Below are 144179 nucleotides of genomic sequence, written 5' to 3'. Positions count from 1 at the left end.
CTATCACATAACACCTTTACACATAAAGTGTATATGAACCCTGCCCGTATTTCATTAAAGTGGAATCTTTTGCCAGATACTATATGTGTGTGCTGTGTCTTGATTCTCCAAGCTCATTCCTAACAATACTAGTAATCTGGTCTGGCTCATCAACTCTGGTGTGCCCATTGCACCCACAATAAAATTTGGCTCTCAAAAGGGACAAGACAGAAAATGCTCCCATCCAGGAAACTTTGATTCATGTCTCCCAGAATGAATAGATAAAGCGGCTGCTTACAAACAGCAAGTTAAGAAACTTTTTCTCACAATTAACCTTTTCCTACTAATGTTTTCTGAGTTTGGGTGAGTTGTATACTAAGTATCGTCAGGTATCCTGAATAAAAAGAGATTTGATGTGTGAGCAAATTATGCCATTCTCCAAGGATATCGATCTCTGTTGTTTGCTTTTGTGTTGTTTTTAATTGCACTGGCATGTTTTGGTTTGTGGTTTGTCTGTAGAGAAAGTAAAAGTATTACTGAAGGATTGCCACCCATGAAATTCTGCATTGGTTGTGAGAAAAAGTGTAAAAACTCCCCCTGTTGTCCCTCTATAAGCCAGATTGACTAAAATCCTTGACAGGAGGAGAAGAAGGAAGGAGAGGGTCAGACCTGTTGCTGTTTGCCTTGCTTTGATAAGAGTACTGCACAATTGGTTTCAGTAAAGCAATCCATGCTTATGTAAGCAATAAAGCAAGATGGGAAGAAACCTGCAGAAGGAAGAAGATGGGCACGAAAGTATAATTGTTGGAACTGCATATCAGATAGTTGAGAGAAGAGAAGGAAAGGGTGCAGTGGAGAAATGTGTAAAGTTGCTGAAAAGGGCAGGAATGCCTTTGAAAAGTGTTTAACATTATGTTAAATTGGAAAGGTTTATACAAAATAATGGATGGTTGAATAAACAGTTTGGAAGGTACAAACCAGAGTTGGTTGAAAGTTTCAAAGGATGTGAAGAGGGGTGTTTACTAGAGATGGGTGAACCCGAACAGTAAAGTTCAGCATCCATACCGGACACCTACTGTTTGGGCATGGACATCGATCACAGACTTCACCAGTAAGTCCGTATTACTGTTCGGGTTCGGTCCCCCCCGAACACTGTGTGTTTGTTGCGCTGTCATGTGCATGGCAGCACAGCAAACACTGCTTCTGATTGGCGGTAAAATCATTACCGACAGTCAGACAGCTGCAGTCCCCATGCTGTCAAAAAATCAGAGCTGTGAACGGAGGTAAAAAGTTTTTTCTGGTCGCTGGACTCAGCTGATGGGACTACTGCTCCCATCAGCAGATGCCTGCTGCCGGTAAAAACAGTCAGAGCAGGTGGTGGCTGATGGGAGTATTCATCAGCTGGCACTGTAAATAAATAATTTTAAAAAAGTTGGTTTCCCTGTATTTTTGATAACCAGCCAGGCAAAACTGACAGCTGGAGGCTGCATCCCTCAGCTGTCAGCGTTAGCAAGGTTGGTTATCAAGGATAGAGGGGTCGCCAAGCTGATTTTTTAAATTATTTAAATAAATAATAAAAAACGACTTAGGGTCCCCCCATTATTGACAAGCAGCCTTGCTAAAGTAGACAGCTAGGGACTGATATTTTCAGGCTGGTAAGGGGCAATGGATATTGGCCCCCCACCCTAAAATCAGAAACCCCGCAACCTCCTAGAAAAGGCGCATCTAATAGATGCACAAATTCTGGCGCTTTGCCTGACTCTTCCCACTTGCCCTGTAGTGTTGGCAAGTGCGGTTCATATTTGTGGGATTGATATCACCTTTGTAATGTCCGGTAACATCAAGCCCACTGCTATAAGATGCCTCTCCATTACTAATTCTATAGTTATATTGTAAATAAACACACACCCAGAATAAAGTTCTTTTATTGAAAGAATGACACAGACTCCTTTAATTATTCTAAATTAAACCAAACTCACATCAGCGCCCATTTCATTGACATCCTCGTCTCCTGTAATAAAACAGAAATAAAAAACAACCATATCCCTCATCTGTGCATCATAGTTCGATCCACTGGACATTTCTGATGACTATTTTGAAGTGGTGATGGTAGATGGGAAACCGGAAAAGACTGATTTGACTAAACCAATGACTTTGCACATCTAACTCCACAAGCTTCTAACCAGGTTTTCAGTCAGCCACATCTCTCCCAAAAACCTCATGCTTAAAAGCATTGTGTTACAAGATCCAGAACCAAGTTGTGTGGTAGAAGCCATGATTTATTTCCTTGACATACTGTAGATTCTACACTGTACAATAAAGAGGTACTGACAGAAGTACCAGACAATATGGGATAGGAGAAATGCAGATATTGGCATGCCCCCGCTAGTGTTGAACTGAAGGATTAAGTCAGTTTGCCATGCCTCAGTATCATCTCTCCCCAGTACAGGAGGATGCCATAAGAGTTCCATAATTCTCCTGCAGTTTTTAGCACATAATGGATGTAAGTTCTCCAAGGATAAACCTCAATTTTGTAAACCAAAATGTGTTTTTTTAACTTCATTGCCTGCATAGACTTACCAAGCACCTCACTACTGATTGCATTCAGGCCATACAATCCATTTCTGTCCCCATAGATGCCAATCAGCTCCATACCTTTTTGGGCCTAGTCTACTATTCTAGAAAATGGATACACAATGCTGCATCACATATGCAGCCTCTCTACGATTCAATTAGGTTACCCTTTCATTTGTCCAAAGTCGCTATTGATAGCCTTTATGCCCTTAAACATGCCATCATGTCTACACTAGCACGGGGTATCCCTAATTATGATATTCCTTTAAACCTTTATTGTGCCAATCTCCAAGGCTTTGCATGAGCAGTTTTGATTCAAACCAATGGTTCCCATCAATGCCTGCGATGAAGGAGTTAACTGCTCCTACCCCCCCAGAGCCTGTAAGCATATTGAAGAAAGCAGGATTTAGTGCTCCAATGTTGAATATCAATGCTTTTTAGTATGATTGTCATGGTTTGAACAGGGTTCTTGCCCTGCACTCACAGGGTTAAGTGTTCGTGGCCTCTTTCTGGATCTGGGAGGGGTATTTATACTCACTCTTTACCAGGGTTCTCTGTCAGCTATACTGTTGTTCTGGTGTGTCTGACCCCTGGTGTGCGTGTATGCTGCGTTGCTTGTTTGCTTGCCGTGTATGACCCGGCCTGTTCCCTCACTCTGTACTCCGTCTCTCGCTTTGGTACTACTGTCTTCTCCGGTTCTGACCTCCTGGCTTGGCTATCGTTACTCCGTTACAGTTTGTCCCTATTGTACCGTCTATTGCCCGTTCTGGTTTTCTGACCTATTGCTACGTCCTGACTATCCTTTCTGTCTAAACCCCGTGGTACTGTATTGCTATCTGGTGCTTTGACCCTGGCTTCGTCTGGTTTCTGTCTCTGTCTATGCCCCTTGGTAACATTGCCCCGTAGTTACCTTTCTAGGAGTTTCCCTGCAGCTCCTAGATCTGTGGAGCTTAGGCCACGCCCCCAGCAGTCATGTGCTTCAGGTCCTGATACTCTGAAGCACGCATCGTCACCTCTGCTGCCCTGCTCCACAGGTATCTGTGAGTACTGTCTTTGTACTCAGGACACCCGCACTGGCACAGTGAGCAAGTGCAGTGCGGTGTTCCTGACATTATAGCTGACCATTTCAGTTTTTTTTCCCCCTCTGGGGAAAAAAAAAAAAAAGTGTGTTATCCTCATGGATCCCATACAAGCTTTGGCTGATCAGGTCAAGCACCTGACCCAAATGTTCCACAAACTTAATGTGGAACAGCGCACGATGGCCCAGACCCAGCAACAGTTGGTGGATACGGTACAGGGGGCTGCCGCTACAGGGGATTCTTGTGCTGGGGATAGAGATGTGTCATTGGCATTCCCAGAATCTCCGGTCAAATTGCCAGACCTTTTCTCAGGGGATAAAAAGGAGTTCAGGTCGTTCAGAGAAGGATGCAAGCTTTTTTTTTTCTCTGAGGCCCCGCTCTTCCGGGGATGAGTTCCAGAGGGTGGGGGTCGTCATTTCCCTACTTCGGGGGGCTCCACAGGCATGGGCTTTCTCTCTCTCTTCCTCTGCTCCTGAACGCATGTCTGTGAATTTGTTCTTTGAGGCTCTGGGGCACATTTATGATGAGCCTGATAGAGTGCGTCTGGCAGAGGATATGGTGATGAATGTGACACAGGGAAGGAACTCTGCTGAATGGTTCTGCTCTGAGTTCAGATGCTGGGCAGCGGAGGTCTCCTGGGATGACGCTGCCCTCCGGGGTTTGTTCTGCAGAGGTCTGTCCGAACGTTTGAAAGATGCCCTAGCCCTTCATCCTCCACCGGATTCTTTGGAGGATGCTATGATCCAGGCTGTCCGCATGGACCGTAGGCTGCGGGCAAGAGGGGTCATGCTGCAGGAGACCCCTTTATTCTCCAATCTGAGAGACTCTGCATCTAGTCCTGAGCCCATGGAGGTTGGTGCCACATCATTGGAGGAAAAAGAGAGGCGACACCGAAGAAACAACAAATTGTGCTTTTACTGTGGATCCGCTGGACATTGGAGAAGGAACTGTCCTTCTTGCCCTTCTTCAGTGAAGCCGTCAGGAAAACGACTGAGTCTGGGTAACAATCGAGGAGGTTGCCCAGACTCCCAGGTACCCTTTTACTCGCTTACTAAAATTCTGCTTCCGGTGGAACTGGAACTTACAGGCGGTCCGGTTGGGACTACCGCCTTTGTTGACTGTGGTTCTTCTATTAATCTGATCGATGCCAAAGTTGTGACTTTTCATAAGATAGGGACAGTCAGGTTAAAAGATCCTGTTAAAATCGTGGCAATTGATTCTTCTCCTATCACACAGGAGGGAATTTGTTTCATGACTGATACCTTTTCTCTGAAAGTGGGTTCCACTCACGTGGAAAAATTAAGATGTTTTGTCATAAATAATCTGCCGGCTGGACTGATACTAGGTATGCCTTGGCTTCAACGTCACAATCCTACTATTGACTGGGTCACAGGGGAGATCATTCAGTGGGGTTGTATGGCTAACGGTCTATGTTGTAACTTGACAACTCTTGTCACCCCAGTAAAATCTGTGTCAGTGTCGTCTGTCGATCTGGAAGGTATTCCGGAGTGCCTGAAAGATTTTGAAGACGTATTTTCTGAAAGTGAGGCTGAGGCGCTACCACCACATAGACCCTTTGATTGTGCCATTAATCTAGTCCCTGGAGCCAAATTACCCAAGGCTCGCCTGTTCAATTTGTCCGGGCCCGAACGTCTAGTCATGAAGGAGTACATTACTGAGAGTCTCCGCAAAGGGCATATTAGGCCTTCTGTTTCACCTGTGGCAGCAGGCTTCTTTTTTGTTAAGAAAAAAGATGGTGGTTTGCGGCCGTGCCTCGACTTTCGGGAATTAAACAAAATTACTGTGAAAAATACATACCCTCTCCCCCTAATTCCTGATCTATGTAACCAACTCACCGGGGCCAAGTGGTTCTCTAAACTGGATTTACGTGGGGCATATAACCTTATGAGTCCGTGAAGGGGACGAATGGAAAACAGCATTCCTGACGACTGAAGGGCTGTTCGAAAACTTGGTTATGCCCTTTGGTCTCACCAATGCTCCTGCTGTTTTTCAGAATTTTATTAATGTAATTTTCTCTGATTTAATCGGTCGTTTTGTGGTTATCTATTTGGATGACATTCTGGTGTACTCGGTGGACAGTCAATCTCACTTGCACCATTTGCGGATGGTTCTCATGAGACTGAGGGAGAATCATTTGTATGCCAAGCTGGAAAAATGCTCATTTTTCATGCAAGAAGTATCCTTTCTGGGGTTGATTGTGTCAGGGGAGGGGTTCCGCATGGATCCTAAGAAAGTCCAGGCTGTTACGGAGTGGGTGCAACCTCATGACTTGAAAGGGTTGCAACGATTTTTGGGCTTTGCCAACTTTTATAGGAAATTTATTAAGGGCTTTTCGCAGGTGGTAAAGCCTCTAACGGACCTCACTCTCAAGGGAGCTGATGTAAAAAATTGGTCTGTAGCTGCAAAAAACTCTTTCATGACATTAAAAAAGTGCTTTTCTTCAGCCCCTGTATTGGTACAACCCGACCCGTCAAGACCTTTTGTCGTGGAGGTTGATGCCTCGGAAGTGGGGGTGGGGGCAGTTTTGTCTCAGGGCCCTCCTACCCTTACTAACTTGAGGCATTGCGCCTTCTTCTCTAAAAAATTTTCCTCTGCCGAGAGAAATTACGATGTCGGCAATAGAGAGTTGTTGGCGGTAAAGTTGGCTTTTGAAGAATGGAGGCATTTCCTGGAGGGGTCTGTTCATCCCATTACAGTCATCACTGATCACAAAAATTTGGCCTATATCGAGTCTGCCAAGAGATTGACCCCCAGACAGGCTCGGTGGGCGCTTTTTTTTTCTCGTTTTCAGTTTACCATCACATTCCGCCCGGGATCTAAAAACATCAAGGCTGATGCCTTATCCCGAAGCTTTGATTCGGTGTCCCCTCCAGAACCTCCCTCCTCCATTCTTCAGCCAGGAGTTGTGGTGGCCGAAATCTCATCTGAGTTACAGAGAGGGATTTTGGAGGCCCAGGCTCGGGCTCCTGGTGGTAAACCCCCGGGTAAATTGTTTGTACCGGAACGTTTCCGTCTCGGACTTATGCAGGAATTTCATGATTCTGTGTTGAGTGCTCATCCTGGGATTGCAGCTACCCGGGGGGCAATTGCAAGGGATTTCTGGTGGCCCTCTATGGTAACAGATATTAAAAAGTTTGTGACTGCATGTGGGGTGTGCGCTCGTTCTAAAAGTTCTCAGGTCCGGCCGGCCGGGGAATTGGTGCCTTTGCCAATTCCGGATAGACCATGGACACATTTGTCCATGGATTTTATCACAAATCTTCCTCCTTCCAGGGGCAACTCAGTGATATGGGTGGTGGTGGATAGGTTTTCAAAACAAGCTCACTTTGTACCTCTCCCCGCGTTACCATCTGCTGAAACCCTGGCCCGCTTATTTATGCAGCATATAATTAGGTTACATGGAGTGCCTATGAATGTGGTGTCAGACAGAGGGGTACAGTTTGTAGCCAAGTTCTGGAGGGCTTTTTGCAAAAAGCTGGGGATTTCGTTGTCCTTCTCCTCTGCCTACCACCCAGAGTCTAATGGACAGACGGAGCGCACGAACCAATCGTTGGAGCAGATTCTGAGATGCTTGGCCTCTTCCAAGCAGGAGGACTGGTGTGAGGTATTGCCCATGGCAGAGTTTGCATTCAACGGTCGTGTGAGTCAGTCTACTGGGAAGTCTCCTTTTCAGGTCAACTATGGCTTTAACCCACATTTTGGAGAGTTTTCCCGTATGGATTCAGGTTGTCCTTTTGCTGAGGATGTGACAAAACGTCTTAGAATTCTTTGGAGGGAGGTTCAGAGGAATATTTCCAAGGCCCAGGAAAACTATAAGCGGTTTGCTGACAGGAGGAGGGGGCCAGGTCCAGCATTTGCAGTAGGGGAGAAGGTGTGGCTATCCACCCGCAATATCAAGCTTAAGATACCTTCTATAAAGCTGGGCCCCAAGTTTATTGGCCCATACAAAGTTGTGGAGGTTGTTAACCCAGTAGCCTACCGACTGCAGCTGCCCACCTCCTTTAAAATTTCTAATGTCTTCCACAGGTCCCTGTTAAAGCCTGTGGGGACAGTGAGAGAGGATCCTTCATCAAATGCTCCACCAGTGCTGGTAGAGGGGCAGCTGGAGTATGAAGTAGGGCGCATTGTTGACTCCCGGTGGGTGCGCCGGAGACTCCAGTATCTGATACACTGGAAGGGGTACTCTCTGGAGGATCGGTCATGGGTTCCGGCCAGTTCGGTGCATGCCGATCGTCTGGTGCGGGCTTTCCACGCCAGATACCCAGACAAGCCTGGGGGTCCAGTGGCCCCCCATTAAGTGGGGGGTACTGTCATGGTTTGAACAGGGTTCTTGCCCTGCACTCACAGGGTTAAGTGTTCGTGGCCTCTTTCTGGATCTGGGAGGGGTATTTATACTCACTCTTTACCAGGGTTCTCTGTCAGCTATACTGTTGTTCTGGTGTGTCTGACCCCTGGTGTGCATGTATGCTGCGTTGCTTGTTTGCTTCCCGTGTATGACCCGGCCTGTTCCCTCACTCTGTACTCCGTCTCTCGCTTTGGTACTACTGTCTTCTCCGGTTCTTACCTCCTGGCTTGGCTATCGTTACTCCGTTACAGTTTGTCCCTATTGTACCGTCTATTGCCCGTTCTGGTTTTCTGACCTATTGCTACGTCCTGACTATCATTTCTGTCTAAACCCCGTGGTACTGTATTGCTATCTGGTGCTTTGACCCTGGCTTCGTCTGGTTTCTGTCTCTGTCTATGCCCCTTGGTAACATTGCCCCATAGTTACCTTTCTAGGAGTTTCCCTGCAGCTCCTAGATCTGTGGAGCTTAGGCCACACCCCCAGCAGTCATGTGCTTCAGGTCCTGATACTCAGAAGCACGCATCGTCACCTCTGCTGCCCTGCTCCACAGGTATCTGTGAGTACTGTCTTTGTACTCAGGACACCCGCACTGGCACAGTGAGCAAGTGCAGTGCGGTGTTCCTGACAATGATAATGAGATAAAGCCAAAGCAGAACTTCAAAGTTTGAGTAGGAGCCACGCCAGCATGGGGCAGGAAGGTGCCTGGGGGCTTCAATTAGAATATACCTGTCAGCTGGACACAGAAATACACATCCATTGTCTCTCCCAGCCGCTCTGGCTCCATCCTAGGATCATGGATTATGAGCGCACCTTTCGAGTTATAGACTCATAAAAATATCTGCGTGACCCTGAGGAAATTGCGCATCTGGCAGTGCGACTCCTGGGTCGGTGAGGGCTCTGGGACCTGAGATATAGAGATTGGCCCTACACAGCGACCCAATGGGGCCATGTTTGCTCTCCACAGGACAGGTAAAACAAACCACATTCACTGGTATCTCTCGTGTCCTGATCCGATCATCTTGGATGAAGTTACCCCCTTTCTTAGATATTGGGAATGAGTTCTGCAGAGAGCTAAAGGGTGGAGATTATTAGCCCACCCTCTGACACAGGGGGGAGGAACCCAGAATGCTTAAGAACTGGGGGCACAGGGCAGAGAGACACTCTCTCACAGAAGAACCAGACGATGATGATCTAAGAAGGAACTGGGGACAGATCTGCCAAGGTGGAGAAGCGGCCTGCGCTTTGGGGTCTGTCTGCAACTAAGATTCTTGTACTTGTGGACTGCAGAGCTCCCGACACCCACATGCAACCTACAATCTGGTAAATTGACCTCCAGCTTAATATCTCTAAGTCTTGTACCCTTATTGTTATACTTTACTCTGACTGCAAATCCACTGTAATTCCATTGTATAGCTTACTGTATATTTCTGTAATTAACTAGTGCGCCCTTAAGGCAATTAAACCATAAAATTAAACTTGGGCTGATGCTTTTACTCTGATTACAAATCTTAGAATACTCAGTGGGTAACAGGACATCCTCTTTGGCGGCCATTTGCTCTAGGTGCAGTTCCCTTACTGACCTGAGAGACAAAGATGGCACCAGAGAGCTGTGCCTGTGTAGTTACGTCACATTGGTGACGTGGGAGGGACGGGTCCTGTCCTTCACATTGGTGGCAGCGGTGGGATCAGAGTAATAGTGTGCGTGGGACCCCTACTTCCAGACACTAAGGACTACCAGCGGTAACTTTCAATGCTGGGGTCTTAAGGTCAGCCCAGCACTAGATGGTCAAAGAGTAAATATAATAAGTTGTGTGCGAGGTCAGGGTTGCAGCTGTGTCAGTAACCAGAGGTTTCCAAGATGGTGGAAGGCACCAGGAGTAAGGCAAAGGGGGAGGCCAATGCTATGGTCTATGAAGAGGTGGTGGAGGACAATACCAATGAAGGTGAGGGGGAGCTCAGCCAGGGCTCCCCGCAGTGGACTGTCCACCACCTGCCCGCCCCAGCCTGTCCAGATCGGAGGCCCTTTTCCAAGCGGCTATAGCACAGCTTGAGGCTGGTAATGACGCCGCCCATGACAGACTACTGGTGGCGGCAGAGAAAGCAGCGGAGCGGGAGCAAGCGGCGGCAGAACGTGAGCATGCCGAACGTGTTCTGCAGGCTGCAGAATGCCGTGAAGCTGCGGAGCACCGGCACCGACTGGAGATGGCTCAGCACGGGCTCCCGCTGGACCCTCCATGGGGACCAAGGCTTCCAAGGTCCGGGCGGAGGACTTTCCCCTGCTTGAAAAGGATGGAGACCTGGATTCCTTTCTGCTGGCCTTTGAGAGAACCTGCCTCCAACACCATCTGGCCCTGGATCAGTGGGCAAGGTACCTGACCCCCCGTTTGAGGGGTAAGTCCCTGGAAGTTTTGGGGGACTTACCTGCCAGGGAGGAGCAGGACTACAACAGCATCAAGTGGGTCCTGATCCAGCACTACAACCTCACCCCGGAGTCGTACCGCAGGAAGTTCCGGAGCCTGCAGCGGGGCTCAAAGGACACCTGGACCGACCACATGCGGGCACTGCTGAGAGCTGCGGAGCACTGGACCTCGGGTCTAGAGCTCACCACCCACCAGGAGGTCCAGGAACTGTTTGTCACGGAGCAGTTCTTGTGGAACTGCCCAGAGGACCTCCAGCAGTTGACTGGAAACCAAAGGGGGCTTCTGCTACAGCCGCCCTGGCAGATGAGTATGCCAACAACAGGGCGTCTGAGCCAAAGAAGCCTGCCAGCAGCACCTGAAGAGGGGGTAAGCCCAGTGCTGTCCCAGTCCCCCCAGGCCCCAGAGTGCAAAGGGTGTACCCCCCTGCTGCCCTCTCCAGGCCAGGAGCAGAACCCAGACGTTGTCATCATTGCAATCAGCCGGGACACTTTAAGGCTGCGTGTCCCCAGCGCCAGAAGGCCCCATCCCTGTCCCAGAAACCGTCTACTGTTTTGTGTGTGGGAGGGGATGGTGGGAGGTCCCTGGACAATTACCAACCCGTCACCATCAGCCGCTCAGCGGACATGGGACTGCGGGACACAGGCGCTGAATGAACCCTGGTACGTCCTGAGGTGGTGTCCCCTCAAGACTTGCCTGGGAAAACCCTTTCCGTCTCTGGAATTGGAGGCGTTGAACCGGCGCTGCCCATTGCCAAGGTGTTTTTGGACTGGGGCGCCTGGAGGGGAATGCGGGAGGTGGGAGTAACGCCAAATATTCCTGCCAATGTGTTGCTTGGGACCGATTTGGGTTGGCTAGTGTCTCTGTATGTGGCCACTGAACCCCCAAGTCCGGCTCCCCAAGAATATCATGACTCTACTGTGAATGCTAATGTTAATGTGCTGAATGTGCCTCCAACAGTGAAGGAGGGAGTGAAACCTGATGGTAAGCCATGCACTGACACAACACACAGGGCTCACAGTGAGGAAAGGTGATAAGACTGCAGGGGAGAGCTCAGAGGTGGAGGGAGGGGCTGCTATGGGCAGTGTAGGGCCCCTAAGTGAATCCAGCCTGCTGAGTCTAGGGCCTCTGCAGAAAGAGGAACAGGCCATGGGGGGAGGGGGCATCCCGGAAGAGGAGCCACCAGGTAAGACCCCAGGGGAGGAGTTCCCCACATCCGGGATGTCAGGAGGCCAGGAAAGTCTGCCTGACCCAGCGACTTGGTCAGGGGTCGAGGGGAAGCAGACGCTACCTGTGGTCTCAGCGGTCATGGCCGTTGTTACCAGGAGTAGGAGCGCCGGAGCCCAAGGAGCCTCGCGGAGGTCTGACGGTTTCCCCCTCTCCGACCAAGTGGCTGCCAAGTCAGACAGTGGCCAGGAGACCGATCCTGGGGAGCTGACAGATGATGTGGCAGTTTCATCTATTCTTGTCACATCGAGTCAGGGATTTTAGGCAGCATTGGAAGCTGACGCTACCATGAATGCTCTCAAGGAGCAGGCGGCACAGCCTCCCCTGGAGTCCGACCGCAAGCGAGTGGTCTGGGACCAGGGACGGCTGTACCGGGTAATGGTCCAGCAGGGTTCACCAGAGGCGTGGCCCAGGGACCGACAGTTAGTGGTACCCTATCCGCTCAGGGCGGAGCAGCATATGGGGCATATTATTATATGGAGCATCGTATGGGGGCATTATTAAACTTTGTGCAGCATTATATGGGGCGTATTTTGTATGGAGCATCTTATTGGGCCATCATGAACTGTATGGAGCATTATATAGGGCTCCAGATTCAATATGGATATTCAAAAATATTTAACCTACTGATGTCTCAATTTATTTTACTTTTATTGGTATCTATTTTTATTTTTTAAATTTACCAGTAGCTGCTGCATTTTCCACCCTAGACTTATACGCGAGTCAATAAGTTTTCCCAGGTTTTTGTGGCAAAATTAGGGGGGTCGGCTTATACACGGGTCGGCTTATACACGAGTATATACGGAAAGTGGAATGTTGAAACTGAAGATGCAGAAAGCAATGGCAGAGACAGGGAAGCCCTGGACAGAGTGCTTATCACTTGCCTTGTTTTTTGAAAGACACATCCAAAATGCAAAGACAGGACTCATACTCTTTAAGATACTCTTCAGGAGGACAGGGAATACAGGATTGCATTTTCCTCAGGGTCTTACTTTGAAGTATGATTATTTGTTCTATTATGTGCAAAATTTACACATTAAGCTAATCTCAGAACAAGCAGGTATTTTCTTCCATTCCAAACCGAAACAGTCTAGAAGGGACTCATAATCTATAGCCTGGAGATCTGATTATGGTAAAAAGACACGTCAGAAAATTCCTGGAGCCCAGATATGATGTTTCATACCAAGCCCTGCTGACCATGCCCACTTCTGTGAAGTTAGAAGGAAGAGCCAATTGGATTCACACCAGGAACTGTAAAAGACACAGCCCTCAAAAATGTGAGCACATATCCATTATGATAAAGGCGTATGGGTGAACCCCAGGCCAAATTGTATTGGAAATATTATAAATAATCAGACTTGTTGTGAAGAGGCATATCTTAATCTGACAAAGGGGGAGGAGTGTAGTAACCATTCTCCTTGAGCTGGATATGAGTTTAATTTTGTGTCTCAATTCTTTGATAATTCACAACAGTACCCTTTTCTGGTTGATGACAGTTGTAACCTGTTTAAAATAGTATACTGAAACCTTTTATGAGAATTTATGAGATGTACATTTTCAGAAGAGTAGTACTAGTAGAAACACGTGATTTCATATAAAGGATCACAACCTCACTTTACAAGTAGCTCTGGTAGATGCAGTTTTTGTCAAAGATAAGCTAGTGCCTTTGTTTTCATGTATAGGTCACCTTCCTCAACATCACTGGTACGATATTTTTATGAGATTTAGCCCTTCAGGAAATCAAATAGTCAATTACCTTTTCCAACCATTAGTAGGGATGTTTTGTATGTTTTATTCTTATGATAGTTCTAAATGTGTTTTTTTTTTAAGATAAAGGCTGCATTTTAGAGGAGACCGCTCCTGAGGGAAGAAAGAATATTGTGAGTTCAAAGAAGCCCAAAATTATCCGATGTGCAGAATCCGGTGGAGAGTCAGTCAATCAGGATGTATTAGCCCCTGAAGTACAAGAATATTTCTGGCCTTTTAGAATAAGAAAAGGAGGGAATTGTGGGAAATCAGGATCCATTTTGTCTTCCTCTAAATCTATCACGTAACACCTTTACACATAAAGCCCCACTACACATTCCAAGTGTCTGAGAAACTGAATCAAACCAGACACCTAGACAAATCGATCTCTAAATCACAGAAAAGAGTTGGTTGTTTTCTGACATAAAGCCCTTCCTGTTCAGGCGTGTATATAAACCTAATCCTCATTTAATCAAAGTTGAATCTCTTGCTGGACACTATATGTGTGTGCTGTCTCTTCATTCGCGTTCATCACACCACCTCTAATCTGGCCTTGCACATCAACTCTGGTGGGCCTGTTGTGCCCACAATAATAAGGACCTTGAAGGGCTCGCTATATGTAACACACGCAGACTCTGAGTGCATGGCCATTTTTTACCGATGCATTCTTGTTCTGTTGTTCACTACTTCTATAGCTTTCTGCTTTTTGCATTGAGCCAAGAGGAACCACCTCCCTAGCTTTGCCATACGTAAACTTGGCCATACAAACACTTTGCTAAATATGCATTTTATTATTGGCTGATTTAGTAAAACTCCGCATAATTTACTCAAACATATCTCGGTATTGCTGATAGCAATCTGTCAACAAGAGATTTTATTATCCTTTACTAATTTAAAGACATCAAGGGAATTGGGCAGCTGGAATTTAACAAGCATGAGAAGAAGGCAATTAGATTCATTTGTTTCTGTTGTATGTCATCCTGAAAAAAACACACGGACAAAGCTGGAACGCTTTAAAACATGACAAAAATACACCAAGGAACTGGAATACATGAAAGTCGATTTATTCCAAAAGTTTTTATTTGTTTATGTCATGCTATTTGCTATTTACAGATACGCAATGTCAATGTCATTCAAACATAACGCCTCATCGACATCATGAAGAGAATGTCCACGATTCAGTCTGAGATTTGTTATATGTTTCAATAAACACAAAGAATGTTTCTCCATCACAGTTTATTTAATGCTAAGTGAAACACTTTAAATATTATCAAGAATCTTATTTTTGTTTTTCCAGTCGCTCGAATGTAATATACAGAACATTTGCTGCAATGTAAATAAATGAAAGCATACAGGATTCCAATATGTGGTTCAATGAAGCTGAAGGGGCGAAATGCAGAACTTTTGCTACTGTTGGTGTGCGGAGGACTACTTAGAAGATCTCCTGAGAGGCTACACAGATAACATTTGAGCTGTTTGTTTAGAGCAAGGCCGAACTGAGGTCATTTCTCAAAACAACAAACTGTCTGATTCATTGACCCCAAAAGTTTGCAGTGAAGGAATTTCCTGCATCACTTGTGTTTGGTCTAACATTTCATAGACACTACCAAGGGAATACATGGACTCGTGCATTAGTTACTGCTTGTGTTTAAAGCCTTCAAGGCTTACATAGATGGGATGCCAATCCAATTACACCCATCCCCAATTCTTGGTTACATCACCACTGATATGCCACAATAAAATCAATAGTAGTAAGTCTGTTTTTTATTATATTTTGTTTATATAGCACCAATCAACTTTTATAGAGCTGTATGTACATGTCGTAGAATATTGGGAAAGCACAGAAGACAAAGTGGTACAGAAAAATGAAGCAGTGTCTAAGGCATGTTGAGTAGTAACTGTCAATCTGAGCTTACAATCTATAAGGAATAAAAATTCTTTATATCATCTGAAAAAAAATAATTTAACGTGTCTATTAGATGCCATGTTCACACATTTGGTCAGTATTTTACATCACTATTTCTAAGCCGAAACCAAGAGCGGAACAATCAGAGGAAAAGTATAATAGAAACACGTCGCCACTTCTGCATTTTTCTCCCGCTCCTTGTTTTGGCTTATAAAACTGATGTAAAATACTGACCAAATACTGAACGTGTAAACATGTCCTTATGACGTCTACATTAGTGAGAAAGGAAAGGTCCAGCAATAAAGTGCACATATAAAATAACTTCTTTATAAAGGGAGATCTTGCTACATTTCGAGTTAAAATTAATTACAGTTATAGATGGGGTTGGCGTGTAATAATGATAATAGGAAAATTAAGAAAATAACATCCACCCCTTGTAGATTGTGAGCCATCACAGGCAGGGTCCTCTCTCCCCATGTACCAGTCGTGACTTGTATTGTCTAAGATTATTGTACTTGTATTTATTATGTATACTCCTCCTCACATGTAAAGTGCCATGGCATAAATGGCGCTATAATAATAAATAATAATAATAATACTAATAATCTTGTGACATGTATGCAGTTCTTGAACAGCCATTGGATGGCACATACTACTGTGCAAGTTGAATGCACATTGAGTATTCAGAATCCCTGATGCTGGATCTAAATGAGCAATTTGAAACACTAAGATCCATTGACAACATGGAAAAAGTTTGCTACACACTGTACAGACACTTGAATGTTGGAGGAAATTTTAAAAGGTGGAGTCGAGGGAAGAGCAGGGCTGGGCTCGGACTGAAATTCAGCCCTAGCATTTGAAAACACACAGGCCCATGCTGTCCTCACTTTCTTTCACAGATAGGTACCTCTAATACAAATATTACCCTGCCTGGAGGAAATCAAAATTTACTACAAGACTTACATTTCCCATAATACTGCTATGTAAGGTTTATTACTATTATTATTGACATCATCATAATTATACTCTGGTAATAATAACAATAACTGTAATATTACTAGCATATGCAGTGGCTTGCAAAAGTTTTCAACCCACTTAGTTTTTTTTTGTATCTTGCGACCTCACAACCTGGAATTTCACTTGTTTGTTTTTTTTTAGTGTTTGTATCAGTTCATGTAAAGAGCATGCCTGTAACTGTGAAAATGTTTTTTTTCTTTTTATTGTGAAGCAAGCAACAAATAGGACAAAATAACTATAAGCTTTAGTGTGCATAACTATTCATCCCTAAAGTCAGTATTTTGTAGAGCCTCCTTTTGCGGCAATTACAGCTTCAAGTCACTTTGGATTAGTTTTTATGCGCTTTTCACATCTTGCCACTGCGATTCAGATGAGGATCACTAGATCTATAATAGAAAACAATATAATTCATACATGGGCATGAGGGAATGCAGTATGTATATATGTATGACTATATTGGTCCACCTGACCTAATAAGCACACTCTAAACTAGTATGTCCTAAAACACGTTTTTTCACCATTTTTCTGGCCACACGCCTATGGTCCTTATTTCCTCCTATACCTGTGATTATGTGATGGGTTCTAGCTACTAGGTTATCAGCATTTGTTACAGTCTCTATTTTGTAACTCTATTTGACCATGTTTTCATATGCTATTGTTCTATATACCTTATTTTGTTTTTTCTATTTTGTAATCTATGTGTGGTAACTGATGATGGTCTGATGTAAGACCGAAATGTTTTGTTAACTACGACTGTGGACAACATTAAACTATTGTTTCATCACTTAAGTTGAGTGCCAAGTTTCTTGATATATGCTAAAGGTATTGGAACCTACTCTGGCACCTCTAATAGCTGTGCACATGTTTATCTATTCAACTGTCCGTTCCTATACATTTTGCACGCTATATGGTCATGTTTCTCACCTCACTTACATTCTCGTATAATGCTGAAGAAACCTCTAGTATCCTAGCCCAGTCTCATCTGCGAATTCTTGAGAGTACCCCCTTGGGAGACCCGTGGCAGAGATCTAGAACATGAACTCCATCTCCATACTAATCTAGAATTGCACTGTGCAACACTGACAGAATACCTACAAGTCCAAAGGATTCCACGTGGCTTACGTGTTCCTCTCCGTCCTACTTTATTCTGTGAATCATAAATACGAACAAATACTTAACAAATGCACTTTTGATCTAATGCTTTTGACCGTAGAGCACCTACAAAAAGCTATTAATAATAGCTCTGAGCGTATCAAGACTATCGAAGCACAACTTGAGTCCACAGGCACGCCAGAAGAAATTGACACTCTTAAATCTCAAATTACATCTCATATTGAACAACCCCGAAGAGATACGGAGAATTGCAAGAAATTCACTCGAGACCAGGTCGATTACAAAATGGACCGTGTTTACAAGTGGCGGGAAAAACCTTCAACATGGCGAGCTACCTCAAGACCTACGTATCGTTCGTCCACCGAACTTTCAACATCTGGCTCAGAGCAGGAACGAGGTGGCCCTTCTTCCAATCCACCACCTTTTTTGGGCCAAAGAAGGAGGCTCCAAAGGTGAAGAGGACCAGACAGGGGCATAGATCCAAGGGGCAATCCAGTCCGCACTACCCGGTCACAGGTATGTGCCCGCTAGTAATAAATGCTTCATCACCAACATTGGGTATTGCAGAATACAATGTTTTGCAAAAAGGACTGTCTTTTTGCCCCTCCTATAAATATAAGACTTGATCTTGATATGGACCTTCAACGTTTTTTTTGTACCCTCAGATTGAAGGTACATTTCTCTAAACCAACTAACAACCCATCTGCCTGTTTAGAACCACCAACCAATGTTAATCCATTATCAGCCTCAAGTCTTGGTCTAAGATCTAAAAGCCTTTACAGACCACCACATGGTTCCCATGCTCTAGAAACTTTCATAGGCTTTATGCAAGATTCTTTCCAGAACCTCAGGTCTGATATGAATAAGGGTAAACATTTTTATCCCCCTAATCTTTCAGCAACAGACCATCAGGCATCGAAATCCCTGCAAGATGATGATAAACTTATCATCAAACCAGCAGATAAAGGGGGAGCAATAGTGGTAATGGATTGCTCTTATTATATCTCTGAATCGCGCAGACAACTTGATGACAACACCATTTACTGTAAGCTACAACATGCATAACCCCACCAATAGAGTTGAGCGATACGGGTCGAAAAAATTCAAAAGTCGCCGACTTTCGCCAAAGTAGGGTTTCATGAAACGAAACCCGACCTTAGAGTGAAGTCGGCCATGAGGTCTGCGACTTTAGCGCCAAAGTCGAGTTTCAAAAGATGCTTTAACGCCCTTTTTCAGCCAATCAGGAAGAATGGACACTGTGGGCAACGTGATGACATAGGCAGTGGTCACCACCATGTTTGAGAAGGGCATGCAAGTGATTGACTTGCTTTGTGTGGCGTCACAGGGGGTATAAAAGGGCGTGCACGCCGACCGCCATCTTACTTATGCTGATCTCAGAATAGGGAGAGCTGCTGCTGCTGCTGATTCTGTAGGGAGAGCGTTAGGCAGGGAAGAAGATACCAAAAACTACTTCTGCTGCTAGCAATTTTGCCTGTAAAACACACCAGTTACTGTGCAGTGCAAGGGGAGGCTATATTTTGGTGGATCAGCTCTGTTGGTTATTAGGCTGCCTTTTAAGGCTCCCTGATAGCTGCATTGTTGTTTTCACACTGCTGAGCAAACTGCTTTTTTCAAAGCAATCCCAATTTTATTGTTTTGTCCTGGTGAGTTACTGAGCGTTCATTTTTTCACACACCGTACAGCGGTGTACGCTCCTCACACAGTACCGAGTACCGGCTGTTATCACGGCCAAATTGAAGCTATCTTTGTGTGACTCTGTAAGAAAAAGCCGAGGAGATTCCAATTCTATATACACCTTGTAGTTTGTCATACACTAGGCAATTTCTGCCTGTGACATTGCGGTGCAATCTCAACTGCGCTTGATACTAGTTCAGCAGCCAAACTGAAGCTATCTGTGTGTGACTCTGTAAGAAAAAGCCGAGGAGTTTGTCCATTCTTACAGACTTACACCTTACAGTTTTGTCCGTCTTTCAAACAGTTTCGCATATCTGCTGTTTGATTACATTCAAAACTAGACAGAGACAGCGTGTGTCAGTCCGTATACAAAAACACGGAGCCTGACAATTTTATATACACACACCGTACGGTGGTGTACGTGTATTCTCACACAGTACCGTGTACCGGCTGGTATCATGGCCAAATTGAAGCTGTTTGTGACTCTGTAAGAAAAAGCCGAGGAGTTTGTCCGTTCTTACAGACCTACGCTCTAGGGAGATTTCAATTCTGCCCAATTCTATATACACCTTGTAGTTTGTCATACACCAGCCTGTTACACTGCTGTGTAATCTGTCCTGGGCCAGAGACTATAGTTCAGCATCTTCCAATCTACAGTGAGCTTCAAATTCTCACCAATACTATATACAGCATGTGCATTCTCATACACCAGCCAATTTCTGCCTGTCACATTGCGGTGTAATCTCTACTGGGCCTGAGACAATAGTTCAGCGTCCTCCAATCTACAGTGAGCTTCAAATTCTCACCAATACTATATACAGCATGTGCATTCTCATACACCAGCCAATTTCTGCCTGTCACATTGCGGTGTAATCTCTACTGGGCCTGAGACAATAGTTCAGCGTCCTCCAATCTACAGTGAGATTCAAATTATCACCAATAATATAAACAGCTTCTGCCTTCTCATACACCAGCCAATTTCTGCCTGTCACATTACGGTGTAATCTCTACTGGGCCAGACACAATAGTTTAGCATCCTCCAATCTACAGTGAGCTTCAAATTCTCACCAATACTATATACAGCTCAGCTTCTGCCTGTAACAACCCTGCTGGCGTCACTGCATGGCCTCCCATCCCCCGCACACCAACTTACTTTCTGCTTCATGCCATGCTGGGAAATCTGTCTGTTGCCAGTCCTGTGCTCCATGCTTCTGCTCTCCATGTTTCCTGACTGTGTGTATAGGGGGGCGGCGCCTGAACTCTCTGGTTCTTATGCAGTCAGGGTGCACCTGTGTAATATGTCCCTTACCAATCACCTAGAGGCCTTGACTATTTAGTTTCACCACACCCACTGACCTTTGCCTGTGCAATGTCTAAACTCAGTTAGCTCCTTGCTGCTGAGCTAGCCAGGCCCTGTCCTATTTCTTGCCTTCTCTGAAGGCTCTTACTGCGTATTCCTGTGTCTTGGTACCTTGCCTAGCATTTCTCTGTCCGCCTGCCAGGAGGCATAATATCCTGGCCCTTGAGTCTTGTTCCCAGTGCCTTGTCTGTTCTCTGTCCGCCTGCCAGGAGGCAGAATATCCTGGTCCTTGTGTCTTTGTCCCTGTGCCTCTGTCTGAACTCAGTCTTACCTCTGTCTGTAAGTCTCCTTGTTTGTGGTTCCTTCTCTGCCGTGTCTTTCCTTGTGTCCTCCCTGTCTGTGCATCTGCACCCTTGCAGCTCTATCTGTGCATCTGCACCCTAGCCGCTCTGCCTGCACAGCTCCCTAGCCGCTCTGCCTGCACGGCTCCCTAGCTGCTCTGCCTGCACGGCTCCCTAGCTGCTCTGCCTGCATGGCTCCCTAGCCGCTCTGCCTGCACGGCTCCCTAGCCGCTCTGCCTGCTCCACACTCCAGCCTATATCCGTACCTGCACCTCCTGTGTGAACAGGTCCAAATCCTGTTCCAACATACACCACTCCTTCCTGCCTACACCTGCTGTGTGAACAGGTCCTTACCTGTCCCTTCTCATACCATGCCCACCTGTCCTGTGTCTCCAAGCCGTGCCCGCCTGTCCTGTGTCTCCAAGCCGTGCCCGCTTGTCCTGTGTCTCCAAGCCGTGCCCACCTGTCCTGTGTCTCCAAGCCGTGCCCGCCTGTCCTGTGTCTCCAAGCCATGCCCGCCTGTCCTGTGTCTCCAAGCCATGCCCGCCTGTCCTGTGTCTCCAAGCCGTGCCCGCCTGTCCTGTGTCTCCAAGCCGTGCCCGCCTGTCCTGTGTCTCCAAGCCGTGCCCGCCTGCCAGTGTATCAAGCCGTGCCTGCTTGCCCTGTTTCTCAGTCTGCTTGTCACTCACACCTGTTCAGATGTCCTGTTCCCGAGTGGGATCAGCAGCCACAGCCAGACACCACCCTGGAGTGGCAGCCGGCAGCTACCTGCCGCACAAGCCTGACCTCACCATCAGAGGCTCCAGCGAAGACCGAGGTAGCTGCCGTAGTCACGCCCCTTCCAGGGTAGCCTGGTTTGTGGCACAGTGGGGCCACAACCCCCCGGCTCACGCCATTCAGTCAAGGCGTGAGTGTGACACTGCCTTCTCATACACCAGCCAATTTCTGCCTGTCACATTGCGGTGTAATCTGTCCTGGGCGAGAGACAATAGTTCAGCGTCCTCCAATCTACAGTGAGCTTCAAATTCTCACCCATACTATATACAGCTTATGCCTTCTCATACATCAGCCAATTTCTGCCTGTCACATTGCGGTGTAATCTCTACTGGGCCTGAGACAATAGTTCAGCGTCCTCCAATCTACAGTGAGCTTCAAATTCTCACCAATACTATATGCAGCTTCTGCCTTCTCATACACCAGCCAATTTCTGCCTGTCACATTGCGGTGTAATCTCTACTGAGCCTGAGACAATAGTTCAGCGTCCTCCAATCTACAGTGAGCTTCAAATTCTCACCAATACTATATACAGCTTCTGCCTTCTCATACACCAGACAATTTCTGCCTGTCACATTGCGGTGTAATCTCTACTGGGCCTGAGACAATAGTTCAGCGTCCTCCAATCTACAGTGAGCTTCAAATTCTCACCAATACTCTATACAGCATGTGCCTTCTCATACACCAGCCAATTTCTGCCTGTCCCATTGCGGTGTAATCTCTACTGGGCCTGAGACAATAGTTCAGCGTCCACCAATCTACAGTGAGCTTCAAATTCTCACCAATACTATATACAGCTTCTTTCTTCTCATACACCAGCTAATTTCTGACTGTCACATTGCAGTGTAATCTCTACTGGGCCTGAGACAATAGTTCAGCGTCCACCAATCTACAGTGAGCTTCAAATTCTCACCAATACTATATACAGCTTCTGCCTTCTCATACACCAGCTAATTTCTGACTGTCACATTGCAGTGTAATCTCTACTGGGCCTGAGACAATAGTTCAGCGTCCTCCAATTTACAGTGAGCTTCAAATTCTCACCAATACTATATACACCCTCTACCTTGTTTTACAGTACCATATAGCTGTTGTAATTTTGGGTACCTTTTTCAAAAAAATGAAGAAGTATGGTGGAAGAGGCTGTGGAAGTTGGCGGGGGTTGCCAACTGGTTCTGATGGTGGTGGTGCTTCTGCGGGTAGTGGCAAAAGCACAATAGCACCTAAGGTGGTGAGCCTGCGTCATTGTCTGGCTCCACAAGGCCTCATAGGCTCCCTTTTCTGGGAGTAGGTAAACCGCTTTTAAAGCCGGAGCTTCAGGAACAAGTTTTGTCTTACATTGCTGACACAGCATCCAGCTCTATCACCTCCTCTTCTGAACTTTCAAAAAATAAAAGCACTGCACCGTCAGTGGAGGCTCCAGGTCAGGAACAACACCTTTCCTTGTGTCCTTCACCCCTATCAAAAGTGAAGGATGCAGCAGGCCACACTACAGATTACTCCATGGAGCTCTTTTCTCATACCATGCCTGGGTTATCAAGTCAAATCGTGAATTCCCCAGTCCAAGATGAATCTCACATGGAGTGCACTGATGCACAGCCACTGCTAGATTTTACTGCTGCTACATTCACTCAGAGCACTACATTGTCCGCGTAGTGTACTGAGCCAGATTCTGACCCTGATGAAACTCAGGTGCCCCTTCCCGCATACTATACCACCATACACGGTGACACAGAGGAAGGTGCACATGACATTGAAGAGGAGGTGATGGATGACCCAGTTGTTGACCCAGATTGGCATCCATTGGGGATAGAGGGTGCCGCTGGCAATAGCTCAGAAGACAATCTCAAATATAATTTTTGAAAGGATCTAAAGTAATCTCATATATGTATATCCCCTAAAATGATACTTTATTAGTTAAAAAACACACATGTGGTAAACACACCAAAGAAAACACAGAGAGATAAACACAGAACTGCCACAGCGATACTCATCTGTGTTTACCGCCACCAATCAATATGGTGGCAGTTCTGTGTTTATCTCTATTTTTTGTTCTTAATGGGATGTTAATGTATTTAACAATGGGATACCATTGATATCTAATCTTTTGCCATACTGGTTAAACCGCCAGTGTATTGATATATATTTTTCTCTATATTAAGAGATCTTTTGTATGTGAGATCGTGGCAACATTGAATCTATTTAAAGTGTCCGGTTTTGACTCCCATTATCTTGTGCATGATGTCTCACTGTTGATAGCTTATGTGGGGCACTGTTATGCAAATCAGTATCCAATATACCACCTGATGCCATGTGTGTTCTATTTTTAACCTCTTTCTTTGGGACACAGGGCCCTCTTTAGAGCAGATTGGTCTCTGTCTAGAAATAGGGGTCCCCTTTATTATCGGGTAGAGGGGACTAGTGGCTGTAGGGTATATCAGGGCCCCTAGGGATAGTCATCGTTGAGCGGGGGCGCCACAACGTTCCCCCCTAGGGTGCCAACCTCCGCGGACAGGCAGACTCAAGCTCAGGATTACATCAGGGATTCCTAGGTGTCACCTTAGTGTGGTCTCTGTTTGAACACTTTTTCTTTAATTTTTTGTCACTGTTTTTCTTTGGTGTGTTTACCACATGTGTGGTTTTTAACTAATAAAGTATCATTTTAGGGGATATACATATATGAGATTACAATAGCTCAGAAGAGGAGGAGGAGCATGCGCAGCAGGCATCGACATCGCAAAAGCTGTTATCTGGCAGGCCCGGAGCAGTCCAAAAACGGGTTACAAAAAACAAAAGAGTTGCAGGACAGCTTGGCCAGACGGTCAAAATAGCACAGCGTGCAAGGCCTCAAAATGTCTTCCATAGTAGGAAGAGTGCAGTGAGGCACTTTTTTGAACAAAATCCTAATGATCACGCAAAAGTTATCTGTAAGAAGTGCGCAAAGACCTTTAGCCGAGGGAAAAATCTGAGAAATTTGAATACCAGTTGCATGCGTAGACATTTAACCACCATGCACTTGCAAGCGTGGTGGACTACCAAACCTCACGTACCACATGTGCAACTGATCCCAAAGAAGGTAGTCAGCAACGCTACATTGTTTCCCCCACTGTAAGCCCACCGGTTAGCACACCACCGGCAGCAAATGTTGAGGTGTCGTCGCAAGGCCAAAGCAGTCAGGGAATCACAATGTTATTGCTATGAAAGACTGAATCTAGGCCATCAGAAAGAACACCAACTCCATCACCATCATCAACCCTCTCTCTGTCCACCATGTCCACCACTAGTTCCACCATATGCAGCTCTCAAGTCCAGCTCACCCTACCAGAGACTGTGAGTAGGACAAGAAAGTACTCATCCTCCCATCCGCGTACACTGGGTTTGAACGCCCACATTGCAAAACTATTCTCATTAGAAATGATGCCTTCCGGTTGGTTGAAAGAGCAGCTTTCCGCGAACTCATGGCCTACGCAGTGCCACGCTATGACCTACCCAGTCGCCACTTCTTTTCTCGCAAAGCCATCCCAGCCCTCCACCTTCATGTGGAAGACCGCATTGTCCATGCACTCAAGCAATCAATGAGTGGAAAGGTGCACCTCACAACTGATGCATGGTCCAGTAGGCATGGCCAGGGCCGTTACGTGTCCATCACTGTGCACTGGATTAATGTGGTGGATGCAGGGTCCACAGGGGACAGTGGTGGTGGGACAGTGCTGCCTAGCCCACGGTATAGGAAACAGTTGGCTGTAGGCGTTCGACCCTCCTCCTCCTCCTCCTCCTCCAGAAGCGAAAGCTTGTCCACAGAGCGCAGTTGCACGAGCACTCCATCCGCAGCTGCCAGTGTTGCACACGAGGTGTCCCACTATCGATCAGCTACTGGAAAGTGTCAGCAAGCTGTGTTGAAGATGATGTGTTTGGGCGACAGACACACCGCGGAGGTACTGGCCGACTACTTTCGGCGACAAACTGAGTCATGGCTGGGCAGTCTTCATCTTGAGGCAGGCAAGGTAGTTAGTGATAATGGCCGGAATTTTGTGGCAGCCATAGCCCTTTCAAAACTCAGACACATACCTTGCCTGGCTTACACCTTGAACCTGGTGGTGCAGTGCTTCCTCAATAATTATCTGGAGTTAACAGGCCTGCTCAATAAGGTGTGAATAATGTGCTCGCACATCCGCCGGTCGCCGGTACACTCCAGTCGTATGCAGAAGCTGCAGCGAATGCTCCACCTTCCCAAGCACCACCTTATTATCGACGTTGCAACAAGGTGGAACTCCACCCTGCACATGGTTGAGCGGCTGTGCGAACAGAGGTAGGCCGTAATGCATTTGTGGGAGGATACACGGGCAGGCACTTTGAGGGCAGACATGGAGTTGTCTGATGTGCAGTGGTCGAAGTTGAAAGACCTCTGTAAAGTCCTTCAGTGTTTTGAGGAATGCACATGGCTGGTAAGCGCAGACGACGCCATCATAAGCATGAGCATCCCACTTATGCGTCTGCTCATGTAAACTTTGACGAACATTAATGAGCAGGTGTCTGCAGCCGAGGATGATGAGGACGAGGAGGTGGGAAGCATTGATGACAGTCAGCCATTCTTTGCTCCGGGACCTGTCCTGGACGAGGTGGAGGAAGAAGAGGAAGAGGAGGAGGAGGAGGATGATGGGGATGATTATTTAGGGGAGGAGGATGCTTCTCGGGGGGCTAGAGAAAATGTTGGCGTGGCAAGGTCTGGTACTGGGTTTGTGCGTGACTGGAGGGATGTGGATTTGCCAGAAAGTGCTCCTCCACCCAGCAGTTGCAGTGCATCATTGACACCGGGAACATTGGCCCACATGTCAGATTATGCCTTGCAGATTCTAAAAAGGGACCCCCGCATTGTCAAAATGATGAACGATGATGACTACTGGTTGGCCAGCATCCTGGATCCACGCTATAAAGGCAAATTCCAAAACATAATGCCACAGGAGAACCTTGACCTAATATTGGCTAACAAACAAGCAACTCTGGTAAACCGGTTGGTTGAGGCATTCCCAGCACACAGCAGCGGTGAGGGTTCTCACATGAGCTGTAGGGGCCGGGGGCAACTTGGAAGAGGTGTTCGTGGTGCACACATCAGAAGTGGCATTGGAGACAGGGGTTTCATGACCATGTTGTGGACTGATTTTTCAAGTCCCGCTCACACGACTGGTAATACTGCATCGATTAAAAGTGACAGGAGACAGCACTTGTCAACTATGGTTACAAACTACTTCTCACCACATATCGATGTTCTCCCTCACAGGTCATTCCCATTTGACTATTGGGCCACTAAACTGGACACCTGGCCTGAATTGGCACAAAATGCCTTACAGGAGCTCGCTTGCCCTGCTGCAAGTGTGCTATCCGAAAGAGTCTTCAGTGCTGCTGGATCAATCCTGACAGAAAAAAGGACCCGTCTGTCGACCCAAAATGTGGATGATCTAACCTTCATTAAAATGAACCATGCATGGGTTTCCAAGGATTTTGTCCCACCTTCCCCTGATGACACATAGGTTGCCAGAAAAATGTCTTGCTTTGGTCTTCCGCTTCCTCAGAATTTCGCCTTTACCAGCAGCTGAATGTCCATGGCTGGGGTCACCACCTAGTGCACGCAACCGTGCGAGTGCCGTTGCCCTGGACAGGTGGGTGGGCCGACTCTTGGGCGCGGGCACTGGCACAGGGTCCCTCATAGTGCAATCAAGTGTCTCTGACGGTGGGGGTGCACACCCGCCGTCAGATACACCGATGTACTATGAGGGGCCCAGTGCCAGTACCAACACCCACGAGTGTGCCCCCCTTGCTTGGGCAGGGCCCCAGCATTTGCAATGTTTACCTCTCCCTGCTCCTCCGCTGTGTAGTCTGGGCTGTCAAATCCTTCACTGGGACTGGCACTACAAATTTGGTGAACTGATAGAAGATGATGGTTAAGACGTAGCTATGCCCTGTACCGCTGGCCGGGCTCTAGCTTCAGATGATCAATGACTTCCATTTCTTATGGACGTCGACTCACAATGAGATGCAGTGGTGGTTTATCATCAGCTTTCACAGTTTTCCTACTCACAGACGTGTGACATTCCGGCGCACATTTTTAAATGTGCCCTCTCATGCCAATCCAATAGAATTGCCTACGGCCTATGGCTTCTGTCTTTTGCACTCCAAAGTTACGTGACAGATCATGATAGGCAGTGAGCACCATGTTTATATCTCTCCCTGTGATCAAAATTTGATGGAGATGAGTAACAGTGATGGGATCAACGGTACTGTGATACAACAACACTTTCTTCACAAAGAAATGTTTTCGCTGTCTCCACACACTAATTAATTGAGGGTCAGCATCGCCTCTGAGAATTGTGACGGAAGTTTTCCCGTGATTAGTAATTCCTAGATTTCTGCAATCACTAGACTTTATGTCAGTAATTGTATGCATCTCATTTCCTATTGCGGAGAGTCTGGACTGTCTTACTGAGACAGAAATATATATGAAGATTTAAAAATACCACCAAAAGTGTATACTGGTGTACGCTTCAAATACATTTCCTTTTTTCTACTTTTTAGATTGTTGTCTACTCCATACAGAGAACACGGAGATTTTAAATGTTTAACCTATGCTCTATACACCTGCTATCCAGTGATAATGTACCCTTTCTCAACTTTGCAACTGGTCAAATCCATACTGGGCCTGAGACCGTCTGAGTCTGCCTCCTGATATATAGACATAGGTTTTTAATGTGTAGACTATGCTAAACATACCTGTTATCCAGTGATACGGTACCCTTTCTCACCTTTGTCCAATCACCTCTAATCCATACTGGGCCTGAGAATGGCTGTCGAGCTGTTAAGCAAGCTACAGCACCTGTGAATTGGACACTTAATTTTTTCATTTTTTAAGGAATGCTGATTAGTCCTAATTCCGGAATTGCGGTTGACCTGCACTTACTGGGAAATCATCGTTTGCGGGGAAGAATTGGAATCCCAGATCCCCATCACTAACGGTGTTCAGCGGGTTATCTGCACATGTAAGTGACAAAAGCTGGTCCTTTCAGTGTAGCGCACATGCAGCCCCGGACATGTAAGGGCATGACAGACCTGTTATTGCTCGATCTCGCGTGCCAGAGCCTCGCGTATCCCTCTAGTAAGCCTGACGCGTGCCGCGGGGGTATGCCGTAGTCTCGTTCATTAACGGAATAAAGCGGACAAATCGCTAGCACAGCTAAAAACCGACATACCACACCACACACAGAATAGACAAAGCTTTCAATGTGTGCATCTTTTCTTTAGGTGGCATGGTTGCTGTGGTTTCCCAGGTGGAGTCCAATTAAGCCGCAGGCTCCACTCCTGGTGGTGCCCTTTTGGACATTCCTTTAAGGTTCAGCTTTGCAACCATAATGCCCCCAGAAAACAAACACTTTGCCTTCATGGACGCTGTTTGGAGGTTCATGGGAATAACGCCGCCCGATCGGCAGTTGGCATAATTTATTGGTGTGAAGTCCGACGGTATATGATCGTGTTCGATTTCAGATTTTTTTTTTTTGTTTGTATTTTACAATTTTTATTCCAGCCTTTCTTGACTTCATAAGGTCATGACAAGCCTATATCTGTGTCTCCTCCACCACCTCCTTTTACTCCTTCACCTCTTTTCTAAATGTAGTTTCCCTTTTCCATATGTTTTTCTCTTCTGAGCATTTTGTCAGCTTTGGGACACCTTTTAAGGTGTTTTGTAATTGTTTTCTATGTGTTTGTATGTGTTTGTGTTTGCCTGCCATTGTTTTAAATGGGGTTCGACGGTGTTCGTCGAACGTTCGACGAACATTCGACGAACTTGCCTCCTGTGCGATGAACCAAAGCACTAGCAGGGTGGCTCAACACTACTCTTGATATATAGACGTACATTTTTAATGTTTAAACTATGCTATATATACCTGGTATTTGGTGATACTGTATCCTTTCTGCCAGGAAGTCCTCCTCCAACCACCACTCTAAGTGTATCATTGACACCTGGAACATTGTCCCACATGTGTGATTATTTCTTGCGGATCTTATTGTTATATTGTGTTGTGATCCATCCTGAGTGTGTGAGAGTCTATGGGTTACTCCTGCAATTTAGATGTACATTTAAGAATTACCCCAACACTGTATACAACTCTACGCTTGTGATACATTTACCCATTTACTGCTTGTTATATTCTGGTCTAATCCAAACTGACCAAGTGAGAGTTATTTTCTGACTGTGCAAATAAATACTGAGATTGACAACAATGACACCTACACTGTGAACAGCTGTACTCTTCAGATCCATTACCGTTTTACGGCTTTTTAGATTGTGTTGTAATGCAATACTGAGCCTGAGTGCGTCTGTGTGTGCCTCCTGAAATATCTACGGAGATTTAGAATGTTTAAACTATACTATATATACCTGCTATCTGATGATACTGTACACTTTGTCTACTTTTTATATTCTTGCCTGTTCCATACTGAGCCTGTGAGCATCTCTGTGTGACTGATGGAATATATAGGGAGATTTACAATTATCCTTTGACTGAATAGAGCCATACGCTTCTGATACAGTACCATATATCTGATGTTATGTTGGGTCTATTTTCTGCAAAATTTTGAAGTTTGGTAGAAGAGGCCGCAGACGTGGGCGTGGGGGGGCCAGCTGGTGCTGATGGTGGTGGTGCATCTGCTGGTAGTGGCAAAAGCACAGTAGCAGCTAAGGCAGGAGGTGTTGAGTCTGCGTCATGGTCTGGCTCCGGAATGCCTGGAAGGCTACGTTTTTTGGGAGTAGGTTAACCGCTTTTAAAGCCGGAGCATGAGGAACTGGTTTTGGCTTACGCTGCCAAAACAGACTCCAGCAAATATGCCCTCCTCTTCTGAAGTTTCAAAAAATGCAAGCACTGAGTCGTCAAGTGCTGGCTCCTGGTCAGGAAGAACCCCTTTCCTTGTGCTCTTCACCCCCACCAAAAGTGAATAATGCAGCAGGCCACACTTCACATTAGTCCATGTAGCTCTTTCTATCATACCATGCCTGGGTTATCAAGTAAAATCATGAATTCCCCAGTCCAAGATGAATCAGACATGGAGTGTGGGTGGCCAGCCAGGGCAGTGGGGTTAATCGGTACCGGGCCGGTGTCTCACAGGGATGTGTCACGGTGTTGTTGACCCGTTCTGTGGCCCAGGGCGCCCATGCAAAGGGGTGAATTATGTTTATAGGTGAATGATATGTGACACCACCTGTGGTTTCTGATTAGATTGACCAGCGCTGCAGTGTTGCTTCTCTGGGGCAGATGTTGTGGTGCAGCTAAGATGTAGAAGCTCTGCACAGGTAGAGCCTTAGTTGCAGGGCAGATAAAAGAGATGGCAGATGGTGTGCAGTGCAGGATGTAGCAGAGCCATGCGCCAGGCGCAGGAGAAAGAGGACAGACACAGGCGTGCAGTTCCTTTACCTGTACTTGGTAAGTGCCATCCAGGACCCAGAGTACAGATGGAGAAGGAGTTGGTCAGCCTGGAAGCCAATTTGGAATTCTCTCTCTGCAGATAGGTAGTGTGGCCTCCATTCTAGCGCTTATCTGAGGTACTCGCAGTGCTGAGTTCAATGAAGTTCCCCCTGTTGACTCTCTTTTGGAACTTTCTCGTATGGCAGTCAGCCGTAGCCTTTTCCTTCTGGCTCCCACACGTCGCTGCTGGGTCATCCGAGCCTTAGTTGGGTACAGAGCATTTACAGCTGCTTCTGCCTCCGGTTTCTGCTGCAGGAACGTCAGTGTCCCTACAAACTCGGAGACCGGAATCCGGACCATGCGCTCCAGCTAGGAGTGAGCCTTAACTCTGCTCATCCTCCAGCTCCCCTTCTCACGTCCACACACTTCCCCTTCCCTTCACAGACTGCCCTAACTTACCTCCTCCCGACCACAGAGAGCAGCTCCTCAGCAGTCAGGTACAGAGGTCTCCCTGCCGGCCTGGAGTGGGAAATGTGTTGTGTGTTGGTTTAACTGCTAGAGAGATCCTTCGTTGCTCCCAAGCATGACATCACACTCCCTAGGAGGAAGGTAATGCCACTGTGGTGACAGTACTCTTGGGGGCGCCGCAAGTGCACTGATGCCCAGCCACTGCTAGATGATTCTGCTGGTACATTGACTCAGACCACTACATGCCCCTCACACTCTACACAGCCAGAATCTGACCCTGAGGAAACTAAGGTTCCCCTTCCCGCATACTATACCACCTTACACGGTGACAAAGATAAAGGTGCAGATGAAAGTGCAGGTTCCTTGAGCAGGTGGGGGAGCATACTCTTGGGTGATGGCACTGGCACAGGGCCCCTCATAGGACGCAAAAGTGTCTCTGATGGTGGGAGGGGGAGGGGGAGGGCCCACCCACCGTCAGACACACCGCCACACACCGCTGTACTATGAAGGGCCCTGTGCCAGTGCCGTCGCCAATGAGTGGGCCCCCCTTGCTTGCTCAGGATCACAGCACTTGCAAAGTTGAAATACTTACCTCTCCCTGCTCCACTGCCATGACGTCTTCCGCGTTTCCTGACAATGATATTCTTATCAGAGAGCACAATGACATCACGTCTGTACGCCCTCTGCCTAAACAGCCAAGTGCAGTGAGATGGAAGATGGGGACGACGAGAAGTCCAGACTAGTACAGGGATTCCCTAGCGAGGAGACTTATTTAATTGTTTTCAATGTTGGGACAGCAATTTTTTGGGAGCACTATACTCTGGAGAATGATATATGGGGCACACCATACACTGGAGCATTCCAAAGGAGGACATCAGACACTGGAGCAGCATTTACAGGGCCCATTATACACTAGAGTATTAGAAATGGGGCCCATTATAAATGGAGCATTATTTGGGCCCATAAGACAGTGGAGCTTCATCCATGGGGACCAACATATACTGTAGCATTATGTGGAGCTCATCATATACTGTTTTAAACATTAAATCCAACAATGTAGACCAGCTCACTCCTGTGAACCACCTGGAACCTCAGCTGACCTGGTTAACTCCGTTGTGCCCGGATCTGGATTGCATTTTAATGGATTTATGAATAAAAAGAAAAAAAATTTTAACAGCATCCTGGATTGCTCACGTTATTGCTGGACTTTGCTTTGTCGTTGTTCACTGTTTTAAACATTATATGGGACCAATGATGCTGTATGGAGAAATATATGGACCTCATTACTCTGTATAGCGCGCTATGCGGTGGCCATAATACTGTATGGAGTAATATACTGTCCGTTTTTGGAGCTATTGGAGAATTTAAAATGGATATCAGTCATGAGATGTAAAAAGTGAAGTATTTTTCATTGTACTATAGCACTATTTCTCTGCCGTATCGGAGCATCATGAGTTGTGGTATGTGTTAAAGGGGCGCTCTTTGGCCCAGGGCACATGAAAACCTGGAGACAGCCCTACCCCCCCACAACTTTAGCCAAATAACCCCCAGTTTTCAGTGCGTAACTATTATTATGAAGTAAATTAAGGTTGACAAGCTTCAGTAATAAAAATTGATGTTTTTGCCATTCAAATGGGCACTGTAGGTGTGTTTAATGTCCTCCTCTCCCTGCCGACTTTGCTTCCCCATTGACTTGCATTGGGTTTCGTGTTTCAGTCGGCCTTCGAGTTTTCACAATAATCGGCCGATTTCGTTCGACCCGACTTTTGAGAAAGTCGGGTTTCATGAAACCTGACTTGACCCGAAAAAAAGGCAAAGTCGCTCATCTCTACCCACCAACAATGTCAGAGCAATCATTGCTGATACCTTGAGTAAACATAAGGGTAAGGGTACTCTAGATCAAAAGACCTGTGATTTTCTTACTAAACACAATCCAATAACTCCAGTTTTTTATACCCTGCCCAAGATCAATAAAAATCTACAACATCCACCAGCGAGGCATATAGTGACCTCAACAGAGTCAAATTCAGAGAGAGAGGCTATCCCCAGTCCATCCTCAATAAATCTAAATCATCAGGCTCCACTTCCGCTCACAAAAAAACAGACAGAATCACGTTTGTGCATACTTATCATCCATCTGCCTATATACTCCATAAAACCATCCATAAACATTGGCCCCTCCTCCACTCGGCACATCCTGATAACCCCGAATTTACTTGACCCTTCTTACCATGCTTCAGGCGGGCTTCCAACCTCAGAGATACTCTAGTCAAGGCAGACATTGGACCAGATAGATCCATTAAAAAATGTTTTTTTTACAATGCCCAAAAGTTGGTACATTCCCATGCCTGAATTGCACAAACTGCAGTTATGTACAGAAGGGAGAATACATTTACCATTCTTATACAGGCAAAACATTCAAAATTCAGGGTTTTCTTCACCTGTGACACCTCCTTTGCCATATATGTAATTAAATTTCCCTGTGGACTACTGTATTTGGGGGAAACGACACAATCAGTAAAGGATCGTATTTCCAAACATACGGTAAAAGTACAATTCGTTGCAAAAACATGCTGCTCCCCATTGCCCAAAACTTCATCACTTCAGGACACAGAATAGCCCAAATTAAATTCCAGGTTTTGGAACAAGTACCACAACCTAGGCGAGAAGGGGACCATATAAAACAGCTAAAACGACAGGAGGCTTTCTGGATACACACGCTGGACAACCTAGCCCCTAAAGGGCTTAATAGGGATTATGACCTTCTATCATTAATATAGTACCACCATGACAAATATCATTTATTTTTTGGTTTTGTGTTTCACCTTTGGTTTGTCTTGGTACATATGGCTGTATAAGGCTACTTTCACACTTGCTTTTTTTTGCAGCGCGTTTTCCCGCAAAAAAACACATTAAAAAAACGCATACAAACGCATACAAATGCTGAGTTTTTTTCAAGCATTTTTATGAGCATGCATGAAAAAAACGCAGCGTTTTTATGCGTTTGTATGCATTTTTAGTGCGTTTTTACCGCGTTTGCGTTTTATTCCAACATTAGGTGGCCCCTTACACTAACCCAAACCATGACTTTACTAACCCTAACCCTAACCCTGACCCTAACCCTAACCCTTAACCAAACCATACCCTAACCCTAACCCTGATCCTAACCCTAACCCTAACCCTGACCCTAACCATACTAACCCTAACCCTAACCCTTAACCAAACCCTAGCTAACCCTAACCCAAACCCCTAAATTCCATTGTCTAACTAATGGTTAAAAAAAAAAACGTATGTGCAAAAAAAGCATACATAAGCATGCCAATGCGCACATATGCGCACCCATAGACTTATATGGGTGTCTTGCTGTAAAAAAACGCATTGCGCGAGCATGCGTTTTTTTGAGGCAAGTCGGACGCCCAAAAAATGCAACAGGATGCATTTTGTGCGCCCGAGCGCATACCGCAAAAAAACGCATGCACGGAAAAACGCATACAAACGCATGTGTATGCGCACATAAGCGCATCCCATGCAAAATATAGGGGAAAAAAACGCATGCGTTTTTTAGTGCTAAAATCCAGCGCAAAAAACGCAAGTGTGAAACCAACCTAACAACGAAAATAAGTTTATAAAAATAGGGCTAATTTTTGTATCATTACGGTCATATTATAATATAGTGTTCTTATCTCAAGACAGTTCCAATTGTAACATGTCTTTTTCTCTTGTTTCTCCATAGATCCGCCTCTATTAGAAATCAATCATCTCCACACTCTGGATTGCACCCTCTCTCACTATTCATATTAGCAATTGTCCCTTAGAAACCGCTATCCTCTTTCTGCCTCCACTTCCTGTCTTTGGAACGCAGTGGAACGCAAAATACATGGGGTGGAATGCATTATCCACTCCTGGAACGCATATCCATTACTATACGGTGATGTCACGTCCGGCCTTACCACTCTAGGACACTGATTGGCTATACTGGCCACCGGAGCCCGCCCCTTCCCCTATTTCAGTTCACAGGCTTAGCAGAGGTTCACAGAGGACCAGCGGTGGACACCGCGTCCAGCACACGCCACTGAGGCACGGCGCACTTAACCCGTTATGCACAGGTCAGTCACCTATTTGATCCACTCCCTCTGCATTAGCATGCTGGTTTGCTAACAGCGCTCTGCCCTTTCTGTGATCACCCTGCATCATATCCTATTTATGCCCTGCTGCTTTCCTATGGCATGATTTATAATTATAAACGTTTGCTTCCAGGTTTAACAATATCTGCCTTACCCTATGATGCAGAGTAAATTAGTATGTTGTGCCACACATTTAATAACATAATGCGTTCCCTCATGCCCATATATGAATTATATTGTTTTCTATTATAGATCTAGTGATCCTCGTCTTCACGCGTCTCTGCTCCCTATCTAACTTCACAACCTTCCCTCTCCCTCTATCTGACCACCATCTACTCACTTTCTCATCCCTGTCCTCATCACCTGTCACCCATGTCCAGCAACACGCGCACCCCCGCAGAAACCTTGCACATCTAGACACTCACACACTCTCTGACTCTATCCTACCACTGTGCTCCATATCTTCACTCCACGACGCAGACACTGCCACTAGTTTCTACAATGCCACTCTTGCATCAGTTATCGACTTCGTCACCCCTGTCATGCATAACAGAGTGCGACGAATCAATAGACAACCCTGGCACAATAACACCACTAAAAAGCTTCGGCAAGCATCTAGAACTGCTGAATGGCGCTGGAAGAAAACGCATTCATAAGACGACTTCACAGTACTCAAACAAGCAACACTTGCATTCAAATCAGCTCTCACCTCTGCTAAACAGGCCTACTTTACATCCCTTGTATTTTCCTTATCCAACAACCCTAACAGTTATTCAATACTTTTAACTCCCTCCTCTGCCCACTACTGCCCCCTCCAACTTCCCTAATCTCTGCTGAGGACTTCGACACGCACTTCATAAACAAGATAGACCAAACACGGCAAGTCTTTATTATTCAACCACCACAACCCCTTTGTATACCAGACCAATGCCCAAACCCCATAACCTCCTTATCCAACATCACTGAATGGGAGCTTGCTCATCTTCTCTCCAAATCACACCTCACCACTTGTGCACTCGACCCCATCCCATCCCACCTCCTCCCCAACCTCGCCACCACTCTTATCCCATCTCTAACCCACCTCTTCAACCTATTACTAAATTCCGGTACCTTCTCTTCTGCTTTCAAACATGCTACAATCACGCCTAGCCTCAAAAAGCCAACCCTCGACCCAACCATTATGTCCAGCTATCGCCCAATATCGCTGCTCCCATTCGCTTCCAAACTCCTGGAGCAGCAAGTCCACGCTGAACTTTCCTCCCGTCTCTCATCTAACTTGCTCTTTGACAATCTACAATCTGGTTTCCGCCCCCATCACTCCACTGAGACTGCCCTGACCAAAATTACTAACAACCTACTTACAGCCAAAGCGAACGGACAATACTCTATACTCCTCCTTCTAGACCTGTCCTCTGCCTTTGACACAGTTGACCACTACCTCCTACTTCAGATCCTCTCTTCCTTTGGCATCAAAGACCTCACCCTATCCTGGATCTCCTCATACCTCTCCAACCACTTCCACACTACCTCCTCATCCCACCCCCTCTCTGTTGGAGTCCCCCAATGCTCTGTTCTAGGACCCCTACTCTTCTCAATCTATACACTTGGCCTGTGGCAACTCATAAAGTCCCACAGATTCCAGTACCACCTTTATGCCGATGATACTCAGATCTACCTCTCTGGCCCAGATGTCATCTCTCTGCTCTCCAAAATCCCGAGGTGTCTATCAGCCATATCCTCCTTCTCCTCTTCCCACTTCCTCAAACTGAATGTGGACAAATCTGAATTGATCACCTTTCCACCATCTCACAGATCTTACTTACCTGACCTATCTATAACAATTGACGACATCACGCTTTCCCCGGTCCGATGCCTCGGAGTAACCCTAGACTCTGTCCTGTCCTTCAAACTGCACATCCAAGCTCTCTCCTCCTCCTGCCACCTCCAGCTCAAAAATATTTCCAGAATCTGTCCCTTCCTCAACCCTCACTCTACTAAAAAATGCTTGTGCATGCCCTCATCATCTCCTGTCTCGTCTACTGCAACATCCTTTTCTGTGGCCTTCCTGCTAACACCCTTGCACCTCTCCAGTCTATCCTTAACTCTGCTGCCTGACTAATTCATCTCTCTTCTCGCTACTCCTCTGCTTCTCCCCTCTGCAAATCTCTTCACTGGCTCCCACTCCCTCAGCATATCCAATTCAAACCACTAATACTGACCTACAAGGCCATCTATAACCTGTCTTCTCCATATATCTCTGAACTGATCTCCCGATATCTTCCCTCACGTAATCTCCGATCCCCCCCAAGACCTCCTTCTCTCCTCCACACTTATTCGCTCCTCACCAAACCGCCTCCAAGACTTCTCCCGAATAGCACCCATCCTCTGGAATTCTATGCCCCAACACGTCCAGCTATCAACTCGGATCCTTCAGACGGAACCTGAAAACCCATCTCTTCAGGAAAGCCTACAGCCTGCAATGATCCCCACTGCCTCCTCACCACTACTGGAGCTACCGCCTCACCATCACTGGAGCTGCTGCAACCCCCCAACCTACTGTGTCCTTCCCCACCATCCTGTGGAATGTAAGCCCGCAAGGGCAGGGTCCTCTCTCCCCTCTATATCAGTCTGTGATTGTTAGTTTGTTTACTGTAAGTGATGTCTGTAATTTGTATGTAACCCCTTCTCATGTACAGCACCATGGAATCAATGGCGCTATATAAACAATAATAATAATAATAATAATAATAATAATAATAATAATATATTGCTCCACCTGACCTAATAAGCATACTCTACACTGGTATGTCCTATAACTTACGCTTTTTCACTATTTTTCTGGCCATACGCCTATGGTCCTTTTTTCCTCCTATACCTGTGATTATGTGACTGGTTCTAGCTACTAGGTTATCAGCATTTGCTACAGTCTCTTTTTTGTAACTCTATTTGACCATGTTTTCATATACTATTGTTGAATATATCTTACTTTGTTTTTTTGTTTTTTCTATTTTGTAATCTATTTGTAGTAACTGATGAAGGTCTGATGTAAGAAACCGAAACCTTTTGTTTACTACGGCTGTGGACAACATTAAACTATCATTTGATCACTTAAGTTGAGTGCCGAGTTTCTTGATATATAGTTTACATTTGCAGGTGTACCAAGATTTTGATATATTTAGAAGACTAAGGGCCCCGTCACACATAGCAACTCACCAGTGATCCCGACAACAATGTGAACTTGTCAGGATCGCTGGTGTGTCGCTACATGATCGCTGGTGAGTTGATAAACAGGCAGCTTCACCAGCGATCAGGACAGCGACACGCGGGTAACAAGTGACGCACGTCGCTTAGTTAACCACTGTGTACCTTAGTTACCAGCGCGCTGGTGCAGGAAGCTGGTAACCAAGGTACACATCAGGTTTCTAAGCGTCGCACGGCACTTAGAAACCTGATGTGTACCTTGGTTACCAGCTCCCTGCACCAGCGCGCTGGTAACTAAGGTACACATCGGGTTTCTAAGGGCCGCGCGGCGCTTAGAAACCCAATGTTTACCTTGGTTACCAGCTCGCTGATCGCTGGTCTCTCGCCTGCCACACGCAGAAATGCGTGCTGGCCAGCGGGAGACCAGCGATCAAAAAAAATGTCCTGTCCATTCCAGGACGATCAGCGATAACTGGCAGGGGGGCCGGTCACTGATAAGTGTCACACACAGCGATCTCGCTGGTGAGATCGCTGTTGTGTCACAAAACTTGTGACTCAGCAGCGATCTCGCTAGCGAGATCGCTGTGTGTGACGGGGACTTAAGGGTCCCGTTACATTTAGCGATGCACCAGCGATCCCGACAACGATACGACCTGGTCAGGATCGCTGGTGCATTGCTAAATGGTCACTAGTGAGCTGCCAGGCAGATGTCACCAGCGATGCAGCAGCGATACAGCGATCTGTCGGTGGTCGCTCTTACCTGTCACACCGCAGCGATGATGACGAATTCCGCCTGCGTCCATGTGTCGCTAGTCGGCACCAGCAGGATGCCAACAAGGAAAAAATGACCCAGGACATTCGAGCGAGATCAGCGATATTCAGCGAGGGGGCCGGTCGCAGGTACATGTCACACAAAGCGAGATCGCTAGCGATATCGCTGATGCGTCACAAAATCGGTGACGCTTTAGTGAGATCGCTAGCGATCTCGCTAAAGCGACACCGATTTTGTGACGCAACAGCGTGTAAAAGGCCCTTTAGTGATCTAGATAAGAATAGCTATATCTATAACATTGAAGACAAGGATGAACACAAAATTTAGAATTCTGCTTGTTTGGCTCATCACAGATTATCTTTAAATATTGTAAGACTTTGCCTAGAAAATGTACAGAAATTTTAAAATTCCTTCTAAAAAAGGACATTTCAGCTAATTAATTGATAACTGAATGTCTCCCTGAAGTTACATATATTACATTTTGAAATTATTTTCAGCCGCTTTAAAGTATTAAAGGGAATCTGTCACCTACTTTTGGCGGGGTATTTAAATGACGTCTGTCCGGTCCGATGGACGGTGTTTCGGATCTTTGCCGCCTCCCCATTCTTGGCCGCCATCCGCAGATTTTTTATGAATAGGAGTAGGTGTCCACCATCTTTAGCGTGTGCACTAAGCATTCATGTGCAGTATGCCCCAGAAGTATTTTGCTGTGTTCCAGTGCCTAGTTAACCGGCGCATGCGCAGTAAGGCTTTTCGGCTTTGCCCGCAGTTGGGCAAAGCAGACTGCGGGTGCGCGAGACAAGAAAACTTAGCGCACGTGCGAAAGTTGGCGGACACCTAATCCTATTCATGAAAAAACTGCAGACGGCGGCCAAGGATGGGGAGGCAGCAAAGATCCGAAACACCGCCCATCGGACCGGACAGACCTCATTTAAATAGCCCGACAAAACATGGTAACAGATTCCCTTTAAGGTCTCGGAACACAAAGTGTATACTAACACCATAAACCTTCCTTACACAAGCTAGTAGGTGTTGTATTGATGCTACGGAGTACTTTGACATATGGGTTGGGTTGTCAACCATATGGAAAATCCTTCTTGGAGGTTGCTGCACCTGACTCACACTACTTGGCACTGCAGGTCAACAAGTCCATCTCTGCTGTTCATGATGACAGCTGCCCACTATCTATCTCAGTATCCGCAAGAGCAGAAGCTTTGCTACATGACACTTTGCAGCATCATAAGGTGTAAATCATGGGAAGCAATTATATGCAACTCTCGGAGTCATGGTAGCAGCTAGCCATTGCATCAGGGCAGCCAGTAATTCATCTCCACCTAAGGACATAGGTAAAGACATCTCTCCAGTCCACTGATGAATTGCTATTGGGCCATTTTTACACGTTCAGTATTTGGCCAGTATTTTACATCAGTACTTGTAAGTAGAGATGAGCGACTTTGCCTTTTTTCGGGTCGAGTCGGGTTTCTCCAAAGTCGGGTCGAACGAAATCGGCCGATTATCGTGAAAAGTCGAAGGCTGACTGAAAAACGAAACCCAATGCAAGTCAATGGGAAACCAAGGTCGGCAGGAAGTGGAGGACAGGAAACCCACCCACAGTGCCCATTTTAATGCCAAAAACATCAATTCTTATTACTTAAGCTTGTCAACCTTAATTTACTTTATAATAATAGTTAGGCATTGAAAACTGGCGGTTATTTGGCTAAAGTTGTGGGGGGGTAGGGCTGGCTCCTGATTTTCGTGGGCCCAGGGCCAAAGAGTGTCAAAGGGCTCCTTTAACACATGCCGAAATTCATGATCCTCTGATACGGCAGAGAAATAGTGGTATAGTACAATGAAAAATACTTCACTTCTTACATCTCATGACTGATATCCATTTTAAATTCTCCAATAGATCCAAAAACCGACAGTATATTAATACATACAGTATTATGGCCACCGCATAGTGCGCTATACAGAGTAATGAGGCCCATATATTTCTCCATACAGAATCATTGGTCCCATATAATGTTTGAAACAGTATATGATGAGCTCCACATAATGCTACAGTATATGTTGGTCCCCATGGATGAAGCTCCACTGTGTTATGGGCCCAAATAATGCTCCATATATAATGGGCCCCATTTCTAATGCTCTAGTGCATAATGGGCCCTGTAAATGCTGCTCCAGTGTCTGATGCCCACCTTTGGAATGTTCCAGTGTATGGTGGGCCTCATATATCATTCTCCAGAGTACAGTGCTCCCCAAAAATAGCTGTCCCAACATTGAAAACAATTAAATAAGTCTCCTCGCTAGGGAATCCCTGAACTAGTCTGGACTCCTTGTCATCCCCATCTTCCATCTCCCTGCACTTGGACTGTTTAGGCACAGGGCGTACAGACGTTATGTCATCACGCTCTCTGACCAGAATGTCACTGTCAGGAAACGCGGAAGATGTCACGGCGGTGGAACAGGGAGAGGTAAGTATTTCAACTTTGCAAGTGCTGTGATCCTGAGCAAGCAGGGGGGGCCCACTCGTTGGCGACGTCACTGGCAAAGGGCCCGTCATAGTACGCCGGTGTGTCTGACGGCGGGTGTGCACCCCCACCATCAGAAACACTTGATTCTACTATGAGGGACCTTGTGCCAGAGCCGTTGCCAAAGAGTGTGCCCACCCACCTGTCCAGGGCAACGGCACTCACACGGGTGCGTGCGCCAGGTGGTTACCCCGGCCCTGTGGGGGGAGGCAGCCCAGTTAGGGAGGTGGAAAAATTGGCATATGTTGATGTTGGACATTCAGCAGCTGCAAATGGAGTAATTGGAGAAGTCCGCGGAAGAGGAGGACAAAAGCAAGCCATTTTTCTAGCAACCTACGTGTCAGCAGGGGAGGGTGGGACAAAATCCTTTGAAACCCATGCATGGTTCATTTTAATGAAGGTTAGATCATCAACATTTTGGGTCGACAGACGGGTCCTTTTTTCTGTCAGGATTGATCCAGCATCACTGAAGACTCGTGCAGATAACACACTAGCAGCAGGGCAAGAGAGCTCCTGTAAGGCATATTGTGCCAATTCAGGCCAGGTGTCAAGTTTACTGGCCCAATAGTCAAAGGGGAATATCCGGGGAGGGAGAACATCGATATGGGAGGAGAAGTAGTTTGTTACCATAGTTGACAACTGCTGTCTCCTGTCACTTTCAATCGATGCAGTATTACCAGTCGTGTGAGCGGTACTTGAAAAATCAGTCCACAACATGGTCATGAAACCCCTGTGTCCAACGCCACTTCGGCTGTGTGCACCACGAACAACTCTTCCATGTTGCCCCCTACGGTTCGTTGGAAAAACATCACCGCCGCTGTGTGCTGGGAAAGCCTCAAACAAATGGTTTACCAGAGTTGCTTGTTTGTTAGCCATTATTAGCTCTAGGTTTTCCTGTGGCATGATGTTTTGGAATTTGCCTTTATAGCGTGGATCCAGGATGCTGGCCAACCAGTAGTCATCAATGCGGGGGTCCCTTTTTAGGTTCTGCAAGGCATAATCAGTAGTGTTGAGCATTCCGATACCGCAAGTATCGGGTATCGGCCGATATTAGCTGTATCGGAATTCCGATACTTAGTTCCGATACTTTTTTCATATCGAATACCGGAATCGGAAGTTCCCATAATGCTAGGAGCCCGCTCGATTTGATTCAGCCAATGGGGATCTTCAGAAGTGTGGGCATATCCTGTTAGGCATGTAGGCATGTTAACTACTGGCATGGCTGTGATTGGCTGCTGAAATGATGTCATGATGCACTATAAAAAGCGCTGCAGCCGCCATTTCTGGTCACTCTGCTGTGAATTCAGTTAGGGACAGGCTGCTGTTGAAGACTGTGAGGGACAGTTAGAAATAGCGATTCCACAAAACATATAGTGCTTAACCCAGGCTACATAAACCACCACTGTAGCTTGCTTTTCCCTAGCAGCGCTGTTTTCACAGCTGTCTGCAAGGGCTGTGTGAGTGCAGACCCACGCTGTGTAGTGTGTCCTGCAGGCACGTCTGCTTGTAGGCCGGCCAGCGTGTGTCTCTGCCTCGTACACATTTTTCTTTTATTGCTGCTTTTTTTTTCTCCTGTATAGTGTGCTTCCATACGTATCCATATACGTTGGTTGCAAACACTAAAGGAGTGGACAGCGGAGCCTTTCAGCAGCCTTTCAGTGCTATAGCCCATTTCTCTGCACTGTTTTTGGCTGTCTGATAGGTCTCTCTGTGTGTGAGTGCAGCTCACGTTGCAGTGTGTTCTACAGCCACCGCTAGCTGTAGTCCGCTCAGCGTGCATCACTGCCTCATACATAGTCCTTTTTTTGCAGCTAATTTAGCCAGATTTTTGCTCCTATATTAGTGTGCTTCCAACCGCATCCATTGTCATTGGTTGGTTGCAAACACTATATAGGATTAGATAGAGGAGCCTTTTTGCTGGCTTGTGCCCTTCAGGGCCAGCCAGGCTAGTATCACCCTATTTTTTGGAGCCTCATCAATTGCATTGTAGGTTAGCTTCCTGCATTGTAATCGCTCCAAAAAGTTTGTGATACTATAGCTTTCAAACTTTGGTCACATCCTTTCCTTTCCCCCCACCCAAAAAAAAGGAAATAAAGTTCACCAAACACTCCACTTTACAGTTGTCTAGGCCACATTAGATCATATTAAAGTGTAGTACACACACTCTTAGCCAAATTAGTGTTTCTTATACTGGTTAGCAGGTGTTCAGGAATAAGAACACTAAGCCACCCCTTTTTTACTTTTCTGCCTATCTTTATCAGTCTACCATGATGAAGAAGGCAGGGAGTAAGGCACGTGGTCGTGGCCGTGGAGTTTCAGCAGGGAGAGGACGGGGGGATTCAGCAGGGAGAGGACGTGGGGATTCGGTGTCTGCTGCGGCCACCAGTGACCCGGCATCCCCCACTTTTACCAGGCAACAGTCCTTCATGCGCAGCTTTGTAGGACCTCGCCGTACCCCACTGCTGCGTGACGAACAAATTAAAGCCATTGTCGGATGGATGGCAGCTAACGCATCCACTTCAATGACTTCCGCATCCTCCCAAGGCCAGAGCACTGAAGAGCAACCATCTGTCACTTCACCACCTGCCAAATTGCCCAGGCAGTCTGAGAGCCCTGGACAGGAGCCATCTCAATCTTTACTTCTGTTCTCAGAATCTGTTGGCTTGGAAAGAGGTGGCCAGCCAAGCAGCATTCTAGAGCGTGAAGAAGAGGGAGTATGCAGTGATGCGCAACTGCTTTGTCCCTCTGAATCTGAAGAGGCGGGTGGGCCAGTGCCTATGGTCAGCACACCTCAGTATGCATCAGATGATGATGAGACTCAGTTGCCAATTTCTGGTGCGTACGGTGCTGGCGAGACAACCCAGGACCAGCCAGTGCTTGAAGAGGGGAGTGGAGATGATGAGGTGCTTGACCCATCATGGCGTCAGTCACAGGAAGGTGGTGGGAGCAGCTCTGAGGAAGAGATTCCCCGAACGGCCAAAAGAGGAGGGAGAGGGCGGGGGCAGACTTGGTTGCCTGTAGCCTCCACTTTGGCACCCGTGAGGAGCAATCCTCTTCCAAAACACAAAACGGGCGCTCCCAGGACTTGCAGTGCGTGGTCTTTTTTTGACACAGTTGCAGATGACATTTGCTTTGTCAAATGCAAGCTGTGTCATCAGAAAGTGAAACGAGGGAAAAATGTGACCAACCTCAATACCACAAATATGTGGAAACATGTGCGTACCAAGCACGAGGTGGAGTTACACAGACACACTGAAGATGTATAAACAATGTATAGTCACTGCACACGCTGATTGTACTTAATGTGAAGTAAATTTATTGCTTGACAGTGAGGAAGCGACATCAAACGACGTTTCGGCCACATCGGCCTTTATCACAAAGTCGCTGTAATAAAATACATACATAAAAATATCAAAAAATTGTAAACTTTATACAAAATATATACACATAGTATCCAGAGAGCATGGAATATAAGCACTAGAATTATTTAGAAAGATGTGGAGACATCAAACACGTGAAACTGAGAGATAACGCGGTAGATAAGAAACATGAAGGAGCGTGGTCATACCCTTTTCAATTGAATGTAGGGTCTGTTTTCACCAAATCGATAGTGTCACTGCTAGGCATAAATGAGTTGATAGCATATTCTGTAAGTAGGGATAGATGAACATATCGTTAGGGTGACATAAAGAAAAAAAAATAAAAAATAAAAAATAAAGAGTAAAAAATCAAGTACTGAACTGGGTGTCTGGAGGACAGATGGATAAAACAGATTAACCGGCATAAGTGGCGTAGCTAGTTGTATACAAAAAAGACAGTGAGGGACTGTAAAAATATGCCCAGGTATCTAGCTGTCCAGACAAAAGCTTTATTCTATTTAGGGAAAACAAAGAAATATACCAAAGTTGCCGCTAAATCCTGTTCCTTGAAGAGGTGGTGGACTGGTAAATATGCCACTGCTAAACAAAGAAAAAGGGGGTACATTAGAGATGTGGCAGGATTGGTGGTCCTGGATTGGGACCATACAAAAGTTGGTGATGCAGCGGTGGTCCTGGGTAGGGACCATGGTAAGGTTGGTGGTACAGCAGTGGTCCCAATGGGACAGTACTTACTATTATTGGTGGCTCAGTGGAGTGTGAAGTCTGCACAATGGTGCCAGAGCAGTGAGTGAGCGCTGGATCACAGGCTGTGCTTTTTATCCTGTCTGGTCCGGTCATGTGACCGGAAGTGACATCAGACGCCGGGGCGTGTGCATTGGAGCACGGCCGTAGTGTCTCACAGTGATCCCCACCAAAAAGATGGCGCTGGCTGTTCACACATGCGCAGTAGAGCGCAATCAAAGAAAACCTAATGAGGCCATGCAGAGACTGCTGTAGCTCTGAGTGGGACACACGCATCAGGGGGGAGGTGCAGTGTGCTATATATAAAGAGACTGGGCAATTAACATATGGAAACAAATATAAACGAACAGTATTATTGCAAATCATACATGTAAATATACAGCATTTGAATTGCGTAGGAGTCCAAACTTAAACAAACATTAAAAATAAAAGAAATGAAAAGAGTGATGTCAGACCTAGGGGAGAGAATGGAGAAGGTTATGAACTCAAATCAAATGAATTATGAAGATTAGAAAAAAGAAAAATAAAGAAGGAAAAATAATAAAGGGAAAAATAAAGATATAAAATGAGAATAGTAGAAAAAAAAAAAATAAATAAAAAAAAAAATAAAAATAAAAAAAAAAAGTAAAAAATAAAAAATACAAAGTAAAAAATAAAAAATAAAAAGTAAAAAATAAAAAATAAAAAATAAAGAGAAAAAGGAACAAGGGGGGAAAAAAAAGAAAAAAAGAAAAAAAGAAAAAAAGGAAAAAAAAGGGGGGGAAAAAAAAGCCTGCAAGGAACAAAATATAAGGGGAAAAAATTTTTTTTTGAAAAGTAAATAAAAAGACCAAATTTGTAAAGAAAAGGTGAAAATAAATTGTACGGCAAAATGCCTTCAAACAGAGGAAGGGAAAAAAAAAGGGGGGAGGGGGGGTTGTGGAAAACTTTTTTGCAAACTTGAAAAAGAAAAAGAAAAAACAAACAAAAACAAAAAAGAAAAAAGAAAAAACAAAAAACAAAAACAAAAAACGAAAACACATTATGTTTCATTATCTTACCGCTTGGGTTAGATGTAAAAAGGGGAGACTCAAGAAGGCAACCAATCAATGGGTCTAGGGAAAGAGGAAGAGAAAAAAAGGAATTTTTATAAAAATTATTAGATTAGCCAATCGATTTCTCGATTGAGACCCCTCGGATGTAAGGTGTCTAGTGTGTAGACCCAGAATGTCTCCCGTTGCTTTAAAAGGCGAACATGGTTCCCACCTCTTTTGGGTCTAGGGACTTTTTCAATAATTTGGAACCGTAGTTGTGATACGTTGTGTCGGGCTTCCTTGAAATGGGCAGGAAGTGGGAGCCATGTTTTCCCGCATCTAATCGTAGACTTGTGACTGGATATTCTGTCCCTGATTGCCTGGGTGGTTTCACCCACGTACAATAAACCACATGGACATTTGATGATGTAAACGACGAAGTTAGTTTCACAAGTGAAGTAATCCCTAATTGGATAGGATTTGCCAGAATGTGGGTGGACTATCTCACTGCCTTTGATGATATTGGAACAGCTCATGCAGTTTAGGCAAGGGAATGTACCAGTTCTCTTTTGTCCTGTTAGAGTATGTGTATTGATGTGACTGGAGGTACCCAGGTCAGCCCGGACAAGCTTGTCCTTAAGATTTTGAGGTCTCCTCAGGCACATCAATGGTGGGGATTTAAAGAGGTTAATCCTAGGATAGGATCTGGTCAATAGAGGCCAATGTTTGTGGATGAGATTATGTATTCTTTGCATGGACGGGTGGTGACCATGGATGAATGGGAGTCTGGGTGGTTTGATTGTTGTGGTTCTGGTGGTGTCGGGGTCAATCCGTGCTTTAGTCATCTCAGAAGCCAGAAGTGTAGATGGATAATGCCTAGATTCAAATCTATCAGACATTTCTTGTAATCTGAGGTCTCTAGTCGAAGGATCTGATACAATCCTGGTAATCCTTTTAAACTGTGATCGTGGGAGACTATTACGGGTGGACCTTGGATGACAACTGTCATACAGAAGGAGATTATTGCAATCAGTGGGTTTAGTGTAAAGATCGGATGACAGTGTTCCTTGTGCATCTTTTTTGACCCTAGTATCCAAAAAACTGATTGATTCCAGGTTGTGGGACATTGTAAATTTCAGCTCATGCCTGGCATTGTTGATGGTATCATAGAATTTAGAAAGGCTAGTTGAGTCCCCACCCCATATGCAAAAAATATCATCAATGTAGCGAAGCCACACTGTGGCAAATTCCTGGAAAAGTGGATTGGCGTAAATGTAGTCTCGTTCAAACTTATCCATGTAAAGATTTGCGTACGCGGGGGCTACATTAGAGCCCATCGCGGTGCCGCATGTCTGGATGAAAAAATCATCCTGGAATCGGGAGAAGTTTTCCCGTAAGACTATATTTAGAAGGTCCAAACACAAAGCCTGTGTGTCCGGTGCAGTATTAGCTTCCATGAGAGTTAGTCTGACTGCCTCTATACCTTTATCATGTGTTATTGATGTGTATAGACTGTTGACATCAAAGGTGCAGAGAATGCTGCGTTCCTTCTCACTGGCACCGCAAACTCGAACCCTCTGGCCGAGTGCTAACCATCTGTATTACCTAGTATCAGTTTTCTTTGGTTATTAGCACCGACCCAGTATCCATGACGTCTGAAACATTTATGTACGACGATGCACTAGGATCAACAATTTTATCTAAAATCAGATCTGGCTCAGATTTTCTTCACGTTCCCAGTAGGGACATCAAGACGAGAGACTGGGAGAAAGAAAAGAAAAGACTCATAGCTTATGATCTACACTGCGCCACGTTGGGCGAATACCATCGACAAGGGAAGATACCCCGCGGGCTTCGTAGCCACTTGAGACCTACTCTTTTCTCTGACAACGCTAAGTACTGTGCCACTTTTCAGAGAATTCTGAATAAATGCTCATTCGATATAATTCTATTAACAATCGAATACCTTCAAGAAGCCATAACTGATACCGAAGCAAAAATCTCTACTATAGAGACCCAATTAACTTCAACTTTGAGTAATACTGAGTTTAGTACTCTCAAAAATAAAGTTGATACTGTTTTATTAACACATCGAAAAACTCTAGAAGAACGGAAGAGGTCTAAATTTCAACGTGACACAGAAGACTACCTGAATAACAGAGTGTACAGATGGGAAGATCCAGCACCAAGACACTACCGTTCCAGACCCCGCCGCCACCAAGGGGGATACACAGCCTCCGGGGGATCCTCTCCAGTTGGCGGTTCTTCACCAGGATCCGGGAGCGACACTGGCAGCACCTCTCTTTCCAGAGTTCCTTTTTTAGGTCAAAAAGCACGCCAACAAGGCGGTCGAGGAGGAGGGGAACAAAATCGCCAGATGACTCTTCGGTCGCAACAGGTAGGAGTCCAAACTTAATTGTAAATATCTCTGATTACTCCCTTTCTCCTTTAGAATTTAAAGTGCTAAACCTAGGACTCTCATTCTGTCCAACACCAAGATGGGATGCTTTCCAATTAGAGAAAGACCTACAACAATTTTACCGCAACATTAGATTAAAGGTACATTTTGACGATTCTTCAACAAGGGTTGCCAACAGCATAGCTCCAGATTCCAATCGGGTCATTAGCCCCTCGATTACAATTGACACCTTAGGACTACACAACCCAAGTAGCTTTATGCCTCCCAAAACAAATCATGCAGTTGAGACTTTTATAGACCTTCTTGAAAGGGATATTAAACAGACCATCCATGACCAACGATTGGGCCTACTTCCCGTCCGCCATAATTTATCACCTGTTGAAAAACAAGCTATCTCATCCTTGAGGGACAATCCAAACATCATTATAAAACCGGCAGACAAAGGAGGAGCAATCGTTGTCATGAACAAGAATCAATACGTGACCGAAATTCAGAGACAACTTTAGCCTTTTTAAATTCTATGATACCATCAACAATGCCAGGCATGAGCTGAAATTTACAATGTCCCACAACCTGGAATCAATCAGTTTTTTGGATACTAGGGTCAAAAAAGATGCACAAGGAACACTGTCATCCGATCTTTACACTAAACCCACCGATTGCAATAATCTCCTTCTGTATGACAGTTGTCATCCAAGGTCCACCCGTAATAGTCTCCCACGATCACAGTTTAAAAGGATTACCAGGATTGTATCAGATCCTTCGACTAGAGACCTCAGATTACAAGAAATGTCTGATAGATTTGAATCTAGGCATTATCCATCTACACTTCTGGCTTCTGAGATGACTAAAGCACGGATTGACCCCGACACCACCAGAACCACAACAATCAAACCACCCAGACTCCCATTCGTCCATGGTCACCACCCGTCCATGCAAAGAATACATAATCTCATCCACAAACATTGGCCTCTATTGACCAGATCCTATCCTAGGATTAACCTCTTTAAATCCCCACCATTGATGTGCCTGAGGAGACCTCAAAATCTTAAGGACAAGCTTGTCCGGGCTGACCTGGGTACCTCCAGTCACATCAATACACATACTCTAACAGGACAAAAGAGAACTGGTACATTCCCTTGCCTAAACTGCATGAGCTGTTCCAATACCATCAAAGGCAGTGAGATAGTCCACCCACATTCTGGCAAATCCTATCCAATTAGGGATTACTTCACTTGTGAAACTAACTTCGTCGTTTACATCATCAAATGTCCATGTGGTTTATTGTACGTGGGTGAAACCACCCAGGCAATCAGGGACAGAATATCCAGTCACAAGTCTACGATTAGATGCGGGAAAACATGGCTCCCACTTCCTGCCCATTTCAAGGAAGCCCGACACAACGTATCACAACTACGGTTCCAAATTATTGAAAAAGTCCCTAGACCCAAAAGAGGTGGGAACCATGTTCGCCTTTTAAAGCAACGGGAGACATTCGGGATCTACACACTAGACACCTTACATCCGAGGGGTCTCAATCGAGAAATCGATTGGCTAATCTAATAATTTTTAAAAAAATTCCTTTTTTTCTCTTCCTCTTTCCCTAGACCAATTGATTGGTTGCCTTCTTGAGTCTCCCCTTTTTACATCTAACCCAAGCGGTAAGATAATGAAACATAATGTGTTTTCGTTTTTTGTTTTTGTTTTTTGTTTTTTCTTTTTGTTTTTTCTTTTTTGTTTTTGTTTGTTTTTTCTTTTTCTTTTTCAAGTTTGCAAAAAAGTTTTCCACAACCCCCCCTCCCCCCTTTTTTTTCCCTTCCTCTGTTTGAAGGCATTTTGCCGTACAATTTATTTTCACCTTTTCTTTACAAATTTGGTCTTTTTATTTACTTTTCAAAAAAAATTTTTTTCCCCTTATATTTTGTTCCTTGCAGGCTTTTTCCCCCCCCCTTTTTTTTCCTTTTTTTCTTCTTTTCTTTTTTTCTTTTTTTCTTTTTTTTCCCCCCTTGTTCCTTTTTCTCTTTATTTTTTATTTTTTATTTTTTACTTTTTATTTTTTATTTTTTACTTTTTATTTTTTATTTTTTACTTTGTATTTTTTATCTTTTACTTTTTATTTTTTATTTTTTGTTTATTTTTATTTTTTATTTTCTACTATTCTCATTTTATATCTTTATTTTTCCCTTTATTATTTTTCCTTCTTTATTTTTCCTTTTTTCTAATCTTCATAATTCATTTGATTTGAGTTCATAACCTTCTCCATTCTCTCCCCTAGGTCTGACATCACTCTTTTCATTTCTTTTATTTTTAATGTTTGTTTAAGTTTGGACTCCTACGCAATTCAAATGCTGTATATTTACATGTATGATTTGCAATAATACTGTTCGTTTATATTTGTTTCCATATGTTAATTGCCCAGTCTCTTTATATATAGCACACTGCACCTCCCCCCTGATGCGTGTGTCCCACTCAGAGCTACAGCAGTCTCTGCATGGCCTCATTAGGTTTTCTTTGATTGCGCTCTACTGCGCATGTGTGAACAGCCAGCGCCATCTTTTTGGTGGGGATCACTGTGAGACACTACGGCCGTGCTCCAATGCACACGCCCCGGCGTCTGATGTCACTTCCGGTCACATGACCGGACCAGACAGGATAAAAAGCACAGCCTGTGATCCAGCGCTCACTCACTGCTCTGGCACCATTGTGCAGACTTCACACTCCACTGAGCCACCAATAATAGTAAGTACTGTCCCATTGGGACCACTGCTGTACCACCAACCTTACCATGGTCCCTACCCAGGACCACCGCTGCATCACCAACTTTTGTATGGTCCCAATCCAGGACCACCAATCCTGCCACATCTCTAATGTACCCCCTTTTTCTTTGTTTAGCAGTGGCATATTTACCAGTCCACCACCTCTTCAAGGAACAGGATTTAGCGGCAACTTTGGTATATTTCTTTGTTTTCCCTAAATAGAATACAGCTTTTGTCTGGACAGCTAGATACCTGGGCATATTTTTACAGTCCCTCACTGTCTTTTTTGTATACAACTAGCTACGCCACTTATGTCGGTTAATCTGTTTTATCCATCTGTCCTCCAGACACCCAGTTCAGTACTTGATTTTTTTACTCTTTATTTTTTATTTTTTATTTTTTTATTTTTTTATTTTTTTTCTTTGTCACCCTAACGATATGTTCATCTATCCCTACTTACAGAATATGCTATCAACTCATTTATGCCTAGCAGTGACACTATCGATTTGGTGAAAACAGACCCTACATTCAATTGAAAAGGGTATGACCACGCTCCTTCATGTTTCTTATCTACCGCGTTATCTCTCAGTTTCACGTGTTTGATGTCTCCACATCTTTCTAAATAATTCTAGTGCTTATATTCCATGCTCTCTGGATACTATGTGTATATATTTTGTATAAAGTTTACAATTTTTTGATATTTTTATGTATGTATTTTATTACAGCGACTTTGTGATAAAGGCCGATGTGGCCGAAACGTCGTTTGATGTCGCTTCCTCACTGTCAAGCAATAAATTTACTTCACATTAAGTACAATCAGCGTGTGCAGTGACTATACATTGTTTATGCGATTCTGGGACTATCCGTTCCTTCTCACTGGCACCACGAACTCGAAGCCTCTGGCCGAGTGCTAACCATCTGTATTACACTGAAGATGTAGGCCAACCTTCAGCAGCACCTACCACCTCTTCAGCTCGTGTTGGGGCCTCTTCCTCCAGCTCACACACAGCTGGTTCGGCTTCCTCACTGGAACGCCATGGAAGAACCACTGCCACTGTTGTCCAGAGACCCAGTGAAATTCCACCCACTGAACCACGTTCGCAGTCATCATCACACTCCCAGGCCACTCACCAGCAATCGGTAGCACAGGCATGGGAGAAAAAGCGGCCATACTCGGCAAACCATCCCTGAGCACTGGCTCTGAATGCCGGCATTGCCAAACTACTGGCCCTTGAGATGCTGTCATTCAGGCTGGTGGAGACTGACACCTTCCGGAACTTTGTCATTGGCAGTTCCACAATACAATGTGCCCAGCCGCTTTTATTTCAGCAGGCAAGCTGTCCCTGCCCTGCAAAAGCATGTGGAGGGAAAAATTAAAAATGCGCTACTAAATGCCCTCAGTAGCAAGGTCCACCTGACCACCGATGCGTGGACCAGTAGCCATGGACAGGGACGATACCTTTCCCTCACTGCCCATTGGGTCAATGTTGTGGAGCCGGGTACAGATCTGGAGAGTGGCTCTGTACGTATTCTGCCAACTCCAAGGATTGCAGGAATGCAGTCTGTACATATTGAGTCCTCCTCCTACTCTAGTTCCTCGGAATCAGCACTGCGTGAGCCTGTTAGGCCAGATATGAGCACAGGTGTGGCCAAACGTCAACAGGCCGTCCTTAAATTAATTTCTTTGGGGAATCGGAGCCACACAGCACAGGAGCTCTGGAATGCCATCAAGCAGGAGAGCGATGTGTGGTTTGTGCCAGCGAATCTCCAGCCAGGTTTGGTAGTGAGTGACAATGGCCGAAATCTAGTGCAGCTCTGGGCCTAGGCAACCTCACTCACATACCATGTCTGGCACACGTGCTCAATTTGGTCGTGCAGAGCTTTCTGAGGGACTATCCGGATCTTGATGCACTGCTGCACAAGGTTCGCCTAGAGTGTGCTCACTTGCGGCGTTCCAGCATGGCAAGATCGCGCATTGCATCTCTGCAACGCCTGCCAGAACATCGCATCATATGTGACCTCCCCACCAGGTGGAATTCAACGTTACATATGTTGGAGCGGTTGTGTGAGCAGCAGGCAGCAGTAATGGAGTACCAGCTGCATCAGGCGCAAACAAGCCGCACTGTGCGCCGGACACACTTCACCACCACTGAGTGGGCCACTATGAGGGACATCTGCCAAGTTTTGCGTGCCTTCGATGACTCCACGCGGATGGCCAGTGCAGATGATGCACTAATCAGCATGACTGTCCCCCTCATCTGTCTGCTTCAAAAAACCTTACAAGCACTAAGTGAGGAGGTTTTTGAAGAGGTCGAGGATGAGCAGTCAGAAATGCCATCTGCTTCTGGCAAGTCTGCGCAACGTGCTTCCACACAAAGGCCCAGGCAGGGGACACTTAGTGAGGAGGATGACGAGGAGTCAATGGAGGAGGAGGAACACATCTCTCCAGAGGAGGGAGGTACACAAGGCTCTAGTAGTCAGTGTGTACAGCGAGGGTGGGGTGATGCTGAGCAGGCAGAGATGCTGCCTCAAGCTGGGGACAGCGTTTCCGGTCCAGTTGGCAGTCTGCAGCACATGGTTGATTTCATGCTGCAGTGCTTGTTAAATGACCGCCGCATCGCCAACATTCTCCACACGGCTGATTATTGGGTGTACACCCTCCTAGATCCTCGCTACCGGGACAACTTACAAAGCCTCATACCACAGTTGAACCGGGAGCGAAAAATGCGGGAGTACCAAGAAACACTTGTGCAGGCCATCATGTTCTCCATTCCCCCCACAAGTGTTGCTGGTAGTGCTTTTCAAAGCAGCCATGTGGGTAGAGGCAGTGGAGGAAGCTCTGCACAAAGAGGTAGCAGAGGCAGTGCCGCAGGACAAGGCAAGGCCAGTATGGCCCAAATGTGGAAAAGTTTTGTGGGACCGCCACAAACGGCTACACCATCACAGACAGCTCCAGTCAGCAGGAGGCAACGTTTCCGTCAGATGGTGACAGACTACTTGTCGTGCCCTGTTAGTGTTCTCCCAGACGGCTCTTCCCCGTTCAAGTATTGGGTCTCTAAGCTGGATACATGGCCAGAGCTTAGCCAGTATGCATTGGAGGTGCTGGCTTGCCCTGCTGCCAGTGTATTATCGGAACGTGTCTTTAGTGCTGCAGGTGGTGTGGTAACAGACCGTCGCACGCGACTATCCGCCGATAATGTTGACCGGCTTACTTTTGTGAAAATGAACAAGGCCTTGATCTCACCTGAATTTGCCAGTCCTCTTCCAGAATAAATAATTGGCTGGCAACAGGATCCAGGTCTCCTGTTGTGTTCATGTTTCTATGACCTGAACTTTATTTCCTGGGCTACAGCAACGCCCATTGTTGCTCAGAAGTGCTGTCCGCACAGACAAAACACTCGCTCATGTGTAAGTGGGGTTCGGTAACGTCAGCTGATCCCCTGCTGTGTGTACGGCAAACTCTCCTGCTGCCTACAACTTCTGACTACCTCTGATTTAATATGTTCTCTGATTTGCCCTCTGTCTCCACTCTGTTTTGAGTATTTCCTCCGGCCTACAACACCGCCTGTTTCTGCTCTCAAGTGCCATCTGCACAATCCACACTTGTTCCTGTGGTACCTGGGTCCTGTAACATCTGCTCATCTCCAGAGTTGAGCATGGCAATGTCTCCTGCTTTGTCTACATTCCCACTACTTGTAGTGGAAATGTGGACAGAGCAGGAGACATTGCCTGACTCACCTCTAGGGAGAAGCTGCTGTTACAGAACCCCAGTAACACAGGAACAAGTGTGGGTTGTGCAGACGGCATTTCAGAGCAGCAACTGGCGTGGTTGGAAGCCAGAGGAAATACTCAAAACAGAGTAAAGACAGAGGCCTAATTGGAGTACGTTGACAGTTAGTAGTAGTCTAGAAACAATCGCAAACTGCCACCAAGTAGGCCTCGGCCTACTACCTGATTTTTCCCTGGGCTCCGACACCGCCAGTTGGTGCTCAGAAGTGCTGTCCGCACAGACAAAACACTCGCTCATGTGTAAGTGGGGTTCGGTAACATCAGCTGATCCCCTGCTGTGTGTATGGCAAAGTGTCCTGCTCCCTCCACAGTCAAACAACCTCAGATTTACACCTGGCTCCAAGTAGGCCTCGGCCTACTACCTCATTTTCCCTGGGATCCGACAACGCCAGTTGGTGCTCGGAAGTGCTGTCCACACAGAAAAACACACTTGTTCATGTGAAAGTGGGGTTCGGTAACGTCAGCTGATCCCCTGCTGTGTGGAGGGCAAACTGCTGCTGCCTCCAAATTTTAGCTACTTCAGATTTAAACATTCTCTGATTTGGCCTCTGTCTCCACTCTGTCTCTAGTATTTCCCCTGACCTCCAACACCGCCAGTTCCTGCTCACAGTTGCCGTCCACGCATTCCACACGTGTTCCTGTGTTACTGGGGTTCTGTTACGTCAGCAGATCCCCCAATGTGTGTCCGCCACTGTCTCCTGCGCTGTCCACCTTCCCACTGCAAGCGGTGGGAATGTGGACAGAGCAGGAGACAGTGGCAGACAAACATCAGGGGATCTGCTGACATTACAGAACACCAGTAACACAGGAACACGTGTGGATTGGGCAGACGGCTACTGTACGCATAAACTGGCGGTGTTGGTAGTCACGTGAAATCCTGGAAATAGAGTGGAGACAGATGCCTAATTGGAGCATGTTGACAGTCTGTTGTAGCCTACGAACAATCTAAAACTGCCACCAAGTAGGCCTCGGCCTGCACCCTGGTTCTCCCTGGGCTCCAACAACGCTAGTTGGTGCTCGGAAGTGCTGTCCACACAGAAAAACACACTCGTTCATGTGAAAGTGGGGGTCGGTAACGTCGGCTGATCCCCTGCTGTGTGGAGGGCAAAGTGTCCTGCTCCCTCCAAAGTCAAAATACCTCAGCTTTACACCTGGCTCCTAGTAGGCCTCGGCCTGCACCATGATTGTCCCTGGGTTCCAACAATGCTAGTTGGTGCTCGGAAGTGCTGTCCACACAGAAAAACACACTCGTTCATGTGAAAGTGGGGGTCGGTAACGTCGGCTGATCCCCTGCTGTGTGGAGGGCAAAGTGCCCTGCTCCCTCCAAAGTCAAAATACCTCAGCTTTACACCTGGCTCCTAATAGGCCTCGGCCTGCACCATGATTGTCCCTGGGCTCCAACAACGCCAGTTGGTGCTCGGAAGTGCTGTCCACACAGAAAAACACACTCGTTCATGTGAAAGTGGGGTTCGGTAACGTCAGCTGATCCCCCTGCTGTGTGGAGGGCAAACTGCTGCTGCCTCCAAATTGTAACTACTTCAGATTTAAACATTCTCTGATTTGGCCTCTGTCTCCACTCTGTCTCTAGTATTTCCCCTGACCTCCAACACCGCCAGTTCCTGCTCACAGTTGCCGTCCATGCATTCCACACGTGTTCCTGTGTTACTGGGGTTCTGTAACGTCAGCAGATCCCCCAATATGTGTCCGCCACTGTCTCCTGCGCTGTCCACCTTCCCACTGTAAGCGGTGGGAATGTGGACAGAGCAGGAGACAGTGGCAGACACACATCAGGGGATCTGCTGACATTACAGAATCCCAGTAACACAGCAACACGTGTGGATTGGGCAGACGGCTGCTGTACGCATAAACTGGTGGTGTTGGTGGTCACGTGAAATCCTAAAAACAGAGTGGAGACAGATGCCTAATTGGAGCACGTTGACAGTCTGTTGTAGCCTACAAACAATCTAAAACTACCACCAAGTAGGCCTCGGCCTACAACATGATTGTCCCTGGGCTCCAACAACGCCAGTTGGTGCTCGGCAGTGTCTTTGGCACGGGGACTCCCTGTTGCCCAGCCTGGTTCCAGCACGCCTGCTGTTTCCGGGTAGTGTCAAGGTCACTATGCCACCAATCCGTTGTCCTGTCATCTTGCGGCTGGGTTAGCCGACTCTACGGTGCCTGCAGTTTAGGTGACTCCTATGTGGGCTGCGGGAACTGGCACTGAAGGCTGGATCCGTAGTGCCAATGGGACATGGACCCCCTGTAGGACTGTGGGTTTCGGTAACTGCGGCCAGCTTGCGGCCTGGCTACTTTGCTTTCAATGGGTACCTTCTGCTACCCACCCGGGTTCCAGCACTGTCTGCTGGTTCTCGCCAGAGCCTTTGGCCTAGGTGCCTCCATCTCGGTATCCGAGGTCCAGCACCGTCAGCTGGTCCTTGGTAGTGCTTTCTAGCACAGGTACCTCCTGCCTAGTAACCGTGATCCAGCACCGTCAGCTGTTCCTCGGTAGTGCCATTGGCTCTTGTAGCTTTTGCTACCCATCTGGGTTCCAGCACCGTCACCTGGTTCTCGGCAGTGTCTTTGGCACGGGGACTCCCTGTTGCCCAGCCTGGTTCCAGCACGCCTGCTGTTTCAGGGTAGTGTCAAGGTCACTATGCCACCAGTCCGTTGTCCTGTCGTCTTGCGGCCGGGTTAGCCGACTCTACGGTGCCTGCAGTTTAGGTGACTCCTATGTGGGCTGCGGGAACTGGCACTGAAGGCTGGATCCGTAGTGCCAATGGGACATGGACCACCTGTAGGACTGTGGGTTTCGGTAACTGCGGCCGGCTTGCGGCCTGGCTACTTTGCTTTCAATGGGTACCTTCTGCTACCCACCCGGGTTCCAGCACTGTCTGCTGGTTCTCGCCAGAGCCTTTGGCCTAGGTGCCTCCATCTCGGTATCCGAAGTCCAGCACCATCAGCTGGTCCTTGGTAGTGCTTTTTAGCACAGGTACCTTCTGCTTAGTAACCGTGGTCCAGCACCGTCAGTTGGTCCTCGGTAGTGCCATTGGCTCTTGTTCCTTCTGCTACCCATCCGGGTGCCAGCACTGTCTGCTGGTTCTCGCCACAGCCTTTGGCCTAGGTGCCTCCATCTCGGTATCCGAGGTCCAGCACCGTCAGCTGGTCCTTGGTAGTGCTTTTTAGCACAGGTACCTTCTGCTTAGTAACCGTGGTCCAGCACCGTCAGTTGGTCCTCGGTAGTGCCATTGGCTCTTGTTCCTTCTGCTACCCATCCGGGTGCCAGCACTGTCTGCTGGTTCTCGCCAGTTTCTCAGCCTTCTTGTACCTTCTGCTACATTTCCAAGATCAAGCTTTTTGAAATTGTCTTTGGTAATCCTTATTGATCTCCATGACGATGACCCTGATGATGACGACCCTGAAGACCACACCAAAGAAGACCAGAAATATGACCCTAAATAATAAGACCAAGAGGACAAAGAACATGAAGACAACCACCAAGATACAGAACAAAAGACAGAAGAACAAGAAGCAGAAGAAGCAAAAGCAGAAGAACAGAAAGCAGAAGAACATTAAGCATAAGACAAAAAATCAGCATAGAAGAAATCAAAATTATAAGCAGAAGAAGACTAAGCAGTAAATGGGGGTGAGTCCGTTCCTCCTCGTGGTGCCCCTGGAAAATGCTTGCTGATGCAGGCCAAACTGAACGCGGACAAATCCTGTTGTAAATCTTTTGTGACAGGCAGAACGTAAGGTGTAATCTTATAACTTTTATAGATAAGTACTACAGGAATGCCTGTCACCATAAGAAAATGAAGAAAAAGAAGAATAGGAAGAAGATGAAGAAATAGCATATGAAAATTAATAATAGCTGAATAAGAAGAATATGAAGAATGGAAAAAAAAAATTAATGTGAAGAAGAAGAAGAAGATGAATAAGGTGAAGAAAAAGTTGATGAAAAAATGCTACTGCTGCGGATCATGAAGGAGAAAGTGTGGGAGATGTGCAAAAGAAGGTGAAGAGCATGGAAGTTGCGAAACATACATATCTGACTAAATATAAAAAAGTTAATATAGTCAATATCTTTTTAACTCCGAACGTCTTGAAAAAAAAAATTGGAATTAATGCTATGCCATGTGATTTGAATAAACCACTATGCTTTTAATGTCTCCTCCACCTCCCACAATAAATTCTACATGATTCTTATTTGTTTTCAATTATGTAGAATTAGCCAACAAGGAAATAAAGGCCTTTTTTTAATTCCGATACCGGAAGTCCCATTCACTTGAATGGGACTTCCGGTATCGGAATCGGCGATACCCGATATTTTTTTCGTATCGGGCGATACCGTCCGATACGATATTTTTGGGTATCGAACGGTATCGCTCAACACTAATAATCAGACATGTAGGCCAATGTTCCAGGTGTCAATAAGGCACTGCGATTGCTGGGTGGAGGAGCACTTTCTGGCAAATCCACATCCCTCCAGTCACGCACAAACCCTGTACCTGACCTTGCCATGCCAACATTTTTTCTTGCCCCCTGAGAAGCATCTTCCTCCCCAAAATAATCATCCCCATCATCCTCCTCCTCCTCCTCCTCCTCCTCCTCCTCCTCCTCCTCTTCTTCCTCCACCTCATCCACGAGACTTCCCTGACCAGACAATGACTGACTGTCATCAAGGCTTCCCTCCTCCTCTTCCTCCTCGGCTGCAGACGCCTGCTCCTTAATGTGCATCAAAGTTTGCATGAGCAGACGCATAAGTGGGATGCTCATGCTTATGTTGGTGTCATCTGTGCTTACCAGCCATGTGCATTCCTCAAAACACTGAAGGACTTTACAGAGGTCTTTCAGCTTCGACCACTGCACACCAGACAATTCCATGTCTGCCTGCAAACTGCCTGCCCGTGTATCCTCCCACAAATGAATTACAGCCTGCCTCTGTTCGCACAGCCTCTGAACCATGTGCAGGGTGGAGTTCCACCTTGTTGCAATGTCAATAATTAGGTGGTGCTTGTGAAGGTTGAGCAATTGCTGCAGCTTCTGCATACGACTGGAGTGTATGGACGACCGGCGGATGTGTGAGCACAGTCTTCGCACCTTATGGAGCAGGGGTGCTAACTCCGGATAATTAATGAGGATGCACTGCACCACCAGGTTCAAGGTGTGAGCCAGGCAAGGTATGTGTCTGAGTTTTGAAAGGGCTATGGCTGCCACAAAATTCCGGCCATTATCACTAACTACCTTGCCTGCCTCAAGATGTAGACTGCCCAGCCATGACTCAGTTTGTTGCTGCAAGTAGTCGACCAGTACCTCCGCGGTGTGTCTGTTGTCGCCCAAACACATCATCTTCAACACAGCCTGCTGACGCTTACCACTAACTGTTCGATAGTGGGACACCTCGTGTGCAACACTGGCAGCTGCGGATGGAGTGCTCGTGTGACTGCGCTCTGTGGACAAGCTTTCACTTCTGGAGGAGGAGGAGGGTCGAACACCTACAGCCAACTGCTTCCTATACCGTGGGCTAGGCAGCACTGTCCCACTGCCGCTGTCCCCTGTGGACACTGCATCCACCACATTAACCCAGTGCACAATGATGGACACGTAACGGCCCTGGCCATGCCTCCTGGACCATGTATCTGTTGTGAAGTGCATCTTTCCACTCACTGATTGCTTGAGTGCATGGACAATGCTGTCTTTCACATGCATGTGGAGGGCTGGGATGGCTTTTCACGAAAAGAAGTGCCGACTGGGTAGGTCATAGCGTGGTACTGCGTAGGCCATGAGCTCGCGGAAAGCTTTGCTTTCCACCAACCGGCAGGGCATCATCGCTAACGAGATTAGTTTGGCAGTGTGGGCGTTCAAAGCCAGTGTACGCGGATGTGAGGATGAGTACTTTCTTGCCCTACTCAGAGTTTCTGATAGGGTGAGCTGGACTTGAGAGCTTCATATGGTGGAACTAGCCGTGGACATGGTGGACTGAGAGAGGGTTGGTGATGGTGTTGGTGTTGGTGGTGTTGCTGATGGCCTAGATTCAGTCTTTCATAGCAATAACATTGTGATTCCATGACTGCTTTGCCCTTGCAATGACACCTCGACATTTGCTGCTGGTGGTTTGCTAACCGGTGGGCTTACAGTGGTGGAAGTGATGTAGCGTTGCTGACTACCTTCATTCGGAGCAGGTGCACATGTGGTACATGAGGTTTGGTAGTCCGTCCACGCTTGCAAGTGCATGGTGTTTAAATGTCTAAGCATGCAACTGGTATTCAAATTTCTCAGATTTTTCCCTCGGCTAAAGGTCTTTGTGCACTTCTTACAGATAACTTTTACCTGATCATTAGGATTTTGTTCAAAAAAGTGCCGCACTGCAATCTTCCTACTATGGAAGACATTTTGAGACCTTGCACGCTGTGCTAATTTGACCGTCTGGCCAAGCTGTCCTGCAACCCTTTTGGTTTTTGCAACACGTTTTTGGACTGCTACAGTCCTGCCAGATAACAGCTGTTGCAATGTCGTTGCCTTCTGAGCTATTGGCAGCGGCATGCTCTTCTCCCAATGGATGCCAATCTGGGTCAACAACTGGGTCATCCATTACCTCCTCTTCAATTTCATGTGCACTTTCCTCTGTGTCACCGTGTAAGGTGGTATAGTATGCGGGAAGGGGCACCTGAGTTTCATCAGGGTCTGATTCTGCCTCAGTACACTGCGAGGACAATGTAGTGCTCTGAGTGAATGTACCAGCAGAGAAATCTAGCAGTGGCTGTGCATCAGGGCACTCTATGTCAGATTCATCTTGGACTGGGGAATTCACGATTTGACTTGCTAACCCAGGCATGGTATGTGAAAAGAGCTCCATGGAGCAATCGGTAGTGTGGCCTGCCACATCCTTCAGTTTTGGTAGGGGTGAAGGACACAAGGAAGGACCAGGAGCCTCCAATGACGACTCGGTGCTTTTATTTTTTGAAACTTCAGAAGAGGAGGCGAGAGAGCTGGAGGCTGTGTCAGCATTGTAAGCCAAAACTTGTTCCTGAAGCTCCGGCTTTAAAAGTGGTTTACCTACTCCCAGAAAAGAGAGCCTTTGAGGCCTTGTGGAGCCAGACGATGATGCAGGCTCAACACCTCCTGCCTTAGGTGCTATTGTGCTTTTGCCACTACCAACATATGCAACACCACCACCACCATCGGGACCAGCTGGCAACCCCCGCCCACTTCCATGGAGTCTTCCACCATACTTGCTCATTTTTGTGAAAATGTACCCAAAATACCACCAGCTATATGGTACAGTAAAAGAAGGTAGAAGGTGTATCTACTATTGGTGAGAATTTGAATCTCACTACAGATTTGAGGACGCAGAACTATTGTCTCTGGCCCAGTAGAGATTACACCTCAATGTAACAGGCTGAAATTGGATGGTGTATGACAAGGTGTAGGGTGTCTATAGGATTGGTGAGAATTTGAATCTCACTATAGATTTGAGGACGCTGAACTATTGTCTCAGGCCCAGTAGAGATTACACCTCAATGTAACAGGCTAAAATTGGATGTTGAATGACAAGGTGGAGGGTGTCTATAGGATTGGTGAGAATTTGAATCTCACTATAGATTTGAGGACACAGAACTATTGTCTCTGGCCCAGTAGAGATTACACCTCAATGTAACAGGCTGAAATTGGATGGTGAATGACAAGGTGGAGGGTGTCTATAGGATTGGTGAGATTTTGAATCTCACTATAGATTTGAGGACACATAACTATTGTCTCTGGCCCAGTAGAGATTACACCTCAATGTAACAGGCTGAAATTGGATGGTGAAAGACAAGGTGGAGGGTGTCTATAGGATTGGTGAGAAGTTGGATTTGAGGATGCTGACAATGATGCTCTCAGTCCAAGTATGGACGCAGGCAGCCTAATAAGCAGGACTGCTGCACAGTGCGCACACAAAAGGGTGGAAAAATGAACGCTTGGTAACTGTGCAGAAAACAGGAAGAAAAGTATTTTTGCTTTTAAAAAAGCAGCTTGCACAGCAGTGTGCAAACAGCAATGCAGCTATCAGGGAGCCTTGTAAGGCAGCCTAATAACCAATAGAGCTGATGCACAAAAATAGAACCTCCCCTGTCACTGCACACAAAGTGTTGTGTTGTAAGTGGAAATTGCTAACAGCAGAAGCAGTTTTTTTGGTTCTTCTTCCCTGCCTAACGCTCTCCCTACAGAATCAGCAGCAGCAGCTCTCCCTATGCGAAGATCGGCATAAGTAAGATGGCGGTCGGCGTTCACGCCCTTTTATAGCTCCTGTGACGCCACACAAAGCCAGCCAATCACTTGCATGCCCTTCTCAAAGATGGCGGTGACCGATGCCTATGTCATCGCGTTGCCCACAGTGTGCGTCCTCCATCATTGGCTGAAAAAGGGCGCTGGAAGCATCTTTTGAAACGCGACTTTGGCGCTCTGGTCGCCGACCTCGTGGCCGACCTCACGCTATGGTCGAGTTTCGTTTCATGAAACCCGACTTCAGCGAAAGTCAGCGACTTTTGAATATGACCCACCCGTTTCGCTCAACTCTACTTGTAAGCCAAAATCAGGAATGAAACAAGCAGAGGAGAAGTATAACAAAAACACCTTCAGCACTTCTATATTTTTCACCCACTTCTGGTTTTGGCTTGCAAATCCTGATGTAAAATACTGACCAAATACTGAAGGTGTGAACATGGCCTTATACTACGAAATTGACATCTCTAATGGAATCTTCAAGCGACTTCTGGCAAGTAAGCAGACCTCTAGGACTCCCAAGCACGTACTTACTTCTCAACTAATCTTAAAGAAAGGTTTCAGAAGTTTTTTTTTTTTTTTTGAAGGGAGCATGAAAGAAATGTGGAAACTTGAAAAAGACGGGAGTGGATGAGAAATATTATTATTATTATTATTTATTATTATAGCGCCATTTATTCCATGGCGCTTTACATGTGAGGAGGGGTATACATAATACAAACAAGTACAGTAATCTTAAACAATTCAAGTCACGACTGATACAGGATGGGAGAGGACCCTGCCCGCGAGGGCTCACAATCTACAACGGGATGGGTAAGGATACAGTATGCGAGGGTAGAGCTGGTGGTGCAGCAGTTTGGTGGATCGGTGGTTACTGCAAGTTGTAGGCTTGTCGGAAGAGGTAGGTCTTCAAGTTCATTTTTGAAGGTTTCCATGATAAATATGCACAAAATAGAAGTAAATTGTATTTCTACCTGCCTTTGTATTCAGAATAACATTATTTTCTGCTATGTCATGACACCTAGCATTGTCTTTGGGCAAACAACATATTGTGACATAAGGTTTAACCCATTAGAAGAAAATATGAAGAACAGGTGTTTCCGCAAGTATCTTGGTCTAGAAGTAAGGAGCCTTGTTTTCCTTAATTCATGTTACAATCTTCCCTTTACCAACTGTAAATTAAGGTGGAAATATTCCCAATGTGCTATTATTTGAGTGAGCTATATTTTATAGATGTCAAAAACGAATATATCAGCTCTTAAATCAAGCTGAATATATCATCAAGGGAGAATCATAAATATATTGATTTGTCAAGATTCCTAAAAACAATTGGGAATAATAAAAATGTGCTCACTTAACCCTACTAAAATATAACATAAAAGTAAAAATGTACAATCACATAAGCCATGGCGCATGGTATGTGCAAAATAAATGTCACTTGCACAAAGCGTTTTTGATAAATGATCTTTTTGTTACGTTTTGTTTGGCTACAGAAAAGACAGGAGTCGAAATAGCACCTAAAGGAGGAAATATATCTTTTTCTGCTTTTTAAAGCCAAAAACATAAATGTTTTATGTTGAAATTCTTATATACTTAACCACACAAAATGTTTCCAGTGGTGAAAGTGAAGTCATGTGCTCACTGGCTCCTTTGGTCTGAGAACATTTTTTGACAGAAGACCCTTAAAATATAAGCTGTTAATGTTTGTAACATCCATAGTGTATGTAGATGTGCAATGGGTTCCATATTATGTGAGTTTTTAAGAATAGAAACAGAATACTCATAGCCAATCAAGAAGATTTAACTGCTTCATGACTGGTCAATTTTCAATTTTTGACCTTTTGTTCTTTTCCTCCCCTTCTTCCCAAAGACATGACTTTATTTTTTTCCATCAACATAATTGTATCAAAGTCTTTCTTTTTAAGGGAGGAGATATAGGTTTAAAAGAAATTATTTTACCATTAAATGGACTGAAAAATGGGAAAAGTAATCAAAGTGGGTTGAAATGAGGAAAATACAGTATATCACAACTCTTCCATTGTTGTGTTTTTGTGAATGGTTTTAGGTGATGCCAAATTTGTATAGTTTTTTTAGATTTTAGTAATTAAAACAAAATTAAAAATGTAAAAAATTTGACTTGTATAATCATTTTTGGAATTTCAGAAGTTTTTGCCTTTCCGTTGATAGAGCAATGTTTGTTTAGGCTTGTTTTTTGTGAGGCACGCTGATATTTTTATTGATAACATTTTGGGTACATATGATGTTAGCTCTTTATTGGATTTCTTAGGGTTACCACAGTCACTTATGTTTTTTTTGTCAATTTTCACAGTCAATTATTTTTTCAGCATTTAACGTGCGATTTAAATATTTTTTTTTTATTTTGATAGATCAGGTTTTTACATACACAATGACAGTTAATTATTTCTTTTTGTTTACCTAAGATAAGAAGGTGGCTTAAACTTTGTTTTTATTTTAAAAAAATTGAAACCTTTTTTTCATTTTCAATTGATTTAATTTTTAATTAATTTAGGGGATTTGAACCTGCGATCATTTGGTCGATTATATTATAAACTACAATACCAAACTATTGCAATATATAGTTAAACTATGGTTCACCTATGAAGCTCAGCCACAGGTTTGGCTTCATAAGAAGACCAATATCGTATTCGACAAGCCTTCAGCAGGACCCCAGTTGTAAGCCATCAGCACCCCTTGATCTCATTGCTCGGGGAGTGTTTTTGCTGGATGCCAGTTTAGGGTGCTTTCACATTGTGTTCTTTGGCCCCTACTGGAGGTGAACACACAGATGTAATAGACTGCGTCTGAGTGTCTGCTTCCTGTAGGCGTACACTCACAAAAAAAGTGCACAGCAGAGCACACATTCACTCTGCCATCATCATTGCAGTCTATTAGTGCCATCTGCGTATGCATCCGGACCCCATTTTGAGGGGGATTCTGGACATATGCCCTGAGAGGGACACATAACCCAATGTGAAAGCACCCTAATATGTGCTCGGGCAATGCAGATGTTTAAAGCTTGTCAGTGTCAGTTATTTAGAGTTGCATTTAAATAGTTAAACAGCATTAGATCTGTCTGTCAGTCAGTGCCGGGGGCGTGGTTACAGCCGCTGCTTACTATGCACTGAGCGGTGAAACCACACCCTTATAACTGAAAGCGTGAGCCTACCAGGAGGAATAAAGATAATATACCCCCGGCAGCGGGGCTCTCGGTACAGGTGCCGGGCAGTTTCAGCATACTATTAACCTGCAGAATAATCCTATATCTTCAGGTGAATTGCATTTTTTTTACATGACAGGTTCCCTTTAAGTGTATTTTCTAGTATTTCTTTACTTTTTTAAATGAAAAACCTAGTTATGACTCTCTCCAATATTTTAGTGGTATATTATTTGTGGATATACAGCATTAGCAAGGACAACCTGTAAAGATGGTTCCCCAGATGGTGCGCCACTGTATAAATGTCATGGCATGGCCCCTTTTCAAGCACTCCTCGCTCGTGATGTTAACGGCTTGTGAATACATTGAAGTTTTGGTGCGGTTTTGCCATGCAGATTTGTTAGCAAAACCTGAAGCAATCCTGATGACAGCAAAGTGAATGAGAAAATTGAAGTGTCATGCACACGTTGTGTAGTTTTGATTTGCAGATTTGGTGCAGAAAATAATCTGCTGTATGTCGATTCACTGTGCGTTTTTCACCATTAACTTCACTCAAATCAGTCAAAAAACGCAGGCAAAAACACATCACAAATGCGTGTTTTTCCTGCTAAGAGATGCAGAATTGGTGCCGAAATGTCTGCATCCGTTTACTCAATGTGTGCACATGGCCTTAGGGTTACCCCATCTGTATGTATTTTTCTTTTATGCATTAGGCTCCAGGTATTGTACTGTTTTGATTCAATGTTAATATTATTATTATCATTATTATTCAATGTATGGTATATTTTTGGCAGAGCCCCCGGCTTTGGGATATAATGCTTGGATAAAAGATCTATAGGCTATTTCTAATTTTCTTTTGCTTATGCTTTATTCCACAGAAATAAACACTTATAGTCTTGACACTGGTGCAAGGTTTTGGGGCCAGTCTCGTATAATTTGTAGTTTTGCAGTTCCTCAGAGAGGCCGATTAATCAGCAATTTCCAAACCGCTTTGTGCTATTTCAAAAGCTGGTATGTGCAGGAGTTGAAAGCCAGGATTACATTTCCAGTTTTATCTGACAGCTAAATGATGTTAGTGTGAAATAAATAACACTTCACACTTTATTTTATTATCTTTATTGCACTGAATAGACAGCTATGTGAATGTGTGGCTGTGAGCAGGACTCCCACACATCAATGATTCTTCTTTTCCTTCTTTAAACGATTGAAAAGTGTCATTTATGGAAGTGGAAGAAAATACATTTTTTTGGAAAGCAAATAACAGACCTCAGTGGCCGCTTATTGGATTATCTGCAGCATGTGCCATGAAGAAAAGTATATTACCAGGATAGGTATATAAGTTTAAAGGTACGTCTGCCATTGAACACAATATCAAAGTGTATATTGTATACACATCCTGAGCAACATCCTCTATTAAATCTAATAATAATAATAATTTTAGATAGAAAGTGCTAACATATTCCATAACAACGTACAACTCAGATGGATCATGTAAAAACCATGTCAGATGTTACAGAGTAATGGCATATTAGTGGGATATAGTCTGATTTATCATGAGAGGAATGATTTATAAGCCTTATTCCCCTGATGACGCCAGTATGGTGAAACATGTTGGGAAGGCTAAATTATTGCTAAATTTTAGTGTTAGCATTAATCGACAGCATGCCTATCTAGCTATCCATTCTTTATAGTGTAGGACTGCTGCCACACTGTATGGTTACAGGAATACTAATGCTACTTTATAGGGATTCAATTGAAAGAAATGTATATTAGGCTCTATTCACACATCCTGGTGTTTCTGGTACTGGAAAAACTGGTGAGATCCGTGTCCATGTGCCACCCGTGTGTATGTATGTGACATCTGTGTGATATCCGTGTGTTGTCCGTATCCATGTGTGCTGGCAGTGTGACACATATGGAGTGAAATACAGCATAGAAATTAAAGTGTTATGTATTAAAGATAATGATACCATATTTTTCGGTCTACAAGACGCACCAGACTATAAGACGCACCCAGGTTTTAGAGGTGGAAAATAGGGAAAAATATATTTGTAGCAAAAAATGTGGCAAAATATTTAATGACATAAATAGCATATGTGGTGTTATTATAAATAATAGTATGTTATTATGCTGGAAGCTACGGGTAGAAGAAGGTGCTGCGGGACCAGTGTGGTGTCTGTAAAGTACTATATGAAGACACAGGAGGGTGAGTATAAGAATGGGGGCACAGGGCTTATATTTAACCCCTCTCTGCCATTGGACGTACTATCCATGTGACCTGGGACTTAATTCCCATGGACGGAATAGTACGTCATATGTGATCAGCCACACATGCGGCACTAAGTGCCAGGAGTGGTCATGGAACGCTCCCGGCACTTTAACCCCCAAACACACTGTGATAAAACATGATCAAAGTGTTCCGATGCCAGCAGCAGGAGAAGCATTGGCAGGCAGGGGGCTCCCTGCGTGCTTCCCTCAGAAGAACGCGCTGTGATCGAGTTGTTCTGAGTGTCTCCATGGAGACCCCCAGCTCCAAGATGGCCACGGGGTCCTTCCGGGTCCTGCAGTGAGGTGGCTTGTCAGTGCTTGCTGAGAACAGGCACCGGCAAGCCTCCTTCACTGCCTGTCAGATCGCTGATCTGACACAGTGCAGTGCAAGGTGTCAGATCAGTGATCTGACTTTAGAGAGTAATGTCCCATACTGGGACAATGTAAAAAGGTTAAAAAAAATAATCTACCATATATACTCGCGTATAAGCCAAGATTTTCAGCCCATTTTTGGGGCTGAAAGTGCCCCTCTCGGCTTATACGTGAGTCATATACGCCAGGGGGTCAGCGGGGAGGGGGAGCAGAGGTCTCAGATCAAACCACCCCCTGGTGCGTCTCTGCAGCCCCCTGCTTCTCCTACACCTTCCTTCAGCGGTCACATGGTACCGCTCATTAAAGTCATGAATATGCGCATATTCATGATTTTAATGAGCGGTACCACATGACCGCTGAAGGAAGGAATAGCTGCCGGAGACCGTAGGAGAAGCCGGGCTGCATAGACCGTGCCAGGAGGGGGTAAGTATATGCGATTTTTTTTCACCTGTCCCCGGTCCATCGCTGCACGCCGCTCTGTCCTCCACGTCCTCTGTCAGTGATGTTCAGGCAGCAGAGGGTGCGATGACATGATTAGTGTGCACCGTGCCCTCTGCTGCATGAACGTCACTGACAGAGGACCCGGAAGATGGAGCGGCAGCGGTGTAACGGGGACATGTGAGTATCTGAGGTGCCGGGCCCTGAGCCAGCATTGACACTGGCACCTGTCCCCCATAGCGCACCAGTGTCCCCGCCTGCTCAGCACACCGGCACCTGGCCCCCAGCGACGAGAGGTGAGAATGTCATTTAATTTTATTTGCAGCAGCAGCTTCAGCATATGGGCCATATTCTATGGAGTATCTTATGGGGCATAATCTATGGAGCATCTTTTGGACATTTTATGGGGGAATAACCTATGGAGAATTTTATGGGGGCATAATCTATGGAGCATTTTATGGGGCAGCATATGAGGGCATAATCTATGGAGCATCTTATGGGGGCATAATCTATGGAGTATCTTATGGGGGCATAATCTATGGAGTATCTTATGGGGGCATAATCTATGGAGTATCTTATGGGGCATAATCTATGGAGCATCTTATGGGGGCATAATCTTTGGACATTTTATGGGGGAATAACCTATGGAACATTTTATGGGGGCATAATCTATGGAGCATTTTATGGGGCAGCATATGAGGGCATAATCTATGGAGCATCTTATGGGGGCATAATCTATGGAGTATCTTATGGGGCATAATCTATGGAGCATCTTATGGGGGCATAATCTATGGAGTATCTTATGGGGGCATAATCTATGGAGCATCTTATGGGGGCATAATCTATGGAGTATCTTATGGGGCATAATTTATGGAGCATCTTATGGGGGCATAATCTTTGGACATTTTATGGGGGAATAACCTATGGAGAATTTTATGGGGGCATAATCTATGGAGCATTTTATGGGGCAGCATATGAGGGCATAATCTATGGAGCATCTTATGGGGGCATAATCTATGGAGTATCTTATGGGGCATAATCTATGGAGCATCTTATGGGGGCATAATCTATGGAGCATCTTATGGGGGCATAATCTATGGAGTATCTTGGGGCATAATCTATGGAGCATCTTATGGGGGCATAATCTTTGGACATTTTATGGGGGAATAACCTATGGAACATTTTATGGGGGCATAATCTATGGAGCATTTTATGGGGCAGCATATGAGGGCATAATCTATGGAGCATCTTATGGGGGCATAATCTATGGAGCAATTTATGGGGGCTTAATCTATGGAGGATTTTATGGGGCAGCAAATGGGGGCATAATCTATGTAGCATCTTATGAGGGCATAATCTATGGAGCATTTTATGAGGGCATAATCTATGGAGCATCTTATGGGGGCATAACCTATGCAGCATCTTATGGGGGCATAATCTATGGAGCATTTTATGGGGCAGCATATGGGGGCATAATCTATGGAGCATCTTATGAGGGCATAATCTATGGAGCATCTTATGGGGGCATAATCTATGGAGCATTTTATGGGGCATAATCTATGGAGCATTTTATGGGGACATAATCTATGGAGCATTTTATGGGGCATTTTATGGGGCATAATCTATGGAGCATATTATGGGGCAGCAAATGGGGACATAATCTATGTAGCATTTTATGAAGGCATAATCTATGGAGCATCTTATGAGGACATAATCTATGGAGCATTTTATGGGGGCATAATCTAGGGAGCATCTTATGGGGGCATAATCTATGGAGCATCTTATGGGGGCATAATCTATGGAGCATTTTATGGGGCAGCATATGGGGGCACCTGGCCCCCAGTGACGAGAGATGAGAATGTCATTTTATTTTATTTGCAGCAGCAGCTTCAGCATATGGGGCATATTCTATGGAGTATCTTATGGGGCATAATCTATGGAGCATCTTATGGACATTTTATGGGGGAATAACCTATGGAGCATTTTATAGGGGCATAATCTATGGAGCATTTTATGAGGCAGCATATGAGGGCATAATCTATGGAGCATCTTATGGGGGCATAATCTATGGAGCATTTTATGGGGCATAATCTATGGAGCATTTTATGGGGGCATAATCTATGGAGCATTTTATGGGGGCATAATCTATGGAGCATTTTATGGGGGCATAATCTATGGAGCATATTATGGGGCAGCAAATGGAGACATAATCTATGGAGCATTTTATGAAGGTATAATCTATGGAGCATCTTATGAGGACATAATTTATGGAACATCTTATGGGGGCATAATCTATGGAGCATTTTATGAGGGCATAATCTATGGAGCATCTTATGGGGGCATAATCTATGCAGCATCCTATGGGGGCATAATCTATGGAGCATTTTATGGGGAAGCATATGGGGGCATAATCTATGGAGCATCTTATGAGGGCATAATCTATGGAGCATCTTATGGGGGCATAATCTATGGAGCATTTTATGGGGCATTATCTATGGAGCATTTTATGGGGACATAAGCTATGGAGCATTTTATGGGGCATTTTATGGGGGCATAATCTATGGAGCATATTATGGGGCAGCAAATGGGGGCATAATCTATGGAGCATTTTATGAAGGCATAATCTATGGAGCATCTTATGAGGACATAATCTATGGAACATCTTATGGGGGCATAATCTATGGAGCATCTTATGGGGGCATAATCTATGGAGCATTTTATGGGGGCATAATCTATGAATCATCTTATGGGGCATAACCTAGGGAGCATCTTATGGGGGGCATGGTCTATGGAGCATTTTATGGGGCTATAACCTTTATGGAGTAGCATATTATTATATGGAGCATCTTATGGGGCCATTGTTTACCTTTGTTCAGCATTATATGGGGTGTATTTTGTATGGAGCATCTTATGGGGCCATCATGAACTGTATGGAGCATTATATGGGGCTCCTGATTCAATATGGATATTCAAAAAGATTTAACCTACTGATGTTTCAATTAAATTTACTTTTATTGGTATCTATTTTTATTTTTGAAATTTACCAGAAGCTGCTGCATTTTCCACCCTAGGCTTATACATGAGTCAATAAGTTTTCCCAGTTTTTTGTGGCAAAATATGGGGGGTCGGCTTATACTCGGGTCGGCAGATACACGAGTATGTATGGTATGTAAAAAATATTTTCCCTAATAAATACATTTCTTTATGTAAATAAATAAAAAAGAAAAGTACACATATTTACTATCGCTGCGTCCGTAATGACCCGGCCTATAAAACTATCCCACTAGTTAACCCCTTTAGTGAACCCCATAAAAAATAAGGCAAAAAAATGCTTTATCATCATACCACCAAACAAAAAGTGGAATAACACGCGATCAAAAAGACGATATAAATAAACATGATACCGCTGCAAACGTCATCTTGTCCCGCAAATAAATGAGCCGCCATATAGAGTCATCAGCAAAAAAATAGAAAAGTTATAGTTCTCAGATTTAAGTGATGCAAAAATAATTATTTTTTATATAACATAGTTTTTATTGTATAAAAGCACCAAAACATAAAAAAGTGATATAAATGTGGATGTGTAATCATACTGACCCAAAGAATAAAACTGCTTTACCAATTTTACCATACGTGGAATGGTATAAACGCCCCCCCAAAGAAATTTATCAATTGCTGTTTTTTGTTCATTCTGCCTCCCAAAAATCGGAATAAAAAGCGATCAAAAATTGTCATGTGCCTGAAAATTGTACCAATAAAAATGACAAATCGTCCCGCAAAAACAAGACCTCACATGACTCTGTGGAACAAAATATGGAAAAATTATAGCTCTCAAAATGCGGTGATGCAAAAACAATTTTTTGCAATTAAAAGCGTCTTTTAGCATGTGACAGCTGCCAAACATAAAAACCCGCTATAAAAACCCACTATAAATAGTAAATCAAACCCTCCTTTATCACTCCTCCTAGGTAGGAAAAAATAATAAGATAAAAAATATATATTTATTTCCATTTTCCCATTAGGGTTAGGGATAGGGTTAGGGCTAAAGTTAGGGTTGGGGCTAAAGTTAGGGTTAGGATTGGGGACTAAAGTTAGGGTTAGAGTTGAGGCTAAAAATAGGGTTAGGTTTGGGGCTAAAGTTAGGGTTAGGGTTGGGGCTAAAGTTAGGGTTAGGGTTTGGATTAGGGTTGGATTAGGGATAGGGCTGAGATTAGGGTTGTGTTAGGGTTAGGTTTGGGGTTAGCGTTATGGCTAGGGCTCGGATTAGGGCTAAAGATGTGTTGGGGTTAGGGTTGGAGGTACAATTGAGGGTTTCCACTGTTTAGGCACATCAGGGGCTCTCCAAATGTGACATGGCGTCCGATCTCAATTCCAGCCAATTCTGCGTTGAAAACATCAAGTGGTGCTAGTTCACTTCCAAGCTCTGCTGTGCGCCCAAACAGTGATTTACCCCCACATATAGGGTATCGGCGTACTCAGGACAAATTGGACAAAAACTTTTGGGGTCCAATATCTCCTTTTACCCTTGTGAAAATAAAATACTGGGGGTAAAAAGAACATTTTTGTATAAAAAATATGATTTTTTATTTTTACGGCTGTACTTTATAAACTTCTGTGAAGCACTTGGGGGTTCAAAGTGCTCACCATGCATCTAGATAAGTTCCTTAGGGGGTCTAGTTTCCAAAATGGTGTCACTTGTGGGGGGTTTCCACTGTTTAGGCACATCAGGGGCTCTCCAAACGCGACTTGGCATCCAATCTCAATTTCAGCCAATTTTGTATTGGAAAGTCAAACGGTGCTCCTTCCCTTCTGAGCTCTGTCATGTGCCCAAACAGAGGTTTACCTGCATATATGGGGTATCAGCGTACTCAGGACAAATTGTACAACAACTTTTGGGGTCCAATTTTTTCTGTTACCCGTGGTAAAATAAAGCAAAAAATTGGATCTGAAGTAAATTTTTTGTGAAAAAGTTAAATGTTCATTTTTTTTAAACATTCCAAAAATTCCTGTGAAGCACCTGAAGGGTTAATAAACTTCTTGAATGTGATTTTGAGGGGTGCAGTTTTCAGAATGGTGTCACTTTTGGGTATTTTCTATCATATAGACCCCTCAAAGTGACTTCAAATGTGATGTGGTCCCTAAAAAAATGGTGTTGTAAAAATGAGAAATCGCTGGTCATCTTTTAACCCTTATAACTTCTTAAGAAAAAAAATTGTGGTTCCAAAATTGTGCTGATGTAAAGTAGACATGTGGGAAATGTTAATTATTAAGTATTTTGTGTGACATATCTTTGTGATTTAAGGGCATGAAAATTCAAAGTTGAAAAATTGAGACATTTTCTAAATTTTCACCAAATTTCTGTTTTTTTTCACAAGCAAATGCAATTCATATCAAAGAAATTTGACCACTATCATGAAGTACAATATCTCATGAGAAAACAACCGGGATCCATTGAAGCGTTCCAGAGTTATTATCTCATAAAAGGACAGTGGTCAGAATTGTAAAATTTGGCCTGGTAATTAGCATGCAAACCACCCTTGGGGGTAAATGGGTTAATAATTATGGTAATCCTAAATGACCTAAAACGGGAAAGGTTTATTCTGATTTCATGTCAGATATTGAGAAAAACATGCATATGTATCTTTTTATAAAGTGTATGTACACTTCTGGTTTCAACTATATATATTGATTCTGGTAAAAAAAAAACTATAAATTTAAAAAATATGATTTTTTTTATTGGACTGAGCAAAAGGATTTGCAGGACCCTGATCCAGTGGCCATATTTGTCATCCTTAGTCACCATACCAGAGCTTTGCAACTTTTCTATTACCCACTGGCATTTCTGGTGCCTCTTTTGATTAGTAGGTCCTGCAATATTATTACATTGCAGCTACCAATTAAAAGTGGTGCCAGCGATGCCGGCAAGTAGTAGAAGGTAGCTGCTGGACTACTGTTCTGCAAATCCTTTTGATTAACTCTTAGGCTATGTGCCCACGTTGCGTGTTAAAACGCACACTGAAAACCGGACTCCTTCCCAGAAATCGCGCGTTTTTTTCCCGCGCGATTTCACCGTGATTTTACCGCGATTCTGTTTGCGATTTTGCCGCGATTTTCTCCCTCACCCATGACAGCACCACGGAGAGAGGGGATCCGCCCTTCAGGGACAGGAACCTACAGATAAAAAGGGCGGTACCTCTCCTCCGCCTTCAGTTGGGTTCCTGTCCCTGACGGAGGGACCCACAGGACGGTACCTTTCGTGTGTCCAGGATCCGGGGCCGGCCTGACCGGTGGTGGCAGCGGGAAGGCCCCTGCCTCGGGAAGGTGCGGTGCCCGAAGCCGCCACTGCTGGGGCCCATGCGGGCTGCCGGGTGAGCGGGCGGGAGTGACGCCGGAGCCGCCGCTCCGGAGAGGAAGTCGGGGCTCGTGGGGACCCGGTAAACATGCGGGCGGCGCCGGGTTACAGAGGTGTACCAAGATGGCGGCCGCCCCGGAAGTAGAAGCCGGCTTCCGGGTCCCTAGAACCGGCGCATGCGCAGGAGCGCTCTCCCGGGGACCGCGGTGCAGGATGGGAGCGGTGACGCCAGCCGGGAAATTTTAAAATGGTGGCTGCACAAGCGCTCCAGGCTGGAGGCGATCCTGAAGGGGATAGTGACCAGCAACAGGAGCAGCAAGCCAGGCAGCAGCTTTAGCAGCAGCAGCACCACCACCACAATCATCGTCAAAAGAACGCAGTACAGATGGTCGTTCCAGTAGTCACTCCACGCAGCATAGCACGTCAGCTGCAAGGAGCAAATCGCCACCAGGAGTGCAGCCTATTCAGGACCTGACTCCATCTCCCGAATCGATACCTGCAGCCGCATACCTTTGGGTGAGTGATCTTCGTGAATGTTCACCATTGTATTAAAAGTTCCATTTCCCTTACTAGGGAAAGAAGGGGAAAAGAAAAGGGGTGCCCCACTTGTGCTAGTCCCCTACCTATTTCTTGAGAGAGTGGTTCTACACCTCAGAGCCAGCTGCCACCTTCACCATCTCACTCTGCTGCGGACACCAGGCAGCCAGAGTTCAACACCAGTTTCAGCAGTGGCTTCAAGCCAGCTGGTAACTCCACCAGGTTTCTGCAGTGGCTTCACAAGACGCTATCACCAACACCTGCCTAGACCATGTGACCCCATGGGAAAAGGGAATGGTCAAATGATCAGGGGCCAAAAACTGCTATAACCCCAGTGACCACCGGGGGCAAAAGCCAAAGCAAAGAAAACATCGAGTGCGAAAAAAAAAAAAAAAAAACGGAACCATGTACAAAAGAAATCCTCTGTTAGGAAACTCCGGATTTGGCCTCTGACCTAAAAGCTGCGATTAAATTGGAGGTCAGAGTGCCCTTATATCCCTTAAGCATAGGGACAAATCAAAAAAAAAAAAAAAAAAAGACACAATAGTGATTTCCCAGTCAGATTCCTCGACATCGGGAGAAATCACGTCAAAACCCTCAGATTCCAGTTCCTCATCCTCAGACGAGGAAACAGAGGGGCGTCACTGCTTCCCCCTAGACGAGGTGGACAAACTAGTGAAAGCGGTAACGTCTACCATGGGGGTGCTGGACCCTAGGCCGGATAAAACAGTCCAGGACATAATGTTCGGGGGACTGGGCCAGAAAAGGCGCGGAGAGTGTTCCCGCTAAATGAAAATGTGCGGGGTCTAATCAAAAAGAATGGGATAAACCGGACAGGAAAAACACCACGGTCCCTTCCCTTAAAAGGAAATATCCCTGTGAGGAAAGGGGCCCGAAGCTCGATGTAGCTGTCGCAAAGGCCTCAAAAAAAAAAAAAAAAAAATTTTGCCCTCCCCTTTGAGGACATGGGCACCCTCAGGGGTCCCCTAGATAAAAAGGCAGATACCTTTCTTAAAGGTGCAGGGCAGTTAGCTGGAGGTAACCTCAGGCCAGCCATAGCGGGACGCCAAGCGATAAAATCCTAGACTCTATCCCAGTAATAAGGGGAGCGGCTGCCTTCCTAGCGGACTCATCCGCAGACTCAGTCTGGTTATCGTCCAAAGCAGCAGCACTCTCAAATGCAGCTAAGAGGCCCTTTCGGAATAGAAAGTTTCTTTTGCGGAGACCACCGAGAGAGCAAAGTGGGCTGACAAGAGAAGAGATAGAGGGTTCCTCCTCGGCAACTTGTCCTGAGACAAAAAGCCCTCTAGGTGACAGTTTGCTCAGGGTGGGGGGAAGGTTAACCCTTTTTTCTCCCAGCCTGGAAAAGAATATCAAACAACCCATGGACAGTAAACCCCTAATCCAGGAGGGCCTAAGGATAAACTTCTCTCCCTCCCGCCTCAAAAGTATGTAATGACTCCGCTAAGATCCAGTATGCAAGAGCAGAAAGCCCTAGGAAACGAAGTCCTAAGCCTGGTAGAAAAAGGAGCCCTCCAGGAGGTTCCCCTGCAGGGAAGGGGCAAGGGGTTTTACTCCCCTCTTTTTCCTGGTGACCAAGCCAGGCGGCAGGTTTCAGACAATTATAAATTTTAAAAAAAAAAAATTTTTTTTGGAGTCAATCAGGTCCACCACCAATCTCGGTGTTGGATCTCAGCGACGCCTATTATCACATCCCCATTCACAAAAACTCCAGGAAATATCTCAGGTTAGCTGTCTCGATAAAGGGCGAGATAAGAGAACTCCAGTATAGAGCCTTGCCATTCGGAATATCTGTAGCTCCACGGGCAGAGATGATGGCCCATATAAGGGAGCAAGACATAATATTAATCCCGTATCTGGACTATTTTTTATTAGCAACCAGCTTGGTTCAAAAACGCTGGGAACAGGGGGACAGAGTGATGGGCACTCTGCAAGGCCTGGGCTGGCTCCTGAATCTAAAAAATCAAGATCAGAGCCCAGCAGAGTACAGGAATTCTTGGGTCTAATATTGGACTCAAACATTCAAGAGTGCCGCCTCCCAGACCGCAAGAAGGAGAAAATCGCTCAAATTGTAACAAGAGCCATCCAAAATCCCTCCATGGCATTAAGAAAAGCGATGTCACGACTAGGTTCTCGCTCCGCCTGCCTGCCAGCAGTCCAATGGGCTCAGTTACACACGAGAGTTCTACAGTGGGATGTACTAGCCAACTAGTCTGCAGTAGGGGGACACCTAGAGGGTCGTATTACCCTAAATTCAAAAACTACTCATTCCCTAACCTGGTGGAAAAGCCAAGACAACCCTTCCAAAGGGATCCCCTGGGTAACAAAAAATAACACACATAGCTACCACATATGCCAGTCCCACAGGGTGGGGAGCACACATGAACAACGAAGTGGCCCAGGGTACGTGGGGAGTTCAAGAATTAGAAGCCTCCTCGAACCAGTGAGAGCTCTTAGCAGTGGGCTACGCATTAGTACACTTCTTACCCCTGCTCCGGGGTCATCATGTCCGCATATTTCGGACAATCGAGTTACAATAGCATATATAAATCATCAGGGGGGAACCAGGTCCCGAGCCCTAATGGAAACATTCTCCAGAGTCCTCAAATTAGCAGAGGCAAACCTGCTATCTCTGTCACCACTACACATCCGGGGCACGGAGAATCAAAGGGCAGACTTTCTAAGTCGCTCCCAATTATGACAAGGGGAATGGGTCCTAAAGCGGTCCGTTTTTCGGCAGATTGTAAAAATGTGGGGGGACCCGGGCATAGATCTGTTTGCCGACTTCAGAAACAAAAAGTGGAAACTTTCTGCTCCATAGACCCCAGGGGGAATCCTCTAGCTCTGGACGCCTTCATACTCCCATGGACATGGGGCCTAACATATGCCTTTCCCCCGATCATGCTGATACCAGCAGTGTTAAGAAAAGTCAGAGAGGATGGGGCAGGAATGATTTTAATAGCCCCCTTCTGGCCCAAAAGAACCTGGTTCTCCTGGCTAAGAATATTCTCTCTAACCGACCCATGGATCCTCCCAGATCTCCTGGACCTGCTATCGCAGGGGCCAGTGTTACACCCTCAGGCAGGGAGATTCCATTTAACAGCATGGAATTTGAGAGGGCACTGATGAGAGACAGAGGAATTTCAGAGAACCTGATAACTACACTACAAAAAAAAAAAAAAAAAAAGAGAAAAAATTCTTATCCACTTCGGAGGTAAAGGTTCAGGATGAGGTTCACATTGACAAAATCCTAGAATTTCTACAAAAGGGCCTAGAACAGGGTCTAGCGGTCAACACATTAAAGGTACAAGTAGAGGCCTTGGGCACCTTTATAACCATAATGTGGTAGGTAATCCCTGGGTGACAGATTACTAAGGCCGTATCCAGATCCGGGCCGATAGCTAATCAAAGATTACAATCATGGGATCTAAATCTTGTACTATCCACGCTAACAGGCCCTCCATTCGAACCTATTCACTCAGCATCCCTAAGAATCCTGTCGTTAAAAACAGTGCTTCTTTTGGCGCTAACATCAGCTCGCAGAGTGAGCGATATGCAAGCTTTATCAGTAGGGCCACCTTTCACAAAGATTCTAGATGATAGGGTCATTTTAAAGCCTGACCTGGCATATCTACCCAAAGTGTCATCACACTTCTATAAGTCCCAAGAGGTAGTCCTTCCTTCATTCTGCCCAAATCCTAAAAAGAAGGGAGAAGACAAATTCCACACCTTAGACGTGATGAGGTGCCTAGTGCAGTATCTAGAGGCCACCAAGAAATGTAGGAAGGAAGGCTCTCTCCTTGTGTGTTTTCAGGGACCTTGGAAGGGACTCAAAGCATCTAAGAGTACCCTGGAAAGGTGCATAAGGGATGCGATTGCCCTGGCATATTCATCCAGTGAAAATACCATTCCGGAAGGGTTGAGAGCCCATTCCACAGGAGTGATGGTGACCTCATGGGCTGAAAGATCTGAGGTATCAATAGAAAAAATCTGTAAGGCGGCCACCTGGTCATCACCTTCGACCTTTTTTAGGCACTATAGATTAGATCTAGCCTCTACGTCTGACCTGACCTTCGGGAGTAGGGTCCTTCAGGCGGTGGTCCCTCCCTAAGCTACCAATCTCTGTAATTCTCTCCGTGGTGCTGTCATGGGTGAGGGAGAATAGCTTAGTTACTCACCGATAACGGTGTTTCTCAGAACCCATGACAGCACCCGCTTATTCCCCTCCCCTTCACGAGTGTGGTGGGCACGTTTTACTGTTAGTAGAGTGTTTCCGTTTAGACACGGTGCTTCTGATAATAAGCAATATTATAATGTTATGCATATATTTCTGTTGTCTAACTAACCTGGAGACCCTCTGATGCTCTGTAACCAACTGAAGGCGGAGGAGAGGTACCGCCCTTTTTATCTGTAGGTTCCTGTCCCTGAAGGGCGGATCCCCTCTCTCCGTGGTGCTGTCATGGGTTCTGAGAAACACCGTTATCGGTGAGTAACTAAGCTATTCTCAAGCACTTTCCAAGCGATTTGAAGCATTGCTTGGAAAGTGATTGACAGGTTGGTCACACTCATCAAACATAGTGTTTGACAAGTGTGAGCAGCTTTTTACTACTGAGGCCGCCTATGCGGCATCAATAGTAAAAGATAAAATGTTAAAAATGATAAAAAAATAAAAAACCGCGGTATATTTACCTTCCGACATCCCGAGCCTCAGCGTTCCCAGTAATGCCTTGCGAGACCTTTGATGACGTTGGTCTCGCGTTACTATAGCGATCTCGCGAGACCGCTAGAGTCACGCGAGACTACGTAATCACAGGACCTTGCCGCAAGGCATTACTGCGAACGCTTAGGCCGTGAATGCACTGCGGGACGTCAGAAGGTAAATATACCCCGATTTTTTTTTTTTTTTTTTTTTTTATTCTTTTTTTTACAGGGGTATGGTACCCAGGGCCTGGAGGACAGTCTCCTCTCCTCCACACCGTGGGTACCAACCGCACATGAGACGCTTAACTTCCCGCATGGTGGGCATAGCCACATGCGGGAAGTAAGCGATTCTCATGCATTCCTATGGGTGCGGAATCGCAACAATTCTTTGCGATTCCGCACAAAAGAATGATTATGCTGCGATTTTTTTCCACAATGCGATTCTACCGTGGAAAAAAGCGCAGCATTAGTACAGCATGTGCGGAATGCCATAGCAATGGATGGGGTGCGTTCTGTACACAATCTTTAAACGTTTTTGCAGCATTTTTGCTCCGAAAATCGCGGCAAAAACGCTTAAAAATCGCATCGTTGGCACACAGCCTTAAGCTTTTGTGGAGGGGTGAAACTTTGCCAAAATTAAACTAAAAGGAAGACTTAATAAACATTTTGTCAAAAGAAAGACAAAGAAAAAGATTACGGTAAACTACTAGATTAAAATAAAGTGAACAGGTACACTATAGGTTTAGGGTCGTGCTAAACTATCAGAAGTGTGAGTGACAGCTCAGCCGTCCAATCTGGGGCAAGTGCGTTCTGAGCTGTGAGTATTGTGAGTTCCGTCCAATCGCCAATCAGGGCTTGTCCCTGCCCTAGAATGGACGGCTGAGATGTCACTCACAGTACTGACAGCACAGCACAACTCTGGTGCTAGAGGGCAGTTGAGTTGTCACTCACTTTGTCCAGGATTCAGTAAGTGGTAAAATTGTGACAGTCTTTTCGTTAAAGCCGAAGCAGCTTACTTTGTTCTTTAAAAGCTAAACAAAGATTGCTCATACTTACTTTTCACATACAGAATATCGTATATAATGCTCATGCGTAGTCTTCTTTAATCGTTGTTAGGTAAGAAAAATATTTGCCAAATCTTGAAACTTACCAGAGGTGTGCTTATCTCTACTGTATGTGAACATGTAATTATGCATTGCACATTATGGGTAGCATTAGGAAAGGCATTTATAAACACTGACTACTGTGCAACAGATCATTGAACATTACACATCATACAATTTAGATACCAGACAATTAATTTATCATATGTATTTTTAGAAAATTCGTGCTCAACAAATATTCTGCACTTATTTATGTAGTTTTTAAGATCTCGGCTTCATTATTTATATCTAGGTCTTGGTCCCACAATGCTCAATTTGTTACTGTGACTGTTTTATGCCTCTAACAAGCTGTGCAAATCTGTCCATAGTTAAGTGATGGGAGGTCCTAAAGGTATCACAACCTTGTTTAGGGCCTTTAGTGTTTGTTTTTTTAGAGCATTGAGAGAATTTTTATGGCTTATTCCCATTTTTAGACATTATCGCCTATCAATGGGATAAGTGACAATTTGCTGATCAGTGGGACCTGACCACTGTGAGCAGTCTGAATAGAGTGGAGACCAGAACTGCACACTCCTCTACATTTATTCATGGTGGCTCAGTGGTTAGCGCTATTGCTTTTCAGTGCTGGTGTCATGGGTTCATATCCCACCAAAGACAACATCAGCAAGGAGTTTGTATGTTCTCCCTGTATTTGCGTGGGTTTCCTATGGGTTCCCAGTTTCCTCCCACACTCCAAAGACATACTGATAGGGATTTCGAGCCCTGATGGGGAAAGAGATGAGGCTGTATGTAAAGCGTTGCAGAATAAGGCTGGTTTTACACTTACCACATTTTTTGAGGCCCGTTTTTGCGGGCCGTGTCGCTGCATTTTTTGTGTTGTACCACAATAACGGGCTGCAAAACATGTTTGCAGATCGCTGGTTTTTTTCTCCAAAACTATGGAAATAGTATCAGAAAAAAAATCGGTCTTCCGCAAATCAGAGGTGACGGCACACTGCAAAAACAAACTTCCGTCTGTTTTTGTGGCCCCATTGAGTCAATGGGTCATGTCCGTACGCTGTGAAAAAGATCGAGCAAGCTCGATCTTTTTTCACGGCCGCAAAAACGGCCCTCACAGCCGTACGGCATACTGCACACCCTGTAATTTTTGCGGGACGATTTTGCGGCCCCTGGAAATGCATTGGGGCCGCAAAATCGGCCCACAAAAATACGTTAAGTGTAAAACTAGCCTAAGATAGCTCTGTCTAAGCATGCACAATAAATAATAATAATAGTAAATTCTCTATGGGATTTTCAGATATGGCACTTGCAGCCTAGTTCCCAGAATTGGTGGCGGTAAACTCCACCAATCAGCAAGTTGTCACCCATACTGTTAATAGGTGATAATTTCAAAGAAGGGAATAATACTTTTAGCAACAAAACAAAATGTCATTCGTTTCACTATCCAAGCAAGGTCTTAAGGTTAGATTGCATGGTCGACAGCACAAGTCACAAAGAAAATCCAGCATATTCCAAAGGACAGTAACCACTAAAAGATATAGAAGGTTTATGTGTTCATTCTTGGATTATACATATTGGGGTACGGAAATTTGTATATTATTATTATATTATATATGTATTGATAGCTGTAACTGCAATACATTTGTAAACCTTTTATAAAACACATAAAAAGATGTGTGTTCATTGCCAGAAAGACCATAATATACAAGTACCGTTATACCAACTATGGCTAAATACTAAAAGCGGTTAAGAAAAGGAAATTTTAGACTTGTATCTGTCATTGCCTTATGCCATGTTTATAGTTAGCTCTACTCCATTTCTACATTGGCAGGGCATCAATAACTAGTAAAGACATTTGTAAGCACCTCCTGAAAATGAATGCAGTTCTTCAAGTCTGTCCAAATCATACTTCATGCAGAACATTTCTAATGTGCTTCATTTTTTAAACTTATCCACAATCTTATGATACACATACTTTAGAAGAACGCTCTTGTTTGTTCTTCATGTGTTATCTCTTGTTTGCACATATGAATATCTGTCCAATCAGATAATGAGAATGTATACAGTAGCCCTTGCCCAAAAGATGAGTGTGCGGTGATGTGTGTAATCAGGGGATCAGGAGATTAGAAAATGCTGGAAAATACGCTGATATGTGGAAAGAAATGGGTCACAGGAAGCCGATGACAAAGATAACGTGGTCAGATCAATCACAACTCCCTTTTAGTCTCAATTTAATCTATATTCTGTCTAATTGCCCAAGAATTTTTAAATTACAATTAATCTTAACTCCTTCCCAAAGAAAGATGCAAATAAACATCCTGGGCAGCTCTCCGCAAGTGTGGAGTGGGCTGATGAGTTGTGTCACCTCCACTCACGGTTGATGCCGGAAACGTTACATCAATTGCATCTATGTCAACAGCGACGGTCTACATTTAGTGGAGCAGTTACAATCGCAGGATACCATTGGCTTACCATGACAGCAGGGGACCTACCTACCATCTTGGTACTTTGTTGTCATTGATACTATGGTTTTCACTATATATATTGAAATACTGTGGTACTGCAATAATGCTTGATCGCAGATTCATGTCTCCAAAGGAAAGTAAAAAAAATTTAAAAAAAAGTTAAAAAAAACGTTAAAAAATCTAAAAAAAAAATAAAATGATATGGGTCTTGGAAAATGGCATCACAAAGGAAAAAAAATGTTATTATAAATAGTTATTACAAAATTAAAAAATGTTTACATTATTTAAATAGAAAAAAAATCAATGTAAGTTTGGTATTGTATGTTCTCGTGTTTGTTGGTTTCCTTTGGGTTCTCTGTGTGTGTGTGTGGGAAGAAACCAGACCCATAATGATTTTATTGTGAGCCCCAATGTGGACAGTGATGATGATGTCTACAAAGCACTGTGGAATTAATGTCGCGATATAAGTGAGTATATTAAATTAATAAATGATCTCACTGAAGTGGAAAATCACAATAGGAATAAATTACACTTAATGACCTTATATTCAATGCAATAAATTGTCCACCAGTCAATTCATTTTGGTTATCTGAATCCACCAAAGAAAATCTCAAAACATGCCAGTATGTTCCTCCGGTAAATTAGCCACATGTCATATAGAAGAACAGCTATGTTTTGGCTGACAGGCCAGCCTTTCTCAAACACAGTGATGAAACATAGAAAACATCCAATAAGTAGTAAATGAGGGGAACCTAATTAACTATGTTCATCAAACATTTAGCACATATGCCCCTCAATCTAAATTACACCTGTGTACAACCAAATGGTCTAAAAGAGAACATGATCTACATTTAAGATCTTCAGCAGAGATGGGAGAATCGATGTTCAGGAGTCAGATCCATCACCTAGGTCAGCAATCTGTAACAGCTGGGTCACAGGCTTGCGAATCTCCTTACCTTACTACTTCTTTTGAATAGCATGTCATCATGTGTTTTTCTGGCGTATCAAAAGGAGACAAAGCAGCCATACTTGCAAAACCATGCCCAGACACAAATGCACCAACAGGATGCAGCAAGTTCCCCATGATAGAGGTGGGGGGAGGAGGGGCAGCACAGGTGCAAAATACTGAAAACAATCACTTAACAACACACCAGACAACCGTGGAGTGGCTGCCTAGTATACTAATTGCACACAGGTGTTATTGTCATCAAGAGTCATTGCTGGCCATTCTGGGTTGCTTCTTGAAGGATGTTTGGGGCCACTGTCCTGCTGGTAGACCCATGAACACAAACCAAGCTTCCTGACACTGGTTACAACATTGTGACTGAAAATCCATAGGTAATCTTCAAATTTCATGATGCCTTGCATACCGTCAAGGAACCAGTACCAGAGGCAGCAAAAAAAAATCTTTGAACCGCCACCATATTTGACTGTAGGTAATTTGTACTTTTATTTGTAGACCTCATTTCAATTTGGTAAACAATAGAATGATGTGCTTTACCAAAACTCTTTATAGGTCTCATCTGTCCACAAGATGGTTTCCCAGAAGGATTTTGGCTTACTCATGAGCATTTTGGCAAAATGCAGGCTAGCTTTTTTAAGTCTCTTAAGTGTCATTAATGGGGTCCTCCTGGTTCTCCTGCCATACTGCTTAATTTAATTCAAATGTTGATAGATAGTTTGAGCTGACACTGATGCACCCTGAGCAAGCAGGACAGCTTGAATTTTTTTGGAACTTGATTGGGGCTGCTTATCCACTATCCAGACTATCCTGGGTGGTAACCTTTCATCAATTTTTCTCTCTATCCACGTCCAGGAAGAATAGCTGAAGTGCCATGGGTTGTAAACTTCTTGATTTTGTTGTACACTTGTAACCTTGAGATTGTTAATATTGTTCAACAATTTTGGTTTTCAAGTCCTCAGACTGTTCTCTTCTCCTCTTTCTGTACTCCAAGCTTAATGTCGCACATACAGACACAATGTAAAGATTGAGTCAACTTCTCCCCTTTTTATCTGGTTTCAGGTGTTAGTTTCATATTCAGAAAAAATGAAAATTTCAGCTTCTTAAAAGTGCAAAAACTAATTGCATGAGTCCATAGTGTGATTAAGGAGCAACGCTTTTTCAAACGCTCTTCATTGATCTTCCTCAAAGCTAATGACACTGAATCACAGTAAAAATTGCATAAATCACAAGACATACACATATACAATAAACTGTTTACAAAATAGTCCAATATGCATGTATATCTCTCATTAATCTTATAGGAATTGTCATTGTATAGATGTACAAAAAATAAAATCACCTTTAAACATATTAGCACAATTCAAGTAATCTAGGCAATGGAAATAACCATTCTTCGGAGCTTTAAAGTTAGTTTGGCCATTTTTCTTTCCAGTATCAATATCAGATTATAATAATTCTTACCTTAATATTCCTATTCCTCTTATAGGTGTTTCTTGGGAGAAGGTGATGAAAAATTAAAAAGCGCAAAAATTAATAATTCCTTGTTCATTAAAGTGTGTACTAGTGCTTACAGGGATAAATAAACTATGAAATGACAGTCATGCAGGCGTACACTGTAACTGGTGTCATGATATTCATTTGGGCAGATTTACCATTTCTGATGCATTTTTGATGCACTTTGCAATACATTGGGACAAGCACCCTTTTGAAAGAGACCCTCACATTTTAAGCCTGGAAAAGCTATAAAAAAAAAAAAACCTTGGACCTCATTAAGATGTCACTAAATTTTCTCATATGCAAAAAAAAAATGGTCCAATCTACATCAGTGTTTTGGATTAGATTTACATCAGTGTTTGGTCAGTGTCAGGTTTTACCATCTGTGTTCCATCAGTGATTTTCTCATATGAAAAAAATAAATAAAACAAATGTATTATACAGTTTCTCCTACCAATTATAATGTTAAAAACAGATGAACGGTCAGCACATGAGTTGCTCATGGATGGCATGCATATACTGCCGTTGATTTTAGCATATATCCAGACTTTACTCAGTTGAAGGTCAGACATTTCTCAAATTTTTTTCTTGGCACACAGTCTGCAAAAAAATATGTACATGTGAACAGCCCCATAATATATTCTAGGTACATTTTCAATCCATAAAAAACATGGATGGAACAAATACTAAATTAAATTACAAAATTTAACCCGTTTGCGCCTGAGCCTGTTTTCACCTTTGTGACCTGTCCCATTTTTACAATTCTGACTACTGTCACTTTGCGAGGTAATAACTCTGCAACGCTTCAATGTATCCCATTGATTCTGAGGATGTTTTTTGCGACATTTTAAACTTCATGATAGTGGTAAAATTAGTTCGCTATTCATTGTGTTTATTTCTGAAAATATCAGAAATTTGGCAAAACTTTTGAACATTTCACAATTTTTTATCTTTATGCCATTAAACCAGAGATTTATGTCACACAAAATAGTTCATAAATAACTTTTCCCACATGTCTACTTTACATCAGCACAAGTTTGGAAACATATATATTTTTTTTAGTTAGGAAGTTATAAGGGTTAAAAGGTGACCAGCAATTTCTCATTTTTCCAACAAAAATTACAAAACCATAATTTTTATGAACCACATCACATTTGAAGTGACTTCAATGTGACAGAAAACACAAAAAAAGTGACACTATTCTAAAAACTGCACTCCTCAAGGTACGCAAAACCTCATTCAAAAAGTTTATTAACCCTTCAGGTGCTTCACAGGAATTAATAGAATGTGGAAGGAAATAATGAACATTTAACTTTTTCACTCAAAACTTTTACTTTAGCGCCACTTTATTCATTTTGACAAGGGTAACAGGAGAAAATGCACCATGCAATTTGTTTTGCCATTTCTCCTGAGTATGCAAATCCCCCATATGTTGTGCAAATCTACTGTTTAGGTGCATGGCAGGGCTACAAAGGGAAGGAGCACCATTTGAGTTTTGGAATGCAAAATTGTCTGGAATCGATAACGGATGCCATGCTGCATTTAGAGGGCCCCTGACGTGTCTAAACATTAACAGAAACCCCCACAAATTACCCAATTTTGGAAACTATACTCCTCAAGGAATGTATCTACAGTGTGTGGTGAGCACCTTGGACCCTTAGGGGCTTCACAGAATTTTATAATGTTGAGTCGTGAAAATTAAAAAAACTAAATTTGCCCTCCAAAAATGTTCTTTTAGCCCCAATTTTTTTATTTTCACAGAGGTAAAAGGAGAAAATTGATGCCAAAATTTGTTGTGCAATTTTTCCAAAATATGCAGGTACCCCACATTTGTTGGAAAATGACTGCTTGGGGGCATGGTAGGGCTGGAAAGGGAATGAGTGGTATTTTGGCTGGAATAGGTTGCGGATTTGAAGAGCCCCTGACATGCCAAAACAGCAAAGACTCCCACAGGTGATCCCATTTGTAACCTGAACCTGTCAAGCATTTTTTTCTAGGGAAGTAATGAGTATTTTTAACCCTCAGGCGATTCAGAAATTGTATAAAATTGCACTGAGTAAATGAAATATTACTATTTTTTTCCACTAAAATGTTGCTTTGACCCCAAGTTTGCAATTTTCAAAAGGGGTAATAGGAGAAAATGTACAGTACAATTTGTTATATAATTTCTCCTGCGTACATCAATAAGCAGTCAAAAACTACATTGAGGCACAGTGAAAAGCTCAAAAGGGAAGGAGCGCTATATTACAGTTCAGATTCTGCTTCACTGGTTTGAAGGGGCAATGTCACATTGGCAAAGCCCCTGGGGGTCCTTAGTGCTCTGGACAGGAATTGTGGTGCTTGCAGGACCCTGGGGGTCCTGAGCGCTGCAAGACTACCGACCGCTCATAAACATCGGCGCTGCACAAAGCCCTGCAAGTGCCAATGTTTATGAACAGTGAGCAGTAGGAAGCAGTTAACACAGTTGCATTTGGCTTCCAGTTATATAGGTGACGTCGGCGCAGTTTCAGTCACCGCTCTCTGCAGGTTAATAGCGTTATTTTACATGACAGATTCCCTTTAAGTGTCCCAAAATGTTTGAGACTTTTTACATTTTTGCTGAAGCTCCTTTTGAAAGTGTGAGTTTGGGTGTGTAAAATAATAGGACCAAATGAGTTTTTAAATAACGGAGGAAAAATGTTTTGTGGTTGCTGGGAGCAAAAGGTTCCAAAAATGCCATACCCAAAACTTACTACAATTAAATAAATAATATGCACTGACATGAAATGCGACTTTACATGGAACCTGTCATGTAAAATAATGCTATTAGTCTGCAGATATGGGGTTAATCTGTAGGTTAATAACTTTCTGACACCGTGAGGCTGTCACACTGAAAGCCTCACTAGCAGGACGAAATTAACTTTATTCCCCTTGGCAGCCTCGCTCTTTCAGTCATAGAGTTGGTGCAGGCATACTTTCAGACACCCCTTAGCGTATAGAGAGCAATGTCTGTAACCGCGCCCTTGGTGCTGGCTTACAGCCTGCTCCAATGCTGATCCTGCTGTCAGTCAGTGCCGGGGTGTGGTCACAGCCACCACTCTCTAAACACAGAGCTAAAAAGCTGCTGGGGGGAAAGTTAATTGCATCCCGGCATCGGGAATCTCATTGCAGGAGCCTCATGCTGTCAGAACGATATTAACACTATATCTGCAGGCTAATAGTGTTATTTTACTTTGTAAATTTCCTCTTCATGACCTTTGACGTACAGTATATATACGCTATAGGTCATGTCCCTGCACTCCATGTCTCTGACACTGAGACCTCATATTTTCAGGCACATGTCAACTGAATTCATGAACTGACATGTGCCCCTAAGGCTACGGCCACACTATCAGTATTTAGTCAGTATTTCACAGCAGTATTTGTAAGCCAAAACCCAGAAAGGGTCAAACAAGCAGAGCTGGTGTACTTGTTTCCATTATACCTTGTCCTCTGATTGTTCCTCACTTTTTGTTTTGGCTTACAAATGCTGAGAAAAATTACTCAACAAATACTGATAGGCTACGGCCACACTAACAGCTACAGCCGAAATTTCATAGCAGATGACATTTTAGCCCTGCTACGTGTAGCACAGTTGATCGGTTGATCGCAGATTCTAGTCTTCCATGGAGACTGTTGAAGCAAGTAAAAAGTTAAAGAAAGTTTTTAAAAATAAAAAAATATATAAAAGTTAAAATTACCTCCCATTCTCAACATACAAAAAAAACAAAAAAATCAAAAATACACATCTGATCTATCAAAAGAATTAATCCGATCAGGAAACGGTGTAATAAGAAAAAAATTGAAATGCTAGAATTATGTTTTTTTGCAATTAAATGTAATAACAGGTGATCAAAACATTAAATCAACACCAAAATGGTACCAATAAAAACATCAGCTCAGTGCAGAAAAATGGAGATGCTACGGGTCTCGGAAAATAGCACAATTTTTGTGTTTTGCAAATTTGTTATTTTTTTCACCACTTAAATAAAAGAAAACCTATACATGTTTGGTACCTACGAACTCGTAATAACCTGGAGAATCATAATAATAGGTCTATTTTAGCATTTAATGAATATGGAAAAAAAAAACTAAGAACAATTGTGGAATTGCACTTTTTTTTGCACATTTGAATTTTTTCCCATTTTCCAGTCCACGATATGGTAAAACCAATTATGTTGTTTAAAAATACAGCGCGTACTGCAGAAAACAAGCCTTGACATGGCCATATTGGCAAAAAATGAATAAGATATGACTTTGGTAAGACAAAGCAAAAAATGGAAACAAAAAACTGAAAACTCCAAGGTCGTGAAGGGGTTAAAGTTACATCTTAGTGTAGCCATTTTCATAAGTAAAAAAAAAAAACGCAGTGAAAAATTACACAGAAAAGTTTTCCAGAAAAACCTGTGTTTGAAGCCTTTCTGAGGATATGCGCACATGATGTTTTTTAAGGTGGATTTCACTGGGTAAACGGCCAGAAAAAAACACTGAAAAGAATAAACACAGGTATTTGTATGCAAAACAACTTGCAGTGCTTATATTTAGGCTTTTGAACTTCTTTTAACCACTTCAGGTTTTTAAAAACAACAAGTGATTAAAGAAGTAACATGTTCATTTTTTTTGCCCTTTCCGTTCGGAAAAATGTTCCGTACTTTACAATACAAATCAATGGGAAAGCTGAAAAGATGCCCAGAAGATTCTTAGGGTCACACTTGCGATCGCAATGCGAGAAAGTTGCGCGAGTCTCTTGCCTGAATACCCGGCACTGCTGCCGGCACTCGGGACCAGAGAGTGTGGCTGCATGTCTTTCTATGCAGCTGAACGCTCCGGTCTGAACCGCCGGCGGCAATGTCGGGTATTGAGGCGAGAGACTCGCGTGACTTTCTCGCACTGCACTCGATAGTGTGACCCTGGCCTTAGCGCATTTTCCAATCATTTTTGCTTAAAAAAAAAATCCATAATTTTCTCTCATTATTCAATGGAGTGAAAAAACAACATCACAAAAACCATGGGAACACTATCCAAAAAATTCCCAGCGGCCAAAACCATCAGAAAAATGCTCAGAAAAAAAAAGCTTCAGGGAAAAAACAAACGTCAGAGTTTCCTGGAACATTTTCTGCTTGAAAAACTTGGTTGGGTCGCTTGGGTTTATAAGACGTTGTGCACATAGCCTTAGGCTATTATGAGAGCCAATCTGTAATAGGGCAGCATAATTAATGGACAAATCCATCTTAAACTACTGCAACTACAGGAACAGATGTTCATTTCTTCTCTCAGATAAATATCAAGTTATTACACATGCAAAGCCTTATACATATTTATTCTAATTGATCAGCTTCCTATATTTTACCTACCATACAATAGATTTTGACAAATGGAAATAATACTTTATCCTTTGGGACAATGTAATTGCAAAATCCAAATTTTTATTACACTGCAACATATGGAAGGAGATAAATAGCATGTGTGGATTAACCCTGAACAATTATAGAATACATCCTATGACATTGGCGAGAACCTTTTTCAACAATTCGGATGACTTTGTCCATGGATATAAACGTCTGGAAATTCTCAAGAATACAACAAACCTAAACGAGATCATAACACAATATAATTCCTGCTTAAGTCAAAATTATTACTCATCATTACTAAGATTTTAGTGAACGGAGCAAATGATGTCTTCTACCGGGATGGTAACCACCAAACAAGGCTACATAATAGTGCTAAATATAAAAGCGATTCACCATGGGTCATGGGTGGGAAAGCATCGTATTCATCTTCATTCAACCCATATGTTTTTTGCTCTAGCCTTATACCGTACATTGTTTTCCATATAAATGTGTATTTGTCTTTTTTTTTCAATTTGGAGTCATTATATCCAATGCAGTAATATTTATGATCAATGATTTAAAGGGACTAAAGCATAATTATCCTTGTAAACTTACCTTTTAACACTGTATCACAGCCCTCATCAAGGGTGTGCTATACTGGATGGAGGGTTTGTAATTGTACTCAGGTCTGGAAACTTGGAGGGGCCTAAAAGGTCCCTTCAACCCATATAAGAAGACCAATACTATTAACCCCTTTCTGCCATTAGACGTAGTATCCCGTCCATGTGCCCTGGGACTTAATTCCCAAGGACGGGATAGTACATCTAATGCGATCAGCGGCGCCCACCTGGTGAGCGCCGCTGATCGCGGCCGGGTGTCAACTGATTATCACAGCTGACACCCGGCACAATGTGTCAGGGGCAGACACGGACCGCCCCCGACATGTTAACCCCTTGTACACCTGCAAAGCGCAGGCATGAGGAAGTCTGCAGAACTGCCGGTGACAGATTGCTGATCTGTGATGTGACAGATCAGCGATCTGTCACAGGACAGTGATGTCCCACCTGGGACTATGTAATAAAGTTAAAAAAAAAAAAAGTGTAAAAATAATTTTAAAAAAAAATCGCTAAATAAATTAGTAAAAAAAAAAAATATTCCCCAATAAATTCATTTTTTGAAAATAAAAAAAAAATAAAATAAAAGTACACATATTTGGTATCGCCGTGTCCATAGCAACCCGCCCTATAAAACTGTCCCATTAGTTAACCCCTTTAGCGAACCCCTTAAAAAATAAAAATAAAAAACGAAGCAAAAAATAATGATTTATTATCATACCACCAAACAAAAAGTGCAATAACGCGTGATCAAAAAGACGCATATAAATATCCATGGTACCACTGAAAACGTCATCTTGTCCCGCAAAAAACGAGCTGCCATAAAGCATCATCTGCAAAAAAATAAAAAAGTTATAGCTCGCAGAATAAAGCGATGCAAAAATAATTATTTTTTATATAAAATTGTTTTCATTGCAAAAAACCGACAAAACATAAAAAAAGACCTAAATGAGGTATTGCTGTAACCGTACTGACCCGAAGAATAAAAGCGCTTTATCAATTTTACCGCATGCGGAACGATGTAAACACACCCCCCCAAAAGAAATTCATGAAACGCTGGTTTTTGTTCATTCTGCGTCCCAAAAATCGGAATAAAAAGCGATCAAAAAATGTTACATGCCCAAAAATGGTACCGATAAAAACGTCAACTCGTCCCGCAAAGAATAAGACCTCACATGACTCGGTGGATCAAAATACGGAAAAATTATAGCTCTCAATATGTGGTGATGCAAAAACTATTTTTGCAATAAAAAGCGTCTTTTAGCGTGCGACAGCCGCCAAACATAAAAACCGCCGTAAATAGTAAATCAAACCCCCCGTTATCACCCCCTTAGTTAGGGAAAAATAATAAAATTAAAAAAAAGTATTTATTTCCATTTTCCCATTAGGGTTAGGGCTAGGGTTTGGGTTAGGGTTAGGGTTAGGGCTAGGGTTAGGGCTAGGGTTAGGGCTCAGATTAGGGTTAGGGGTGTGTTGGGGTTAGGGTTGGAGTTATAATTGGGTGGTTTCCACTGTTTGGGCACATCAGGTGCTCTCCAAATGCAACATGGTGTCTGATCTCAATTCCAGCCAATTCTGCGTTGAAAAAGTCAAATGGTGCTCCTTCCCTTCCAAGCTCTGCCATGCGCCCAGTGTTTTACCCCCACATATAGGGTAACAGCATACTCAGGACAAATTGCAAAACAACTTTTGGGGTCCAATTTCTCCTGTTACCCTTAGGAAAATAAAAATTGGGGGCAAAATATCATTTTTGTGGAAAAAAATGATTTTTTTATTTTCACGCCCAGGCGTTATAAACTTCTGTGAAGCACTTGGGGGTTCAAAGTGCTCACCACACATCTAGATAAGTTCATTAGGGGGTCTCGTTTCCAAAATGGGGTCATTTGTGGGGATTTCCACTGTTTAGGTACATTAGGGGCTCTCCAAAGGCAACATGACACCCGCAGACCATTCCATCAAAGTCTGCATTCCAAAACGTCACTACTTCCCTTCCGAGCCCCGACGTGTGCCCATACAGTAGTTTTCTCCCATATATGAGGAATCAGCGTACTCAGGACAAATTGGACAACAACTTTTGGGGTCCAATTTCTCCTGTTACCCTTGGGAAAATAAAAAAATTGGAGACTAATTGATCATGTTTGTGGAAAAAATACGATTTTTTTTTATTTTCATGCCTGGGCATTATATACTTCTGTGAAGCCCTTGGGGGTTCAAAGTTCTCACCACACATCTAGATAAGTTCCTTAGGGGGTCTAGTTTCCAAAATGGGGTCATTTGTGGGGGGTTTCCACTGTTTAGGTACATTAGGGGCTCTCCAAAGGCAACATGACACCCGCAGACCATTCCATCAAAGTCTGCATTCCAAAACGTCAAAACTTCCCTTCCGAGCCCCGACGTGTGCCCATACAGTAGTTTTCTCCCACATATGGGGTGTCAGTGTACTCATGACAAATTGGACAACAACTTTTGGGGTCCAATTTATCCTCTTACCCTTGGGAAAATAAAAAAATGGGTACTAAAAGATGATGTTTGTTGAAAAAATACAATATATTTTTATTTTTACGCCCGGTCTTTATAAACATCTATGAAGCACTGGGGGGGTTCAAAGTGCTCACCACACATCTAGATAAGTTCCTTAGGGGGTCTAGTTTCCAAAATGGGGTCACTTGTGGGGGGTTTCCACTGTTTAGGTACATCAGGGGCTCTCCAAAAGCAACATGACACCCTCAGACCATTCCATCAAAGTCTGCATTCCAAAACGTCACTACTTCCCTTCCGAGCCCCGACGTGTGTCCATACAGTAGTTTTCTCCCACATATGAGGTATCAGCGTACTCAGGACAAATTGGACAACAACTTTTGGGGTCCAATTTCTCCTTGTACCCTTGGGAAAAAGAAAAAAATTGGTGACTAAAAGATCATGTTTGTGGAAAAAATACGATTTTTGTATTTTCACGCACGGGCGTTATAAACTTCTGTGAAGCACTGGGGGGTTCAAAGTGCTCACCACACATCTAGATAAGTTCCTTGGGTGGTCTAGTTTCCAAAATGGTGTCATTTATGGGGGGTTTCTACTGTTTTGGTACATCAGGGGCTTTCCAAACGCGACATGGTGTCCGATCTCAATTCCAGCCAAAAACGTCAAATGGCGCTGCTTCCCTTCCGAGCTCTGCCATGCGCCCAAATAGTCATTTACACCCACATATGGGGTATCAGTGTACTCAGGACAAATTGCACAATAACTTTTAGGGACCTATTACCCTTGGAAAAATAAAAATTGGGGGTGAAAAGATCATTTTTGTGGAAAAAATATGATTTTTTAATTGTACCGCTGTACGTTATAAACTTCTGTGAAGCCCTTGTGGGTTCAAAGTTCTCACCACATATCTAGATAAGTTCCTTGGGGGGTCTAGTTTCCAAAATGGGGTCACTTGGGGGGTTTCCACTGTTTAGGTACATCAGGGGCTCTCCAAACACGACATGGCGTCCGATCTGAATTCCAGCCAATTTTGCATTGAAAAAGTCAAATGGCGCTCTTTCCCTGCTGAGTTCTGCCATGCGCCGAAACAGTGGTTCCCCCCCACATATCAGGTATCGGCGTACTCAGGACAAATTGCACAATAACTTTTGCAGTCCAATTTCTCCTGTTACCCTTGGTAAATTAAAAAAAATTGAACCTGAAGGATTTTTTTAGTGAAAAAAAGTTAAATGTTCATTTTTTTTTAAATATTCAAAAAATTCCTGTGACGCACCTAAAGGGTTAATAAACTTCTTGAATGTGGTTTTGAGCACCTTAAGGGGTGCAGTTTTTAGAATGGTGTCACTTTTGGGTATTTTCTATCATATAGACCCCTCAAAGTGGCTTCAAATGTGATGTGGTCGGTAAAAATAAAATGGTGTTGCAAAAATGAGAAATCGCTGGTCAACTTTTAACCCTTATAACTTCCTAACAAAAAAAAATTTTGGTTTCAAAATTGTGCTGATGTAAAGTAAACATGTGGGAAATGTTACTTATACAATTTTTTGTGTGCTATATCTCTGTGATTTAAGGGCATAAAAATTCAAAGTTGGAAAATTGCAAAATTTTCAAAATTTTCGCCAAATTTCCGTTTTTTTCACAAATAAACGCAAGTGTTTTGAATGAAATTTTACCACTAACATGAAGTACAATATGTCACGAGAAAACTATGTCAGAATCACCGGTATCCATGGAAGCGTTTCAGAGTTATTACCTCATAAAGGGACAGTGGTCAGAATTGTAAAAATTGGCCTGGTCATTAACGTGCAAACCACCCTTGGGGCTTAAGGGGTTAAAGATCAATTATAGTTTGAGATAAGGAAGAGGAACAGCATCCGGTCTGGGTGAAAAATTGTATCAAAAATTTATTCTGCCAGTATAAAATACAACGTTTCGGCCATATTGTGGCCTTTTTCAAGTATAACATAACAGTACATATGGTGGCCTTTTATAGTGTGGCACAGCCAATCACCATCAAGGTAACACCCATCACAAAGAATCTATACATAAAATACATATAAATACATCCATCAGTTACATGTATATTCAATAGCACAGCTTATCCAATCGTTAACAATGATAATCATAATCATATTAAAGATATTACAAAAACGTCTCATATATAAACAGCAATCCCCAAATCTGCCCACCAATGGTCGTAATGCATCAAAGGTATCCATAGAAATAACACACCAATCCCTTGCAGTAATACATATCCTTATATGAACCGCCAATCCCTAGTCACATAATAGTGGCGCTAACCCCAATGGACCAATCCTGAGTGGACTCACAAATCCCTATATCGGCAGAATTCCCTCTCCCCATATGACGGCATCAGCTAGAGCCAGGTCACATCAGGAGCGCAGCCTGATGATGCGCGCTACTAGGCCATAGCGAGCGCGCCGCCCATCCCCGCCCAGGCCCGGTGACGTGAAGACTCCACCACCGAACCCCGCGCATGCGCGGTGCTGTGTGAGGAATCAGCCACGCGACCCGCCCACCGGGGAGGACCGCGCACGCGCCGAGGCCCAGAGCGCGCAATCACACGCAACACTCCTCCGTAAAACCCGCACATATGCTGGTAGATAAAAACAAATGTAAAGCCACATTTAAATTAATGAGTCCACACAAATAGACCAAAGATGCTCCCAGAAAAGACATTTAGAATCAAAAAACCACATCCATGGTAAATTTAATAATATTCCGTACTTTATGAGATTCATAAATGTTGTATATTATATAAGGAGCAAAACTGGGATATTTACAAAAAAGAAAAAAAAGAAAAAAAGAAAAGAAAAAAAGAGAAAAGAGGGCACGGGGAAAGGCAGGCAAGAAACAACGACAAAATTCATAAAGGACAACATCCTCTTCATGATTTCAGGACTGTTCAGTCCCCGTGTCCTCCACTCTTTCAAATGTATCACCTATAAACACTAAAAAATAAAAATATTAATTAAAAAACCATAATAGCCACATATATAAATATGTATCCTAACAAAGAATGATGGCACAAGATAAGGGATTAGGTGACACAAGTATGCAAATTGTAATCCAAGTTCAAACCCCTTGGTTGCAACGTATCAAGAATCGATATCCATCTCAACTCCTTTTTTTTCAACATCTTAACCCTATCACCCCCACGTCTTAATACAGGAACCCCATCTATCACACTAAATCGTAACTGATTCACTGAATGTCTGCATTCTAAAAAATGCTTCGGAATCGGCAACTCCACTAGTTTAGTCCTAATCGTACTCTTATGCTTACTAATGCGAGCCCTAATCTCCATAGTAGTTTCTCCTATATACATAAGCCCACATGGGCACAAGATCAGGTAAATCACAAAACTTGACGAACACGTATACCTTTCTTTGATAGAAAACTTTTTTCCAGTTCGAGGATGATTAAAACTGTCACCTTTTAACATATTACCACAACAGGCACAACCCAAGCATGGAAAATTGCCCATCTTCGGAGGACATATTGTCCTTTGTATGTTAACTTTTGATGAACCAATATCTGACCTTACCAATCTATCTTTAAGATTATGTCCACGTCTATATGAAAGTAATGGCCTATCCACAAATTCTGATATCTGGGGTAGACCCTTCTGTAAGAGGCTCCAATGTTTGTTCAAGATACCTCCAATCCTGCCACTAACTGGACAATATGTTGAGACAAAAGGAACTCGTCTCTTAGGCCCTTTGATTTGCTTACGGTTAGAATCCTCTACCGATATATTTTGAGCCTTAGCTTTATAAGAATTAACTCGATCCATCGGGTAACCCCTATTAATAAATTTTGTACACATCTGATCCAATCTTAGGTCCAACTTATCATCCTCTTTAACAATCCTCCGTACACGTAGCATTTGACTCCATGGTAATGACTCCACCATCCGTCTTGGGTGATTACTATCAAATACCAACAGACTGTTCCTATCTGTCTCCTTTATAAAAAGATCGGTATATAGAAACTCATCTTTTTTATAAACCAACGTATCCAAAAATTGGACCTGATCATAAGAGTAGGTCAGTGTAAATTTTAACTCAGAGAATACATTGTTCAATTCATTTTGAAAATCAAGAAGATCTTCCAGACTACCATCCCAGATACAAAAAATATCGTCGATGTAGCGCCACCAGGCCCGGACATGGCACCAGTGGGTGGAATTGTACACATACCGGTCCTCGAATACCGCCATATAGATGTTTGCATAAGTAGGGGCCACATTGGACCCCATGGCGGTACCGCGCAACTGTAGGTAATAATCATCCCTAAAGAGAAAATAATTTCTCCTGAGGATGAAACCCAACAGTGCTAGGACCAGCTGTGCACACTCTGATGTCATGTCCGAGCCTGTCAGCACCACATCGACGGCCTCCAAACCCCTATCATGCTCAATAGATGTATATAGAGAAACCACATCAAAGGATGCAAGTATCATGTGAGGAGTAACCTTAACGTCACTGATTTTTTTGTAGAAAATCATTTGTGTCCACAATATAAGACCGTGCTGAGGTAGAAAAACGTCGCAATACTTTATCAAGAAAAATCGAAACCTTACTGCATAGTGACCCCCTCCCAGACACTATGGGACGCCCAGGTGGATTCTCCATACTCTTATGTATTTTCGGTAGCGTATATAATATTGGTGTCAGGGGAGCATCCACTACCAAATATTCAGACAGCTTCTGATCAATGAGTCCATTGAGCAAGGACTCATCCACCAAAAGCCGTAATTCGCTCAAAAAGCGAGGGGAGGGGTCACTCATCAATTTAACATACACCGCAGTATCAGAAAGTTGGCCAAGAATCTCCATCTTATATTTGTCCGTATCCATAACAACTACCGCACCACCTTTATCTGCGGCTTTTATCGTAATAGCAGTATTCTTTGAAAGATTATCCAATGCCTGTTTTTCAGAGTATGTAAGATTCCCCCTATGTTGACCCCGAAACTCCCCTTTCAATTGTGCAATATCTCTTTCAACCAACTGAATATATGATTCAACAAAGTTATTCCTAACAGGTGGTTGAAAATTACTCTTACTATATAGTCCAACACCCTGGAGCGTGAAACCACTAGATTTATCATCATCATTAATTATACATGATTTTTCTTCCTTGTCAGAAAAAAAGGACGCCAGTCGTAGTCTCCTAAAAAAAGAGAACAAGTCACACTCGATTTCAAACCAATCAGGAAAATTTGTGGGACAAAATGACAGTCCCTTAGATAATACTCCATAGTCCACTTCAGATAACACACACGACGAGATATTTACCACCAAGTCCCTCTGTGTTGCTAGGTTCTCTTTTTCACCTCCATATTCCTCGTTCGCATTGGTGCTTTGCGTGACATTCCTCTTTCTCCTATGCTTTCTACCTCCTCGACGGGTCCTCCTTTTCTCGTCATATTGTCCAACTTGTCTCTTCCTAAAAAAATAGAAGATGAAGATGCTGCACCCATATTAGAGTCATCCGTTGAATCAGACTCAGCGGTAGTGAACCCAAATCTTTGATCCTTAACTGGTGGTCTCCTCCTTCTATGCATTGGCAAAGGTCGATCTCTCCTAGAGTATGGAGTATTGTGCTGACCCATCTGCCATGAAAACACACGACCAGATCTGTAATCATCAGCATCACGAAACCATTTCGTACTTTTCGTTTTTTCTATATCACCTCGATATTTCATCAACTTATCCTCCAACTGGGATTTAAATAAGTCCACCTCCTGTGTTGTCAATTCAGCTGATAATTGCTGTTCCAAATCAACAATGTTTCTCTTCACGGACTCCACCTCTATATGAAGAAACTCAACATTCAGAAGCATTAGATCAAATGCAAATTTGTTTGTAATAGACTCAAACCTGCTGCAAAATTGTGAATTATCTGCAAGCAATGTAGGACGCAAATGCGGTCTTAAACCACGTGGAATCCTACAAACTTTATAATATTCACATAATGTAGTAGCATGCAATTCATACGATATGCATTTTCTTCTTTCTGTTTCATATTTCTTTTTAAGCATATCAGCAGTAGGTTTATTTAAAAAGGACATATCTGTCCGGGCTCCAGATAAAATTCTTATCGCATCATCCTCTGTATAGGAAAAAATCATAGCAGTATCCAGTTCACCCACCTCTGGATTAGTGGTTTCCATGTTCAATCCGGTGCAAGCCCGCCAGAGTCCAAACAGTAAATAGCAAAAAGCAGCCGACAGCACAACGGAGGATTGGATGCCAGTTCAAAGGTTCATGGACCCAAATGAACAATAGTCCAAAATAAGGAAGAGGAACAGCATCCGGTCTGGGTGAAAAATTGTAGCAAAAATTTATTCTGCCAGTATAAAATACAACGTTTCGGCCATATTGTGGCCTTTTTCAAGTATAACATAACAGTACATATGGTGGCCTTTTATAGTGTGGCACAGCCAATCACCATCAAGGTAACACCCATCACAAAGAATCTATACATAAAATACATATAAATACATCCATCAGTTACATGTATATTCAATAGCACAGCTTATCCATTCGTTAACAATGATAATCATAATCATATTAAAGATATTACAAAAACGTCTCATATATAAACAGCAATCCCCAAATCTGCCCACCAATGGTCGTAATGCATCAAAGGTATCCATAGAAATAACACGTAGTCAAATGCTACGTGTACGGAGGATTGTTAAAGAGGATGATAAGTTGGACCTAAGATTGGATCAGATGTGTACAAAATTTATTAATAGGGGTTACCCGATGGATCGAGTTAATTCTTATAAAGCTAAGGCTCAAAATATATCGGTAGAGGATTCTAACCATAAGCAAATCAAAGGGCCTAAGAGACGAGTTCCTTTTGTCTCAACATATTGTCCAGTTAGTGGCAGGATTGGAGGTATCTTGAACAAACATTGGAGCCTCTTACAGAAGGGTCTACCCCAGATATCAGAATTTGTGGGGCCATTACTTTCATATAGACGTGGACATAATCTTAAAGATAGATTGGTAAGGTCAGATATTGGTTCATCAAAAGTTAACATACAAAGGACAATATGTCCTCCGAAGATGGGCAATTTTCCATGCTTGGGTTGTGCCTGTTGTGGTAATATGTTAAAAGGTGACAGTTTTAATCATCCTCGAACTGGAAAAAAGTTTTCTATCAAAGAAAGGTATACGTGTTCGTCAAGTTTTGTGATTTACCTGATCTTGTGCCCATGTGGGCTTATGTATATAGGAGAAACTACTATGGAGATTAGGGCTCGCATTAGTAAGCATAAGAGTACGATTAGGACTAAACTAGTGGAGTTGCCGATTCCGAAGCATTTTTTAGAATGCAGACATTCAGTGAATCAGTTACGATTTAGAGTGATAGATGGGGTTCCTGTATTAAGACGTGGGGGTGATAGGGTTAAGATGTTGAAAAAAAAGGAGTTGAGATGGATATCGATTCTTGATACGTTGCAACCAAGGGGTTTGAACTTGGATTACAATTTGCATACTTGTGTCACCTAATCCCTTATCTTGTGCCATCATTCTTTGTTAGGATACATATTTATATATGTGGCTATTATGGTTTTTTAATTAATATTTTTATTTTTTAGTGTTTATAGGTGATACATTTGAAAGAGTGGAGGACACGGGGACTGAACAGTCCTGAAATCATGAAGAGGATGTTGTCCTTTATGAATTTTGTCGTTGTTTCTTGCCTGCCTTTCCCCGTGCCCTCTTTTCTCTTTTTTCTTTTCTTTTTTTCTTTTTTGTAAATATCCCAGTTTTGCTCCTTATATAATATACAACATTTATGAATCTCATAAAGTACGGAATATTATTAAATTTACCATGGATGTGGTTTTTTGATTCTAAATGTCTTTTCTGGGAGCATCTTTGGTCTATTTGTGTGGACTCATTAATTTAAATGTGGCTTTACATTTGTTTTTATCTACCAGCATATGTGCGGGTTTTACGGAGGAGTGTTGCGTGTGATTGCGCGCTCTGGGCCTCGGCGCGTGCGCGGTCCTCCCCGGTGGGCGGGTCGCGTGGCTGATTCCTCACACAGCACCGCGCATGCGCGGGGTTCGGTGGTGGAGTCTTCACGTCACCGGGTCTGGGCGGGGATGGGCGGCGCGCTCGCTATGGCCTAGTAGCGCGCATCATCAGGCTGCGCTCCTGATGTGACCTGGCTCTAGCTGATGCCGTCATATGGGGAGAGGGAATTCTGCCGATATAGGGATTTGTGAGTCCACTCAGGATTGGTCCATTGGGGTTGGCGCCACTATTATGTGACTAGGGATTGGCGGTTCATATAAGGATATGTATTACTGCAAGGGATTGGTGTGTTATTTCTATGGATACCTTTGATGCATTACGACCATTGGTGGGCAGATTTGGGGATTGCTGTTTATATATGAGACGTTTTTGTAATATCTTTAATATGATTATGATTATCATTGTTAACGATTGGATAAGCTGTGCTATTGAATATACATGTAACTGATGGATGTATTTATATGTATTTTATGTATAGATTCTTTGTGATGGGTGTTACCTTGATGGTGATTGGCTGTGCCACACTATAAAAGGCCACCATATGTACTGTTATGTTATACTTGAAAAAGGCCACAATATGGCCGAAACGTTGTATTTTATACTGGCAGAATAAATTTTTGATACAATTTTTCACCCAGACCGGATGCTGTTCCTCTTCCTTATTTTGGACTATTGTTCATTTGGGTCCATGAACCTTTGAACTGGCATCCAATCCTCCGTTGTGCTGTCGGCTGCTTTTTGCAATTATAGTTTGAGGTCTTGTTGGAAATTTTGCATTGAGGTTCAAAAGCTTCAAGTTACGTTGCTGACGTAACATTTAGGGTGTTCTTGGAGGAATTGTACTCTGTCGTAAGATACTAATAATGGCAACTTCTATGATTGCGCCCATCGTATAGCGAAGAAAAGCCAATGACGTGATCATGCTTGGCCACTGTTGAGCATCATGCTTGTCAGAAGAAGAAACAGCAGTTATAAACATAAACTGGGCACACAAGAGGAAAGTTGTACCCATGGACTGGCCATATCCTCCTGATAGGTTAGCTGAAGGTTGTACAGAGCAGGGGGACCTTTACTGAAGAATGTTGAGGACTGCAGGTAGTGCCTTTGAGGAGTCAGCAGTAGTAATCATCAAAGTGCTATCCCTTACTACAAGATTCTCCTCCATGTCCTGCTGTGCACCAGGGCATGGCCTGGGTGGACTGTTGACTTGCAATGGAAGTGGGCCCACAATACCCACACAAGTTGAAATGTAAGTGCCCTCAAACTTTAACTATTGGTGATACAGTTAGATGACAGTGGAGCATGCAGCCCACTCCATTTTCTTATCATCCAACAACCCAGGTGTGTGTTAACCATGGGTAGAAAAGAGTGTTGCAATACTATGTATTTTTTATTGTTTTATTGATAATTAGTAATAAAAAAGATTAAAATAAGAAAGGTACAGGATAAGAAGGAGGGACTGAGACTTGAAAGTAATTAATGTAAACTTCAGTAATTATTCAGTGGCATATTTTTAAGACTTAATTGCATAATGTATCATAAACAATATACTGTATATTATAAAGAGGTCACAAGTTTAAAGTGCATAAATAGTGCAAATATACAAATTGAAGCAATTACTTATCAATTGTACCAATTAGAAAAGATCTTATTATAATAAGTAAATGTATCGCTATAAAATGATTATATGCAGTCAGTGAAATATAATGTTTTTCCTGTTTTCACTTCTTTTTCTCTTCCAAAACAAAACATCTGACCTGATAAGGTATATGAATGAATGCACATAGGGCTGTTAGCATACACATGGTAGTGATAGAGACTTTCAGTGACTGTTAATGTAGGCTCAGATCGTAGCAGAACAATGCAAAAACCAAAGGAGGCAGTATTTCAACTGACACCAAGAGAAGAGAACCATGAATGTTGACAAACAATATTATTTATTAGATTATTAAAAGATGTATAAAAATAGCTACTGTAATTTCTTACAAAACAAACATATACCCCTAGGGGGCAGCATCAAATACAGCTCACAGGAATTATTTAGAATATTGAAGTATTATCCTTACATTATAATGGTATAGCCCAGTGGCATAAAAATACATAGACACAATCCTATAAGCACACCAATTGAATTAATTACATCTGTGTTTGCTGGTTGGGCAGTGTGTGGAGGTTTAATCTGAGATGTCTGTGTTCAGACCTGGATGGCCTTTATCTGCACTTGTTTCATCTGGCTGCACGGGAGCGATTCAGACATGTTTCAGGTACATTTGCAATAGATATGGTCTTGCTTTTAAAATATTCAGGAGGCCGTAATGGCACAGTGAGTAATAAAAAATGTAGAGCAGGACCCCCCACATGAGATTGCCTTGGCGCGGCAGGGTGGCTCAATGTATTGATCAATATTTTGCCAAATGTCTCATTTTGATTACAGTTAGATGTCAATATGTGCATTGCACTTCATGTTATGCATTCTGACCATCGGCAGCGCTGGCTTCTCTCTTTTCATATTTGCATATTGCGTCGTGGCTGACCACCACTGTTGCCGTGCGCGCTGGGTTATGTTCGCCATTTTTGCTGTATTCAGTGATGGATCTAGGCTGCTGTGCACACACACAGCAGCCCCGCCCTGCCCCAGGCTTTATAATTTGCACATCTGTGTCTGAGCCTGCATCGCCCTTCATCTGTGTTTGCTGGTTGGGCAGTGTGTGGAGGTTTAACCCGAGATGTCTGTGTTCAGACCTGGTTGGCCTTTATATGCACTTGTTTCATCTGGCTGCACGGGAGCGATTCAGACATGTTTCAGGTACATTTGTAATAGATATGGTCTTGCTTTTAAAATATTCAGGATGCCGTAATGGCACAGTGAGTAATAAAAAATGTAGAGTAGGACCCCCCACATGAGATTGCTTTGGCGTGGCGGGGTGGCTCAATGTATTGATCAATATTTTGCCAAATGTCTCATTTTGATTACAGTTAGATGTCAATATGTGCATTGCACTTCATGTTACGCGTTCTGACCATCGGCAGCGCTGGCGTCTCTCTTTTTATATAAAAAAATAGTTCCTAGAGGACTAAGAGTAAAATTGTATCCTACCTATGAACTTGGGGAGCAGGATTTAACTAAAAGATGGATGATGGCTGCAGCCAAATGTTCTTTTGAGTTCATACAGATTTTAATTGATAGCAATACAGCTTCTTTATCAGAAATGGATAGAGAACTTGATTCTATATCAAAATCTATTGCTAAAGATATGTCCAGTGATCAGTATAGTAAATGGCGTAAAGATCTGGAAACCGATGTTTTGAAATGGGAAGAAAAAGTATGTCAAGAAAAATTGAAAAAATATCAATGGGATGTGGATGAGGATGTGGATGATTACGATTCCAATAAAATCTATGGAAGGCAATAGTAAAGAATAAAAACATTATAAATAAGGTATCGCTGCAATCGTACTGAGCCAACGAACAAAACAGCGTTTTCACTTTTACCGCATGGGTGAGAACGCAGAAAAATAAAAACAATAAGTAAATTTCTGGTTTTGTTCATTTTGTATATGAAAAATTTGAATAAAAAGCAATAAAAAAAATGATGTGCACCAAAATGGTAACAAAATAATCTGCAACTCGTCCCACAGAAAATAAGCCCTCATACAGCTCTGTTTGCCAAAAAAATAAAAAAGTAACAGCTCTCAAAATATGGCAACAAAAAAACTACTTTTGATGAAAAAGCATTTTTACTGTGTGATAGCAGCAAAGCATAAAAAACCAATATAAATCTGGAATTGATGTAGTCACCCCGACCTGAAGAATAATTCTGCCTTACCATCTATACTGCACACAGTGAACTGCACAAAAATTTAAGTAAGAACTATACTTGTACTGCTGTCTATTTGTTCATTCTACCTTCCAAAATTTGGAACAAGGCTCGGCTCACATTTATCCTGCACTCTCCTCTGAGCGCTTATGTTGGGGTTTCCGTGCAAATTCCCCAAAATTGTGATTCAGGCAAAACCCTAGATGGCACCATTCACTTATGAGGCAGACGGAAGTTCTTTGGACTGGTCTGTGAGTCGGTGGTATCCCATCATTTTAGGCGTCTTTTAAGCTCATAAGTGTGGTCAATCACAGATCTGTGCATGCCTAAAAAGATGGATACCACCAGAGCAGACATCGAACTCCAAAATGTCTCCATCTGTACCATTATGATGGTTGGTTCCTTTGGGGGTTTTGTCTGAGTCACATTTTTGTGGGATTTATACAGAAACCCTGACGTAAGTGCTCAGCGTAGAACACAAGAATGGGATCCCAGTCTTATACTGAGAGCAATCAAAAAATATTGTCCCCCAAAATGTTACCAATAAAAACACTAATTTATCCTGCAAAAATACAGTCCCCACTCAGGTTCATCATCTGTCCATGGAACTATAGGGGGTTCCTACTTTAACGGTAGAACAAATACTCTGGAAAAGTGGCACAGCTCCCACTCTCTCAAATAAAATCCAGTGAATTCTATTCTCCCAAATCCAAATGCCCCCCTCCTTCTGAGCCCCACTGTGCCTAAATCATTGTAAGTGGCCACATGTTTGACATTATTGTTGTGGGGCTCTACACTTTATGGCAGCACACTCTATGGGCACTAAACTGACATAATTGCAATTCTCCAGAATAAAACATAGCATGGATGTTACAAAAAGTTGCTGCAGCCATAGATGAATTCATTGAGAGGTGCAATTTCAACAATTGGGTTACATTTGAGGTTTTTCTGCTGCTCTGGCACCTTCGGGGCTCCGCAAATGTTGCCCGCAAACTGTTTTAGAAAAATCTGTGCTTCAAAAGCTAAATAGCGCTCTTTCATTTTCAACCCTGACATGTGGCCAAATAGTAATTTATGCTGACATGTGGGGCATTAATGTGTTCAGTAGAAATAGCACAATAAATTATGGGGTCCACTTTCACCTATTAACCATTGTGTACCTGACAAATTTGCAGCAAATACAAAAATTACATTTTTACAACTAAAATATCATATTGGATTGTAAAAGCCAAGTAGCTCTCCTTCCCATCCGATCCTTGACATGTGCTCAAACAGTAGTGTACAATGACATATAGGGTACTGCCACATTTAGGAAAAACTTCATAAAATATTGTGGGGTTCAATATCTCCCAGTACCCCAAGTGTAAATTATAAATTTGTTGCTAAAACAGTATTTTATTGAAAAAAATGTTATCTTTTGTTCTCACATCTAAATGTTATAAAGTTTTGTGAATTGCCTGCAGGTTAAAATGCTCAGTTCACTCCTAAATGAATTCCTTGCGGGGTCTATTTTCATTAATGTGGTCACTTGGGGGGAGTTCTGCTGCTTATTAATGTCAGGGGCTCTCCAAATGTGACATAGCATTCACAATCTATTCCAGACAGAAAACACAAATTTGGAGCTAAAAAACATTTTTACAGAAAAAAAATGAAAATCTTCCATATGATGAACTAATATTATCAAATTCTGTGTAGCACCTACATACCCCTGGATAAAGTCCTTGAGGGGTGTAGCTTCAAAATGGGGTCACTTGTGGGGGTTTTCACTGTTTAGGCACATCAAATGTTCTCCAAATGCGACATGGTGTTCGTTCTTGATTTCAGCCATTTTTGTGTTAAAGCAGTAAAACGTTGCTCCTTCCCGTCCGAGTCCTGCTGTGTGCCCAAACAATAATTTTCCCCCACATATGGGGTATCGACGTATTCAGGAGAAATTGCACAATACATTTTGGGGTCTGCCCTTGTGAAAATAAAACAATTGGGGCTAAAGATAAATCTTTGTGAAAAAAAGTAAAATGTTCATTTTTTCCTTTCGCATTGCTTTAGTTCCTGTGAAGCACATGAAGGGGGCAGAGGGACTGGACTTTACTACCGCCATTACTTGCTTACAACTCAGGTAATAACTTCATTTACATCACCAACTTCCTTTATCTTACTACTTTGAGTGCCTTTTTTTCCTGCTAGTATCCTCAAAATAGGTTTGTGACTAGGTCTGCTGTTGTGAGTTCATTTTCCCCTTCGTCACTGAGGTCAGGTGAACTCCCCATTCTGGTAAAGGAAGGTAATGAGCCTGATTATCAGGCACCTGAGCCTGATTATGATGACTGGCTGAGTGGAGTCACGGACTGGATATAAGGCTGCCGACGCCCTTCTGCCCTGCGGGTGATTTCTCTGTGGACTTCTGTGAGACCAGTCTGATTCCTGCTCCTCTAAAGCTAAGTTTTCTGCTTTGCCTGTTAGCATTTGTGTTTTGTTTTTGTTTGCCTTGCTTTTCTGGATTCTGCCATCCCTGCTGGGGTGAGCTGAATCTTCTTTTGCAGGTTGCTCTGTCTTCAGAATATTCCTGAGTACTGACATAGCTTTTTGAAGCCTAGCGTCTTCAGGGCCTTTTTCACTGTCAGTTTGTTAGCTCTTATTTTCATAGGGTTTTTCACAGATTGCAGACAGCAGCCTTCCTGTCCTTTCCTATGTAGTTAGCTTGGGCCCCGTCTTTGCTCAGTCTATCTTTCTGTCTGTGTTAGTGTTCTTTCTTCTTGCTTCACCATCATTATATGTTGGGGGCTGCCTTTTGCTTTGGGGTCTGCTCTGGGGCAGTTTAGATTTCCCTTTCTGTCTTTAGGCTATATAGTTCTCCGGCTGTGATCGAGGGGTCTAGGGCATCGAAGGAACCCCCCACGGCTACTGCTAGTTGTGTTGATAGGTTCAGGGGTCTGCAATCCGATAGCTGCCAACCTCTCTGGTTTTCTGGACTTAGCTAGCATTTCTGTTTTTGCCTCCTACGGTGACTCATTCATAACAGTCTGCTATAATCTGAATTAATCCACTATATCTCCACCAATAATGAAAATGGCACTTCCATACAAATATGCAAAAACCAATGGCGGCAATTAAATTTTTATTGACACATAATGTGTTTATTTTTAATGGCAAGCATTATTTGCAAATACAAGGCACAGCTGTGGGGGCTTCATGTGCCCCCTCCTATGCGAATTTGTTTTTAGGCGCATGGGAAAGAGAGATGTTCCAGGGTGACCTCATCCAGGAAATGGACCATGTCCACAACTGGATGAGGTATATAGATGATGTACTCTTCTTTTGGGATGGTCCTTTGGATGGTTTGAAGAATTTGTTTCATCATCTTAACAGCAACAATAAAAATATCAAATTAAGTTTTCAATATGGCAGAGAAATAGATTTTTTGGATATAAAATTGAAAATTGGTCCTGATGGTCTACTAAACACAGATATTTTTCGAAAGATCATGGCTACTAACTCATTTTTGTCTGCAGATTCATCTCATCAAATTTCTACTGTTATGATTGAGTCACTGAGGAGAAAAGAACAAAAATGCAAGCTCAGCCCAGAAAATCAGAGAGGTTGGAAACTAGCGGATTGCAGACCCCTAATCCTATCACACAACTAGCAGTAGCCGTGGAGTGTTCCTACGGTGATCCTAGACACCTCGTCACAGCTGGAGATCTAAATAAGCCTAAAGAGAGAAAAGGAAAAACTGACTGCCCCAGAGCAGACCCCAAAGCAATAGGCAGCCCCCAACATATAATGACGGTGAAGCAAGATGAAAACACTAACACAGATAGAAAGATAGGATGAGCAAACGATGGGGCCCAAGCTAACTAAAAAGGACAGGACAGAAAAGCTGCTGTCTGCAATCCGAGAAAACCCTGCTAAAAATATTACCAACACAACTGATAAGTAAAAAGGACCCTGAAGTCACTAGACTTCAAACCCTATATCAGCACTCAGAAGATTCTGAAAGCAGAGCAAAAGAGAACACTGATCAAGGAATAAGAATCCAGCACACCCCCAGCCGGGGATGGCTGAACTCCAAAACAAGGTAAACAAAACCAAAATTAATAAGTTCAATAGCGGAGCAAAAACTGATCTTTGGGAAGCAGGAATCAGACTCGTCTCCAAGAATCCAGCAGAGAAATCACCAGCCACTCAGAAGGGCGTCGACTGCCTTATATTATTATTATTATTATTATTATTTATTGTTATAGCGCCATTTATTCCATGGCGCTTTACATGTGAGGGGGGTATACATAAAAACAAGTACAATAATCTTAAACAATACAAGTCATAACTGGTACAGGAGGAGAGAGGACCCTGCCCGCGAGGGCTCACAATCTTCAAGGGATGGGTGATAATACAGTAGGCGAGGGTAGAGCTGGTCGTGCAGCGGTTTGGTCGATCGGTGGTTACTGCAGGTTATAGGCTTGTCGGAAGAGGTGGGTCTTCAGGCTCTTTTTGAAGGTTTCGATGGTAGGTGAGAGTCTGATATGTTGTGGTAGAGAGTTCCAGAGTAGGGGTGATATCCAGTCTGAAGTTCCTATTACCCAGTCACAATCCACCTGATCAGGTGTTTGGTTTCTTTCATCCAAATCAGCTTCACTACCTTCCTTCACCAGAAGAGGGAGATCCTCGGACACAAAAGGTGATTGAACAGATGAGCTCACAACATTCTACTATTCGTGGGATACCTGTGGGACAATTTCTTCGAGCAAAAAGAATATGTTCAACTGAAAGTAATTTTGAGAAACAGGTTATTGACCTTACCAGACGTTTCACCAAAAGAGGCTACAGCAAAAGAATGATCAAAAAAGGCTATTTTAGGGCATTAAAAACTTCAAGAGATAAACTTTTGTATGGACCTCCACGTTCTCAGAAATGGATTAATCAAGTGCGTTTTATCAGTACATGTAGCAATAAGTGGAATGATTTAAAACATATCATTCGTAAACATTGGGATGTTCTTTTGGTTGATCCGATTTTGTCTCAAATTTTACCCAAGAAACCATCTTTTGTTGCTAGAAGATCAAAAAATCTTAAAGATTCCCTTGTTCATAGTCATTTTGAACCATCTAGAAAGGAATCGGTGATTGGAATACCAGGTTTCTTTCCTTGTGGCCTCTGCAAAGGTTGTCTGAATCATGTTAAAACTACTACTTTTTGTAATTCGGATGGATCCCGTGACTTTGTGATAAGAAAACATCTCAGCTGCAATTCTGTGGGAGTGGTTTACCACGCACAATGTCCATGCAGAAAAATCTGTGTGGGTCTTACCACAAGAGAACTAAAGGTAAGAACTAGGGAGCACGTGAGAGATATAGAAAAAGCGAAAAAGGTAGATGAGATTTCATCCTTGAAACCTCTCCCCAGTAGAGTTGAGCGATACCGTCCGATACTTCAAAGTATCGTATCGGATGGTATCGGCCGATCTTTAAAAAAAGTATCGGTATCGCCGATTCCGATACCGGAAGTCCCATTCAAGTCTATGGGACTTCCGGTATCGGAATAAGAAAAACCCTTTCCTGCCCTTGTACAGCCTCTCTGGGGTCTGTACGGGCCTTTCGGGGGGCTGTGCCGGCCTGCCAGGGGGTCTGTGCAGGCTCCGGTGGTCTGTGCCGGCCTGCCGGTGGTCTGTGCAGGCTCCGGGGGGCTGTGCCGGCCTGCCGGGGGGCTGTGCCGGCCTGCCGGGGGGCTGTGCAGGCTCCGGGGGGCTGTGCCGGCCTGCCGGGGGGCTGTGCCGGCCTGCCGGTGGTCTGTGCAGGCTCCGGGGGTCTGTGCAGGCATCGTCCGATGGGACTACAAGTCCCATCGGGCGATGCCTGCTACCATGACAGTGATTGACACATTAGCCAATGATGGGACAGTAGTAGTCCCATCATCCGGCTAATGTGTTAAATGTAAAAAAAAAAAAAAAAAAATTACATGCTACATACATACAACATGCATACTACATACATGCTACATTCATACTACATACTACATACATGCTACATTCATACTACATAAATACTACATGCAACATACATACTACATATATACTACATGCATGCTACATACATACTGCATGCTACATACATACCACATATATACTACATACATACTACATGCATGCTACATGCATGCTACATGCTACATACATAACACATATATACTACATGCATGCTACATACATACTACATGCTACATACTACATATATACTACATGCATGCTACATACTACATGCTACATACATACTACATATATACTACATGCATGCTACATACATACTGCATGCTACATGCATGCTACATACATACTACATACATGCTACATACATACTACATATATACTACATACATACTACATACATACTACATGCATGCTACATGCATGCTACATACATACCACATATATACTACATGCATGCTACATACATACTACATGCTACATACATACTACATGCTACATACATACTACATATATACTACATGCATGCTACATACATACTACATGCTACATACATACTACATATATACTACATGCATGCTACATACATACTACATGCTACATACATACTACATATATACTACATGCATGCTACATACTACATGCTACATACATACTACATATATACTACATGCATGCTACATACATACTACATGCATGCTACATACATACTACATGCTACATACATACCACATATATACTACATACATACAATACATTCATACAATACATACATAGACATACAGTACATATAACATAGAGTAACATACTTACCAATACTTGTCACATTGTTCCCCGAAGCCATTGTCTTTTCCGGGATAAATATTAACATAACAAACCACAAAAATACTCACCCACGATCCGAAGCAGTCCACGAGTGTGTCCCACGACGATCTTGGGTAGAGAACTGCAGCATCAGATGATGCTGCCGTTCTCTATGGGCTGCAGGAATCCAATGACGGAAGGTAGGTATCCTTCCGCACTGTATTCCTCCGCCACTTAAAAAAAAAAAAGTCCCTAGTCTCACTTTATGCCATTGCTGTGTGGGAAATTCCCATTTTATCGGTTGGGTATTATGTAATACTAATTTTTTCTTTTCAGGATTTTAATTTATGTAGATGTTGGTTTTAATGTATCTTTTGTAATTAATTACAGTCATACTTCATCTTACTGATGGCCTTAGTTTATTTGAAGAGGATTGGAGGTTGTCTATGGCCTAAGCATATTGGAAGAGGAATGGAGGTTTGCCGATTGTTCAGGAGGAGAGAGGATGAAAGGGAGAGATAAGAAATAACCGCGTGACAATCCATCTGGAGTCAACCAGGTTTTATGGACTTTAATAATTTTATATATATATTTTTCATTTTCTCTTTATTTTTTCTTTCTTTCTTTTTACTTTTATTTTTGGTTAGTCATTTTTATTATTATTATTTTCAGTGCTATAATGTGTATTATTATGGTACCCCTGAAAAAGGTCACTTGTTACACTTTAATATCACCATAGTATTTGTGGCCATATCATGGTAGCCTGTTATTATAATATTTATATGATACTAGGATTGTGAAGCACGTAACTTTTACTAGTGTAATAGTTGTCACATATTAACCATAATGGAGTTATTGATGGTTTTCCCTAATATGGCATTTTTATATATTTATTAATTCATTATAATTAGCACTGCACGTGTCACTTTAATATTAAATATTTCATATTTTTATGCTGTTTTATTATTGCACAAAATTATTTCTGATGTAGTGTCACTAATTAAATGGTCACTTCAGCATGAGCACTTTCGGTGATTTCTTCTCTTTTTTCTTTTTTCTTCATCTCCTAATCCAGCGCTAATGCGCAGGCGCATTGGAGTCTTATTAAGGAGCGGGTTGAATTTCTTGTTAATGGAGCCCGGAGCTTGTGCGCATGCATTGTTGTCATCGCTCCAAGCACTTCTGACTGCGCTGTCATGGCAACATGCGTGCGTTACACCACGCTATTTCCCTAAGCGCATATCAGGAAGTGTAATTTAACGGTAATGGAGTAGTATGATCGACGCATGCGCCGTTCAAAGCCTCGCCTGACTCATCGTTATATCGGCACTCTCATTGGTCCATCACTGTATAAAATCACTTCCCCAACTCATTGGGTCACGTCCCCGGAAGAAGCAAGTGGGCGAAACGCGCGTCGGGGCGCGGGGACAGCATCACTGGCGGCACCTGTCTTTGTTTACTTCTTAGTAAGTACATCGTGTGAATAAGCTGATAACTATGCGATTGGCACTTTTATAGTAAAATGGGGATTTGTGTAACCAGAGATAATGATATTAGGGTATGCTGTTGTGGCTCGGTTTAATGGGATTCCTTTATATTATTCTCTGATAGTGCACCTATTCCCCTATTGTAATTAATTCAATTGGTGTGCTTATAGGATTGTGTCTATGTATTTTTATGCCACTGGGTTATACATTATAATGTAAGGATAATACTTCAATATTATAAATAATTCCTATGAGCTGTATTTGATGCTGCCCCCTAGGGGTATATGTTTGTTTTGTAAGAAATTACAGTAGCTATTTTTATACATCTTTTAATAATCTAATAAATAATATTGTTTGTCAACATTCATGGTTCTCTTCTCTTGGTGTCAGTTGAAATACTGCCTCCATTGGTTTTTGCATATTTTTATGGAAGTGCCATTTTCATTATTGGTGGACATATAGTGGATTCATTCAGATCGTAGCAGACCTAGTCACAAACCTATTTTGAGGATACTAGTAGGGAAAAAAAGGCACTCAAAGTAGTAAGATAAAGGAAGTTGGTGATGTAAATGAAGTTATTACCTGAGTTGTAAGCAAGTAATGGCGGTAGTAAAGTCCAGTCCCTCTGCCCCCTTCATGTGCTTCACAGGAACTAAAGCAATGCGAAAGGAAAAAATGAACATTTTACTTTTTTTCACAAAAATTTATCTTTAGCCCCAATTGTTTTATTTTCACAAGGGCAGACCCAAAATTTATTGTGCAATTTCTCCTGAATACGTCGATACCCCATATGTGGGGGAAAATTATTGTTTTGGCACACGGCAGGACTCGAACGGGAAGGAGCACCGCTTTACTGTTTTAACACAAAAATGGCTGAAATCAAGAGCGAACACCATGTCACATTTGGAGAACATTTGATGTGCCTAAACAGTGAAAACCCCCACAAGTGACCCCATTTTGATGCTACACCCCTCAAGGACTTTATCCAGGGGTATGTAGGTGCTACACAGAATTTAATAATATTAGTTCATCATATGGAACATTTTCATTTTTTTCTGTAAAAATGTTTTTTAGCTCCAAATTTGTGTTTTTTGTCTGGAATAGATTGTGAATGCTATGTCACATTTGGAGAGCCCCTGACATTAATAAGCAGCAGAACTCCCCCCCCAAGTGACCACATTAATGAAAATAGACCCCGCAAGGAATTCATTTAGGAGTGAACTGAGTTTTTTAACCTGCAGGTAATTCACAAAACTTTATAACATTTAGATATGAGAACAAAAGATAACATTTTTTTCAATAAAATACTGTTTTAGCAACAAATTTATAATTTACACTTGGGGTACTGGGAGATATTGAACCCCACAATATTTTATGATATTTCTCCTAAATGTGGCAGTACCCTATATGTCATTGTACACTACTGTTTCAGCACATGTCAAGGATCGGATGGGAAGGAGAGCTACTTGGCTTTTAGAATCCAATATATTTTAGTTGTAAAAATGTAATTTTTGTATTTGCTGCAAATTTGTCAGGTACACAATGGTTAATAGGTGAAACTGGACCCCATAATTTATTGTGCAATTTCTACTGAACACGTTGATGCCCCACATGTCAGCATAAATTACTATTTGGCCACATGTCAGGATTGAAAATGAAAGAGCGCTATTTAGCTTTTGAAGCACAAATTTTTCTAAAACAGTTTGCGGGCAACATTTGCGGAGCCCCGAAGGTGCCAGAACAGCAGAAAAACCTCAAAAGTGACCCCATTTTAGAAATTGCACCTCTCAATGAATTCATCTATGGCTGCAGCGACTTTTTGTAACATCCATGCTATGTTTTATTCTCGAGAATTGCAATTATGTCAGTTTAGTGCCCATAGATTGTGCTGCCATAAAGTGTAGAGCCCCCATATATTTTAGCACCCCCATACATTGTGCCCAGCTTTGGCTTTCGGAGACATGCACCCAGTATATTGTTAAGTGCTCTCACCCCACAACAATAATGTCAAACATGTGGCCACTTACAATGATCTAGGCACAGTGGGGCTCAGAAGGAGGGGGGCATTTGGATTTGGGAGAATAGAATTCACTAGATTTTATTTGAGAGTGGGAGCTGTGCCACTTTTCCAGAGTATTTGTTCTACCGTTAAAGTAGGAACCCCCTATAGTTCCATGGACAGATGATGAACCTGAGTGGGGACTGTATTTTTGCAGGATAAATTAGTGTTTTTATTCGTAACATTTTGTGGTACAATATTTTTTGATTGCTCTCAGTATAAGGCTGGGATCCCATTCTTGTATTCTACGCTGAGAACTTACGTCAGGGTTTCTGTATAAATCCCACAAAAATGTGACTCAGACAAAACCCCCAAAGGAACCAACCATCATAATGAGACAGATGGAGACATTTTGGAGTTCGAGGTCTGCTCTGGTGGTATCCATCTTTTTAGGCATGCCCAGATCTGTGATTGACCACACTTATGCGCTTAAAAGACGCCTAAAATGATGGGATACCACCGACTCACAGACCAGTCCAAACAACTTCCATTTGCTTCATAAGTGAATGGTTTACTATTCTTGTAGACTAAAAACAATATGTAACTAAAATAAATTTGCTTTTGCATTCTCAATGTGGGGGTCCGATAGTTACTGAGGGGGTCTTGTGACCCCCTTGTAACTACTTAAATACCACTGTCTTATTTGACAGCAGTATTTAATGGGTAAATGGGCCTTGATCAGATTCAAAACTGGCCAAGGCTGATACATAGAATCATAGAAAAACGATGATCAAAAGGCAGTAGTCTCATAATGAATAATAGTTTTTGTCAGAACATCAATAAAATTCATATTGCCAAATATTAAATAAGGTGGAACAGTACAAAAACACCTGTCACTCACAATACTCATGTGATGCACAAAGTCCAGGAAGGACAGCTATATTCAAAATAGTCAGCAAAAATATGGGGTGCCATATTTTTTTCGCACCGCGTCCTGGTCCAGAAAGGAATGCACTGGGACTCCTGTATAATGGCTGTATACCAGCCGGTCCCGCAGATTTTTAGATCTTCTAGCTGTGATGGTAGCTCTCTCAGGGATGAATTTGGAGATCACTGGATCCTCCTTTAAAATATGCCATGATTTATTCATGATTTTCCTCATTAGGGCAAATTGTGAGTGGTAATCTGTTACAAACCTCACAACATTTTGCTCGTCTCTCCATTTATTATTGTACAACAGATTATTCCTAGACGAATATTTGGCCCTATTAAAGGCCTTCTTGATCATGGGTTACTGAAGCCGCGTTCTCTTAGTCTATCACTTAGGTCATCCGCTTGTTTAAAAAACTCCTCCTCTGTGGAGCATAACCTCCGTAATCATAAAAACTGCCCTGTAGGGACGGATTGGATCATATGACCAGGGTGGGATGAGGTGGCATGTTAGTTGATGTCAGTTTTCTGAAAATGCTTGTCTGCACTTCACCTCTATCATCTTTACAAAGCAGAACATCCAAAAATTCAATTGTATGTGGATGGAATTTGTATGTAATAAAGATGTTTAACTGGTTCTCATTAAGAGATACCATAAATTTCTCAAGACTATCCAAAGTCCCCTGCCAGATCAGTAAAATGTCGTCGATGTACCGCGTCCAGGAAAGGACACGGCACAACGGCGATGACTGATCCGGCAGGGAGAGGTCTCTATCCCACAACCCAAAGAACAGGTTGGCATACACAGGGGCAAAGGATGCCTCCATCACTGTTCCCTGGAGCTGCAGGAAGAATGACCCCTTAAAAACAAAAAAATTGTGGAATAGTGTAAACCTAAGCAATTCTAAAATCAGTTCTCTTATGTCAAGAGGCAAGTTTGACATACTCAGAAAACATTTGGCTGCTCTAATACCATCCTCATGCTGGATGCTGGTGTACAGGGACTCAACGTCACCTGTCACCAGCATCGTATCCTCATCCAATTGAAGGCCATCCACCCGCCTCAACAACTCTCCGGTGTCTTTTAAGAATGATGGCAGCCCCTTTACTAGAGGCTGTAACTTGGAATCTATCTACCAATTTACATGCTCCAGATAATTACCCCTTCCTGAGATGATCGGATGACCAGGGGGAGTCTGCGCGTCCTTATGAATTTTGGGCAATAAATAAAAGGTCGGGATGGTTGGTTCTGGTACAATCAATGCCGTTGCCAACTCCTTAGTTATTACACCCGCCTCTTTAGCTTGATCAATAATGTCATGTAGTTTTTTAGAAAATGCAGACAAGGGGTTAAATGTTAATTTTTTATAACAAGCACTGTTATTAAGTTGGTGGAAGGCCTCCTTTTCGTAGACCACACCACCACATTACCCCCCTTGTCTGCAGGCTTGTAAACAACATCTGTTAAGCCCTGAAGGATGTGCAGATCCCCCTCTCCTCCTTCGATAGATTGTCCCTGTAGATATACCGTGGGATCTCTCTGAATTCTTTCGCAACAATTTGCACAAAGAGATCCACATTCGTACAAGATGACAATGGAGGGAATCTTTTTGAGCTGGGGCGTATCGTATCGGGTACTTTACCTCCCTCTGAAGCACTGTGTTTGGTGGACAGATCCTCCAATATTTGTAACGCTACTTGTTCTTCCTCTGTTGGAAAAACTTCAGAGAGGCTGCCATCAAAAAAATTTTCTTAAAAATTAACGATCAAGCAAACAAATGGAGATCTTTGACTGCTAAAAAAGCATCAAATGGTGCTGCAGGGGAGCAAGACAACCCCTTTTCAAGAATTGGCAGATCAACATTTGTGTACTCGTGTTTACTTAGATTAATTACCTTATTCTTATAATGTGCAGACACCGGAGACTAGTTTTGGCGCCTGTATGGATGAAAAGAATGATCCCTCTGATCACGCCTGGTCGTTCCAGATCTAGTGGCCATAGATCGCTCACTGATGATATAGATATTTGAGAGGGCGTACGCCCCATATAATGGTTCTGTTGATGGGGTTTATGCCATAAGTACATAAGTAGACCATCTGGTTTTCATAGTCACGTCGATCGCGATTAAGTTTGGTAATTTGTGTAGACTGAATTTTTTTAATCACTGTTTCCAGTGTTTTATCCAGCTGACTATGAAATAAATTAACTTTATCCATTGTCCCAATGGTTTTTAACTCCAAAGTCTTAATCTTACCATCCAATTGTGTCATAATCGTATTGTTATGTTCACATAGCAGTTGCATAAAAATTTGTGAGCAATTGTTACTAGCTTCTTCCCACTTAGATACAAAAGAACTGTCCTCAACAGGAAAAGTCAGAATAACCCGGACCCTTAGGCCACGTGGAATAATCTTTTTGGTCAGATATTTTTCAAGGAATGTGCGGTTCCACCACAATTTCGTTCTCTTGATCACCATTTGTTGTAATGATGTGGTGTATTCCTCCCATTTCCCATCATTATTTGGAGGTGCACTTTTCCATCCCCACCAAATACTTGGTCAATATGAGAGAGCCAATTTTTCTCCTTGGCCTGAAAGTCCATGTCAAACGTGAAACCTGTGCAAAACACAGTAAAAGTTACATACAAGAAGATCTGACAACCACACATGGTTAAATAACCATGTATATGGCTGGATTACTGTAGCCTATCATCAATTACCACATAGAATCATAGAAAAACAATGATCAAAATGCAGTAGTCTCATAAAGAATAATAGTTTTTATTAGAACATCATTAAAATTCATATTGCCAAATATTAAACAAGGTGGAACAGTACAAAAACAAATGTTACTCACAATACTCATGTGACGCACAAAGTCCAGGAAGGACAGCTATATTCAAAATAGTCAGCAAAAATATGGGGTGCCAACAAGGATGCTCCCACAGATGGTTGCACATAAACAAATTTAATCAATGTTACCTTATATATAGCCAATGAACAAGTTACCAGCATATTAAATGGATAGTGCTATAATAAGTTATCACATATAATGTAGAGCAATCCACGCCTCCCGTATGTACTTATGTATAGTCAATTAATACATTAATAGCCTTTATTGCACATCTCCCGGTAGCGTGAACACAGACATTCCTGTATTAAAAATTACTGACACCTCCAAAAACGGCCTACATATGCCCTATGGCACCAAAAGTTTGTCTGTTAGTACAAATATATTATCAGCACAGTGGCTGCCCCACATAATAAATACAGGGATTAAGACCGCCCATACTGCACGAGCCCTGTTTACCCCACTATACCCATAGTCCTCATATTGCTCAATGTAACGGTAAAATTACCTTCTGGGTGGTAAGGGTGCGATCTCCTCCTGGACCTGCGCATCCGCCTCCACGCGCGTTTCTGACTCCTTTCTCAAGGGGCCTGCCTTTCTGTCTGTGTGTCCATGTTTAAATATCCCCCGGCCACAGCGTGCATTAACGCGCGACTGGAAGTGCGCTGTCTGCCCGGAAATGACGGGCGTCACACTGTGGGCGGAGCCGGGGCAGGCCCAGTCCACAGCCACAGATGCCGAGAGCCTGCAGGCACCACAGCGACCAAACAACATGCATGTACAAGGCAGGAGCGCAGCGACACACTCTATGACATATACAACATTAAACCAAGACAATCATACCCATACAATCAATAGGTGATATCACCGCAATATTAAGCAATGGCACTACCCAAACAAAGGTGGAAATGACATGTAAATTCATAAACTCTGCAAACTCGTAACCCTGGGAAATAAATAGTAATATATCCCTTTACAAATATTATACCCATTATCAGGTCACATTATAAGGACAATTACATACATAACTCTCCCTCTGTACAAATCACTCGTCAGACCACACTTGGAGTATTGTGTGCAATTTTGGACGCCGGTGCTCAAGAAAGACATTACTGAACTTGAAAGGGTTCTAAGGCTGGCTACTAAAATGATAAATGGAGTTGGTTCACTACAATACCCAGAAAGGTTATCAAAATTAGGTCTATTTACTCTAGAAAAGAGAAGACTTAGGGGAGACTTAATATATATGCACAAGTATATCAGAGGGCAATACAGAGATCTCTCCAATGAACTGTTTGTACCAAGGACTGTGACAAGAACAAGGGGGCATTCTCTTCGTTTGGAGGAAAGACAATTTCTGCACCAGCATAGAAGAGGGTTCTTCACGGTAAGAGCAGTGAGGCTCTGGAATTCTCTTCCTGAGGAAGTGCTGATGGCCAACTCACTGAATGAATTTAAGAAAGGAATGGATGCTTTTCTTGTGAGTAACAGTATAGAAGGTTACGAATAACATAATATTATAGGTGGATGGTTGACCCAGCTTAGGGGAAGGAATTTTTTTCCCTATGGAGAAAATTGGCTTCTACTCTGTGGGTTTTTTGCCTTCCCCAGGATCAACAATGCAGAACAGCTGCACTAAAAATAGGCTGAACTTGATGGACATAAGGTCTTCCTTCAGCCTTCAAAACTATGTTATGTTAACTATGTTAATAATATGGCTGATACAGCAGGGTGTCAGCTGTCATGTACAGCTGACACCAGAGGGATTTGCCGCTGCTGGGCAGCGCTATACTCTTATAGTCATATACATTCCATAAGCATACTGTTATTTTCATCATGTCATTGTTACCAGAAATGTTCATCCTGGCTATGCCACCTTGGTGTGGCCCTCATCTCCTTGCAAAGTCCTCACCTTGGTATCGCCTACTTTTCTCAGGGACCTTAAAACCAACCTCCATCCAGGGACTTGAATGATTACAAACTCTCCTTCTTTCTCCTACAAGGATCCTTCCCTGAAGCACTCATCTTCCTTTCTTAATTCCATCCCTCCTGTGTTACACCTGAGATGTTTATATTTTTTATGGACATTATTTCATAATTTCAAAAAATCACAGACAGAAAATATTTTTTATAGACACATTGGAAAAGCACAATAAATCATTATTATAAGAGATACTGGTCTACAGCCCATAATTCTGATACAGATACATCAGTTGCATTCACTGTGGACTGTAAAATGATGATAGTTACAATTAAAATAATCGGTATAAGTTTCTTCAGCTTCCAAAAAAATCTCAGATGCCTTAAAAGGAACCTGTCACCAGGTTTGGCCGATATAAGATAAGGTGACTGCATTTCAGGGTTTATCTACAGCAATCTATAATGATGTAGATAAGTCCCCAATCCGACATGAAAGGGAAGAAAAATAATTTTTATTATACTCACCCGGGGGGCGGTCCGGTCCGATGGATGTCGCCAGTCCGGGTCCGGCGACTCCTATCTTCTTGCGATGCCGCCCTCCAGGTTGCTTCATAGGCTCCCCGACATAGCACTCCTGCGCAGGCGTACTTATCTACCCTGTTGAGGGCACAGCAAAATACTGCAGTGTGCAGGTGCTTGGCCTCTCTGACCTTTTCCGGCACCTGTGCACTTCAGTACTTTGCCCTGCCCTCAACAGGGCAGATAAGTATGCCTGCGCAGGAGCGTAATGCCGGGGAGCCATGAATCAAGCAGGAGGGTGGTGATCATAAGAAGATGAGAGACGCTGGACCCGATCCTACGACATCCATTGGACCGGACCGCCCCCGGGTGAGTATAATAAAACGTATTTTTCTAATCTTTCAGGTCAGATCGGGGGCTTATCTACAGCATTATAGAATGCTGTAGATAAGCCTTGAAAGGCGGAGGCCATATCTTATATCGGCCAAACCTGGTGACAGGTTCGCTTTCATTTTTTTTTATGGACTGGGCAAAAAAGTGCCCTATTGTTACAGACTGTCCTGTAATTTCTGAACTGTTGGCAACCCTGACCAAAAGCATACCGAATAGGAAATTGTAACTACACCATTGGCTTACACAAATATTTTGATATTTTATATCTGTATGTTTTACAATGACATAAGGCTGTTTACACTATACCAAGGCTCTGAGAAACGGAATTACTCATGTGATCATGCACTGTATACTGGAAAAATAGTATTAAAGGAGACCTGAAGGCAATATAGTAATGATAATGGATTGTTCATGTCTAAGGATGCCAGTTAGTGACAGAACTGAAGTCAGCACTGTTTAATCATCTTATTAGTGTGTGATAATAGGAGAAAGAAAATATATCAGCTCAGACATTACGCCCATCCCAGACGTCAAGGACCAAAGTAAAGTACCATGAAACATACACTCTAGCTAATAAATTGAATGAAAAGCATTGAACTTTGGATATTAACTACCTTTAAGCACATACTGTACTTAGACCTTAATGAAATGTTTAATATTCACTTTCACGTTGCTGCTTTCCCTCCATCTGTCACACCAAACGATTTGTAAATTCTCTGCTTGCTTTGTCATACTTAAACACAGTGTATTACATTCTACAATTTCCCAGGTCAAGGCTATATTCAGGCAAATATTAGCAGAGAGCCATGACGTGATAGATCAAACTGCGGTGACTCAGAGGGTAAGCCGAGATCAAATCCTTGTAACGTTTTCAATATTGCAAGACTATTAATCTGGGTCCAGAAGAACACAAATTGGGCTATTATAAAATATGTGAATTTGCAGCTGAAATACTGAACGTAGAAATACTATGATAGAGAGTGCACCTGGGAATTCCACGTAACAGCCAGTAACCAGAGAAAAACTAATGAAGAGACATTCAAGAAAATAGATTAAGGAAACCAGATCTTCCTGTGAAAGTCACACAACAAATGTCGAAAGACGGCTATCAACTAGACCACATCTTAATTTTTACATTTCTTAATGAAAGCTGGAATAGACAATTATAGTGGGAGGGTTGTCCTGTTAGTCAAATATGTCATAAGATATATATTAAAGCAAAGCTATTCCAGAAATCTGTGTAATGAGATGGTTAAAGTGGATTAACTATATTACATCATCCTGCTGGAGTGTATGGGGTCCAATAGTACTAGAATCATTGACATGCTGACTAACCTTGCATTTAATGACCAATCATTTCTACAGATTGAACAGATTGAACATTTTATTATATATTTTGTATGCATAGAACAGTCATTTTTATTTTCACTTACTTTATAATTATTTTTTTAAGCTCTTTTGGACAAGAAAATTTTATTTTTATTTTATAATTTATATAGCACTTTACAATTCAGAGGTCACTTGTATAAACAATATCAGACGCTACTGCTACTGAGTGCATAGAGTGGGGAAGAAATAAAAGAAATGACTAAGGGTCCCATTTCACATAGCGATGCATCAGTGATTCCGACAGCAATACGACCTGGTAGGGATCGCTGGTGTGTCTCTACATGGTCGCTAGTAAGCTGCCAAACAGGCAGATATCTTCAGCGACGCACCAGCAATCCCGACAACGTTGCGACCTGGTAAGGATCGCTGGTGCGTTGTCACAGCAGCTATTCTGCACGATTCCAGCCTGCGTCCCAGAGTTCTGCGTCACCAACGAGGTCACTCGTTGGCGTCAAACACAGCGATGCATTAGCCATAATAGTCTATACTAGCTCATGGCCGAGCGGCCATGTGAACCTTTTATAGCAGCGTCCTTCCGGGACCTTCCTGATGGTCCAATCGGAACAGACACGGGACCTGAGCATGTGACCCCGAACTCCAATGAGAGGTTGAGCCATGGGCATGCACAGTGGAAGGTAAAAGGGACTTAATCCTAGGAGCTGCTCGCCGCTGGCTATTGCAGGCTGCTATAGCTGAACCAGGGATGTCAGCAGCAACCAACTCGACAGCACTAGCTTGAGCAAGACGTCGGGATCGACGACTCTGCTGAGCAGGCTCCTCTGCAGCCAGGACTCAATGGGAGACCGCAGAAGGCAAGTCTCGGGATTCCTCATGTGCAGAGGGAGAAACCCGATGTCTAACACTCCACACCTCAGAGAGGTGTAACCTGGACCATCATATTAAAAGTCTGGAGACCTTGACTAATCAGTCTCTACAGAATGGAGATGCTCTAACGAAAAAATTCTCACACAGGTGAAACATGCACTGTACCACTTTCTAACAAGACCAGAAATTTTCAGATATAAATTTTGGTTTTCACAAAGTTTTCTGCCTCATTGTTTTAGATCTTTTAGTCAGATGCTTCTATGGCTACTGAAGTATATTTATTAGCATTTCAAAAGCTTTTAATCTGTTATTGACTAATACAATATGTTTATGCAAAGACCCAATATTTACAGAGTTCACCCTTATTTTTCAAGACTTCTGCAATTCACCCTGGCAGCCGGATATCAACTTCTTGGCAAAATCTTGACTGATGTCAATACATTCTTGCCTAATTATTGCTAGGATTTCTGCACAATTTCAGTGTTTTTATTTGCCCATCTTCTTTTTGAAGAGTGTTTTCAGTTCTTACCGAATTTATAACTTGGGAATTTTTTGACTATGGACCAAAAATTTCATTTTTACATTCACCAAAGCACTTACATAGTGTGCACAATTAATAGGCAAGAGAGTATTTTGACCATATCATAATTTTTATGAAGATTTATGAAGATTGTGCAACTTTGAATGCTTATTGGAGGAAGCAGATCAGGTGATGCTTATTTGTGTAATGATGTACCTAAAAAAAGATTTACATGACTCTGAAAAGTTAAGAATTGTTAAAAATCTTGAAGGGGGAATGCAGCACGCTTGAAATTGCTAAGATATGGGGACATTTTCACAGAAACATTAAAAGTTTTATTGCACATAGTCAACAGAGTCACAAAAAAATGTATTGAGAAAAAAGACATTACATTACCTGTCAAAGTATTTGAGAAGAATTCAATGTGAAGGGACCAGAAAGCCATTATCATCCAGAGCTACCATATTCCAGATCTGTAACCTCCCTGGAGTGCCCAGAAGTGATCAGAGACATGGCCAAGGTGAGGAAGGCTGAAAACTTTTACAATTCAACAAGACACAGAGGTTGAACCATCAAGACTGGACCAAGGTTTTATGAACTAATGAGATGTGAGAGATTCTTGACTGCCCAGATGGATGGGCCCATAGCTGCATCAGTAATGGGCACAGACCTCTGCTTAGATGTTACTGTTGATGATTAAAGATAAGCTAGTTGGACCTTTTCACATTAGAGATGGACTCAAATGCAACTTCCAAACCTGCTGCCAGATTTTAGAATACACATTCTTCAAGCAGTGCTGAAGGAAAATTTCTGCATCACTCAAGAAAACCACAATTTTTATGCACTGCATGCATTGTAGTTCTCTATTGCTTTAGTAAAGGCCTTAAAAACGAAAGAATGACATGGCGCCCTTCATCACCTGACTTGATAAAAAAGATGGTTCAGGCTTACAAAACTTAAAAAGGAAAAATTCAGGAATCTAAGTATTTCCATGGAGAAAATTTAACAAAAAAATTGTTGCTAGTGTTGAAACCAGTATGAAGTATGAACTGGAAAATCAATCGAATATGTCATGTAGAGGATGTTCGTCAGAAGTTACAAGCAGAAAAATCGGAAATGCATTTTCATCTTCATTTGCAACTTTTCAGTCCCCTTGCCATATTTGAAAAGTGGAAAGTGTTTAGCATTACTTAGGATGAAAATTGGTGCAAATTTTAGAGTGAAAAAGTCTTGCAAGAGACATGTGGTATTTCTTTAGTAGAGTGACAGAGGAAAAGTAAAGGTCATGGACAAGTACTCAGACCATGTACTCTGATTGTCTAGATGAGAACTAAAATGACATACATGTGCACACACAAACCTATACATGCTAACACATAGAAAAATGTTGTATGTACATTGTGACCAAGTCACTGGCAAAGTGCTGGTGGGGAGACACGTTTCACTGAGGCTATTAGCTTCAGTGATTTGAAACCCAGACGTTTCCTGCAGCACACTATATTTTGAGAGGGGTTAATTGGTCATTTTAAGGGCTGGGTTTTTGTGGACAACCAAAGAGCAGGTGGGAGGTTGTTGACCTTAGCTATACCCCAGGGTGTGGTCTGGAGTTTAAATAGTCGGCCTCCTGAGTCATTGAGTGGTTAGTGTGTCTTGAGAAGCTAACTCCAGAGATGTGTTTGTGTTGGTGCTAACCTGAACCATGTGTTTTGCTAACCCTAAACAGGCAGATCCCTGCTACCACAAGGACTATGCTTTCTGTTATCACTGTTTTGTTTTCTTGTTTTTGCCCAAAGAGCAGTGTTTATTTATACATCATCATTGTTTATGCCACATATATAATAAACCAGTAAAGATCTTAAAGAGACAGTGTTCCGGTGTATGCCTCCATATACAGCTGAGTGAGCCTGTCTAACACAACATATGCACTGTGAGGGGGTGAATAAAAAGTAGACACAGGAACGCTTCTTTGGTAAGTCACCTGCTGGTTTATTATGGGACAGCATAAATGATAGCCAGGTTCAGCAAAATAAACATGGCCTTTCTTGATGCAAAAGGAGCCCAACCATGTATTGAGTGCGTTTACTGAGCATACATTTCAGTAGGCCAACATTTCGGTTTTTAAAATCAATTTTTTCAGGCTGATGTTATCAAGTATTCTAATTTACTGAGATAATGACTTTTGGGTTTTCATTGACTGTAAACCATAATCATCAATATTAGCAGAAATAAACACTTGAAATAGATCACTCTGTGTGTAATGACTCTATATAATATATGAGATTCATTTTTTGTATTGAAGAACTGAAAAATCAAGTTTTTGATGATATTCTAATTTTGTGAGAAGCACCTGTAGTTTGCAGAAAATAAGCAGTAAGTCTATACCAAATGAATAGTAAGTATTACGCCTGTTTACAAATACTCCAAGTATAACATTATTGGCTCTACATGCTGATTTCTTACCTGTGAATACTCTGAATAAGGAAAGCATTTGGCATGTGTAAATAAAAGACATAGTTAATTCTACCAGGCTTGTTGAAAGGTAGAAAAGTAATAGACTGAAAATCGATACGTTTGGTTAAGGCTTGAAATAATGATTGAAAGGCTTCCTGGAAATGTAACAATGTAAAATTATCCTGGGACTGGAACGTATAACATTGATGAGTTAACAGACGTAGTCGACGTATCATAGGATTCCTCTTAGTGGCATACCTAGCCTGTTATATAGTTCTTCAGGTCATTTCTACATTTTAATTAATTATCTTAGCCTTGTTTTTGTTACCAGTACTATTCTAGGTAGATAAAGTGCATTCTTTCCAAATCAGGACAGTAGTATATCACAGAGCGCATAATTTGGAAAGTAGTGAGTTCAACCCAACACCCTTCTAATCTGATCAAAAACATGCATCTCCATCCAAGTAATAAATGGGACAGACATACAAGAATGTGAACAAGGTAAAATGAGCCAAAGTGGAAAAAGTTAGCAGTTGTGCCTTCTCCAGACTAATTCAGTACAATTGGTGACCTCCCGTAATACAATACGTTTTACAGCTACTACGTCTTCAGTTACATGACAGCTTAAGGCGAGGTCCTTCTAGTCACTTCATAGTGAGTTAGTAGATGAAGTCCTGCATTTTTTACGTCTTGATGTATCTATTTTGCACATATCTTTTCATATATTTTATGTCTTGTTCAATTGCTATTTAGCGTATGTGGCCATATGAGATTTTTTTTTTAAGTAAGCTATAAGTTATTTATTTTACAATGATAAATATTAGGGGATAATGGGATAAAAAGCATACATTCAAATACAGATGGCTATGCCTCGCAGACGATCATGCAGAAGGTAATGAACTAACATTCTGCAATTATTATATTGCATTTGGAACATAACTAATTAGGTCCATAGATCCTGACATTGTTAGAACTGTATTTATTTCATGAATTCTTGCGAAGTTTTGTTCTTCTCACCAGTGTTTCTAAATGACAAGTTTAGCTGCTATAATCCAGTGAAATAAAATAACAAAATAATAACTGTTTATATGGTACTAGCTACTGGCCCGATTCTAAAGCATCGGGTACTCTTGAATATGGCCAGCGGGAGATTAAAATAAAAAAAGGGATATACTCACCATTCGATGGCCCCCGGACTCTGTCCCTCCTCCCCATGCTCCCGGCATCTTCCGTTCCCAGTACTGCTTTGCGCCAAAGACCGCTGCTGACGTCCTTTCGGGAGAGCGCAACGTCATCAGTGGTATTTCGTCATCAGCGTGGATTTGTAAAGACACACATCTGTCTATATAAGACCTCACAGCTCGCAGTTCATGTTAGACCAAACAAGAATCATGAGGTCAAAGGAACTGGCCAAGGAGCTCAGAGACAGAATTATGGCAAGGCACAGATCTGGCCAATGTTACAAATGAATTTCTCAGTACTCAAGGTTCCTAAGGGCACAGTGGCCTCTATAATCCTTAAAGGGAAGACGTTTGGGACCACCAGAAGTCTTCCTAGACCTGGTCGTCCAGCCAAACTGAGCAATCGTGGGAGAAAAGCCTTGGTGAGAGAGGTAAAGAAGAACCCCAAGATCACTGTGACTGAGCTCCACAGATGCAGTAGGGAGATGGGAGAAAGTTCCACAAAGTCAACAATCACTGCAGCCCTCCACCAGTCAGGGCTTTATGGCAGAGTGGACCGACAGAAGACTCTCCTCAGTGCAAGACATATGAAAGCCTGCATAGAGTTTGCTAAAACACACAAGAAGGACTTCCAGACTATGAGGAATAAGATTCTATGGTCTGATGAGACAAAGATCGAGCTTTTTGGTGATAAATCTAAGCGGTATGTGTGGAGAAAACCAGGCACTGCTCCTCACCTGCCCAATACAATCCCAACAGTGAAACATGGTGGTGGCAGCATCATGCTATGGGGGTGTTTTTCAGCTGCAAGGACAGGACGACTGGTTACAATTGAAGGAAACATGAATGCGGCCAAGTATAGAGATAATCTGGATGAAAACCTCTTTCAAAGTGCTCTGGACTTCAGAGTTGGCCAAAGGTTCACCATCCAATAAGACAATGAACCTAAGCACAAAGCTAAAATAACAAAGGATTGGCTTCAGAACAACTCTGTGACCATTCTTGACTGGCCCAGCCAGAGCCCTGACCTAAACACAATTGAGCATCTCTGGAGAGACCTGAAAATGGCTACCCACCAACATTCACCATCCAGCCTAGCAGAACTCTAGAGGATATGCAAGGAAGAATGGCAGAGAATCCCTTAATCCAGGTGTGAAAAACTTGTTGCATCATTCCCAAGAAGACTCATTGCTGTACTAGCTCAAAAGGGTGCTTCTACTCAATACTGAGCAAAGGGTCTGAGTATTTATGACCAAGTGATATTTCAGTTTTTCTTTTTTAATAAATTTGCAAAAATGTCTACATTTCTGGGGGGGTTTTCAGCAAAGATGGGGTGCAGAGTGTCCATTAATGAGAAAAAAATGAACTTTTTTGAATTTATCAAATGGCTGCAATGAAGCAGAGTGAAAAAATTAAAGGGGTCTGAATACTTTCCGTACCCACTGTATATGTATATATACATATATATATACACATATATTTATACATATATTTATATGTGACTAATAAGCACTGTACTTGGAAGCACATATTACAGTTAAGTACAAATATGTTCTGTACATCCATTTCAGTTCATAAAGACTTAAGCTGCATTTACACTGCAAAATGATCATGATTGAGCATTGTTACAAAAGCTCTTTTATGATAATCTTGCTGTGTAAACAGATTTCCAGTCACCCAATGAATGAGCAAAACGTGCAGCACAAAATAATCATCATTTTCAGCGGCATCATCCTGCCAGCCCTGGTAAGACTTCCACCAGTTAATAAGCCTGGTCCATTAACAAAATTATAGCAGGCCAGAAACCAGCCCCGTAGCATGAAAAAAGTTAAACCGAGAAACGGATCTGTGGATTCATGGATCGAGATAAAAGAGAAGCCCAAGGTTAAATTATATATTTAATCACTTTAAGGGCACACTAGACAACACACAGTGGTGCATCATCCTTTGCAAATACAAATAGGAATACTACTCCTGAGAACTATGGCAGCTTATGCCCATTAAGCGTTCTATTACAGATCTATTACAGATCGCTTAGTGTGCATTCTTTACTTTGGCCTGATTGTGTAAAAAGGCATTTAAGCAACCGATAGATTGCACTATATGTGTTAAAATGTCTTCTCTCCTGCCTTCAGATTCCAGACTCTTTTCACAGTTGGAAACTGCTGACAATAGAAATATGCAAATCTACTTCAATCCTTGACATCTGCAAAGCATTTTTATCTTTATAGTATCACTTCATGGAGTGGGTATTGCTTCTAACACCTCACGAGCTGATGATTTAGTTAAAGAAAGCTTTTATCTGATTGCTCTTGTTGCAGATGATAGGTGTTATAGTATGAAGATGAGGTAAGAAATGGAGAGAGATTCAAGAACTTCCTTGAAGATGTAAACCGTCAGGGCACGCTCATTTGTGCAGACTGCAGGAAGAATTTGGTGCTGCAGACAAGGTAATTCTATAAAACAATGGGATGTTTTCTTGTCTTTTAATGCTGTGTTCGTGTTCTGGAACATCGTGTTTAGACAGAATCATATGGCTCCATAAAATTCTTTACAAACTGTTGGGAAGATGTTCCTTGGAACACCTCTAAGAATGCTGAAATGGTGTTACATTGTGCACATCAATAGAATTTCAATTTCCGTGGCACTGAAGCATAATTATCAGTTTAATAAGGGAAAACACAAATTAAAAATCACCCTTATAATAACTTACCAACGATCCTGTAATAGGGAATTAAGTAATGTGATACACAGAATATTAGAGTATACTGACTGCAGGAGACCAATCCAAATCTGAAAGACAATTTGGCTAAACACAGCTGTGTTCTCTATTAGAAATACACCAGTTGTTACTTCGGCTGGCAGATTATCTCAGGGAGAACAACACAATCGGCAGTCCAAAATCTCAAATGTGCAATTGACATCTCTCTCGACCATCAGTCAGCCGGAATTCCTGTAAAGTGCATTAGTGACAGCCGAGTTGGTGTTCGGTTGTGCTCAGGCACTTTACAGACAAGGGATATCCCATTCCAAGTGTGCTGTAGGGTATGGTTTGCATCACGCTCACTTGCAGGCCTAAGGCTTCCACTGTCTTCAGGCTTCCATCCTCAGGAGCTGCCACATACAATGAATAGCACACCAGGTTCTTGGTAACAGTCAAACTTTTACTAAGCAGTCCACATTCATCAGGTGTGTACAGCTGGGATAGGGTACAGCAATTCAAACTTCCTTCCTCTTTAGTACAACACTTCTGTTTTGCCACCCATTCATTCTAAACTACCCCCAAGCCTGTTGACTCCATCAGCCTCAGGGATTCCATTGTCCACTCTGGCAGTGCACCCGGGACAGGTCACCTGCCCCCTAATTCCATGTCCACTTACCTCCTGATGTTAGAAGCCCTAGGCTCCAGACGCTGTTTGAATGTCTATCAGGGAACTCCATTGGCCTCACACTGCCTTGAACTTTTGGCCCATGCTGTCCCTAGCAACCCACCACCCCACCTGATGTTGGTCTCCACTACACACTTTGTTAGCTGACACTGAACTCCCTCTAATCAAGAAGTGCCCTCCTTCTTATCAGCACTAGTGCCCTCCCACTGGGCTAACCCTAACCTTAACCATTTTCTATCCATCTGCTAACCTGTCCTATATCCTATGCTTTCCTAAGCTCATCCTTATGCTATATCCACATTATGCTCTACCACTTAATAAACCGAACAGCACCATATTACATCATATCACATTACATTAGACACATGTTACTTTCACATATAAAACCGCATTACGCCATTCACATAGTGTGTCTGTTGTCTTCAGGGGCTGGAACAGTGCAAGACAGTCCACATCCCTACACTCCTATATATATCAGACCATTGGTTGAACCTATCGATATCAACATGCATGGGGGCCTTAAAGCGAATCTGTCACCCCTTTTTTGAGATATCATATAATGATGTCATTCAATTGTGTGTCACATAAGGATTCTCTTAGTACTTTTGCTTCCCCCTGACCCCGCACCTTTCATGCATAAATACCTTTTTTATATCAGTTCAGATGTATGTAAACTGCCTCTGTCCGATCCGCTGGGCGTGGCTTATTCACCTGCTCTCCCCCTCCCTGTCTTGCTCTACGCATTTCTTCTTGTTTAAAAACACATGTGACATGCACAATGTGAACAAGTCTGTTGGACCATGTTCACACCACCCTGACTGAGACACAAACAAAAAGCACAGAATGACAAATGTGCAAAAATACCTTGTAATAAGACATAACAGTATACAGCAAGTGCTGATAAAAGGTAACAACAAACACAGGGTATTTAGTCGATACGTTTTTTTGCAAAAAATGTATACCAAGCTGCTTCACCAACGTCAAGGTAACCCGTATTGAAGCAGTCCCTATCTAATGTATTTAAAACCTGAACATATGAAGAGTGTCTAAATGAGCAGGATTAAGACAGGCGCTTTCTGGTATGGGCACGTGGTGCAAGACAGCTCCTTATGTGCATGTCACACAAGAGAGGGGTGGGGTCTCTCAAATCATGCATAAGCACGAAAAAAAACTGGATTAAAAACACATGTGACATGCACAATGTGAACAAGTCTGTTGGACCATGTTCACACCACCCTGACTGAGACACAAACAAAAAGCACAGAATGACAAATGTGCAAAAATACCTTGTAATAAGACATAACAGAATACAGCAAGTGCTGATAAAAGGTAACAACAAACACAGGGTATTTAGTCGATACGTTTTTTTGCAAAAAAATGTATACCAAGCTGCTTCACCAACGTCAAGGTAACCCGTATTGAAGCAGTCCCTATCTAATGTATTTAAAACCTGAACATATGAACAGTGTCTAAATGAGCAGGATTAAGACAGGCGCATTCTGGTATGGGCACGTGGTGCAAGACAGCTCCTTATGTGCATGTCACACAAGAGAGGGGTGGGGTCTCTCAAATCATGCATAAGCACGAAAAAAACTGGATTAAAAACACATGTGACATGCACAATGTGAACAAGTCTGTTGGACCATGTTCACACCACCCTAACTGAGACACAAACAAAAAGCACAGAATGACAAATGTGCAAAAATACCATGTAATAAGACATAACAGTATACAGCAAGTGCTGATAAAAGGTAACAACAAACACAGGGTATTTAGTCAATACGTTTTTTTGCAAAAAAATGTATACCAAGCTGCTTCACCAACGTCAAGGTAACCCGTATTGAAGCAGTCCCTATCTAATGTATTTAAAACCTGAACATATGAACAGTGTCTAAATGAGCAGGATTAAGACAGGCGCTTTCTGGTATGGGCACGTGGTGCAAGACAGCTCCTTATGTGCATGTCACACAAGAGAGGGGTGGGGTCTCTCAAATCATGCATAAGCACGAATAAAACTGGATTAAAAACACATGTGACATGCACAATGTGAACAAGTCTGTTGGACCATGTTCACACCACCCTGACTGAGACACAAACAAAAAGCACAGAATGACAAATGTGCAAAAATACCTTGTAATAAGACATAACAGTATACAGCAAGTGCTGATAAACGGTATAATGATGTCATTCAATTGTGTGTCACATAAGGATTCTCTTAGTACTTTTGCTTCCCCCTGACCCAGCACCTTTCATGCATAAATACCTTTTTTATATCGGTTCAGATGTATGTAAACTGCCTCTGTCCGATCTGCTGGGCGTGGCTTATTCACCTGCTCCCCCCCTCCCTGTCTTGCTCTACGCATTTCTTCTTGTGTAGAGCAAGACAGGGAGAGGGGGAGCAGTTGAATAAGCCCCGCCCATGGGACCGGACAGCGGCAGTTTACATACATCTGAACCGATATAAACAAGGTATTTATGCATGAAAGGTGCGGAGTCAGGGGGAAGCAAAAGTACTAAGAGAATCCTTATGTGGCACACAATTGAATGATATCATTATATGATATCTCAAAAAAGGGGTGACAGATTCCCTTTAAGTTTCAAATGGACAGCTCTGCCATCAGTTTAAATTTGTAAGACAATAAACATGGAAGAGCGCAGCATGAGAAGTGCCAGGTGATTTAATTGGGATGTTACCATGAAAGGGGGGGGATTAGCCTCTCACCTGGAAGGGATGTGCACCCCCGCAGGGGTGCAGGGACGTCTCCATGTACTCCTGCTCTGTAGCTCTGGGATCGCTCCTGTGCTTCCTGGTCTGGTCACGTGGGCCCAAGATCCAGTCACGTGATGCCACTTCACAGGATGTGACGTCACTTCAGGTCCTGATGCCTGGAGATGACCTGTATAGCTCCAAGCTGCACCAGCCACAATCCCAGAAGGGGAATATCAACATTTTTTGGAAAAAATATATATGTGGTCAATTTAAAGAGTGCTATGGCTATGGAGCACACTGCAATGGATTAGTGGTAAACAAACCTTTTATTAGACCACAGCTTAAATTTGGACAGAATGTAAAATATAGACGATAAAGCCAGACCTGTTATACGCACTAGTGCTCTCCAACAAGACACTTGAAATTAGAACTTCTTAGGGAAAAATCTTGGTGCCTCAGTGGTTAGCCCTGTTTCTTTGCAGCACCTGGGTCTTAGGTTCAAATCCCACTAAAGACAACATCTGTGGGGAGTTTGTATATTGTCTGTATATTCGCCCTGTGTTTGCGTGGGTTTCCTCCGGTTGCTACTGTTTACTCCCACACTCCAAAGACATACTGAAAGATCATTTAGATTCTGAGCCCCAATGGGGACAGTGATGACGATGTCTATTAAGTGCTGTAAAATTATTGGTGCTATCTATATGAGTAAAATAAAATTGTAAATAAAGTTTATCATGTGGAGATTGTAAGCTCTCACGAGCAGGGTCTTCTTATTTTGCTTTAATTATTGTATTGTTAACGTTGTTACTTATGACTTATGTTTGGAACTGTTAAACTGAAAAGCGCTGCGGAATATGTTGTCGCTATATAAATAAAGATTATTATTATTATTATTATTATTATTATTATTATTATTATGTAGAGACTATTACCTTTGTATTGGCATAACTCAAGCAAACAGCAATTAAACTCAGTTGGATTCCTAGTGAGCTGGGGTATGTCAGGACTAATGATACTTCCTATACTTGTCACAGCTTTGTACATTGTTCACATTAAGGTGTCAGGGGTGAACTAAGGGGTCTTCACACACATTGGGTGGTCTGCAGGTGCTATTCAACTTTAGACTATTGTATATGCAGTTTAGGATAATCAGATAAATTGTACACGTCACACCTGCTACACTTTACCACTAGTGATAAAAATACAGTCCAAGATTTGCCCCATTCTTGGCATGCACAGTGTTTAAGGAAGGAGTGCCCTATTAAGGGTCAGTCCTATCTTTTGTTGGTGCATTTAGAAATCCAGAACCTGCTGCTGATGGGTGTTCTCAGCCCAATGGCCCAATAAACCAAAGTTGTTGACAAGACAGAAATAAAGGCAATGAGATGATAAAAATATATTGCAGACTGTGATTTTGTTCTATGTTCCTCCTCATTGAAAAAATGCAAAAGTGCCAGTCACAGATGCAAAATATAGACCTGATTGCGATCCTTGTTATACGGTTGTCTGAACAAGGCCATAAGAACTAGGTATAGATTAAAGAAATCATGCTTAACCCTTGATATCGTGAAGTAGAGTAGGGAATCTAAAATTAACTTTTTACAAAAATATTATTATGTCCTAAAATTGAGTAAAGTTGTGGAGGACACTTCAGTAAATGCTGTTGTTTCCATGCCTATCGACTAGCTGTAGGGAAATAAATGTATATACTACACAAACAACCCAAGAAACCGAAATAAACTTAAAATTGGTAGATGAAAACCTTGTAAGGTCAAGACCTGTGAGTCATTTATTGTAGCATTACAATGGATTAGAATGTAGATTAAAAATAATTGATTTCACATGCTTAGTCAGTGCTTTGTCTAAGTGAAATCTGAAACCAAGACTGTGATCATTTTGGTATTTCCAGCACCAATTGTAAATGGTTTGTATAACTTATTTTGAGTGATATAATGACATAAGCACGCACGACATTATGCATGTTTTCCAACACAAACCAGTAGCTCAATAAAGACATTCACAACTGGCCAACAATTTGCAATAAATACCGGTAGGTTCTTAAAGGGAACTTGTCATCAGGTTTCCTTCAGCTGATCTGCATCCACCACTCCATTGTAACTCTAAACAGTTTTCTAAATGATGTTCTCTTTCTTGCACCACCTCAGTCTGGGAAACCTTAGCTAAATGACTTAACTATCTTACCCCAATGCATGGAAATGCGAGTGATCCAATTGGATGACCCAGACTGTTTTTGGCACTTCCAGCAAGACTTAGAATTCCGCTCCTTCATCTAATTGATGTGGATGATGCTGTTTAAGAAGACATAACTTTTCATTAAATTTTGACCAAAATGAGTGTTCCCACCTGGTTTTAGCCATCCCTAGTAGTCCTGTGGGAAAACGTAAATATTTCTATTTTACCAATTGATATGTGCCCTCCACTGTATATAAATAAGGTTTCTTCAAATATTTTGTTATATCAGCCTGATGAAGAGACGTAAGTTGTCTCGAAAGCTTGCTTTGTAACATCATTCACTATTATTTGTTAGTCATTAAAAGGCATCATACCCACAAGATTCCTATTTTGTTTCTCTCACTGAGAGCTCTTTATATATTTTTCTCTACTGGCTAACTCGGTAACAATCCACTTTTTTCGTTTCACTAAGAAGCACGCTGTGTCAGCTTGACACAGTGTGAACTGAGCGCAAGATACCAAACTGATAGGGTCTCAGAGAGGTATTCACTGGCCGAGGAATACCAGCTCAGCTAACAGCCGAGTTGCAAAGAAAATATAATTAACTAATACAGATCCACCAAGTGGCGCAAAAATAGGAGTACCAAGCTCAGCTAACCGCCGAGCGGTACCAAATGAGGTGTGTGCAATACCCAGTTGACAACACTAGAGTTTAAGCACATGGGTTTGACTGTGTCCCATAAATGACCCGTGCTAATCGCACATGTGGCTGAGACAGGCGCTAGGCCAAGCCAAGAGAAAAACCTGCCTCTCTAAGGAAAACTAGACGTTTATACAATCTGACAGAGCGGCGGAGTCTCCACCCACACACACACACAACCGCAAATGATCTTAGAGTGCCGACATGCACTCCAGGGAACCTTTTATACGTTCCTGTTAAAGTCCACTCAGACAGGACCTTACTCGTTGACCAATCCGGAGCTGCCACGTCACCCGAGCAGCTGATGACTGACCACCAATGAGATGTCGCCACCTCAGGAGCATGCTCAGTAGGATGATTTCTGGACTTAGCCGCTGAAATTCCTGATCGCGGCTGACTATTGCTAGTTAATATAGCTTTGGCTGGAGAGCCAGTAGTAACCAAGCGAACAGCACGAGTCTGAGTAAGACGCTGAGACTGAAGTTTCTGCTGAGTAGCCCCCACTGTGGCTGAAACAGAATGGGAGACCGAAGAGGCAGACAAGGTTTGGGATCTCCCCCGTGCAGTGGGAGAATCCCAACAACTAACACCTGTACTGTTCAGCAAGTTGGCAGCTGATGCTGGCCGCCATTTTGCTGAATTTGCATGGAATGAATTACAAAAATTCTTATTCTCTAGAATGTGGAGTTTTGTAATTTTTCAGTAGAATTCAATTCTGCTCAAATAAATTTGCCCATCTCTAGTCATATTAATATCACGTAAAACCCTTTTTGACTGATCAAGGAAATATCAAATGCTGTATTAATCCGCTAAAATAATAAATCCTATCATTATTATTCCTATCCATGTGAAAACTGTGTTTTGTCTGTATGTCATGGAAAAATGAGAATAAAGATGTTGCGGCCATGTAATCACTGCTCTAATAAGTGCAACCAATAGTCATGTACGAATGTATGTAATAGATTATTAGACCTTGTTAATAGATCTTGTCTATTACATTTTAGCTGATGAAATGTGGCATGCTTTATTACAGACAATTTAATCCACCAAAGTCAACATGAATCATAAACTTGTCCGAAAGCCACAGATGATTTACTACTTGGAGACAGAATAATTGTGCTCATCCGTTTCTACTCCACTCTCCTCCCGAGCCAGAACTCTACCCTAATTATTAATTTTTTGTTTAATCCTCAGTCCCTCGCGTGTAAATGTTCTCTTCCTCCTGTACTCCAATCCTTGATCATAGATTTAAGGCAAAGAAAGACAGCTAGAAATATCTTATCACAGATTCAAAGACCAAACAGGTTTTCTTAGATGTGATAATTCAATAAAATAAAGAACATTTAGTTCCTGGCTTGTATATTCATCATTATAATGGATGACTAAACTGCCCTAAAGATTCCTAAAATTAGTACTTATAGGGTAAAATAGGACACCAAGTTACCATGTGTTGAGATATCATTTACACATTAGTTAGGCCTAAAGAGCTTTCTCTTTATGCTGATGGGGTACGAACAAAGCAATAATTCGAAGACTGGTCAGTAGAGATTGTCCTGTTGACTTTTTAGGCTAATTATCACATAGTGCAATCAGTGTACTTGTGAATTTTAAAATTTTTTAGGGTCAAAGCACATTTGGCACTTTTCTATGGACATGGAACCCTTATATATAAACTATATTCCTTCTTGATCTGCGCCGTCATTGGACATCACAGAATCTTCCAATCCTAGAAATGTTACTACTGAACTACTAAACTGACAGTTAATCTGGCCTTATAAACATATTCCACTGATTTTGACAAGATCAGATAATCATTTAATATGTATGGGATTCTTGAGAATCTCTTCAACAAAGTCATTGCAGATAAGGATCTGGCATTTGGATTTCAATCATCTGATCCTTTTGTGTTATGAATGAGTCACCGAAGGAGGAAAAAACAAAAATACAAGCTAATTCCAGAAAACCGGAGAGGTTGGAGCTATCGGATTGCAGACCCCTGATCCTATCCACAACAACTAACAGTAGCCGTGGGGGGTTCCTACGATGCCTTAGACCCCTCAATCACAGCCGGAGAACTAAATAGGCCTAAAGAAAGAAAGGGGAAATCTAAACTGCCCCAGAGCAGACCCCAAAGCAATAGGCAGCCCCCAACATACAATGACGATGAAGCAAGATGAAAACACTAACACAGATAGAAAGATAGGTTGAGCAAACGATGGGGACCAAGCTAACTAAAAAGGATAGGATAGAAAAGCTGCTGTCTGCAATCCGTAAAAAACCCTACCAAAAAATGTCCCAATCGTCTGATAGGAAAAACAGGCCCTGAAGTCGCTAGGACTTCAAAATGACTATATCAGCACTCAGGTAAATTCTGAAGACAGAGCAAAGAGACAAACTGATCAGAGACAAAAATGGAACTCAGCACACCCCCGACCGGGGATGGTTGAACTCCAAAAAAACAAGGTAAACAAAACAAAACTAATAAGTTCAATAGCAGAGTAAAAACTTATCTTTGGGAAGCAGGAATCAGACTAGTCTCCAAGAATCCAGCAGAGAAATCACCAGGACTCAGAAGGGCGTCGGCTGCCTTATATCCAGTCAGAAGTTCCTGTTACCCCGTCATCATCTACAAGATCAGGTGTTTGGTAATCAGCCTCACTACCTTCCTTCACCAGAAGAGGGAGTTCATCAGACATCGACGGTGAAGGGGAAAATGAACTCACAACAGTACCTCCCCCTTGAGGAGAGGTCACCGAACCCTCATCCACGCCACCAGGGCGATCAGGATGGGCTCGATGAAAGGCACGAACCAATCTTTCGGCATGAATATCGGATGCAGGGACCCAAGAATTATCCTCATGGCCATAACTCTTCCATTTAACCAAATACTGGAGTCTCCGTCTAGCCAGGCGAGAATCTAGTATCTTCTCAACCTCATATTCCACATTACCTTCAACCAATACCGAGTCACGAGGTACCACCACAGGAACTACTGGCTCAACAAACCTCTTTAACAGAGACTTATGAAACACGTTATGGATCTTAAATGTAACAGGAAGAGCCAATCGAAAAGAGACTGGATTAAGAATCTCCAAAATCTTGTAAGGTCCAATAAATCTAGGTTTAAACTTTGGAGAAGCCACCTTCATAGCGATATTCTTTGATGACAACCAAACCATATCACCCACCTTAAACTGGGGACCAATGGTCCTATGCCGGTTGGAAAACCGCTGGGCCTTTTCCTGGGAGAGAGACAAATTATCCACCACTT

At 43.1% G+C, this 144179-nt stretch overlaps 2 long non-coding RNA genes across 2 annotated transcripts; both read left to right on the top strand.

Moving 5' to 3' along the window:
- Window positions 1-51950: 51950 nt before the first annotated feature.
- On the top strand, window positions 51951-116988 carry LOC141091967 (uncharacterized). The gene is made up of 4 exons (XR_012232629.1): window positions 51951-52583; window positions 52851-52929; window positions 110717-110786; window positions 115842-116988. It is a non-coding gene; the product is annotated as an uncharacterized lncRNA (long non-coding RNA).
- Window positions 76806-80752, top strand: LOC141091962 (uncharacterized). Its single transcript, XR_012232628.1, has 2 exons — window positions 76806-77760; window positions 77801-80752. It is a non-coding gene; the product is annotated as an uncharacterized lncRNA (long non-coding RNA).
- Window positions 116989-144179: the final 27191 nt, after the last annotated feature.

The sequence above is a fragment of the Dendrobates tinctorius genome, unplaced genomic scaffold (genome assembly GCF_039654945.1).
Source record: "Dendrobates tinctorius isolate UK_male_01 unplaced genomic scaffold, ASM3965494v1 ptg000008l, whole genome shotgun sequence".
In the NCBI taxonomy this organism is placed as follows: domain Eukaryota; kingdom Metazoa; phylum Chordata; class Amphibia; order Anura; family Dendrobatidae; genus Dendrobates; species Dendrobates tinctorius.
Note: the sequence above shows the minus strand (reverse complement) of the source record. Positions and strands in the feature narration are given on the sequence as shown.